The sequence below is a fragment of the Perognathus longimembris genome, chromosome 1 (assembly GCF_023159225.1).
Source record: "Perognathus longimembris pacificus isolate PPM17 chromosome 1, ASM2315922v1, whole genome shotgun sequence".
Lineage (NCBI taxonomy): Eukaryota > Metazoa > Chordata > Mammalia > Rodentia > Heteromyidae > Perognathus > Perognathus longimembris.
In genome coordinates, this window is record NC_063161.1 from 90362277 (window position 1) to 90506455 (window position 144179).

Genomic DNA, 144179 nt, shown 5'->3' on the forward strand with positions numbered 1-144179 from the left:
GGAAGCTGAGATCTGAGGATCATGGTTCAAAGCCAGCCTGGACAGGAAAATCCATACTTGGTTTTTGTTTTTGTTTGTTTTTTTTGGCCAGTCCTGGGCCTTGGACTCAGGGCCTGAGCACTGTCCCTGGCTTCTTTTTGCTCAAGGCTAGCACTCTGCCACTTGAGCCACAGCGCCACTTCTGGCTGTTTTCTGTATATGTGGTACTGGGGAATTGAACCCAGGGCCTCACGTATACGAGGCAAGCACTCTTGCCACTAGGCCATATCCCCAGCCCGAAAATCCATACTTGTATCTCCAATAAACCACCAGAAAACTGGAAATGAAGCTGTTGCTCAAAGTGGTATAGAGCTCTAGCCTTGAGCAAAAACAACTCAGGGACAGCACTCGGGTCCTGAGTTCAAACCCCATAACTGACACACACACACACACACACACAAAAAGTTTAACAACCTCCTTGAGTGAGGTGGGGTTACCTTCAAAAAATGCAATGAGTCGCCAACCTTTGAGATGTGACTTGACAGCCAGCTTCTCCCATCAAGACATAGAGTGTTTCACCAGTTCTTCGATCTGAATTGGCTCTGACTTGCTTTGGCCAAAGAATGGAGGAGAAATGATTGTGGGCCCCTCCAGAGCTAAAGCCCCAATCATCTCCCCTTCGGGGCTCCAGTTTCAACACAAACACAAACCTCAGGGAAGCAGTGGAGGGTGACACAGCCCACACAGCCCCTCCACCATGCTGAGAGGGGGCCCTCTGCTCACCCAAAAAGCCCATGAGCAACTAACTCCCAGGACAGGCTGGATGTCTGTGTGTTTGCTTGCTTGTTTATTTGTTTTTTGCTGATTACCAGGGTTTGAATTCAAGGCCTCAAGCTTTCTCAGCTCGCTTGCACAGAACTGGTGCTCTACCCCTTCTACCACATCTCCAGCTCTGTTTTCTACTGATTAATTCAATAAGTTGCATGGCCTTTTCTGCTCAGGCTGGCTTCAAACCTTGGCCTTCCTGATCTCGGTCTCTTGAGTAGCTAGCAGGCTGGGTTTTGACAAGGAGCTAAGCCCCAGTGAGCATGAGCCCAGGTGGACATGCTACTGTATGCAAAGCTGGGCACCTGTGGTTCACACCGCCTAGCTGCTTAGGGGTCTGCGGTCTGAAGATCACAAGTTGAAGGCAACCCAGGCAGAAAAGTCCAAGAGACTTTTATCTGCAATTAACCAGCAAAAAGCTGGAAATGAAGCTGTGACTCAAATGGTAGAGAGCTAGCCTTGAAAAAAAAAGCTCAGGGACAGTGCAAGCCCCAGAGCCAGCACCAAAAACAAAACAAAACAAACAGTTTTTAAACCCACTCCAATAGTGATTGGAGAAGAAATAAAATTGAAATTGAAGGAAAACATATTAATACTTCCAAAATCATACAGTCTTTAACATATTGTGCTTGACTTAATCATTCCACTTAGAAGGTTTTTTGGTTGACCTTATGTAAAAGCAATACAAATTCAGGAGAAACTGTACTTCAACCATTAATTTTTATCTGTGTGTGTGTGCGTGCACACACACATGTGCACACAAGCATGCACACATGCGCACCTGGGGCTTGAACTCAAGACCTCAGCACTGTCTCTGAACTTTGTTGCTCAAAGCTAGTGCTCTACCACTTGAGCCACAACTCCACTTCTGGTTTTCTGGTGGTCTCACAGACATCCCTGCCTAGGCTGGCTTCAAACCGTGATCCTCAGATCTCAGCCTTTTGAGTAGCTAGAATCATAGTCCACTAGCACCTAACTAATTTGATTTTATCAAAGGGGCTATCAACCAATGTACTGCATTGCTAAGCTATGGTATTTGCTAGGTCAGGTTACTAACTGTATTTTGGACATATTCAACCTGCAGTGGGTATTGCAGATGCATCACCGTCACAAATCAGGGGTGTTACACAATATTCTGGGGAAAAACAGGCTTAGAAATAAAATTTAAAACAAAAAACAGTCAGCAAGTGAAAAGAGTACAGGAGGGCTCACATTGAGGCTTGAGTCTTTGTATCACTTTGTTCACAAACACATGACACAATTTGCTCACAGTTAAAGGAAACAAAGCATTAAGGTTATCACCTAGAAGAAATGCCACAGTAGCTTATTGAGATGCATGACGTGATAGTGCAAACCCTGAGGACTTAAGAAGAGCCCCCTGGGCTGGCATTGACCTCCCCCGGAAGGCCTAGGGAGCAGAAACCAAGAGGAGGGGAGACAAAGCCCAGGCCAGGCTGGTGGCATAACGATGTCAATGTCCAAGAATTTGACTCTCAAAACTTCTGGGGGGCTGAAGATGTAGCTGAGTGGTAGCATACTCACTTAGCATGGGCAAGGCCCTGGGTTCAGTCCCCAGTAAGGCAAACTAAAAATAAAGAATTTTTAAAATACTTGTAGGCACTGCAGAGCTGCTGTTTCTTTTGTTCTCCTTGATGTGCATCAGAATAAATAAATCACTCAGGGTTAGCCTGCTCCCTGCAATGACTCCATCCTTTCTGCCTGCCCACAGAGTTCTCAATCATCTGACCAAAGGGAACCCACCTGCCTGGACCTCACACATACTGAGGAGAAGGGAAGGGGAAGGGAAAAAAGAGGGGAGAGAAGTAGAGCAGGGAGAAGAAAAGGAAGAGCATAAAGAGAAGGAGAAGAGGGAAGAGAAGGAGGAGGGAGAAGAGGAGAGGGTTGAAGAGGAGAGAAGAAGAGTGGGAAAGGAGGAGGGAGAAGAAGAGGAAAAGGAGAGAATGAGAGGAGAAAAGGAGGAGAGGACAAGAGGAGGGGAAGAGGAGGAGAGAGAAGAGGAAGAGGAGAGTAGGAGGGAGGAGAAGAGGAGGGGAGATTAGAAAGAAAAAGAGGAGACGGGGGAGACAAAAGGAGAAGAGGAGAGCAGGAGGGAGGAGATGAGAAGGAGAGAGGAAGAGGAAAAAGAGAAGAGAGAAAAGGAAGGAGAGAAGGCAGAAAGAAGAGAAGGAGGGGGGATGAAGGAGCAGAACTCAAAGAGAAAGAGGAGAGCAAGAGGAGGAGAAGGAGGGGGAGGAGGAGAAGGAAGGGAAGGAGGAGGAGGAGGAGGGGAGGGGGAGGGGGAGAGGGGGAAGGAGGAGAAGGGGAGGGGGAGGAGAAGGGGGAGGGGAAGGAGGAGGAGGAGAAGGAGGCCCATGGAAGGGTGGGTGAATGAATTGGGCTGACTTCTGAGGGGTCAGAAAGGGAAAAGACTAAGGAAAGGGCTTCCTGAGGCTAAAGTCAAACCCTATAACATGGACAATTAAGTTATATGTCTTATAAATTCAATTCAATTTGCCCTGAATTTAAAAAGAGAAGAACAATCCTTTAGAGCACTGAAGTCAGTGACTTCACCCACCATTCTTTTCATGAGCTGTAGACCCAGAGATCTCAGACCTGTCCCTGCATGAGCACCTTGCTTGTTTGACAGAGTATGTACCCCAAAATATGCCACTTTACTATAAGGATTATTTTGACCTAAATGCATTTTTTAATGCAAGAAAGACATTCTAATCGCTCCTCTTCATGAAAACAGGAGGTTCGAAATTCCCATATGAAAGATGTCTTGCCCTGGGTCAAGAGAATAGAAACATTCTAACCTGGAAGCCAAGAGAAGTTGAACAAATAGAAGTTGAATTCTTATCTTTCTTTATTTTTGTCAGTCATGGGGGCTTGAACTGAAAGCCCAGGTGCTGTCTCTGAGCTTTTTTGCTCAAGCCTAGTGCTCTACTGCTTTGAGCCACACCAAAACCTTTGACTTTGCCACATGTGAGGGACTTCATTTCCTGGTAGACATGCCCCATCCTGAGAAGCTTAGCTCTTTCCCCTGTTAATCTATTTGTGTGAGTGTGCCCCAGACAGTACTGGGACTTGAACTAGGTTTGGATGCTGCATGTTAGTTTTTCATTCAAAGCTGGCATTCTTCCACTTGACCCACACAGCTCCACTTTCAGCTTTTTGATGGTTAATTAGAGACGAGAGTCTCATGGCCTTTCCTGCTTCCTAGCTTCAAACCATGTTCCTCCTATCTCAGGCTCCTGAGTAGGCAGGATTACAGGTGTGAGCCACGGGTGCCCTGTTCCTGGGTTAATCTTTTTCATACAGGAAACTTTACTCCTAACTGCAAATCAAAGCCCTTGGTTTAGTTCTCAAAGAAAATAAATCTGTGGGAACAATTAGTTACTCCAGCCTTGTGAGAAGCAGTACAGGGGTCTCTAAAACAGCATAGGCCTGGAACAGTGTTCACAAAACCAGGCATCATGAATGAGAGGCTTGTTGTTTGGGCATGTTCAGACTCCAGAACCTGGCAAAAGAGTCAATGGCCGACCTAAAGAATCAGTGGGCAATTTCCAGCCAGGTGTAACACTCCAACTAGAATTCTACTTATGGTGGATGGCAATGACTGGGGAATCGCAGTTCAAGGCCAGCTTGCGCATAAGTTTGCAGAGCTCTATTTCATATATTGGCTGGGAGGAGAAAGCACAAATAAGGGATTGAGGCCCAAATCAACCCAACCAAGAAACTAACCAATGCAAAAAGGGGCTGGAGGCATGGCTCAAATGGTACAGCGCCAGACTAGCAAGCAAAAGGCCTTGCATTCCATCCTCAGTACTGGAGGCAGGGAGCTGGAAGTGGGGCTCAGCTGGCAGGGTGCCTGCCAACAAAGCATAAAACTTCACATAGCAAGTAAAAGTCCTGGAGGGAAAGGAAAGAAGGAAGGAAGGAAGGGAGGGAGGGAGGGAGGGAGGGAGGGAGGGAGGGAGGGAGGGAGGGAGGGAGGGAGGGAAGGAGGGAGGGAGGGAGGAAAGGAGGAAGGAAGGAAGAAAGGAAGGAAGGAAGGAAGGAAGGAAGGAAGGAAGGAAGGAAGGAAGGAAGGAAGGAAGGAAGGAAAGAAGGAAGGAAGGAAGGAAGGAAGGAAGGAAGGAAGGAAGGAAGGAAGGAAGGAAAGAAGGAAGGAAGGAAGGAAGGAAGGAAGGAAGGAAGGAAGGAAGGAAGGAAGGAAGGAAGGAAGGAAGGACCAGTCCTTAGAGCCAGATGCCAGGGGCTCAATGCCTGTAATCCTAGCTACTCAGAAGGCTGAGATCTCAAGATAGAAGTTCAAAGCTAGTCCAGGCAGGAAAGTCTATGAGATTCTTATCTCCAATTATGCACCACAAAAGCCAGAAGTGGCGCTGTTGTGGAAGTGGTAGAGTGCTAGCCTCGACCACAAAAGCTAAGGGACAGGGCTCAGGCCTTCATTTCAAGCCTGAGGACCAGCACAAAATTAAAAAAAAAAAAAAAGAAGAAGAAGAAGATGGCAGAGGATCGAGACAGAAAGCTAGAAAGAGAGGAGATTCCGCTGGCAGGATGCTAGGGGGTCCGTGAGTCCAGTCCTGCTTGAGCCCAGGATACCGCCTTCTCTCCCTATATCTGTACACTTTCCTCCTCAATTCTTTCTTGTTGGAGGAAATGCCCTCCCTCTCCTCCTTGTCCTGGGCCCTCTACTTCTCTTTCCCTTACTTTCTCACATTACTGGATTCCTTGACCACCCCCTACCTGCAACCCTGCCTTCTCCGCTTTGGTCCAGCATAATCTGTTTTCTGCTCCTTGGCTCCAAAGCAGTAGCTCTCCTTGGAGCCCCTGATGATTTCCTTGTTAAACCCAAAGGGAAACTTTTCAGACCTTCCTTCAAGGCTCAGGAATGCCCCTCAATTTCCTCCCTCTTCAAGGAGAAACAGGGGCAAAGATGAGCGTGCCTCCTGGCATGAACTTTTAAATGGCCATTAAATAACAAGTATTAAATGATTTTTTGAAAAAATACAACCAATGGAAGTGGCACTGTAGCTCAACATGGCAGGGCACTAGCCTTGAGCTGAAGAGCTCATGGATGGCATCCAGGTCCAGAGTGCAAGCCCCATGACCACCACCACCAACAACAACAAAAATACAACCAAGTTCAATCTACAGTGGGATCAGCCTGCAAACCTCAGCAGATGTTTATTTTGTTTCCACAAGTCTCTTAAATGTCATTGACACTCAAGATGCAGGGAGGGGAGAGCTAGCACAGAAGTTTGGTGGATGTTCGGATAGGAAGATCATGGGGCCCACCTGGGCTGAAATCCATCAAGTGCATGCCTTTTCTGTGATCCAGAAGTTTTCATATGTATTTACCTCCATCCTCCTTCATTTGTATTCACTGACCAGGACCCAGTCACCCATCCAAGTAGGAAAGAGCGTCCCAGGGCATCTCTTAGGAAGCAGCCAACATAAGGGGCTCCTCTGCTTCCTCCGGTTGTATGCAGCCCTAACTGAAGACACTTTTACTGGCAACCTCGCCCTCTTGTGGCCACTTTCTAAAATGGCAGTCTCTCAGATGTACCATTACAGGATGTTTAATATTTTGAGTATCCACACAAAGCCAAATGACAAACGTCTACTTTTCCCTTGTCTCTCTCCTTAAGCCTCACTTGATTAACTCCTTCCTATCTTGGCTTAAAAGTCACTTCTTAACTGGCTCCCTTTGACACACAGTGTCACTGCTCCATGTTCTTTTCCTAGGTATGATGCAACCATCTCTTCAGTTCTTTATTGTTGAGGTCCCTAAAGAGGCTGCAAGCTCCACGAGGGAAAGAAGACAGCAGAATTTGTTGTTGTTGTTTGAGACAGGGTTTTACTATGTTAGCCCTAAATAGCCTCAAATTCTAGATCCTCTCATCACAGCCTCCTTATAGAATGCTGGGATTACAAGTGCTCAAAAGCACAATTTTTTTTTTTGCAAAATGCCCAGGTTTCCATATGAAAATATCATATAGTTTAGAGGTGATTGCCCCAGCACACAGCTCCAAGGATGGGCCTTGATTTATTCCAGCTAATTAGCCTATCCCTTCCTTATTGGCTCAGGGGTGAGAACTTGAGATAAGACGGCCCAATCAGAATGTGCCTTGGAAGGCTGAGATACAGACCTGCTTTTTCCTATGTATTGTCAAAACTGCAGGTACTCATGTGGTGGCCACCAATCAAGAATTCAGTCAGGAAGGTAAGCCTTGAGAGCAAGCCAGACCAGACACTGGATTTGCCTTTGGACCTTACCATAACAACCACCAACTTCCTGATTTTCTTCTGCTTTTGCCAGTTAGTATCAAGTTTTCTGTCTAGCCTAAGCACCAAAACCCTAATACAAATTCTTAATTGTTTTGTTCCCTGTGATATCCATTGTATTGCTCACAGAAGACACTGAATACCTGCTGGGAGAATTGGGGTACTTCATGAAGGAGGTGACAGTTAACAGGAGCCCCAAATTCCTATCTATTTCCTTTAAAAAAAGATAATTGTTCTAGATTTAAATGCATCCAACATGCAGGAGCATTCTCTCCAGCATGCTTTTTAGCAGGACTGTTATTTGAGGTTATTAACCTGCTCACCTGTCTTTTTGGCTTCAACCCTAGTAGGGGGCGGGAGCAGAAAGGAAGGATTCAGTTTCTAGCTGCCCTTTACCCTCTTGCATAAGATACACACACACATACACACACACACACACACACACACACACACACACACACACACTTGTTTGGACAGGGAAGGAAAATTATCCAAGTTGAATTGCCTGTACCCTTTTCTTCATTTCCTGTTTCACTAAAAGCACATCTACCCTCTATGTCAGTTCCTATCACTGTGACAAAAAAAAAAAAGTGATATATTTTGACTCATAATTTCAAAAGATTTTACTTATTTATTTTTCCATGTCAATATTAGGGCTTGAACTCAGGGCCTCGGTGATATTCTTGAGCTTTTATGCTCAAGGCTAGGTCTCTAGCACTTGAGCCCCAGCTCCACTTTGGGCTTTTATAGTAGTTAACTAGAGATAAGTGGCTCACTCTCGTGGATCAAGTGTACCTATAAATCTACACATAAACACAGGCAGGCGGTATGCAAGTGGTTACAAGTGAATTCACTGAACTATAAAGAGTCTATGGAGAGCTCAAATAGTGTGATCTTTTAGAAAGACTAGGTCACAGCCCAACAAAATCAACACTAGGAAGTGGGTACGTGCAAGAGCACGCGGGGGGGGGGGGGGGGGGGAACGGAGCCAAGGGGAGAGAAGGGTGCAAGAATGCAGTCAAGAATTCATTATATATGCCACAAGATGAAGAAAGGCAAGGGAAGAGGTGGATCGAAGGGGTGAGAATGTTGAAGGGGATGACACTGATTTAGATGCATTGTATTCATAAACTGCTTTGTTTTATGGCACTTCCTTTATAGACTACTTGAAGATAATTTTAAAAATTAAAACTCCCTGGCTTTTCTTGCTCAGGCTGGCTTTGAAATGCGATCTTCAGATCTTATGGTCCTGGGTTGCTAGGATTAGAGGTGTGAGCCACATGTGCCTGGCTCTTTCAAATCTATGGCCATAAGTTTTCACCTATCCACAGGCTCTGCTGTCTGTGGGTGTGTACGGGGACAGAATCTCATGACAGGGAGCACTTGCATAGGGAAGCAAAGTTTTTCACCTATGCAGTCAGGAAGCAGAGAAAATGAAAAAAGAAGGATCTAGAAGAAAACATACCCTTCAAGGCCATATCCTCAATAACCTACTTGCTCCAATGAGGCCCCACCTTCTAAACTTTCCACATTTCCCAACAGCCCATTAAGGCACAACTCCATCAGTAATGATGTAAGAGCCCTCAGAAGCCAGTTGCCTCTCAAAGTCCCCACCTCTAAACATTACTACCCTGGAGACCCAGCTTTCAACCCTTGAGCTATGAGGCTGCTTCAGAGCTAAACATTAACCGCCAGACCACTCATATACTGAGCTTCTGCAATGCATACCCTTTTCCTCTTACATTTTCAGGTAGGTGGTTGTTGTGGAGAATATAAACATAAGTCCTAAATCATTTCATTTTTCTCTACCCAATAATTCCACTTGTATGATCCTTCTCATTAAGGTTATATTTAACTCATGGGATAAAGAACAGGGTATTTACAGGTCTCAAAATATCTTGTAATAGGTAATATTATATACTGAATATAATATTATGTGATCTAAAGCAGAAACTTACCACTGATACCTTTAATATTACATGCTGCATATTATTCACAGTAAATTACATGTTAAATTACACATTCGTTACATACTAAATTATGAAATCACATTATATACCTAAATATGTGTAACTTAATTATTCATCACAAAGAGACAAGTAAAGCTGTGAGTGGACGAGGGAGATGGGGGGGGGCTCAGACCTCACCTAAGCATGACCCCAGTGTCATTACTACCTCTAAGATGGCAATGCCAAGAGTCCCCTGCCAGCATGCGCTGGGGACCACGCCACCTGCACATAGCCCTTGCCCACAATGCAGACCTGACAATCACAGGAAACAAACCTGAGCACACACTGATCAAGACTACATCTTCCCCATACCTGACCTGCGGAGACATCCACAGACTGTCAAGAACTTAAACATAGGGGCTGGGAATATGCCCTAGTGGCAAGAGTGCTTGCCTTGTATACACAAAGCCCTGGGTTCGATTCCTCAGCACCACATATATAGAAAAGGCCAGAGGTGGCGCTGTGGCTCAAGTGGTAGAGTGCTAGCCTTGAGCAAAAAAGAAGCCAGGGACAGTGCTCAGGCCCTGAGTGCAAGCCCCAGGACTGGCCAAAAAAAAAGAAGAAGAACTTAAACACAAAAAGGCTGAAGAAGCTGGGTGCTACAGGCTCACTTATTCAAAACCTCAACATACAAATTCCAATCTCCTAAGCGAGGCCCAAAGCTGTCAATACTCTGGTGCTCTAATAACCATATAACATAAAGAGTAGATTGAGGCCCCTACTTTCTTAGAAAATCCAATTTGTATTTCCAGGATTTCAAAGACAAAAGCTACTGTTCCTGTCACATCAAATGGATTGCTCTTATTCTTTAGCTTATTTAAAAAAATAAAATCAGTAAATCTTTGCTCACTGCTGGTTTTCTCTCTCTATCTCTTTGATCAAAATTTTCCATCCACTCCAGAATAATCCAGAGGTAATTAGAACTTCTTACCTGTGTTAGCCCAAAAGGTGCAAATTTATCAGAAACTGTCAATGTTAAATTACCAAGAGCCCAATTACCGACAGAAGCTGAACAACTTCTTTCCAATTAAAGTGACTGATTTCTTAGAAGACTCAGTAGCCTTTCACTTAAAAAAAAAAATTATGCTCATTCCAATCAAAAGTGAGGAAATGCTTCCTCATTTTACTGTCCTCCCAAGAACACAATATAACACATGTGAATGAATTACATAGGATGAATCAAGGCCAGATTCAGCAATGCCTTTGGCAGACCAGGACATCTCACCCAACAACGGATCACATCCACTTTTATGGTTTCAATGGCTGCTTGGACTCTGACAGAGGGGAAACAATGACATTACCCCATCTATTTCATCCCAGAGTGTGCCAAACCTTCCAGAACCAGCTACTACGCCCTGATATAACACACCAGGTACTTCAGTAAACAGTCTAGCAAAGGAAAAGGAGTTGGGGAAAGAGCCCCATTTTGTTTTTTGTGCAGAACTTCAGTACTACAGATAATCCCATGTGGAAGTAAGGAACACATTTGTGTTTTGGGGTTTTTTTTCCCTCACTGGGAAGATGCTGGAATGAGAATGTCATAGATCATTTTGGAAAGCCAAGTGCTGGTGGTTCATACCTATAATCCTAGCTACTCAGAAGACTGAGATCTAAGGATCATAGTTCAAAGCTAGCCTGGAAAAGAAAGTGTGTGAGATTCTTATCTCCAGTCAACCACCAAAAAGCTGAAAGGACAGCTGTGGCTCAAGTGGTAGAGCACCAGCCCTGATAATATAAAGCTATAGGACAGCCCCCCAAACCCTGAATCCAAGCCCCACTCCCAGAATAGGAAAAAAAAATTCTTAGAGAGGAAACTTCAAATTCAATTTGGGAGAAGAGACAGTTTAGAGAACCCCAAGATCCATCAGGCAGCCCCACCTAGCTACAAGGACCCTATATGACTATGTGCCTCACTTTGAATCTGAAACCCCAGTAAGCCTTCCAACCTACTGACCAGAGCTGCTGGCCCCCACTCAGCTTTGAGAGATCAAGTTCACACACTTACAACCGCTTTCTAGCAAGCTGCAATCTCTGCTGCACTCCAAACCTGTGGTTGTCCAGATAAATGGCTACCTTTGTACGAGCACAGCTAAGCATATTCCAAGGCTTTGGGATTCAGCTAGTTCTAAGGCAGTCTTTCAGATGTAACTATGGAGTCCTATTTAACCCTTTAAGTAGAAAATGAAGTTGTATTGAGTACTAAGCTTAAAAAAATATGCATGTAACTGGAATGATTTTCCTCCTCCAAGCTCAGGTACAAGACTGAAAAAGCAGGCAAGTCTTTGTGTTCCTTAAATGATTACTCATTTAAGGCAAGGCAAGGTAAGGCAATTAAGAACCTCAGTTCTTTCATACTTCTTTATGGGGAAGAGAGAGACAAGCAACCAACTTGGCACTAGAAAGAAAAGGAGAGGTGGTGGTTTTAGTGTTTTTTGTTGTTTGTTTTGTGTGTGTGTGCATGTGTGTGCATGTGTGTGTGCATGTGTGTGTGTGTTGGTACTAGGGCTTGAACTCAGGGTATGGGTACTGCCCCTTAGCTTTATTGCTTAAGGCTGGCACTATACCACTTGAGCCACAGCACCAACTTCCAGCTTTCTGGTGATCTAATTGGAGATAAGAGTCTCATGGGCTTTCCTGTCTGGACTGGCTTTCAAACTATGATCCTCAGATCTCACCTCCTGAGTACCTAGGGTTACAGGAGTGAACCACCAGTGCCTAAGGGAGGTGTTCACCTAGGGCAGAAGAAAACAAATTTTATCAATAGAGGAAATAAAAATAAGGTTAGATGGGCAGACATCATGAAGGCTGCTCTTAAAGAGCAAGAACTCTAGGCTGCTGTGCTCATGTGGGCAAAGGCATGTGTCGCATTCCTGGAACCACTAACAGGGAGGCCTGGGCAGATGACACAAAGCTGTGACTGTGGGGCTGACTCTGGCACTTTCTACACATACGTATAAGTGTTTTTGAGACAGAGTGCTATCTACCTGTTCAGATTGCCAGGTGCTAGAATTACAGACATGCTCTACCGCGGCTTGAGAGTGGGGCTTTTATTTGTTGTTAAATAATATCAAGAGAGCACAAGACAAGTCATAGTCCAGTTGGCTACTCTGAGGCTTTCTTGTGGTTATTCCTCAAATCCTGCATCCAGCCATGTGGCATGCAGGGGAGTTATTTCAACCTTCCTTTTACAATTGAGAACCAAGTCTGAAAGGCTGCAACCTATCCAGGGAACCTGACTAAGCAGTGACCAGGAGAAATCAGTGCTTCCTTATCACATAAGCAAACAGCACAGGAAGAGCTCAAAGCCACCTGCTATCACGCTTTTGGGGCTAAGGGGACAGAGATCGCAGGCTATGAGCTGAATTGCAAAATGGCTTGCTGATCATGTCCATTCCAAAAGCCAATGGCAAGCAAGCCACCACACTGGTTCAAACTTTCAAAACATGGTTGCACAAAACCTAAATCTGACCTTTAACATGGGCTATTTTTAGACTCATTTTCCCATTGTTAGAATATTTTCTGTCCAAGTAGTTGTATGACATTTGAAGGGTAGCCACCATCTCACAGGAAAGCTATTTCAATTGAGTCACATCCTGTTGTAACTATTACTTTTCTAGGCGTGGGAGGCACGGCTTACGTGATAGAGTACCAGCTGACAGGCTGTGGCCAGATATCCCAGTTTTGGCTGATCCCTCAGATAAACTTTTAACCCCCTTCAAACTAGCCAATCATATGGGATTGTCAACCTAAGTTTTGGCCAAGCAGAACAAAGGGATAAAAATCTTTGCATACTGCCCACCTGGCACGCTTGCTTACTTGGCTTCCTGTCGGTAGGACGGTCCTTCTGCAGAAGTAACCATTGCCTTGCCAAGTTCCTTTTGAGTTGCTGTCCTCAATCCTATGTGACACTCCAGTATCCTGAGACATTCCCAACACCAAATAACACTTAACAAGAAACACAGGTCTGAAAGGCAGGTGGAAGAACTCACTGACAAAGGTTTCAACGATTTAGGACTTTAATGTTCTGCACATATTCAACATAAAATACCAACAACAGATACACAACAAGGAATAGACTCCAGCAAAGACTCTATAAAATGGCAATATTGTCAAACTCTACATAGAAACCAGCCGAGTGGCTGCAGCACAAGGGAGCCCAACACAGTGTAGTGTAAAGGCATATCTGGAAAACAAAGTACAAACCCACCATTTCTTCCATCTACTGAAAGAGGGAGAAAATTGTGGACTGTCTATGGAACAGCTTAGAAGGGGGAGGCAGATGTATGTCAAGGGCTTTAACAAACTCTAAAGCCTCTACGTTCTTCACTGAGAACGGCTTTATAAGAAATACAAATGCTGAGACATATAAAGTGGGATTTTAAAAATACCTCACCATATAAACATTTACGTAGCAAATCATTTTTCTCTCCCTATGAGTATTAACAGTATAAAGATCTATACTTTGCCTGTTAGAACTCTAAAACACTCACAAATGGTTAACACCAACCTCAATCAACAGCTGGGAGGCTTCCCCACACACACAATAGTGGGAGAGCCCCACGGCGACTACATTCAGCACCTCGAGAGCACCCACCCCTACACCCTTCATGTAGAAAGTTCACATGACTCCAGAATTGCAACTACTTGCAACTGGCAGAATTAAGTCTGAGGCAAGTTCAAAGACTGAGATCTAGCTAGAGAAAAAGTACCAGCAAAGACAGAATAGACTGTTATAGGTTAGAAAAAAGCAACAAGAAGGGTTGTTTTTAAATGCTTCCAGTTCAAGTTAGAATGAAGGTGGCCATTGGCTAGTGGTCCCATGAGCTGGTTATTTTGCTGTTATTCTTTGAAAAGAAGAATGCATGTTCATTTAGAAAAAAAATACCATGTCAGTTAAGTTTCTGTAGCCATTCCTAAATTACTCTAAACTCTGTACGTTGGTCAAAGGCAGAGCATATGCTGGCTCAGTGTGTTCACAGCTGATGCATCTCCAAGAAGTTCTTCATGAAGGTGGCCAGCTTCTCAACATCTTCAACCGTCACAGCATTATACAGAGAAGCCCGGATGCCTCCCACTGACCTGGAATGATCAAAGACCCCAACATAAAGAAAAAGGCAAGCGGGAAGTGGTGGTACATGCCTATCATCCCAGCTGAGGCAGGATGATGGTTAGTTCAAAGTTTATATGGTATAACTCTTGCCATATAGTCTGGGCTAGGCTATCTGGAACAACTCTTGTCTACCCCACCCACCCACCTAAAACAAAAGCCCATGTGAAGAGCCACTCCTGTCTGTAATCCTTGATACTTAGGACTCAGGAGGCAGAATTATGAAAGAACTGTGGTTCAAGACCAGTCTGAGCAAAATGTTATTGAGTTACCATCTCAATCAGTAAGCTGAGAATAGTGGCACATGTCTGAGATTACAGCTCTGCAGGAGCTGTTTGGCCATTGTTTGAGATAGACCAGCCCTGGAAAAAAGAAGGCAAAACCCTATCTGAAAAAATAACTATAGCAAAAAAGGCTGAAATTGTAGCTCAACTGGAAGAGCACCTGCCTAGCAAGTCCTAGTTCAAATCCAGGGAAGGGAGAAAAGAAGGGGGAAGGAGAAGCAAAAGGAGGAAGGAGAAGGGGTAGTGGAGTGGGGGGAGGGAAGGGGGCAAGGGAGGGGGAGGAAGGCAGGCATGCAAAGCATGCACTGGGCTAGGATGTATAGGTCAGTGATTGCCTGGCTGAGTGAGGCCATGGGCCCTAACCTCACATCACTGCCCCTTAGAGGTTCAGCACCCAGAACCACAGTGTTCAATGTTCAACCTCCCACCTGAAAGCCCAACAGAGGGCCCACGGGTTCCATGTTTGTGATTAGGAAAGCCTTAGAATCATATGGATTCATTTAAGCTCTTCACTTATGATAAAGACAACGATTACACAAGGGGAAGAAAAGGTAAATTGGATAGCAAGGCTGACACCCATGCAACACCATGCCACACTCGAATCTCAACAACAGGGACCATGCAGCTTGCTGCTGCTGGTCTTGGATATGTGGATTTTCTTTTATTTTTAATACTGGGACTTGAATTTAGGGCTTAGGCTCTGTCCTTGGGCTTTTTTTTGGGGGGGGGGCGGGGGGGGGCTCAAGGCTAGCACTCTACCACTTGAGCCACAGCTCCACTTCCAGCTTTTCACTGGTTAACTAGAGGTAAGTGTCTCACACTTTCCTCCCCAACTGGCTTCAAACGTTAATCCTCACATTTCAGCCTCCTGAGTAGCTAGGATGATAGGTGTGAGCCATCAGTGCCTGGCTGTGAATATTTTTAATAGTTTCCAAAATTACTACTCCCATCTTATGCTCATGTGGAAGTACAATGATACTTTAACACTAAAACTGTTCTATGGGGTCTGGAAATGGGGTGAAGACACATCCCATGGGAACTGGTGTCCCCCAGCAAGCTCCTAAGCAACCTGATCAGGCCTCTGTATTTGTTCCACTCGGCATGTGGAAAACTGAGATGCCTGAGACTACAGATAGGCTCACCTGTGCCCTTTCAAGGAGATCATGTTGAGTTCAAGTGCTTTATCCAGAAATCGCTTTTCTAACGCGTCGTCTCCTTTGGCATTGCCAATACGAAAAGGAATATTCATCTTGCTTCTACTTCGAGGCTCCACTGGACATCTGAAAAACAAATTTGTTACGTCAGATTCTTTTCTGAAGTGCATAGGTTGTAGTTAATACATCTATGGGCTTTTAGCTCTTCTTCTAGATGGTAATAAGAGACTCAAATTAAAAATCCAAAACAAAACAAATTTTCCCCAGGCTATTTATACAGAAAAGGCCAGGGAACAACATAAACTGAACTCATCAATCTTAATCATTCATCTGAATACCAGAAATAGCATTCCATATCACTCTAGCTGTGATGGTTCAGTCTCTGTGAGGCTGAAGAGACTAAATTGGCTCGCACCATGGCCATTAAGACTTACAACGAATGAGAAGCAGCTTTCTAAAGACACCACCATGTACTGTTCTACGGTTCCAAGCCGTGTGACCATGAGGAACTTACTTAACCTCTCTCATGTAAACAATAGGAACACGGATGGAATCTACTTCAAGAGACGCTATACTAGTTTGTGTGGCAGACTAGTAACCCCAACTAAGGTGGGAAAATCTCAGTGTGAGGGAGGGAGGAAGGGAAGGAAGGAAGGAAGGAAGGAAGGGAGGGAGGGGGGAGGGAGGGAGGGAGGGAGGGAGGGAGGGAGGGAGGAAGGAAGGAAGGGAGAAAGAGTATTGTCAATACTGTTTGTGTGTATATGAGTGTGTGAGTGAGTGAACGCACATGCATGCGTGCACCAGCCCTGAGGCTTGAACTCAGGGCCTGTTTTACCATCCCTGAGCTTCTTTTGCTCAAGGCTAGCACTCTATCACTTGAGGTACAGCTCCAATTCCAGCTTTTGGGGGGCAGCTTATTGGAGATAAGAGTCTCACGGACTTTCCTGACCAGGCTGGCTTCGAACCATGATCCTCAGATCTCAGCCTTCCAAACAGCTAGGATTACAGGCATGAGCCACTGACTCCAGGGTGCTACATCCACTTTTTAATCCGCAACCCTTTGCAAAAGGAACACAGAGACTATCAGAAATAAATCATCAGTGTATTTCTGTCTAGTTGGCTGATTTAGGAAATAAGCAGACAAATGATTCCCCAGCAACAAGCAAAGGAGACAAATAGAAAAAGTCCAATATTCTTTATTTTTCTTTTCTTTTTTCTTTTTTTTTTTTGGTCATAGGGCTTGAACTCAGGGCCTGAGCTCTTTCATTAAAGGTTAGTGCTCTACCACTTTGAGCCATAGATAGTGACACTTCCATTTTTTCTGTTGGTTAACTGGAGCTAAGAGTCTCACAGACTTTGCTGCCCGGGTTGGCCTTGAACCTTGATCCTCAGATCTCAAACTCCTGAATAGCTAGGATTATAGGGCATGAGACACCAGCACCTGGCCCTTTCTCGATTCTAAAATTCTATGGGAAGCACTCATTAAACAGCAAATGAAGAGCTAGAAGTGCCCTGAGCACATTCTTAATTCCTGGGAGTCAGGTACACACCTTCAAGTGGCAGAAGGAAACCAAGTAACTGGAAGAGACTGAGCCTGAATCCCAGTCCCCCTTCTTTCATGGGCAGCAGGCTCCAGAGCGCACATTGCAACTCTTATCTCCAATTAACCACACAAACAATGGAAGCAGAGCTATGGCTTAAAATGGTAGAGTGCTAGCCTTGAGCAAAGGTGCTCCAGGCACCTAAGCCCTGAGTTCAACAACCAATGAGGGGGAGAGAGAGAGAGAGAGAGACAGACAGACAGACAGACAGACAGACAGACAGAGACAGAGAAAGCTCTGAGTGCCAGTGGCTAAGGCCTGTCTGCAATCCTTAGCTACTCAGGAGGCTAAGATCTGAAGATGGCAGTTCAAAGCCAGCCTGACAGGAAAGTCCATGAGACTCTTTATTTTCAATTAGCTACCAAAAATGCCAGAAATGGAGATGTGGCTCAAATGGTAGATTGCCACACTTGAGCAAAAATGATCAGGGAAAGCACCCAGGTCCTGAATTCAAGCCCCAGGACTGGCACAAAAAGGAAAAAGAAATGTAAAAGGAGGAAGCATTAAGGACCTAGACTTACAATTTACCACTCCCCACACCCTATAATTTACCCATCCTATTGTGGAACTAAAAACACCAAACAAACCAAACATGTCAGAAAAACTAGAAACTGAGGATATTTACACAGCACAATGACCATATGCCTCTGTTAAGAGAGGAGGAAAAAGAAAAGAAAAAAATCCAAGAGTCAAAGGCCCTAAAGGGAATCTCAGGGCCAGCAACTTATACAGGACTATGGAGTCAGCTGGGCAATAATTCTGCTCAGAACTTGGACAGGCTTCAGAGGAAGGATGTGTGGGTAGACAGGACTAGAAGTAGGAGAAAGGGTATCCTGTACCACAGAGGTACAGAAGCTTCTGACTTAGCTGCTATGTTGGCCTCTGGCCAGAGGTGGCTGGAAGAAGACAGGGTCGATCCATGGAAAGCCTGTGGCAAGTTCTGCTGGGAACCCAAATGAACCCTTGACCAATGAGAGGCCATGAGTTAGTGACACAGGAAATCTAACTATGGCACAGAGGACAGACTTGGAGGAAGACTTAGAGGCTACTGGAAAGCTCTTGTTAAGAACTTCCTGGGTCAAAAGAACCAAGGCCAGTACCAGTGGTTCACGTCTGTAATCCTAGCTACTCAGGAGGCTGGGATCTGAGGATGATGGTTCAAAGCCAGCCCAGGCAGGAAAGTTTGTGCGATTCTCCTCTCCAATTAACCACCAGAAAACAGGAAGTAGAGCTGTGATTCAACTCAGTAGAGCACTAGACTTGAGCATAAAAGCTCAGGAACAGCACCCAAATCCTGAGTTCAAGCCCCACAACCATCACTACCAACAACAACAAAAAGAACCAGGGCCTGTCCCAGGGCATAGCACCAGCAGTTTCAAGCATGAAGCACAAATTCCAGTGCCCAGTGCTTCTAACAAATGACCAACCTTGGTCATGTATTATGTGCAGATGACAGGTCTTTACTTCCTGAAAAAGGTGCTCTCCCATCTTTTCTCAAAACACAAGCCCCACAAGTACTAGTACCTCACACCTGTAACCCTAGCCTCTCAGGAGGCTAAAATTTGAAAATTAAGATTCTAAGCCCTCCCAAGTAGAAAAGTCCAAGAGACTCTTCTCACCAGTTAACAACAACAACAACAAAGTGGAGGTCTGGCTCAAGTGGTAGAATGCCAGCCTTCAGTAGAAAAGCCAAGTAAAGGCACAAGGTCCTGAGTTCAAGTCCCAGCACTGGCACAAACAAAAACAGCAAAACCACAAGGGCCACACAATGTCTAGTCCCAGCTTCAGAGACACATAGGTTAAGAAATAGGAAACCCCAGTATCGGCTCAAATTTGTTTTTAAATAATAAATGCACATTGGAAGCAGCACTGGCTACTGCTCCCCAGATTGCAAGCTCTGAACTTAACATGAGTGTAGGTCTCAACCTAGGGACCTTTAGTCAGCTTTGGCTCTTGGTTCTCTCATATCCCTTTAACCAATTAAAAGTGACCCACTCCTGAAATTTCATGTCCAGAGCCTGAAATTTCAAGTCCGGAGCCTGCCTGTGTGCATACCTTCTTTCCAATGCTAGTATCCATCTCCCCATCAGGCATCTTCTCTGTATCCCTTTGTGAGGAGTGCCTAAAAGTATTCCTGCCCTCTCATTTTTCTCATACCCAAGGCTTTTCCAAAATTCCTCCCTTGCCTTCTAACCAAATGGCAACAGCCTGTTTCAAGGCCATGTTACACTCTTTGGCACTTGGCTGTGAACTCCTTGGGCAATCTACTGCTAATCTTACATGATAAAATGGTTCCAGTAAATGTGGTAACTATACACAATGAAATTTTATACAGCCATTAGGAAGAATAACATTGTCATTTGCAGGGAAATGAATGGACCTAAAACAAACCATGTTATGTGAGGTTGGCCAAGTTCAGAGACAAATGGTACATGTTTTCTCTCCTGTGTGGAAGCTAGATCTACTATACACTGGGACATGGTAAATTATACAGGGCTCTGGACATTCACATACAGTGAGATCAAAGGACGGTACTTTTTTTTTTTTTTTTTTTTTTTTGCTAGTCCAGGGGCCTGAACTCAGGGCCTGAGCACTGTCCCTAAGCTTCTTTTGCTCAAGACTAGCACTCTACCACTTTAGTCACAGCTCCACTTCTGGCTTTTTCTGTGTATGTGGTACTGAGGAATCAAACCCAGGATTTCATGCATGCTGGGCAAGCACTCTACCACTAAGCCACATTCCCAGCTCCAAAGGAGGGTACTCTTATGAGAGGAACACAAAGGTACAATGCTTATGTGCCTCCAATCATATAAAATAATATTCATCGATATGAACTCCTAGAAATGGAAACAAGAGGTCTTTCCTTTGTTGCTGTTTTTCTTTTCTTTTTGTCTTGCTTGTTCACTTACATGTCTTTGTGAGTGTACACGGAGGCATAGAAATGGAGGGACAAAGGGCAAACAAACCCAGCAATGGTACTCACGAGACACTAAGTTGAAAACAAACTATACAATTTGTGCATAAGAGGCTGGGCATCAGTGGCTCATGCCTGTAATCAGAGCTACTCAGGAAGCTGAGATCTGGGGATTTCAGTTCAAAACCAGCCCTGGCAGGAATGTCCCTGAGGCTCTTCAATTAACCACCAGAAACCCAGTAGTGGCACTATGGCTCAAGTGGTAGAGCAGTAGTAGCCTTAAGCAGAAGAGCTCAGGGACAGTGCCCAGGCCTAGAGTTCAAGCCCCATGACCAGAAAAAAAAAAAAAATTGTGGATAAGGATGGAAGGGAAAAACTGAGACAGAGTGAAGGGGTGATATTGTCCAGAAAAAAATCTACTTTTGCCTGAGTTATGTAACTATAGCCCCTCTGCATATACTTTTATAACAATTTTTAAAATTTTTAATGAATCCAGTAAGCACTGGTGGGGTTTCCCAGGCTCCTCACAAAGTAGCATCAGGGTCTAGGGTGTAAACCCCAGCCAGCACTGGCCTGTGTTGCACAGAGCTGCAGTGCAGACAGGAATGTGCAGTGATAGCCCCTTCTCCCAAGTTGACATGTGGAGAGGAAGCCAAAGGCCAAGGCATGGAGCCAAGCCTGCGACCTCAGGGACTGTAGCTGGAGAGTCACTGCAGGCCAGGCACTCACAGAAGCAGGCAATATGCATTTTAGGGGGTAAAGATGGTGGCAGCAGTTGCTACATCCTAGATGTCCAAGGAGTACACCCCTCTCAGAGGGTCATAGAGACCTGCTTAGCGTGATGGACCTAAAAAAACCCAAATTGGGGGGCTGGGGATATAGCCTAGTGGCAAGAGTGCCTGCCTCGGATACACGAGGCCCTAGGTTCGATTCCCCAGCACCACATATACAGAAAAAACGGCCAGAAGCGGCGCTGTGGCTCAAGTGGCAGAGCCTTGAGCGGGAAGAAGCCAGGGACAGTGTTCAGGCCCTGAGTCCAAGGCCCAGGACTGGCCAAAAAAAAAAAAAAACCCAAATTGGGATCAAGGCTTCATTTTCTTCTATTCTATACAGTGCATGGGATTCTCAAAGGGAACGCAATTCCCTTCACTACTGTTGGGCAGATATTTCTACTACAACAAAATAGACCTCCACGAGTACTGAACACTCAGAATGACAGTCCTGGCTTGGTAACTGAGAATGTATATATGTACATGTGTAAACAGAGGAAAATCCTAATTGTAGATATAATTACAAAAAGGGTCCTGGGATGTGGGGATCCCCTAAATCAAATGATTTGTCCTTATAAGAGACAGAAAATCAGAAGGTTATGGTAACAGACTCAAATGATTGCCACAAGCCAGGACCACCTAGGGCCACCAGAAGTTGGAAAAGGCAAGAAAATGGATTCTCCTTGGAGTCCTTGGAGGGGGACAAAAACTAGGAATACCTTGATTTTGACATTCTAGCTTCCAGAAGGATAAGAATTCCTGGTGTTCTAAGCTACCAAGTTTGAGATACTTAGTTACAGCAGCCCTAGGAAATTAACACAAGATACATACATTTTCTGTCTGTATGTTGGGCAAGTTAAGACACGTTCACTAATCATTTTGTCACAGAAATACTGAACCAGCCATCAGCTCTCCCATAAGCAAGTCCACTCAGAGTATGGGGTCAGAATGAGAAGCAGTAAACTCTTTAAAAAAAAAAGAAAAGAAAAAAAGATAAGGACCAGGAGTAGGTGCTTATACCAAAAAAGGCCAACATCTCTAAACAAACATCTCTACACCAGAGAGAAAATTAATTCTTCCCCAGGGAATTTGTTTAGGGTTAGAAATGTCACCACCTGAAACCTGGACTTAGGGAGATGAGGGAAGGGCAGAACTCAGTGCCATCATCCCCAGCCATGGGGCACAGGCCCCCCAGCACTCACCAAGAGTCAGCGTCCTAAGGAAAGTACAGCCATTTACCAAAGGGAGACAGTTTCCCTTTATGAGAGGCAAAGAATGAGCTAGAAAGCCATGGACTTACACATAGAATCCTTGGGAATTGTCAATAATCTCATAGATCATTTGAGATTTGATGGAGCTAAGCTTCTCCATGGCTGCTGCCCCGCCATTGTTCTTAATCCACTCTAGGACCACACCCATGACATAGATGCTGAAAGAGAGCACAAGAAAAAAAAAGTTTGGTTTACAACAAATTGTTTCCATCATTCGAAATAGGTAAGATAAAAGCAGATAATGTGTGAACAAGAATGTCATGAAACACAGCCTAGTCAACCCAATTCTGTCTTCCTTCTCTTTGTTATTATTTTTGCAAACAGCGTCTTACCACACAATGAGGCCACCCTGGCCTCAAATCCTCAATCCTCCTGCCTCAGCCTCCCAAGTGCTGGGATTATAGGCATATCACCACACGCAGCTGAGTCAATCCAATTCTAGGCCCACAAGGGCCAATCTAACCAGAGGACTAATAAGGACACTTCAGTGGATGTTACAGCAGTCCCTCTAGACCTAGTGCAAACTCTCCATGTTTGATACATGGAGCACACTTCCCTATCCCAATGGATTATTAACACCCCTCAACCCTTTAACTTGGCTTCCTAAACCCCCTTGCCCATTCCATCACATGTTTTTTACTTTATTCTTCTGTGTGCTTGTGTGTTGTACTCTATAGTCCTGGAAAGCTAGAAGCTCACATTGTTCACCTTTTCTATCTCACAGTCCAAGCTCAGTACCTTCCATGGGTAGAGACAGCCTGGCATAATGGTGAAGGCAAGCTGGTTGTGGTAAGTCACACCTGTCATCCGAATTACAGCAGGAAGTATAAAATGGGAGGATCAATGTGCAGGCAAAAACCAAGAGCTATCTCAAAACTAACCAGAGGGGCTGGGGATATGGCCTAGTGGCAAGAGAGCTTGCCTCGTATACATGAGGCCCTGGGTTCGATTCCCCAGCACCACATATACAGAAAACGGCCAGAAGTGGCGCTGTGGCTCAAGTGGCAGAGTGCTAGCCTTGAGCAAAAGGAAGCCAGGGACAGCGTTCAGGCCCTGAGTCCAAGGCCCAGGACTAACCAAAAAAAAAAAAAAAAAAAACTAACCAGAGTAGGTGGACACTGGGCAGATGTATGATTCAAATGGTAGAACTCCTGCTGTGACACAAAAGCTACATGGGAGCATAAGGCCCTCAGTTCACACACACACACACACAGAGTAGTGAGCCTTCTGACATTTACTGTGGTCTATTTTTACTAATGATAATAACCTGAGAGGCAGCCACAAAGATAAAGCCAGGATCTGGGGCAGTCAACACACATCACAATCAGCTGCCAAACCAGCATAGAGCACAATTGCAGCAGAATACACATGCAGGAATTCTAGAAATGCTGCTCACAACCCTTAGTTTTAAAACAACATTCTGTGGGATTCCATTTAACCCCAAACTTCCTCTACTACAGCTGATGCTCACCCCCACTAACCATATACCCTGCCATGCCACAATATCCAAGTAGAGCTGCTCACACTCACCCACTCTCATCACGGATCTGAGCAGGCAGAATCAGCAGAAAGCATAGCCTGCCTGTAGCCAGCCTTCAACCTTTACCCTCTGTCTACAAAGTCTCAGCGAGTGGTGGCTGGATCTGAAGGATTCAGGCTGCCCTGCAGGGAAAAAGACGTTCCTGGAGTGGAAGTTCCTACCCCTTACTACCCAGCCCACTGTCCAGCACTAACCTCTGGACCCTGAGACTCTGCTTAGAAAAGCCCTGGGATTTCCAATCCCTAGTCCTTTATGCTCTACTTCCTCTTAGAACTCCAGGAGTCCTACAGTGCTTATGCGGTTGTGCACTGGTCTCCATTCTCACCACTATCAATGCATCACATTTAACTGAGTCATATCTTCACTTCTAAAACAGCCAACTGCAAACACACAGGGAGACCATCTAAGCCTGCCTGTTCAGTTTTAAAATCAGTGAGTCTGATTCTCCAAAATACCACACAGCCTTACAAGAAAAAAAAAAAAAAAAAAGAAAGAAAGAAACAGCAAAGGTAAGAATTTGCATGAGTGGTAGATTACCCATGGCATATTGCTGGGTGGAAAAATAAAGAATTTACGCACAACCTGAACGGTTTAGTTCACATTCCATTTCCATGATTAACTACAACAGTGTTCATTCACTGTGAAAACCTAGTACCGAAAGTCCTTGGTGGGGATTGGAGAAAAGAGCCTACAATGAACATGGACATACGTTTTCTTGTTCTTGCTCCTTATGCAAGACAGCATAACAACCCTTATGTGGTGTATATCATACTAGATAGCACAAGTCATCTTGATATGATTGAAAGCATTTGGTACCACATCCCAAGGCCTCTCTAACTGCTATGTTATATTATATAGGGAATTGACAAGAATTCTGCTATCCATGAGGGTGGCTAGATTTGCAGATGTCCAGAAAAGGTCTTTTAGAATGTACAGCAAGCAGTTACCATGACTACCTTGGTGACTGCTTCAGTGAAAACTTTTTTTGTTGTTTTTGGGCCAGACCTGGGGCTTGAACTCAGGGTCTGGGCAGGAACAGTGGTTCCTGAGTTTTTGTTGTTTTTTTGTTTAAGGTTAGCATTCTACCACTCATGCCACAGCTCCACTTCCAGCATATTTTAGCTTAGAGAAAAGAGTCTCACAAACTTTCCTGCCCAAGCTGGCTTTGAACCGCAATCCTCTGATCTCAGCCTGCTGAGTAGCTGGGATTACAGAGGTGAGCCACCAGCACCCATCTTTCACTTGGAAACTTTTGCTAAGACTATGTTACTTTTATAAATGTTCTGAAGCAACACAAAGGATTCCCTGTGTGTGAAGGCTTAGAAAAGCACCCTGGGCAGCACCCAGGACAACTCCCTGGCTGTGCAGAGCTTCTGGCTTGAGGCTGATGAACAACTTTCTTGGGAACTGGTGGAAGTCACAGAGCAGAACAAGGAGGACAGCTTGCAAAGCTGGTCTCCACCGACCCCACATCCACACTTCCTCCTTTCCTGTACTCCCTGTGTGCAGACTCCAGGCTTCTCCCTTCCTGCAGGAGAAAGCAGCCTGCGTGAGCAGCATGGGACACACTAAGCCTTCTGTACAGGCTCAGAGGCTGCACCACCTCCCCCTATGCCAGTAAAAAAGGGCAGCCTAGTACATCCTTCACCTCTAATTCTGACTGAATCAAAAGTAATTGAATCAGGGGCTGGGAATACGGCCTGTGGCAAGAGTGTTTGCCTAGTATACATGAAGCCCTGGGTTCGATTCCTCAGCACCACGTATATAGAAAACGGCCAGAAGTGGCGCTGTGGCTCAAGTGGCAGAGTGCTAGCCTTGAGCAAAAAAAAAAAAAAAAAGAAGCCAGAGAGAGTGCTCAGGCCCTGAGTTCAAGGCCCAGGACTGGCAATAAATAAATAAACAAACAAACAAATAAATAAATAAAGTAATTGAATCAGAAATGTACTCCTTTCTTCATATTGCAACTAAAATAAACCCATGTTTAGGGAACTCAGTCAGACATGAGCAAAAAACAAAAACATGTTGCCGGGCACCAGTGGCTGAGGCCTGTAATCCTAGCTACTCAGGAGGCTGAGATCTGAGGATCACAGTTCAAAGCCAGCCCAGGCAGAAAAGTCCCTGTGAGACACTTATCTCCAATTAATCACTCAAAGACCAGAGTGATACTGTGGCTTAAGTGGTAGAGGACTAGCTTTTGAGCACAAAAAGGCTCAAGGACAGTGCCCAAGCCCTGAGTTCAAGCCTCAGGGCCAGAACACACACACACACACACACACACACACACACACACACAATGCTTTGTGGGCTATAAGGGGTGTTTGGGCATCTTTTTCTCCACCCACTAATTCTAGGTCTAGGGTTTTCTACCGAAAGGCTGAAGGGAGTCCCACTGCAACCCTTTATTCCAACCCAGTTCACTCCTCAGGGCAACAGAGCAGCTCTTTGTGGTCCAGCTGATCCAGCACAGTTAAACAAAGATGTAAGGAAGGGCCCTAGAGCCTTCCAGCAGTCACCAAACCAAACACAAAGAAAAAAGAAAAAGAACACTACAGCATATTTTCAGACACCAAACCAAAGGAAAAAGAAGAGCACTACAGCATCTTTTCAGACACCAAACCAAAGGAAAAAGAAGAAGACTACAGCCTCTTTTCAGACACCAAACCAACAAAAAAGAAAAAGAAGAACACTACAGCATCTTTTCAGAGAGGGGGCTTCATCTGCCTCAGTGGCTGCAGGACACGGGCAGGGTGCTGGGTACCTTGCAGGCCTCACATTCAAGGCCAAAGGAGAGATAGGATAGACCTTGTTCATTTTCATGTGAGATAGGTTTCACTGGACCCTTGTCAAACCCTGAGTGCTGACACCCTGCTGATGAATTCAAAATACGTCAAGTGGGCCCCAGCCTGCATCCATCCGAAACACTGTGAACCTGGGTGTGAGAAGTAACTGGGCAAATGAGCACCAGAATCCCCCATTCCCTGGGGAAAATGGGGGACACAAAATCAGGACTGTTCTGCATCATGAGAGCTATGCAAAAACCCAGAGGAAATACCTTCACAATTCTAACCTTGAAAACAATTTTTCTCCTTCCCTTCCTTCCTTCCTTCCTTCCTTCCTGTAGGGCTTCAACTCAAGGCCTCAGGTTCTTGCTTAGCTTTTTCATTTAAGTCTGGCACTCTTGGGCCATATGTTCACTTCAAGCTTTTGGTGGTTAACTACAGGTAAGTGTCTCGTGGATTTTCCTGGTTGGGCTGGCTTTGAACCAGTATTCTCACATCTCAGCCTCCTGGGTAGCTATGATTATAGTTATGAGCTACCAATGCCCAGCCCTTTGTTTCTTAAATGTAGGAGACTCTTTTCTACAGAGAGCTCTTAACAAAGTCCTGACTGAGGTGAACTCACTCCTGCACCAGCCAGATTATTTATTTTGTCCTAGAAAGCTGCACTGCTGGCTCAAAACTAATATTGTGATGATACACACACACACACACACACACACAGAGTGCTAGGGATCAAAAGCCACATTCTCTACTGGTGACCTACATCCCAGACCCTGAACTGTTTGAAAAGCAGCCCAGAGGACTTCATCCACAGAGAGCCTTGGGTTGATGGTGAGCAGCCAGGTCACAGATTACCAAGATCAAACAAAAAGTAATACAAGGCAACAACAATTGCCGACTGGGGTCAAGAGAAGAGATGAGCTACACAGTGCATGCTGACCGGCTACTCAAGGCTCTCGGGTGCCTTCCACCAGAAGGGAAATCTGCTGCACCCCGGAGTTACCTGAAACATGGAGGCGTGTTGTACAGTGAGTTGTTACCAGCCTGCACTTTGTACTCCAGGACCGAGGGGCACTCTTTGAGGGAGAACCCCAGCAGGTCATCCCGGATGATCACCACCGTGACCCCAGCAGAACCAACATTCTTCTGGGCACCAGCAAAAATCACACCAAACTTTTAAAAAGAAAGAAAGATATGCTGCTTTAGTATCATTTGTAGTCATTCATGAGCAGTGAAAGTCAAGTTCTCAACCTCTTTCCTAGGCACAGTGTTCTATGGAGAAGAGACCCAACTTGTACCTAGGGAGCATGCTTTACTTCTCTAGGAACTACCACCTGGAACAGCAAGTCAAGGCCTGGGCCTCACCTGCAGGAGCAAACTAAGCCCAGCACTGGAAAGGCCTTATTCATATCCATGTTCATGGTGCACCTCATTCTACATCCAAACCAGTCGGTAAAATGGATCTTGTAGGCTGTGGATGTAGCTCAGTATCTGCTTAGCACATGCAAGGTCTTGGGTTTGGTCCCCAGCACCACAAAATAAAGTAAAACAAAAATGCTAGGCATAGTAATGCATACCTGGAATTCCAGCCCTCAGGAGGCTGAGATAGAAGGATCTCGACTTCAAAGCCAGAGTGAGACCCTAACTCAAAAACCAAAAATAAAAGCACAAAATGAGGCCTCCACATATCCTTGGCAAACAAGGAAAACCCTACAGGAACTAATAGAAGGCCTATTTATACAGCTTTTAATATTTTAACTATTTTTTGTTATTATAATGGTGATATACAGAGGAGGTTAGTTACATAAGTCAGGTAAAGAGTACATTTCTTTTATGGACAATGTCACCCCTTTCCTTGCTCTCTCCCAGGTTTTCCCACCTACAAACTTTATAGTTCATTTTCAACATAGTGTCCTGTGAGTGTCACTGCTGCATTTGCTCCATTTCTGTGTCTATTTTTAACTTTTCAATGGTAAAATGCTTTAATTATTTTAAATGTTTTAATTTAAAACATTTTAAATTATTAAATTGAAAATTAATAACACTTAAATTAAAAACACCTTGAAGCAAAAATGGCTTGATGCCTTTGTACTATATTTATATTAAGACACAATCTGTGCTGTGACAGAGATGGGTGGGACAAGCTGTTTTAGAAAACAGATCAGGGGGGCTGGGAATATGGCCTAGTGGCAAGAGTGCTTGCCTTGTATACATGAAGCCCTGGGTTCGATTCCTCAGCACCACATATATAGAAAACGGCCAGAAGTGGCGCTATGGCTCAAGTGGCAGAGTGCTAGCCTTGACAGAGTGCTAGCCAGGGACAGTGCTCAGGCCCTGAGTCCAAGATCTAGGACTGGCCAAAAGAACAAAAGAAAACAGATCAGGGGCTGAGAATGTGGCTTAGTGGTAGAGTGCTTGCCTAGCATGCATGAAGCCCTGGGTTCGATAAAGCCAGAAGTGGCACTGTGGCTCAAGTGGTAGAATGCTAGCCTTGAGCAAAAAAAGCTCAGGGACAGTGCCTAGGACCTGATTTCAAGCCCCAGACTGACAAAAAGAAAACAACAGACTAGCAGAGAACGAGTGGCTCAGGTCTATAATCCTAGCTACTCAAGAGACTGAGATCTGATGATAGCAGTTCAAAGTCAGCCTGGGCAGGAGTCTGCAACTCTCCTCTAGTTAACCACCAGAAAACTCGAAGTGGAGTTGTGGCTCAAAATGGTAGTGTCCTAGCCTTCAGTGAAAAAGATCAGAGACCGTACCCAGGCTCTGAGTTCTGAGGACCACAGCTAGCAAGGGCAAGAAAGTCTAAGAGACTCTTATCTCTAATTAATCACCAAAAAGCTGAGAAGTAGAACTGTGGCTCAAACGGTAGAGCTCTAGCCTGAAGCAAAAATGCCCAGGGTCAGTTCCCAGGCCTTGAGTTCAAGCCTCAGTATTGATAACAAAAAAAGAAAGAAAACAACTGATCAGCTTAAAGGTACTACAGGAAATCTTGTACAAAATGAGAGAGGCAATAACAATGTTCGACAAAAAATGTACTCACTACCTATGTATGGTTACTGTAACCCCTCTGTACATCACCTTGACAATAACATTGAATTCTTAAAAAAAAAAAAAAAAGATAGAACTTACTCCCATGTCACCCCATAACACCCAAGAAATCAAGTTGGAGTTGGAGCAATGATTCACGGCTGACATGGCTTAGAATAGCCAGTGCCTGGTGATAATAATAAAGCAGACTATACACTAAATATGGCATTTCCAAACAATACAATATTATTCAGCCTAAAACAAAAAAGAAAGTTGACACATGGTACAACTTGAGCGAACTGAAGACATTACACCAAATGAAATAAACCAGATAGACAAGATCACATGTCAAGTATCACAGGATTCCACATAAAAGGAGTTGAGAGAAAGTGGTCAAATTCATAGACGAAAACTAGAATGGTGACAGGGCTGGGGGTTGTGGGTGTGATTACTTCATCCATACAAAGATTCAGTCTAAGAAAATGAAAAAGGTCTGGGTTTTTTTGTTTTTGATTCAAGGACTGGCTTTCAAACCGAGATCTTCAGGTCTCAGCCTCCTGAATACCTAGGATTATTGGCAAGAGACTCTGACACCGGACAAAAAAAAGGATGGGCAGTGATGTCAGTAGTACAACCATGTGAGAAATCTTAAGGCCACTGAACTCCATACACATAAAATCTAAACTTTCTGTTGCACTTGGGTATTAAGATAGACATAAGCCAAGATGTGAGGACTTCTTTGCCCAGGTCCTCAGGGCTTGTTTGGTAATTTATATCAATCTCTGGATATATCAGGGCCAAAACATTCCACGCCACCCCCCCCCCCACACACACACACACACAAACACAGGACAGGGATATGGCCCTCAAAAGGGAGGGGAGAAGCTCTGGAACTATCAGCCTTCTCACTGGCATCACCCTGGCTTCCAGGACTCTTCCAGCCCCCCATTCCATGGCCCTTCCTGTACTGGCACACCAATACCCCATGGATAAATCGAGTCCCAGGTCTCCCCACCCAGCCCTCTTTGATACAGCACCTTGGAAACATCCACTGGTTTGGACAGGAAGTTAGAGGACATGTCGCAAACCAGCACAGCCCCCTTGACATCAGGAATGAAATCAAACTCCACGCCGTGCACTGTCTCATTGGCACAGAAATATACATAGGATGCATCGGGGTTGAGGTTCCAGGTGGTTGGATCAGGAATTTCTATCACAAGAAAACAAGATGGAGACATTGAAATTTGGTCCCTTAGGCTGGTAAGTAATGCTGTCATGTGGCAGGGAAAGGCTGAGTCCCAGGTACCTCACAATTGACAGCATAGTGCCCACCCCTGTCCCCCATCCCCATCACTACCCACATCCCAGAAGGAAGAGCAACCACCCACTTTGAATTGGGGGGGCATCAAAGATGATATGCAAGACATATATGGGGTCTTCCTTTGTTACCCAGCATCCATCTATCCCATGTGTGTCTTCTGTCTAGAAAGTTCTTCCTGTGACCCCAACTCTCTCCTACACTAGGCCCGTGTGGTTCCATCACAACCAAAGGTAGAACCAGACTCCAGGATAATAGTGACTGATTCAGACTGGGGGACAGAAGACAGAAGGTTGCTGGGAATGTTCTGGCAAAGGTCTTAGAACTTGGAAGACTAAAGGTCAAGAGAGCAGCTGCAGCCAGCTTTCCAGAATGGGGATAGTCTGTCTTTTCAACCATGAAGCCACCACGGAAGAAAAAGGAAGACACCAGGACCTCAAGGCTCTGTTGGAACCCCTGGGCTTTTCTGCTAAATGTGCTGGCCTCTGAGTACTCTTATCATAGAAGCAAGTTAGTTCACCCAATATAAATGGTATGAACTAATTTCCCACAAGGTGAGAGGTCACGAATTGTGCAGGCTAGAGTGACCCTCCATCAGCACTCACCATTCAGCTCAGCTCCCCCCAAAACTTACTTGTGTAACTCCCAAGTTTAGGGTGGACAATATTCACAGTCCCAAACTTCTTTGCTTCTTCAGCAGCCTTGGCTGACCAAGCTCCTGTCACCACATAGTCGGCACACCGTCCAGCTTTCAGGCCGATCAGGTTTAAGGGAACAGCACTGAACTGGCCAGACCCACCTCCCTGCACAAAGATCACCTTGTAGTTGTCGGGAACAGCTCTGGGCAGAAGCACAGGTGACAGTAAATATACAAGTTAATGTGGTAAATATGCTCTTGGTAGTACTTTGCCATAGATTTACCATAAGAAACACAGAATAGTCCCAATACCATTTAGTGGCTTAGTCTGCACACTGTCACTCCTAGGACAGCCCTACCAGGCAATGGTGGGAGGCTATGGTTACAGTGTGAACAGGTACTTCCTCCTTTGGCTAGCAACACCCTGCTGTGGTTTTAGGGAACCATATGTCTGTTGCTAAGTAACAGAATTCAACTGTAGCCAATCCCAGCTGCTGGAGAGGAGCACATGACCCAAGGTAGCCAATGGGATTCAGTTCTGAGCCCCTGGCTCCAAGGCTTTTCAAAGAAGGGCATTTTCTATTTCTTATAGGAGCCAATCATATAAAACCTGAAGCCTACATGGCAAACCTTTTTTTGTGCTGGGATTTAAGCTCAAGGCATTGTGCTTGTAAGCAGGCATGCTCCTATTTGAGCCACATTTCTAGCCTTTTTAAATTATAATCAGTTATGTTTTGGGTAGGATATCACACCATGATCCAACCTCACACCATGATCCTACATATTCCTACATACGGCCTCCTATACAGCTGGAACCATAGATATGTACCATCACATTTAGCTTATTAAGATACAGAGTTAATAACTTTTTTTTTTGCCAGTCCTAAGGCTTGAACTCAGGGTGTGAGCACTGTCCTTGAGCTTTTTTTTGCTCAAGACTAGCACTCTACCACTTGAACCACAGTGCCACTTCTGGCTTTTTCTCTGTATGTGGTACCGAGGAATCAAATCTAGGGCTTCGTGGATGCTAGACAAGCACTCTACCACTAGGCCAAACTTCCAGCCCACTTGATAACTTCTTGACCAGGATGCTCTTGAATCTCAATCCTCGCAATCTCTACCTCCAGAGTAGCTGGACTTACAGACATGAGCCACTACACCCGCCCATCAGTCTTCTTTTTTTTTTTTTTGGCCAGTCCTGGGCCTTGGACTCAGGGCCTGAGCACTGTCCCTGGCTTCTTCCCGCTCAAGGCTAGCACTCTGCCACTTGAGCCACAGCGCCACTTCTGGCCGTTTTCTGTATATGTGGTTCTGGGGAATCGAACCTAGGGCCTCGTGTATACGAGGCAGGCACTCTTGCCACTAGGCTATATCCCCAGCCCCATCATCAGTCTTCTTATGAAGATCTTCCTGGTGTCAACTGAGCTCCTCAGTTCTGCACTTTTCTTACACAAGGGAAGCATTTCCATTTTTGCTTAAGCCAGTAAGTTGAGCTCCTGTCACTTGGAACCTAAAACACTGACACTTTCTGTGCTAGGCACAGTGACACAAATCAGGTAGACATTGACAAACATCTTTGATTATGTTTTAGACCTAGGAAAGCAGAATGGACAAGGGACAATTGAGCACAGACATGTAAATAAAGAATTAAGGACAGAGTAAGGTGGTAAGGTGTTGGGAATTAAGTGTCGTGGAGATATCTTGCTCTGAACTGTATGCCTGGCTTATGATTGATGCTCAGAAAAATAGTCCACACAGGACTTAATGAGTCCCACCATGAGATTCTTAGCAGCTAGAAGGACCAGAGGAGGGGCTAGGAATATGGCCTAGTGGCAAGAGTGCTTGCCTCATATACATGAAGCCCTGGGTTCAATTCCCCAGCACCACATACATGGAAAATGGCCAGAAGTGGCACTGTGGCTCAAGTGGCAGAGTGCTAGCCTTGAGCAAAAAGAAGCCAGGGACAGTGCTCAGGCCCTGAGTCCAAGGCCCAGGACTGGCAAAAAAAAAAAAAAAAAAAAAAAAAAAGGACCAGAGGAGGACAAGGCTCAGGATGTCATTCAGATGTAAGGCACTTAAGGCCTAAGTACAGGTGTCTAAGGTAGGATAGGGCTCAGAGCTACGAGGCCAATGCCATATCTCCTCCCTCCACAAAGGACACCACTGATCTAGGTATGCATCAGGGGACCCAGCAAGACACAGGTGCTTATTAACAAGCCATACAGATGACCAGCAAGTTAGTACAGTTTGTGCAATCGGTTTCTACCTCCTATTAAAAAAAAAAAAACCTCTCCCAGCCAGTTCCAGCTCATAAGCACATTAGGACAAGTTATCAGGCAAAAATAATCAGGACAATTCCAACTTTGTTAATGAAACGAAAGACCCATATACTAATAACAGCCCCTTGTTAATTTAATACAGTTCCTGTTGAAAGGTACAGCCTGTTTTTTAACTTTGAGCCACAAATGTGCCTTATTTCTAAAGCAGTGATGTGTTTCAAGGTGATTATACTCGTATGTATGTGTGTGACTGTAACCACCCACAATGTAGAACCCTCCTCTAAACCACAAAGTTAGGCACTCTCAGGTAGGAAAAGCAAAGCATATCACTTAGGAGGCAAGGGAAAAATCAACTTTCTCCAACATTCCGACTCGGTCTGTTTTTGCTGGTCCTAGGGCTTGAACTCGAGCCTGAGTACTGTCCCTGAGCTTTTCTGCTCAAGAGTAGCACTCTACCTACCACTTGAGCCACAGCTCCCCTTCTAGCTTTTTGCTGGTTATCTTGATATAAAAGCCTCACAGACTTCCCTACCCTGGCTGACTTCAAACCATTATTCTCAGCCTTCTGAGAAACTATGATTACAGGTGTGAGCCTATAGCATCTGGCTAAATTTTTCCATATCTACCCTCAACTAAGTGACTGACAGATGACAGAAGGTCCATATGTAAGCCCCCAGAGTTAGAAAATAAATAATTCATCACACTGACAGAGGTCACCATTTTTGTCTCATGAAGTCACTTTCAAGCCAGTTCCCCTGCCATATCACTGAACAACCTTCTCTATATACAGTGATTCCACACCTTTAGAAATACAACTTAAAATAAAAATGACAACACGCAAATGCAGGCTGAAACCCTAGTATAAGGGGTTTCTGTACTAATAGAGAATTTGGAAGAGGGTCCCAGAGATGGTTTTTAATTGTGGACTATTCTAAACAAACAGGAGAGCACAGCAAAAAAAGTAACAAACACCCAAATTTATGGCACACTGAACCAAAGTAATGGAAACTTTTTTAACTTACAACAACTCCCGCACAAGATTCTCTGTGTTGTTAATGATCTTAGCGAAATCTGATGACCTGTGGCTCATTTCTGTACAAAGAAACAAATTTTTAAAATGTTATTTCAATACCAAACATCTATGCAATTTACAAAGATATAACAAAAATTTCAAAATTTTAGGCCCACCCTTGCTTAGTGTAAGCACCAATCAAATTGATTCTCAAATTATGAATGCTTTAGTCTTACAGTCACTGCAGAATGAGTTTTCAAGTATCATATACAATTAGCAAGCCACTTATCAACTCATTATCAAGTTCTTATCACTCCTCACAAGATATCTTTCTCACAAACTGCAATCTAAGTACAAATGCTGACTCTAAAGACAGAGCACAAAATCCCATATGATGATTTCAATTCACAGAAATCTAAGTATATGCCAGACATGGTAGCACACACCTACAATCCTAGTACCCAGGAGGATGAGACAGGAAGATCCGTAGTTTAAGGCCAGCCTGGCTACAAAGCAATATCTTGTCTCAAAAAGAAAAGATGAGGGCTGGGGATATAGCCTAGTGGCAAGAGTGCCTGCCTCGGATACACGAGGCCCTAGGTCCGATTCCCCAGCACCACATATACAGAAAACGGCCAGAAGCGGCGCTGTGGCTCAAGTGGCAGAGTGCTAGCCTTGAGCGGGAAGAAGCCAGGGACAGTGCTCAGGCCCTGAGTCCAAGGCCCAGGACTGGCCAAAAAAAAAAAAGAAAAGATGGGGAAAAAAAAGAAGGAAGCAAGCAAGCCAGCCTGGTGCTAGTGGCTCACACCTATAATTCTAGTTACTCAAGAGGCTGGGATCTGAGGATTGTAGTTCAAAGGCAGCCCTGGCAGGAAAGTGTCTTTGAGACTCTTATCTCCAATTAACCACCAGAAAACTGGAAGTGGGGGCTGGGGATATGGCCTAGTGGCAAGAGTGCTTGCCTCGTATACATGAAGCCCTGGGTTCAATTCCCCAGTACCACATATATAGAAAACGGCCAGAAGTGGCGCTGTGGCTCAAGTGGCAGAGTGCTAGCCTTAAGCAAAAGGGAGCCAGGGACAGTGCTCAGGCCCTGAGTCCAAGGCCCAGGACTGGCAAAAAAAAAGAAAACTGGAAGTGGAGCTGTGGCTCAAAATGGTAGAGCTTTAGCCTTTAGTGAAAGAACTCAGGGACAGTGCCCAGGCCCTGAGTTCAAGCCTTGCAACCAACAGAAAAAAAAGAAGAAAGGAAAAAAAGAGAGGAGTAGCAGGTAGAGGATGGATGAGAAAGGAGGGAAAGAAAAGAAAAAGGAGAAAGAAATCTAAGTCTATGCCCCTCCCCCAAAACGCACAAAAACAAACGTTAACACAAATGAGCAATATAATTATTCCTACAGATCCATGGATACCTCAAAACCTTTGAAACTTTCAAGAGAAAAATTAAATAGAAGAACGTGAACTTCACCATGCATAGGTTCTGCTCCTCAACTATACAGAGGAAATTTAGCAATGAACTGATTAATGTGTAAGGTCTTCATAGAAGGCTTATTATATACTTTAACCATTTATTAAGGTTTTCTATTTTGTCAATCATAGGACTTGAACTCAGGGCCTAGGTGTTGTCCCTGAGCTTTTTTTGCTCAAGGCTCTACCACTTTGAGCAACAGCTCCACTTCTGGTTTTGTGGTGGTTAACTGGAGTCTCACAGACTTTCTTGCCTGGCTGGCTTGGAACTGAGATCCTTCCATCTCAGCCTCCTGAGTAGGATTACAGGCATGACCCACCAGCACCAGGCACTGGTTAAGTTTCTATGTAGGCATAATAAAAAACTATCAGTTACACTGGATGCTGGTGGCATAGCTTGAAATAGCTACTGGGGGACACTGAAATCTGAAGATGATGGTTCAAATCCACTCTGGGCAAGAATTTCTGAGACTCTTACCTCCGACTTACCAGCAAAAAGCTGGAAGTGGAGCTATGACTCAAGGAGTAGAGCACCAACTCTGAGCAAAAAAGCTAAGGGACAGCACCCAGGCCCTGATTTTAAGCCCCACTACTAACACACACACACACACACACACACACACATACACATCTATCCAGATGAATGTGAAATATGTGTTTAGTGGTACTATTATGCGAAGGTGTAGTATCTTCTGCTCCCAGAGCCTATGAACAAAAACAATTATGAAATGCTCTCACCAACATTTATAGTATGCTCAAAATTGTTTCTAAAGTTAAGTGTGATGGTACATTCCTGTAATCCCAGCCCTCTGGAAGCAGAGGTAGGGAGGTTGAGTTGGAGGGCAGCCTTGGCTAAATAACAAAGCTTCACAAACAAAAAAGTTTCTTGCAAACATTCAACTGAAGTTACTAAAGATCAAAAATGTTTCTAAAACTCCAAGAGAAAGACTCTATAGAAATTCTATATTTAAATTAAATTAAGTGCATTTAAATTAAATTTAAATCAGTTGACTTTGAAACCAGGACATTCACAGAATCCAAAAGCAAATCTTACCAAGGACACTAATGCCAACTCCCTTGTAGTCTAATAGTTCTTTCTGTATCTCTAACAACACCTACAAAAAGAAAAAAGACGGCTTCAATATGATGTGCACAGGTTTGTCTGTGAACAGGGGAGGCTGGGAAGGATTGGGGGAGGGAAGTCCAGGCACAGTCCCCACCCTTAGGCAGCCCCCTCCCCCTTCCCACAAAGTGTCACCAAAACAACCTACACAAAAGCAGAGCCTGGAATTACACAACGTGACTGATACTAAGACTTTTTCCAAAGGCATAAATTTGCTGATTCTCTAGAAAATGTCTCATCCACAGATTTCACTGTCCAGTTGCTTACAGCTAAAAGTACAGGATGCATACAGTTGCCAGTCCAGTGAACCACAAAAACCGACAGGCTCCTGTTATACAGGTAAATCAACTTTCTGGTCTTTGTTGATCCAAAGTGCTAGATTTGACCAAGTTGAGAGGTAAGGGAAAACCTATAAATTAATATGCATTGCAAGTCGGGGTAATGCTGTATGCCTCTAATCCCAGCACTCAGGCTGAGATCTGGGGATGGAGATTTTTACCCAGCATGGTCAGAAAAGTCCTTGAAACTCTTATCTCTAATCAATCAGCAAAAGGCAAGAGGTGAAGCTGAGTGTATATAAGCCCCATTACCAGCATAAAAAAAAAAAGGTCTTCCCAGTAAGAATTAGAAAAAAAATTACCTGCTTTGACAACGGGGCTCAAGAACATGTCATTGTTTTTTGACTGTTGGATGCTTGTCAGCTCTGGCTGATCCAACACCCTGACTTCCTAGGTACAGGTTGTTTAGATATTGACATACCCCACAGATGTGTTGCATACGTACATGCAATTATCACATACCAATCAAAAATTGGAAAAGGAAAGTAATCATGAGTGCACTAGTGAATCTGTTCTTGTAATCAAAGATGGGCTTTTTTGGTTTTTTTGTGTGTTGTTTTTCTTTTTTTTCCTGGCAGGTAGGCAGGCAGGAAGGGGAGGGAACTAAGCACTAAACTCAGGGCCTGGATTTGCAAATACTGACTGGAGCTAAGCCCCAGTCCTACAGGTCATCTCCAAACTGGTTTTAGGACTATATTTTTTCATAAAGGCAACATTCCTTGAAAACAAATAGAAGCTTACAACTAAAATCACTACTTTTTTAAAGACTTCTAACTAAAAAAAACAAAGCCCCTTTAATAATCCAGTGGGCTTTGCTTTGGTTTGTTTTTGTTGCTTTGGTTTTTTTTTTTAACCCAAACTACAGAATGCAGCTGCTTTTGTGGATCACAAGTAACTTGCCTAATGAAACAGAACTGACCGGAGTAGACTAGAATACAAAACAGTGCTTATGCTGTTGATAATTAAACGAAGCTTTATTTCCTCAGGATTTTATATCCATTAATACGATATGCCTGTAGGTCATCATTTTGCAAAACACATTTCCCACTAGAGTGGACAGTCAAGAAAAAAATTTCCAAGTCTCTTTAAATCTTTGCAATTCAACTAAATTAAGATGATACCTAAAAAGCAGCAGCACTCATTTCCCTGGCCCCGCCCCTTTCCAGGGCAACCAAAGGCAAAAAAAAAAACCCCAAACCTCCCAGGGGAAAAAACACAATAATGTAATTGTATTATTGGTGTCAACTGTCATAATAATCCAGTTCCTCTGGCAACATGCACTTGGAAGACTCCAAAAGGGGGGTAAAGTGGAGGGTTACAAGCTTCCACAGTTGCAGCAAAACAAGCCCTGTTCTCTGCTACTTGAGGCCTGTCCCTAAAAAGCAAAGGGCCCCTTCTCTCTCCAGGGTAAAGGAGCCCGGTCCCCATCCCCTCCCAGGAGGCAGCGTCCCCGGGAGAGCTCCACGCAGGACAACAATAGAGAGTTGTAAAACTCTTGGCTCAGCCCCCACGTGGCTGCACCGTATCAGATGGTGGCGGCAGCTGCTCAACTAGGTCCCTTTGAACGCGGGAGGCTGGTTTCCAGGTCCTCCCAGCCTGTGAGGCTGGCAGGAGGAGGGGGTCTGGAGGAGCTGAGAGGGGAAGAGAGGAGGAACTGGGGAGCTTAGGAGTCTGGCATTTGCTTGCTCTGTTTGTGACCCAGGGAAAAGCCTTATCTTCATATTCATTCCAGAACAAATTTAAGAGAACTTGGCTAAATCGGGCGCTGGTGGTTGGTGGTTCATACCTACAATCTCAGCTACTCAGGAGGATCACGGTTCAAAGCCAGTCTGAGCGGGAAGGGAAAGCCTGTCTGTAAGACTCGAACCTCCAATTAACCATCAAAAAAAAAAAAAGGCTGGAGATGGAGCTGTGGCTCAAGTGGCAGAGTGCCAGCCCTGAGTGGAAAACAAAAAGCTAAGGGACAGTTCTCAAGCTCCATCCTCTCTGCCCCACCCCCACCCCATCCCCAAAGCAAACTTGACTAAATAGAGTTTCTAAGTCCTAGAATGCCTTTAGGGAAAAGCAGGGGTTGGGGGGTGGGGGGCGCGGAAGGTAGGAGAACTGCTTTAAGGGTGGGTACGCTTGGGGTGGAGCAGGGAGGTTGGCAAGGCAGGGCTGAGCTTTCAAAATGTAGATTTCTGGCCAGCAGTGTTCCAAACCTGGTGGCTGAGGGTGCCCTCAAATTGCAGCCACCCTCACTCAGCCGGGATACATTTAGTCCATTCATTCCCACTCAACATGCAGTCACACCGAGTCCGTCCACTCGTGTCATCTGCCCCACGCTGCCCGTGGGCGCTGCCACTCTGGGCTGACAGCTGCTGCCTCTTTTTCGCAAACCCTCCGCGGTCCCTCTCCAACCTGGCCCGGAGCCAGGGACACCCCCCTCCCCCTGCCAGTAGGTGGGTACCCCGCCACGCACCGTGGAGCGGCACGCCCGGGCCTGGCGGCTGAAGGGACATCACCACCATTACCCCGCCACCCCGCCGCCCGGCTCCCTCCACCAACTGGATTCTTCCAGAAGCCTGGGAAAGCTCTCAGTGCTGCGCGGCGGCGAGGGCTCGGCGGGGAGGCGGGATCCGGGCAGTTCACCCAGGCAGGTTGCAAGCCCGCCCGTGCACGTGCGCCCGCCGGGCCCCGGGGACTCACCGAGCGCGGAAGCTTGGCGGGGCCCGGCCCGAAGTTGACCACCTGCTTTAAGACGTCCATGGCGGGGCGACCCGGGGCGGACAGCGAGTCGGCTTAGGGAGAACCGAGCGCGTGGCCACCCGCGTCTCCCGGAGGCAGCAGAGCAAGTCCCCGGCCGGCTCCACCCCTACCCCAACCCTACCCCGGCGCCAGCATCCTATTGGACCACCCCGCGGAGCCCTTCAGTGATTGGGTGTCAGGACTGAGCTCGCTTCCCATTGGCCGCGCTTACGAGCGGGGTCTGAGAGCAGTTGCTTGCTGCTCCGGAGGTTCTAGTTTCAACCCGCCTTTTCCACCCATGCAAGGCACGGGGGAGATTGCACCAGCCGTTCATTCGGCGTGGCCGGGCGCCCTGGCGAGATAGTCAGCCACAAGGAAGGGGCTGCTCGGGCCCCATTGCAGGGGTTCGAGCCCCCACTTCAACCCTGCCTCCAAGCCCCCTGGGTCGCCGGGGAGAAATAACATGCAAATCAGTAGTTTCCCATCCATCAACCTCCTCACCAACTGTGGTGTGCGTGCGTCCGTGTGTGTGTGTGTGTGTGTGTTCTCCAGAACAAGCAGCCACTAGTTCACCTAATTTCTAAACACACAGGCAGCAGGCACTAGATACTGCAGAGGATAGAACATCCAGTGATGTGCAGTAAAGAATGGCTGGTGGCAAATGAATGGATAAGACTCCCGGTGCCAGGCACGGCGGAATGTCTGAAATACCATCACTCAGGAGGCTGACACAGAAGGATCATGAGTTTGAGACCAGCTGGGTCTGTATAGAAAGATTCTGTGCCCCCAAAAAGAAAGTCTTAAAAAAATAAAAAAGAAAGAAAAATGTTTCTTTGTAATACTTGTCCCCGCCCCCCCAGGCCCCTCCCCCCCCCCGCCCCCGTTCCTGCCAGATGAAAGGATGGAGACGCCAAGAACCCGGAGCAAGTCCTTCAAAGTTGCTGATTCTCCATTTTCTCCTTTGTGCACCAGCCCCGAGCTGGAACTTGGCTAAGGGAAACCTCTGGGGCTGCGCCTGCGTAGACACACTTTGAGTTTGGAAACGTGAGCAAACATGAACAGGAACACGATTCCCAGGAGAAGCTGCAGCCCCAGCCAGAGGCACATGGCACCGAGACAAGGTGGGCACACGGCTAGATCAGCTCTAGTTTTTTCACACAAGTTTTCTACTCGAAAGAAGTCCAGTAAGGCTCCCAAGTAGTTCTGAACTAGGAGATCCTCCTCCCCCTTTCCTGAAAGATAGGAAGTCCTTTGAAATCTGCAATATCATTTTTCAAATGTGGTTTTGCTTTCCACTACACAATTTAACCCAATTTCTTTTACTATGAAAGTATTTTTCCCAAGTCTGAGTATGCCAGGAAAAGTATACTGGAAAGCAGTAACACCAACCACAGCCATCAGGCAACCCAGTGTGAGAAGGCTTTCCAATATGCCTTTTGGGATTTTGGCTGTGTTTGCTATCTGTGGTTATGTGGGCGGAATGAGGCCTGAAAGCATAACTGTTGCTTTGGGTTCAGAACTTGGAGGGCAAAGTTTCTAGAAAAACCCTGAAATGAATAAGGTCATTGTCTTCCTTAGTTCCTACATTTCAAAAATTGTAGCTGGTGACAGTGTCTCACACTAGCTACCCAGGAGGCTGAGAATTGGAGGATCACAAGGGCAGCCTGGGTAGAAGAGTTTCTTAGACTCCATCTCCAAAATCAGCAAAAATCAGGACTGGGGCGCAAGATGGCAGCAGCCAAGCAAGCGCTTAGGGCCTTATTGCGCAGACGATGGTGGCGCCACCCATAGCCTTCAGCCTTGCCTTCCCTGCCACCACCTGCCACCCAGGGGCCTCCATCCGCCTTGTCCCAGATGGATCTGTCTTTGGGCGACCCAGCAATCCCAACCAAGCTGTGGACCCTCGTGAGCCACCGACGCACTCATCTGCTGGAGCCCAAGTGGGAACAGCTTCCATGTGTTCGACCTGGGCCAGTTCACCAAAGAGGTGCTGCCCAAGTACAACAATATGCAAGCACAACAATATGGCCAGCTTCGTGGGCCAGCTCAACATGTTTGGCTTCCAGAAAGTGGTCCACATTGAACAAGGTGGCCTGGTCAAACCAGAGAGAGATGACACTAAGTTCCAGCATCTGTGCTTCCTGTGGGGCCAGGAGCAGCTGCTAGTGAACATCAAAAGGAAAGTAACCGGGCTGGGGATATGGCCTAGTGGCAAGAGTGCCTGCCTCATATACATGAGGCCCTGGGTTCGATTCCCCAGCACCACATATACAGAAAAAATGGCCAGAAGTGGCGCTGTGGCTCAAGTGGCAGAGTGCTAGCCTTGAGCAAAAAGAAGCCAGGGACAGTGCTCAGGCCCTGAGTCCAAGAACCAGGACTGGCAAAAAAAAAAAAAGGAAAGTAACCAGTACATCCACTCCGAAAAACGAAGACATAAAGATCTGCCAGGACAGTGTCACCAAGCTGCTGACTGATGTCCAGCTGATGAAGGGGAAGCAAGAATGTATGGACTCCAAGGTCCTGGCCATAAAGCATGAAAATGAGGCCCTGTGGCCAGAGGTGGCCAGCCTGCAGCAGAAGCATACACAGCAGCAGAAAGTTGTCAATGAGCAGATTCAGTGCCTGATCTCACTGGTGCAGTCAAACCTGATCCTGGGGGTGAAGAGAAAGAATCGCCTGATGTTGAGTAACAGCAGCTCAGCACACTCTGTGCCAAGTATAGCCACCAGTACTCCTCAGAGCAGGTTCATGGCCCAGGCCCATACTTGGCTCCATCCCCAGGCTACTGTAGCTCCAGCCTCTGTAACCCAGATGTAACCAGCTCTGAATCCATAATCTCGGGCATCACTGAGTTGGCTCCTGCCAGTCCCTTGGCCTCCCCAAGCAGGAGTTTAGACAAGAGGACCTTGTCCAGCAGCCCCATGGTGTATGTCAAGGAGGACCAGCCCACCTATCACATATTTAATTTGTGTTCCCACAATGCATGCAATAGAATCATCATCCTGAAGTAGCTGCCTAGGCTGGCTTCGTATATCCCAGCAACCCCTGCACCCAGGCAGGCGTGTCTGGAACCCACCAATAGGATGTGAGCAGAAGATAAGTCTGACACTTTCAAGCCAACATGGTGGAGAAATTAATGTGTTCCTCCATGTCTTTTTTTTTTTATTTTCCATTCTGAAAACAGTTGGTTCAAAACAGTAAGGAAGGAAATTTGAGTCTTGGAACCACCTTCTTGATCTTATGCCTCTGAAATGTGAAAACCTGTGTCTTTCTGATTCTAACTAATCTTCACTGCTCTAAATCCTAGGGAAGTTCAGCTTCAGCCGATCGTCACCAGGTGGGAAAGGGAGGTTGTAAGAACTGTCTTCACATTCTGAAAGAAAAGCCAGAACCTCAGACTTTTATGTGAGGTCTCCCAGTTATTATACAATAATAAACTTAAGTTTCAGGCAAGCACTGTACGGAATGATACTGTGAGAGGCGCTGGGTGGTTTATTTGCAGGGTTAATGGTCATAGGCTCTCCTAAGAGCTCTAGTACAGTGCTCTGCCTGCTAGTGCTCACATACAAATGTGTTCTGCTAACTGCTTAAAGAAGGGGAAGCCTGGGCACTGGTGGCTCACACCTGTAATCCTAGCTACTCAGGAGGCTGAGATCTGAGGATCATGGCTCAAAGCCAGCCAGGCAGGAAACTCCATGAGACTCTTATCTCCAATTAACCACCAGAAAACTGACTCAAAGTAGTAGAGCACTAGACAAGCTCAGGGACAGTGCCCAGGGCCCTGAGTTCAAGCCTTATGATGAACGAAAGAAAAGAAGGAAGGAAGGAAAGAAGGAAGGAAGGAAGGAAGGAAGGAAGGAAGGAAGGAAGGAAGGAAGGAAAGAAGGAAGGAAAAGAAAGAAAGAAAAAGAGAAAAGAAAGAAGAGGAAGGAGAGGAAGGAGAAAAAGAAAGAGAAAAAAAGAAAAGAAAGAGAGAAGAGGAGGCAGAAAAGGAAAACCACTGGAGGAAATAAAACTTATTCTCAAAGTATTATTCTGTCACCCTTGTCTACTTTGCAGTGTAAATGTATGACAATAGCTAGACCAGGGAGCCCCTGCATTTCAGTGGGGACCCTCTCCTACTTCTGGAGTCTGGTTTAGATCTTAGAAATGAGCTTCTTTATGAGATCCATATCTTATTAAAAGGAAGTATTTTAATTTTCAAAAGTTATGTTTTATTAATTGTTGATCACTGGGGCTGAGGATATGGCCTAGTGGCAAGAGTGCCTGCCTCGGATACACGAGGCCCTAGGTTCGATTCCCCAGCACCACATATACAGAAAACGGCCAGAAGCGGCGCTGTGGCTCAAGTGGCAGAGTGCTAGCCTTGAGCGGGAAGAAGCCAGGGATGGTGCTCAGGCCCTGAGTCCAAGGCCCAGGACTGGCAAAAAAAAAAAAAAAAAAAAAAAAAAAAAAAAAAAAATTCTAATTGTTGATCACTTACTATACACAAGAAATGATAGGCTCTCCTGCCCCTCCTACTGAGGTTGTCTGTCCAGAGAAGAAGAGAATGAACAAGAAGAGCCAGCATTTCAAGCAGGGAGATAAACTGATTTGGAGTGAAACCATTATTTCTGCTTCCCTTTTTGTAGTTGGAGACAGAGATCCAGTTCTCGCATCTATAATCCTGGAGAAAAGGAGGGAGAAAGGGACAAAGTAATCATATAGTGTACTTAACAAAGAAAAACAAAAAAATCCAATTCTTTATATTCTGTTACATTCTCTCTCTGTGGCTTTCTCTCTCTCTCTCTCTCTCTCTCTCTCTCTCTCTCTCTCTCTCTCTCTCTCTCTCTCGCTCTCGCTCTGTGTGTGTGTCTGTGTGTGTGTCTGTGTGTGTATGCGCCAGTACTGAAACTTGAACTCATGGCCTGGGTACAGTCCCTTAGCCTTTTTGCTCAAGACTGCTGCTGTACCACTTTAATCACACACAATTCCACTTCTAGCTTTTTGTTGGCTAATTGGAGATAAAAGTCTCACAGACTTTCCTGCCTGGGCTGGCTTTGAATCAAGATCCTGAGATCTCAGCCTCCTGAGTAGTAAGAATTACAGGTGTGTGCCATTTGTATTCCAGGCCCTACAGACAAAACCATCTCTCCCATTCTTGTTATTAAGTTTTCTTTACTTTGCTTTGTTTTTTATTGTGACAAACCTACCTAACATAAAGTTTACTGTGTTGACCACTTTGTTCAGTAAAATTCAGTGGTATCAAGTACATTTACATTATTGTGTGATTGTCTCTACCATCCTTCCCCAGAACTTTTTTATTCTCCCCTATCAAAATGATGTCCACTAAACAATAACTCCCTATGCCCCTGGCCTCACAGCCATTCTGCTGGATGTCCATGAGTCTAACTTTTCTAGTACCCTTTGGAAGTAGAACTACAGAATTTGCCCTTTTATGACTGGTTAGTTTTACTTAGCGTGATATTTTCATGGGTTGCCTGTTGTGCTTTATTTTTTAACAATTGGTATAGAAAACCTTTGAGAGCAGAATCTATATAAATAAAGTACCTAAAGGTGAATGGCTGCCAATTTAAGGGAAGTTTTGTCTATAGACCAATGGGAAAAATTACACAGGGACTGCCTCTTGCATGCTAAAATAGAAATAAAAAGATTCTATGTGGAACAAAGCATTACTTTTTTTTTTTCAGGGGAGTCAGTCATGGGGCTTGAACTCTGGGCCTCCGTGCTGTGCCTAAGCTCTTCAGCTCAAGGCTAGCTCTCTACCACTTGAGCCACAGTGCCACTTCTGGTTTTCTGGTGTTTAATTGGAGATAAGAGTTTCACAGACTCTCCTGCCCAGGCTGGCTTTGAACTGCTTTCCTCAGATCTCAGTCTCCAAAGTAGCTAGCATTACAGGCGTGAGCCAGTAGCACCCAGCTTAAAGAATTCCTTTTTTGAAAACATGAAAATGTACTTTTCTTCTTTTTGTTATTTATTTACTTATTTTTAAGATAGGGTCTGACCAAGTAGGCCAGGGTAGTCTCAAATTCCTAAACCTCCTGTCTCAGCCTCTCATTTTTCTTGTTTAGAAAGGAGCTAACTCCTGGTGCTGTCTCTGTCGTGTCTTCTTGGCACATTGGAATTCGCCACTGGAATCCTACCATGTTGGCCATAGAAATTTGCATGTAGAGGATCAACACAGGTCACCAAGGCCACTTCACCTAAGGGTCCCACATGACAACAGGTCACAGAGCTCTTCTCCTGTCTAATCACCTGGGCAAAGTCTACAAGCACTGCTTACAGACAAGCAGCCATCCAGCCTCTGTTTTGGAAAGACTTTGCTGAGTTAATGATCTGCCTGTTGTTTTTTTCTTTCTTTCTCTTTATGGATATTTTGCTCAAGTCTGGTGGTCTATCACTTGAACCACATTTCCACTTTTTTGCTAGTTGAGTGGATTTGTCTTCCCTGGTTGACTTTGAATGAGGATCCTCAGATCTTAGCCTTCTGAGTCACTAGGATTACAAGTATGAGCCACTAGTACCTGCTGATGAATATTTTTAAAGTTAACATATAGACCAGGAAGGAGGAAATAATATTTTGGAGGCAAATACGATTCAAGCCAAAGGCTTTGTGCATGCGACTACTGAGCTATACCCTCAGTCCTTTATTTTTATTTTTCTGAGGAAATAAAATATGCTTTCAGTCTTTGTCGCTGGGGAAAATTATGGATATTCATTATCACTTCAGAATTTTTTTTATAGGGAACACTTAAAACTTAATAGCCATCTTAAAAGAAGTTGCGTTAATGTTGGGTGTCAGTGGCTCATGACTATAATTCTAGCTACTCAGAAGGCTGTGATCTGAGAATCACCCTTTGAAGCTAACCCAGACAGGAAAGTCTGTGAGACTCTTATTTCCACGAAACTACCCAAAAAAGCTGAAAGTAGAGCTGTGGCTGAAGTGGTAGAACACCTGCCTTGCGCAAAAAGAAGGTTGGAGACAGAGCCCAGGCCCTGAGTTCCAGTTCCAGGATTGGCCATACACAGAAAAAAAAACTTGGTTATTTTTGTTTGGTTCTGGGTTTTTGTTTTTGTTTTTGTTTTTTGCCAGTCCTGGGGCTTGAACTCAGGGCCTGAGCACTGTCCCTGGCTTCTTTTTGCTCAAGGTCAGCACTCTGTCACTTGAGCCACAGCACCACTTCCAGCTTTTTCTATATATGTGGTGCTGAGGAATCGAACCCAGGGCTTCATGTATACGAGATGAGCACTCTACCACTAGGCCATATTCCCAGCCCCCCAAACGTGCTTATTTTTAAAAGCTCAAAGTGAGGATGGGCCTACAACAGCAGGAAGCCCTGAGCTCGTGCAGGCTCTGCAAGGCCCTTCTCTTTCTGTGGGCTGAGTCTAAAGATCTCTCTGGGTACTAACATGTCACCATGGATTTAGGATTCTAGGCCTGGGCCAGTGGAAGATTTTCAAATAATTTACTTCTTTTATTCAACTTGCACTAGATCTAGCTACTATTCTCTGAATTTGCATAACAAGCAAGCAATGCTCATAACAGAGGTCTACAAGTCCTTGTGAGTTTTTGTGTGACCGGAGAAGAGGTAGAGAGACTGTAAACGAGGTCCTGAACCTTTGTTTTCTAAATTCACAGAGCTAGAAAGGATCTTGGAATGTCATTGCAAACCATCTACCCACATGGTCTGGCAGCCAGCCTTTCCCAGCTTTATCCTGAGGCAGTGAGGAGGAAAAATTCCCCTGTAAATCAGCACAAAACCATTCCCAGATGAAGAGCCAAGGATTTGGGAGGAGGTTTGCCAAACTGAGTGGAATCAAAGAATTTTAAAAATTCAATTTGTGCTGACTCCAAATAACCTAGCATCTAAGTATATCACCAAAAGGGAACTCTTAGGTAATGGGATAAAAGACCTGGAGTGTAGCTCAGTGGTAAAGTGCTTCCCTAATATGTACAAGGCCCCGGGTTCTATTCCTAGCACAACAGCAACAATGAAAAGAGAGACATTCATTTGGGAGCTCTGATGCCTATTTGTAATCTCAGCAGCATTTGGGAGGCCAAGACAGGAGAAGCATGAGTTTGATGTCAGCCTGGGCTACATAGCAAGGCCCTGTCTCAAAAAAAAAAAATACAAAGAATGATTTGGTGTGCCCAGATCATCAGTATTGTATCCTCTGCTCTATTTTCAAACATCATTTAAATTCTCCCAAGGGAAGAGAGTGAGGGAAGGGGTGATATTGTCCAAAAAGAAATGAACTCCTTGTCTGACTTATGTAATTGTAACCCTTCTGTGCATCATCTTTATAATAATAAAATTTTTTTAAAAACATTAAAAAAATTCTCCAAAGGGAGCCTAGCTCCATCAGATAAGGCATAGAAAGTGAAGGGCCTAGGAAATAGGAGACTTGCAGGATGGTGTGATCTGCCCTATCTTGCCCTGCTGGATGGTACTGCTAACTAAAATGCCACCACCATTCCAATAGCAGATGGAGCTTCTCCCTAGTGACGGCGTCCAGTCTTGCCACTTGCAGATTTGATCTATAGTATCTTTTGTAAACTTGGCTAAGGTTTTCCTTTGTTTGGTTTTTGGCAGTACTAGAATTTGAACTCACTCTTGCAAAGAAAGTATTCTACCACCTGAGCCACATCCCAGCCCTTTTATGCTTGGATAGAATCTTGTTCTTTTTGCCCGAGTCTTTTTACTTGGGTCTAGCCCTAGACTATAATCCTCCTACCTTTGGCATCTATATAGCTGGGATAGTAGAGGTATACCACTACACCTGGCTGGTTTGTTAAAATTGGGTCTTACTAACTGTTCTCCTAGGCTGGCTTCAACTGCTGATCCTTTTAACTATGCCTTTGGAGCAGCTGGGCTTATAGCTGTGTACCCATCATGCCTGGCCCTTTCTATTTTGCTCTATAGATCTATGGCTTATTTCCATTCCAAGCTAATTCTTGTCTCTTTTCGTCTTTCTTCACCAGGTTAAGTGTTGTCAATTGCAGTACTCAATCTTTCTTCAATTGTTGAATACTATAGGGAAATGTTTATTCTAACAGTAATGGCTTAGAGGAGAAGCTATTGGTTTACAATAATAATTTTACTTTTTCTCCCTATCCTTTCCCTGCTTCCTGGCTGCCACAATGTAAGCAGCTTTGTTTAACCCTGTCAGAATGCTCTGCCTTACCTTGGGCCCCAAAACAATAGAGTCATCAACCATGGATTGAAACGTCTGACATCAGGAACCAAAATAAATTCTTCCTGCCTCAGGATTTTTAGTTTCTTTTAGTTTTGTTTTTTGGTTGTGGGGTTTGAACTCAGGATCTGGGCACTATCCCTGAGCTCTTTTTTTGCTCAAGTCTATGGCTCTACAACGTCGAGCCACAACCCCACTTCTGATTTTCTAGTGGTTAGAGATAAGAGTCTCACAGACTTTCCTGCCCAGGCTGGCTTTGAACCACAGTCCTCATATCTCAGCCTCCTGAGTAGCTAGGATTTTAGACAATGAGCCACTAGTGCCCAGCTACCTCAGGGTTTTTTTTCCACATACACATAAACACAAAACCAAAGAAAACAATAATTCTCTTACTATTCTCTTTTCATAGCAATACCTTACGCCATGTTTTTTTTTTTGGGGGGGGGGGTGCTGCTGTGTCCATTACCCTGAGCTGCATTCCTATACTCTTACAATAGAAAGTGACAGATATATGAGATTTCTCTTCCAACTAAGGCAGAAGAGAAATTAATCCATTCTCAGAACCTAGAACCAAACATCAAGGTGAGTCAACAAGTCTCACCAGGCAAAATCTCAACAAAAAAGAATCCACATACCATGAGGTACACATCTGTGTGTACCTTGCTTTCCTCTTGCTCTACTTCTGTCTTCACATTACTTCATTCATTCATTCTCTTCAGGCATATCACCATGGCCAGTGACTGAACCATCTCTGAAATTAGAGAAGGGACTCTTCTTCAGGTATTGTTACTAAGTTAAAAATAACCTTGAGTCCTGGAGTCTGAACATACCTGAACATCTCTAATTTCAAAATATTACCATGAATAAGTTATTTCTTATGTACACCTGTTTTCTCATTTGTAAACAGGGATAGTAATACTTGACAGGCAACTGACTATTTGATGGTTAATGAGCAAATATAGAGTAAGCATTTAGCTAAAAGAAGAAAGAAAGAAAAGGGGGGGGGGAAGGAAAATGACCTCCAAAGGACTCTAGTGCCATTGGGTCACACATTCATTCCTGTTTCCAGGTATAAAATAATAGAAATGGGAACACCCAGTGTACCACCCTGCTGAAGGGAGGTGGGATAAGCTTGAACCTCCCCCCGTCAAAAAAAATAATAAGGCAGAGGAAATGTTGAGGGCTGGAAAGACAAACACTCTATGTCCACTTCACTTTCTCTCCTTTACCCAGCTGTGCCCAGTGACCTCATCTCCATTTTTGTCAACATTTTGGTGACGTGCGTTATATCCTAGGCATCACATTTCATCATCCGCACAGGAAGATGCTTAGAAATCCTTGTTTCAACAGAAAATCAATGATTAACATTTTGTCTTGAAACAGGTTATGAGGTAATGTAGCAAAGGCAAAAGGTTATTTGCTTTTTTTTTCTGGTTTTGAACTCAAGACCTCGTGCTTGCTCAGCTTACTTGCTCAGGGGATGCTATATAGTTTGAGCCATGCCTATAGCTCAGACATTGCTAGTTATTTTTGGAGTTCGCATCTCTCAGATTTTTCTACTCAGGCTGGCTTTGAACTGCTTTCCTCTGGTCTCAGCCTGCGGAGTAGCTAAGATTATTGGTATAAGTCACAAATACCCAGCTAAGAAGTTTTTGTTTCAAAGTCACTATTGCGTTTGACCTTACATGGCTGAACTCCAAAGATCATACACCCCCTGGGAATAATGACCAGGAGAGAACATTGTGACTATTTTAGCACTTTAACAAAAATGTGCATTTTTCCTGAACTCCCTGTCCTGCCATTTCAGATTGAACTTTTGAGATTTAGTAGTTTCATTATGTATTTATTTATTTGGTTTTTAAATTTTTTTTCTGATTAGGATAACTTTCAGTAAGGAAACTGTAGAATTGTTTCTTCAGCAGAAATTACAATGACTCTTCAGCTCTATTACAAATTTCTTTGTTACAGATATTTCAGCTTGGGATTCCAGCATGTTCTATCAAAGTATATGAAAATCATGCTCTCCTTCTATGACAAGAAATTCATAAATTCTGAGTTGATTCAGTCATTATCAGCTGCTTAAGATTGATCTCCTCATCCAAAGGGTGTTCTCCCAAAATCTCCCTACAATTTTTTTTTTAAAGTGAGGTTAAAAAATTTAACATAGGGCTGGGTATATGGCCTAGTGGCAAGAGTGCTTGCCTCATATACATGAGGCCCTGGGTTCAATTCCCCAGCACCACATATACAGAAAACGGCCAGAAGTGGCACTGTGGCTCAAGTGGCAGAGTGCTAGCCTTGAGCGGGAAGAAGCCAGGGACAGTGCTCAGGCCCTGAGTTCAAGGCACCGGACTGGCCAAAAAAAAAATAAATAAATAACATAGAACTTACCATCCTAACTATTTTTGGTATACTGCTTGCTAGTGTTAATTAATTACATTTATATGCTGTGCAACCAGTCAGAACTTCAGTTGCAAAACTATTACCTGGTATTCAATAGCCATTAAGTAACAACTCCTGAGTCCCTGGCAGTTACCTTTCTACTTCTGGTATCTGTTAGTTTGACTATTAGCTCCCCTAAATAGAACAGTAATTTACCATTTTGTGACTGGCTTCTTTTGCTTAACATAAAGTTCTACAGGTCCACATACATAGTATGTAACAGGACATTTTTTTCTCCTTCCTTACTTCCTTTTTCTGTCTTTCTTTTCCTCTCTCCCTCCCTCCTTCCCTCCCTTCCTCCCTCCCTTCCTTCCTCTTTCTTTCTCTCCTCTCTTTCTTTCCTTCTTCTTCTCTTGTTTCTTTTCTTTCTAGACAGGGTCTTAGGCTAGCCTTGAACTTGAGGTCTTCTTTCAGGAGGAAAGAATTCATGCTTCCTCGGAACAGGAAGATGCAAAAGAGAACCAGAAAGAGGCCATTGCCTGCAGCTTGAACAAGTTGTTCCTTCAGCCTCAGAGAAAGAGATTCTTCAAGAACAGTAAAGGCTTAGGCCTAGCAATCTCATCTTTAGGACTTAGGGTGTCACTCAAAGGGAGGAGAAACATCTCTTCCTTACAACTTCTTTAACACAGGATTCTGCACAGCTCCAGTGTAGCTCTTCTTCGTGGAAGGTTCATAAGGCATGGGAGCCATCTTCCCTGTGAGGCTACTTGCTTCCAGCCAGACTGGTTGTGAGTCCTTCAAGAAGTGTACTGAGATCAGTGACAGAGCTCTGAAGGCTCTGAAATGGGTCGGAACAGCACATTAACTGAATTTGCTTAAGTCTATGCATGAGAGTGTAGAAATTCACTCCCCCATCTGTCTTCCACTTTTCACTTGCCTAGGTGGGACAGTCAATAGTGCTCACTGGAGATTATGCCATGTACTCAGATGAAGGCATAAAACTACTCCAAATAATGTGTGTCAGTGATATTAAAATGCCATGATTTAGACCACATAAAATAGCTCATGTCAGGATACAATAGACGCCACTGTGCACCTATATTCATTGCTGCACTATTCACAATAAGCAAGTTAGGCAAGTTGTAGGGCATCTTGGCTATTTCCAAAAAGTGGGTCAAGAAAATGTACATTGTATGTACAATGAAATTTTATTCACCCATCAAGAATCTGGAAAATTATGAATAAAGTAAAAGAAGCACAGAGAGAAAGAGCACATGGTTTCTTTTTGATGTGGAAGTTAGATCTAATAATCACATGATAACACATGAAGACCATAAGCATGTAGACACGATCTAACTGGATTTCCTTGGGGTAACTCCTTTGAACAATTAGCAAACAGCTTAACAAAATGAATACCTGGAAGCTGAAATGTGTTGTTTGACAGACTGGGGTGCAGATGAATGGGGGTTAGACATAATACTTAATATAAATACATAAAAATGGAACTAAGAAATTTGAGGAGGTGAGCAGGGTTGGGGGTAGATAGTAAGGGAGAATGATGGAAGAGGTGACATTAAGATGTATTATATACATAAATGACATGTGGAATTAAAACCTCTTTGTACAACTATTTAAAGATAATAAAAAAAATAAGGACTGGATTTTAACTCAGAATGTTGCACCTGCTAAGCAGGTACTCCACCACTTGAGTTACTCCACTTGTGCATATACCACCACACCAATCATCATGCTTTCCTTGTGGTTTTGGAAGAAAAACCTAGGGTGTCACCTCATTTGGGTTCTGAAAAGCTTTTTCCTAGGCTTTCTTATTTTATCTTCATATAGTGGAAAAGGGTAAAATATATGGTCTTTCTCCCTTTTTATAAAGCGTGTGTGTGTGTGTGTGTGTGTGTGTGTGTGTGTGTGTGTTCTGGGGCTTGTCTTTTTGTTTGTTTTTGCTCAGGGCTAGTGTTCTACTCTATGGGCCACAGTACAACTTCTGATTTTTTTGTGTGTCGGTGAGTTGGAAATAAGTGTCTCAGGGTCTTTTCTGCCTGGGCTGGCTTTGAACCTCAATCTTCAGATCTTGACCTTCTCAGTAGCTAGGATTACAGGTATGAGCCACAGGCATCCGGCCTTATTTTTCACTAGTATGCATTACTTACACAAGGGCAGGGGGTTCATTGTGACATTTCCCCACATGCACATAACATATTCTGATCAGCCTCATCCCATTCTCCTCTCAAAACCACCCCAATAGTTTTCATTGTATTTTTCCTTCATCTTCCTTGCCAGCCTGACCTCCCTTGCTGGTTTCTGCCCCACCAACAGAAGCTGCTCTGCCTTCCTGTCACTCATTTCATCTTAGTGTATATTATTTGCATCAAGATAAGCAGGAATTAGATCTTGCTTAGAATAATCCTCTCTTTTGCTTTCTCTTTCCCTACCTTCCACAAACTCTCCCACATTCCTTATGGATCAAAGGCTTTGAGATTCTTTATATGTAACTTTAGATGTCTTCTTTATATATAATTTTTTTAAAAAAATCTAGGCTGGCCATGAAATACCATTCCCTAATTTCTGTCTCACAAGTAACTAGGATTACAGGCTTAGGCCACAACACCTGGCTCCTAATTTTAATTCTTTATGATTTGATACAGTTTTCCAAAATACTGATCCATTAGGCAATTTAAGGTTGAAACTAGTCTAGTAAGCAAATTTAGGAAAGGAGAAAGTACTGAAAGTAATTTTTAAAAAATCTAAGTATATCCACAGAACAGAGAAGAAAGAAAAACTTATTTCACACCTGTTCATCTGTTTTGGTCTCTTGACCAGAAATGGCAGCCGAGACCAGGGTATCTCTTGATATAGAACTTTGTTTTTTGTATGTAACAGTAAGCATTTGTAGAATAAACATCTGTGTAGGAGAGAGCACAAAAGGCAATGGGAAGAAGCACAATGGGAAGAAAACAGGTTTGCAAGTAACATATTCTATTTCTGTCTCTGCCACCTGAAGTTAGGCTGAAATCAACTTTTAAATTAAGATACCCTGGAGGTTTGTGAGACTTGGAATATTTGAGGAAAACCCTCCTCCTTGCCCTTTTTCTTTTGGTTTCTAAGTCAGGGTCTTGAAGTCAAGCAGTCTGCTGTGTCCTCATGAGTGTTGAGATTACAGATGTGCACCATTATGCCTAGTTTGGAAATATCTCTGGTGTACAACAAGGGACTCTATCCTTGTACAAGGAATACAAAGTTTGAATTTGATATAAACAGAGCTTCTTAGCAAATTGATTTGAATGTTTTCAAATTCTTCATCATTTAAGAGCCTCAACTACAATGATGTAAGATTTTGTGAAAGTTTTTTCTTTTTGTTTTTAGAGAAAAGCCTCCTCTATTTGTTAGAGATTTTTGAGGACTATCTAAACCATTAAACAAACTACTCTTCCTGAGCCTCTCTGAATTAAAGTTAATAATTATTTTGCCTACAGGGGCTTTTCTTTAAAAATTCGTGCTGGTTTAACGTGTGCAAACTGTACTAAAAAACACAGGCATCAGGCTGAGCACTTTCCACTTCTGAGATAAGATCTTGTGCAACTGGGTGTGTCCAGTGAATGTCTTAAATCACATGGCAGCGTCTTCTTGCTGTATTAAAACTACTTGATCAAATTGTGTTTGAAAATTAGGATCCAGTGTTGGCTTTCAGTGTCATGTTTTGTTTTTGCCAGTTCTGGGCCTGAGCACTGTCCTTGTGCTTCTTTTTGCTCAAGGCTAGCACTCTACCACTTGAGCCACAGTGCCACTTCTGGCTTTTTCTGTGTATGTGGTGCTGAGGAATTGAACTCAGGGCTTCATGCATGCTAAGCAAGAACTCTACCACTAAGCCATCTTCCCAAGTCTAGTGTCGTATAAGTTCTTAAAAGGAGCCTCTACAGAAAATTACCAAGAGCTCATGAAAGCTAGGTAGGCACTGGAGTTAAGGTCACAAAATAAAGTCAATGTGAGCAGTGGGGTGCAAGTAGAAGGTTTTTTTTGTTTTTTTTCCATCCCCAGGGTAGACAGCAAATGTTTGAAAGCCTCCTGCCAATGATTTCACAGTTGTCAGTGGATTGTGAAACACTTGAGTTAAAGCAAGATTTTCCTTAAACAGGAGAGAACAGATACCAGAGTGAGTCACTAGAAGTACATTAAAAGCTGCTTGATAGATTTCCCATCTATATGTGGACACATAGGTAGGTGGGGACAGGAAAATTCTCTCTCCGCTTGTAGAAAACACAAGTTTTACTGTAGGGTGGCAGTTCATAAAGACATTTGAGTATACTATTTTGGCAACACGTATACTCTGGGTTCCCAGCTCTGGAAGGAGGTTCATAATGAAACTCATTTGTACTCACATAGATAAGGAAATAGGGAAGACACATTCTGAAGAAACAAAACAGGCACAGGACCAAAAGAACAGATTACACATTTTCGTCTTCCAACTTTTCTCTGATAGAGGGCTTAGAAAATTACTGTCAGATATAAAAAACGTGTTTATTTTGTATGAAAATAGAACAAGCACACCTTTTAGATTTGTTTTTAAAAGAGGTAGTGGAAGATTAGAGACTGAGAGAATTTGATTTGTGCATGTGTGGTAATGCCCCCTCCTTATAAAAATAATGTATGTTAATAAAAAAACTGGAAAAAACAAAACTTGCTTTTTAAAAAAAAACAAATGATCCTGGAATAGACAATGTGAAAAGCTACCTTTTACTCTTCTCCCAGCAGCCTTTGGCAGAGTTTCAACAGCTGGAGCTTATGTGTATTTTTACAGACTATTTTCTAGACACATGAAGAGACACAAGTATACACTCTGAATATGTCAGAGTGTGTGATTATTGCTCCACTTGTTCTTCTTATCAGGAGGTTTTAGAAATATTTTTCTGCTCACACTATAGAGCTCTGGTCTTTACCATTACATGGAGGAATTTTATATATACTAACTCAATAATTTCTGCATTTATGTTTAATTAATTTCTTTTTTTTTTTTTTTTGCCAGTCCTGGAGCTTGAACTCAGAGCCTGAGCACTGTCCCTGGCTTCTTTTTGCTCAAGGCTAGCACTCTGCACCTTGAGCCACAGCACCACTGCTGGCCTTTTTTATATATGTGGTGCTGAAGAATCGAACCCAGGGCTTCATGTATATGAGGCAAGCACTCTACCACTAGACCATATTCCCGGCCCATTTCTGCATTTATGTACAGTAAATTTTCTCATCTTGAAGATGCTTCAGTATACATTCTTCTTTCAACACCTGCATGAATGTTTCTTTAGACTGGATGTTTACAGTGAATATATCAAAGGCACACTGATATTAAATATCAATATAACTGCCAATTTGCCCATATAAATAGCAGGATATATTCCACTTCTGTCAACAATTACTGAAAATATTAATTTCCTCAAATTATCTCTAGCATCATTCCTAATTCTTTAATTTCTGTCATTCAATGTAGTGAAAAATAATTTTTTGATTGCTTAGGAAGCTGAATGTTTTTGTGTGTCGACTACTCCTTACTTACAAAATATTTTGTCCCTTGTCCATTTTTTTTGTTGTAGGAACTCTTTATATTACAGTAACTCAAAGCTTTTGACATATAAAACATTTTCCTGATGTGTTGTCTTTTACTTATGATGGTATAATTTTGTGCACACAGGTTTTACACCTGTAAAATGTAGTTTTTGTTCTTTGTCTTGCTTATTTAGGGATGCTTTCCTCGCCCCACATTCACTCCACCTTTATTTTCAATATTATCCCATAGTTCCTTTTCTACTTCCATAAAGTAATTCATGGTTTTCTTAGTCAATGTATAAAATAAGGAAATATCCTCCTCATAGTCAACAATTTCACAATCATTTACTGAATAGTTCATTTTGCCCCTTATTTGTGATGTTATTTGTCATATACCAGATTGCTACACACAAAACTGCTCTATTCCTGAGCTGTCTGTTTTATGCCTTTAGCTGGTTTCTGTACCAATAGCTCATTTACTGTGGCTTCACAGATTGCTCTGGGATCTAATCAAAAATTTTCTGAGCATTGTCTTCTAGATAATAATAAAGCCATTACATCCATTTAAAAATGTTGTTTGAAGCTGGTCACTAGTGGCTCATGCCTATATTCCTAGCTATTCAGGATGCTGAGATCTAAGGATTGTGGTTCAAAGCCAGCCTAGGCAAGAAAGTCCATTACATTCTTATCTCCAAAAAACTAACAAAAAAGCTGAAAGTAGAGCTGTGGCTCAAGTAGTAGAGTGCTGGCCTTAAGCAAAAAAAAAAAATCTTCCGGGACAGTGCCCACACTCTTTTGAGTTCAAATCCCAGGACTAGCACACCAAAAGTTTGTTCCAATTGTTTGAAATTGCTGAGTTTGTAAATTCAGCAGAACTGATGTTCTAATACAACATGATATGCTTCTCCATTTTGGGGTCTTCTTTTATACCCTCCAGGGTAAATTATTTTATCAGCATAGGCCTTGTCTCTCTTGTTAACTTCATTTCTAAATATTTGGTTCTTGTAGCAAGTGAATGGTGATCTACCACAGCACACATCTTGTAACTGGATAGTAGTGGTGAATACAAAAGCTTTCAATATCAATGTGTTAGTATGCATGCCAGTAGATCTTCATGGATCATTTACCCATATGTCTTTATTTGCAAACAATGACAATGTTACCTACTTTCTGATCATGTATACTCTTAAGTATGATTTTTTTCTATAGTTTTCATTTTTGCTGTAGATTTTTTATATACGTGATAGATGTCTGAGACATGCATTTATTCCAGCTGTTTCCTCCTGTTTCTAGAGTATCAAAGGCAGTTGAATTTATTGTTTTTTAGTAAGGACTGTATAACTTTTTTTTTTTTTTTTTTTGCCAGTCCTGGGGCTTAAACTCAGGACCTGGGCACTGTCACTGAACTCCTTTTGCTCAAGGCTAGCAGCACTCTACCACCTGAGCCACAGTGCCACTTCCAGCTTTTTCTGTTTATATGGTGTACTGAGGAATTGAGCCCAGAGCTTCATGCACAAATGCTAGGCAAGTACTACTCTACCCCTAAGCCACATCCTCAGCTGCTGTGATTCTCTAATCTGTTAATTCTGTGAGCTTTGGTGATTTGTTAACTGTCTTGCATGTATTTGTGTATTACTTCAAAATAACATCTTTAAAAAAATTACATAGCTGGCTTTATTTCCACACCTATACTAAATAAACCTGGTTTACAGATGTTCTTATATCTGTTCAGGATTGTGGTAGTATATTAAAAGTTAGCAAGCTACGTAGGTTTTTGTTTTTTACCACTCATCAATAGTACTTTTATTAAAAACATCTCTGTTTGACAACTGAGCAGGCAAACCTTGTGTTTCTGTGGAAGGAAAAGTTTAGTGGTGGAGTTTGGCTTATTAATCTCTCCTCTTGAGGGAAATCCAGAAGGATACCAAATAAGATGTTCATCCCATAAACTTCACCTGTGATGGCCTTTTCTTTCCCATTAATTGTCCACTGACAACCACTTTATCCAAGACTATCTTTATAAGTACAGGCAAGGTCACCACACTACTCTCCTATCTCCAACCAACAGTGAAGAAACAGGAACATTCAGTACGTGAAGGAATACAACTCTAGAGACTAATGGCCAGCATGTTAACAAGGAGGACCAAGGTTACCACTAAGCCCAAAGTCATGCCTCAACAAGTACATCCATCAAGAAATTACAGGCTTTGCTGTAAGAAACATCCATCATCCCCACCCACTAGACCGTGCTTCTTTCTGCGATAATAGCTCACATAGTCCTCATTTTTTTTTTTGGCCAGTCCTGGGCCTTGGACTCAGGGCCTGAGCACTGTCCCTGGCTTCTTCCCGCTCAAGGCTAGCACTCTGCCACTTGAGCCACAGCGCCGCTTCTGGCCGTTTTCTGTATATGTGGTGCTGGGGAATCGAACCTAGGGCCTCGTGTATCCGAGGCAGGCTCTCTTGCCACTAGGCTATATCCCCAGCCCACATAGTCTTCATTTTGCCTGGCAAAATTAATAAACTTCAATTTCCTTTTATCAAAAAGTCTTTGTTCTAGTTGCAGTTTTCTTAAAATTATTACTGATGCTGGTAAATTTTGTTAAAAATCACTTCTTTTTCGTTTAGTTTCCAAAAGTTTGTTGCTTTTAATTTTAAGAAAACATTTAGGGGGCTGGGAATGTGGCCTCATGGTAGAGTGCTTGCCTAGCAGGCATAAAGCCCTAGGTTCAATTCCTCAGTACCACATATACAGAAAAAGCCCGAAGTAGCGCTGTGGCTCAGGAGGTAGAGTGCTAGCCTTGAGCAAAAAAAGCCAGTGCTCAGGCCCTGAGTTCAAGCCCCAGGATTGGCAAAAAAGAAAGAAAAATTTAGTTCCATTGATCGAAATTTGCTATTTATGCTATTATTTCCTCATTTCTACCTTGTTTTGGCCTATTCATTTATATTTTAGATACCAAATTGTTATTTCAACTGTTTTGTTTTCCTACCTGAAAAGTAAATTAAAATCTGTAAAATTTCCTCTAGTAGCAGCTTGCAGAATCCTTCAAGCTTAAAGTTATTAATCCTAAACAAGCTGCAACTAATTTCCCTTCAAATGAGCTTAGATCAGTACAACTTTGAGGGGTATTCAATTGTCTGCATTTTACCATGTGTACAGATTCATGTTACTGTCACCTCAGTCAGGACACAGTTCATTATAGAACTCTTGCATATCTTGTAACAACATATGGCAGTCAGTGATCCATTCTGTCACTATTGTTTTGCCTTTTCCACAATGACATGTAAATGAAACCACAGAGTAAGGACACCTGAGATTAAGCTTTTCACTCATCATGTATCTGAGGATGAAAGTTGTTGCTAATATTGATATTTTTTCTTACTGCTCTGTAGGATTATGCCATATCGTTACATATTTATTCAGTCAGCTGATGAGGACAATCTGGTAATTATGATACTTGTGAACATTTCTCATCTCTTAAGTACTCAGAGCAGAATTGCTGGCCTGTATGCTGTATGTTTGTTCAATATTTAAAGAAACTGCCAAACTGTCTTGCGTGACCAGATCACTCATTCATAGTTGTTCAGAACTCCAAATGCTTTGCACACTCACCAGCACTTGATACTTATTTTAGCCATTCTAATAAGTAGATAGTGCTTCTGAAGGAAGATGTTACCTCACTAACGTTTTGTATGTTCTGGTAAAGGGGCACGAAGTCAGGGGCGGGATTCTGTCCCTTAGCCAGTTCACTTCAGGGCAATCTATCACTTGAGCCACATCTCCACTTCTGGCTTTTTGGTGGTTACTTGGAGGTAAGAGTCTCACAGACTTTCCTGCCTGGGATGGCTTCAAGCCACACTCCTCAGATCTCAGCCTCCTGAGTAGGCACTGGCATCCAGCTGTAATTGGTCTGTATATCTTCTCTTGTACTTCAAACTTTTTATTTTATACTGTTGAGGTTAAGTTTTTATCCTAAATGAAAAATTCCAGACATTAAAAAAAATCTTTGCCAGAAATTACTACAACCACTTTGGAGAACAGTATAGCGGTTCCTCAAAAAGCTCAGCATAGGGGCTGGGAATATGGCTTAGTGGCAAGAGTGCTTGCTTCATATACATGAAGCCTTGCGTTCGATTCCTCAGCACCACATATACAGAAAATGGCCAGAAGTGGTGCTGTGGCTCAAGAGGCAGAGTGCTAGCCTTGAGCAAAAAGAAGCCAGGGACAGTGTCAGGCCCTGAGTCCAAGGCCCAGGACCGGCAAAACAACAACAACAACAACAAAAAAAAGCTCAGCATATGACCCAGCCATACCATTCCTAGGCACATATCCTGAACAACAGGTCTCAGGATATCATAAAGACATCTGCACATCCATGTTTATCACTGCACAATTCACAATAGCAAAAATATGAAAACAATCCAGGTGACCCACTACAGATGGATTCAAGACTCAAAAAAGATGGTACCTGTACACAATGGAATACATAGCGATTAGAAATGATAAAATATTGGTATTCGCAGGGAAATGGTCAGAGCTTGAACAAGTAATGTTGAGCGAGACAAACCTAGAACAGAGAACAAAGGAGCATGGTCTCCTTGATATATGACTGTTGTTGTTTTTTTTTTTTTTTGGGGGGGGGGGTGGAACTGTAGAGACCAGGTCTGCAAAATAACAAACTTCTTTTCAAATAATATTTCCACATGTTTGGGTCAGCGACTTTACATTATGTATCTAAAACCAAACAACTAGTAAACATAAAAAGGTCTAGAATAGACCTATCAGTGGATCACAATAGCTCAACAGCTATGTACACATGATCATATAAGACGAAGATAAGCAAAAACAACTCCAAGAGAAGGAAATAGGAAGATTCTATTGTTGACATTACGTTTAATGTTCTAGGTGAATTTCCTTTGGTGTACCCTACATGGTTACTGTATATGATTTTGGTACACTGAATATTGTATATATGCCTACCTGATCTAGGGAAGGGAAAGAAAAATGAGGGGGTGAGATATTACAAGAAATGTACTCACTACCTTATTATGTAACTGTACACCCTTTGCACACCTTGTCAATAAAATTTAATTAAAAAAATCTTTGCTAGAGTATGCTTAAAATCCTTTTTGTATTTTTTGTTTTTACTGTGGGTTCTATTTATTCTCAAGTTAACATGGTCATACCTACTATTTTGTTGGTTGTAGGACTTGAACTCACAACCTGGGCACTGTCCCTGAGCTCTTTTGGTCAAGGCTAGTGCTCTACCACTTTGAGCCTCAGCTCCACTTCTGGTTTTCTGGTGGTTAATTGGAGATAATAGTTTCATGGACTTTCTTATACAGGCTGGCTTTGCACTGCAATCTTCAGGTCTCAGTCTTCTGAGACCCTAGGATTATAGGCATGAGCCGCTACCATCCAGCTTCACATGTACTTTTGCTAGCATTTGCCTGGTACATTTTTGTCCCCTTCTTTATAACTTATGATCGTGTTTTAGATTTCTCTTTTGTACCTTGTACATATGAATTTTGTGTTTTTACTCAAGCTTAAGGATTCCAAAGTACAACTTAGTCACCTATGATGTAAAAATAATTTGGTTCTTTTTTATTCTTTTCTGCTTATTGGTGGATTTTAAAATTCCATTTTGTTTCTTGGCAGCTACTAAAGTTGCTGAGATATATTTGTTTCTGTGTCAACATGTGGAAGTCTACAACTCATGGCTCTGTTGAACTCAGGCATAGCCAATAAAATGTGAGAAGCGACAGGCTATATCCAGGCAGAAGCTTTAAGTCAGTGTATGTTACATCACTCTTTGCTAGGGCACCACAGCTAATAGAAGCTTCAAATGGCAACATTCTACCAACCTGGCTACCAGACTGAGGGTGATACTGAGGAAGACGTTTTTCAGCCAACCTGCCAAAGGCATATTAGCATGAGTACAAATGAAATTATGTGGAAATTCCAGATTCAGGGTTACTACTGCATCACCTAAGTGACCTATTAATGGCACACCCCTTATTTTTTTTTATCAACACCTAGAATTAAAAAGAACCAGTATTCTTCCATTGACTACATAGGATCCTGAACATGTTTTCGCTTGCTATCCTGCCCTGTCTCCATCCATGTTGAAATCTGTAATTTTAGTTCAAGTTGATTTTCATGTGTACACTAGTATTTTAGACCTATTCAGATTTGTTGAAACCTCTTCTAATTACGAAGGAGACTGGCAGGTTACAAAGCCAGAGAACTTTTTCTGGTATCTTGGTTCATCAGTTTGTTTGAAAGTCTTCTAAGTAATCTAGTTGCTGATAAAAGGTTAAATATCAACATATTTGTTCTCTTATTAATACACCTACCAATATGCCAATTTTTCTGCTCTCCAAGGAGTCTTTCCTTTTATTTTTCTTCAGACTCAATGATTTTTGGCTGTCTGTATTTATAGATGAAGGCCTAAAATTGAACTCTGAAGTACCTCCCCTCAGTCAGAATTCTGGTCCACTTTCAATGAACTTAAATTTGGATTATAGGCACTTATGATGATTATTATAAAAGAGGTCACCACAGCCAGAAAGAGCGCAGGTGGCTTAACTTCAGTCCCTTGACCATCTTAAATTTTATCTCCAATTCCAGGGTCATGCATGTTAGAATTCTCACTTAAGACAGCAGCTTTCTCAGTCAGTGGCAAACTCCATGATTAAATGCTCCAAAGATGACTGGAATGGCTTGGCTTTCTACTCCTGAATTGAGAGGTCCTTCAATAATCCTGTTCTTATCTTCTAAGAAATCCCACATTGCTCAATTTCTAGTTTTTTAATTCTATTACTTTTTTATTTTACTAATTCTCCAGTCATTTCAATGAGATTCTAGAAGAATAAATGAGCTTGTTAAGTTGTCCATGTTCTATCTTAAGTTCCAGTATTTGCTGTAAAATCAGAAGTTTTAAAAATTCAATCATCTCTTATCTTGCTGGTCCTGTAAAAATAAAGTATTACTGTGTTGAGTCTCTAGAGAGTACTCGGTAAATACACACCTGAATTATTGAGTATAGAAATGGGCTGGCAACTAGGAAATTGAAAGGGAATACCAAAATTGAGAGACACAGGGTAAAAAAAGACAAACAACTACAAAAGCAATACTTGAAAAACTGTTTGGTGTAAGTGAACTGAACACCTCATGGGGGAAAAGGGAAAGGGGGAGGAGGGAGGAGGGTATGAGGGACGAGGGAACAAACAGTACAAGAAATGTATCCAATGCCTAACCTATGAAACTGTAACCTCTCTGTACATGAGTTTGATAATAAAAATTTGAAAGAAAAAAGATAATTATTGCAATATTAAAATACACTTTTGATCTATAAAAAAAAGAAATGGGCTGGCAAGGAGTAATTTTCAACCACGAGTAAGGACAGATGGAAGGCAAGATGACAAGTCTCTGTTATTGTGTTAACAACAGAGTCCTGCTTGTATACAAATTGCATAGGTTCTGATAAGCATTCAGTAAAAAACATATAGCAACTTTGCAAGGCAGGCATACACTGTGAACTTCCTAACTCAAATAAAAATACTCAATCCCAATTAATTGAAAAGCTAAAATTACAAAGTAAGTAACAAAAAGTATCTCTCTTGCTCACTTGCTCATCTATGAAAATTTCGGTTTTATGTAGCCCAGGTTGGCCTGGTGCTTGCAATCTAGGCCAGGTTGTCCTCTAACTAATGCCTCAGCTTCCTAGGTCCTGGCATGCAACCACACTGTCTCCTATCTATAATTCCTATTGGAACAGTTTTAAATGATAAAACGTGTAAGATATAAAAAGTCTTTAGTGAAAGACAACTGAGGCTTTAGACTTATATAACCTTATCAAACTTTTCCTACTTTTATCTCTCCACATTTAACCAGTATTCCTCACCTAAGATATATAATCATTTTTATATATTTTTCAATATGATCCTATTTGATGTTAGTTTTCTTACCAACATTTGTTTCCCAGATTCTCTTATCACTAATCTACACCTTTTACGCTGTGAGCCACCTCAAATTCACTGAGAAATCAAGTCTACATAATGATTTGTTCAGTATCTTAAGAGCACCAACATATCTCACGCCTTTTTTTTATTCTGTTGCATACATAAGCCTCTCACGCTGTTAAATGGTTCCTTCACTTCACCCTATAAAATTTAAGCCCCTTATTCTAAAACCAATACTTTAGTTTACTGTTTCTTCCTCTTATCCAAACTCCTTCAAAGAGTGGCTTATGCTGTGTGCACTTTTCCCTCGAGGAAGCCTTTCCCCTTCCATTTCTAAAGTTTCCCTTTCTTGTCAACCAACTCATTCACCTGCCTTAAGGATCCTGGGACCTAACTGCCCAAATCCAATGGATGCCTACATTCTCTTCAGTAGGCCTGTACTCTTCCTTTCTAAAACAACACTACCTTCTTGCCCTCTTCCTAAAACCTTTGGTTCTTACTTATCTTTGACAATCTATACAATTCTGTGATTCTATTCATTTTCATTTTAACTATTACTTATATTCACTGATCAGCTATCCATTTCTTTTTGGTACCTTTTATGTACACATCAAAACATCTAGTAGTCATCTCCTCCTGAAATTATACTTGCTTTAAAATTCAACATGTCCAAAATGAAACTCTCCAAAGCATTTCATACCATAGTCAAGCTCAGTGATACCACCATCAAACCTGAGTCACTTTCTGCCTTCCTCTTCCTTCCTACTCATAACCAATTCTAAGTCTTGCTTGTTTTATTTCCTAAGGTTCCAATTTATTTCCTCCCATTATTTATACTTTATTTTTTACCCTTTCCTTTCCTTTCCTTGTTTTGCTATTGTCTAATTCAAAAGTGACCAAAACGGTGTTTATTCAAATGGTAAAACATTCCATTTATCTAGTCTCAGCCCTTTCCAGACCTCTTCTCCTGCTTTGTTGGTCCTGTTTTCTTCCTTCACAGTGTTAGATCCTTAAGGTGAAAAACGTTGCTTTCCTTCTTGTTGAAAACCATAGCACCCAAAATAGTACTGTACACATCAGGTTCTCTGATGTTCATTGAATGAATGGTGCAAAGTGTCAAGAGGAAAAGTACACTAAGAGTTTTGTTGTAAGTAGAAATGAATCCTTCCATAATGGCTTCACCCTTCCATTTAAAAACACCATATGCTATAATAAAAATGTAGGAAATTTTATTAAAATCTGAAGGCAAAAACATAATTTCAAAAGGTTTAGACCTATGCTAGGTGTGATAGAGAATGGATGCTTTCTTGAAGCTCAAAATCAGATTCAAGAGTATCACTTTCAGAATGTTCTAGTTGACTGGGCTTACTTTTATTTGTTTTGGATGAGACAGTCACTATTCTATTTTCTTTCTTGACAAAAACACATTTTTTCAAAGACTCATTTTGAATTGGTTCATTAACCAAAGAACTACTTTCCCCAATTCCTTTGCTTTTCCAGTTTGCAAACTGTTTCTTAGCAGAGTGCTTTTTGGTAAGTTCACCTGTTTTGGTCATTTTCTCTGAAGACGATTTGCTTTTTCTAGACCACACCTCTTCATCTCTTTGACTTCCAGTTGCAGAAATCACATCTGCTAAAGGAGAACATGTTCTAGCAAGAAATTCTTCAAAAGATTCCTGCTGCTGCTCAGAAGCTGGGGCTACCACATGGTCTCTGGCATTCACTGAGCTTTCCTGAGTGGGAGCTGGAACACTGAAGGAGTCCAGAGGCAAAGGAATTCTAGCATCACTTGTGATTTTCTGAAACTAAAAGGAAAAATAAAATAAAAATTCAGTGACCAAACAAAGCTAACAATGAAAAAGAGCTTATGTAAAGGTATGGCTCACATGGTAGAGCGTTTACCTAACAAGTACAAAAGCCCTGAGTTCAAACCCCAGTACTAGATGAATGGATGGGTAGGTAGAGGGATGGACAGATAGACACAGAGAGTAACAGAGAGACAGAAAGAGAATACAAAGAAGAGCTCAAACTGGGCTTGGTGGTTTATGTGTTTAATCCTAGCTATTCAGGAGGCTTTAAGATCTGAGGACTGTGATTTAAAGCTGACTAGGACAGTGAAGTCTGTGAGACTCTTTATTTCCAATTAACCACCAGAAAACTGGAAGTGGAGCTGTGGCTCAAGATGGTACAGCATACTAGCCTTGAGCAAAAAAGCTCAGAGACAGTGACCAGACCCTGTGTTCAAGCCCCACCAAAGACTAAAAAACAAACAAAAAGAGCTCAAAACTTTAGTTGTTCTATGACCTTATTATTAAGCAGTTAGTTGAGTAATCATTTTTCTCCTAACTAAATACCATCAAGTAATTCAGACTTGATCTACATTTGAAAACTTTTGTGCTTTGAGTAATTGTTGTTCACTTCCCTTTCTCTTAAAAGTCTTTTTCCCTAAGAAAATTGATTTCTTTTCTACCCTCCATGCATATCACAGTATCCAATGTGTGTCTTGACTGAGTTCACTGTCAGTCAGTCACGTCAGTCTGAGACTTGCTGACTAGAGATGGGGCCCCAGGTAAGGCAGAGGAAAAGCAGGAGATTCCTGTGATACACAGGTTCACCTCCTCATTCTTATAACCAGGGCACTGTCTGTAACACATTGTCTATTAGCTACATCTGTGCGACTTATTTTAAAAGTTATCTGTATCAGTACTTGTACCTTCATTAGTGTTCCTTCATTGTAAGCTGACTGCATACAAATAGAAACCTAGATGAAATATGAATAGAATAGACATTTACAAAACTTTAAATCTGGAATATTTTCCTTACTCTTTCATTTTTTTTCCATGAAGGATAATGTTTTTTAAGTACAAATTGCCAAAAGAATTTTGCTATGTAAAGTAACCATAGTACAATGAACTAGGTTCAAACTTGTTCATCTCAAACTTGGAAAGGACCCAACCCAAACAAGGAAACTGTGAGAGATCACTGTTACTTTCTCTCTGGTTCAGTTATTCCCTCTTGGCTAATCACTTTTGAGTCATTAAGTTCTACTGTCCTTACTTACTTGAATATTCTGCATCTGTCCTAAAGCATTCTGCTGCGGATCTGTTTTTTCTTCTTCCAGTGCCTTTTTTTCTTCTTTAGGCTGACCACTCACAGTGGAATTCATCTGTGGACGACCTAGTAAGTGAAAATCGGTCTGATCTATACCAGCCATAGTGGCAAGCTGCCCAAGCCTGCACAAGAAAAGGAAAGGAGGCAAAGGCAAGGGTTATTATAATCACAAAAGTACAGCTGAAATCTCCCTAGACTTATAAATTCAAATACTTGTATAAATGAGTACTAGGATTCTAAAAATCTCAAAAGGTAATATCCTACTCCATAGAATAACCTATAACTTTTAGTTTTCTCATCTTTACCCATGCCTTCTTCTCTGACTACCTTACAACATCTTGTCCATTCAGTATCTACCCCCCCAACAGATTAAATAGCACTCAACTTCATTTCCTTAATGCCATCTGTTTTAAATCCTGTCCCTAGCAGCTTCAGCTTCTACCATGCATCCAGTGCCTCTCACCTCCACCCCCTAACATTTTACCATTCTTCCCATATTTTCTGAGGATGTGTTTGCTCCTTCCTAGTATCAACTCTTTCACCAACCCCACTCTAGCAACTATCTCCAGCTCTCTTATAGTAACATCATTCATGGTTGAGAACCATGCTCTGTATCTGTACCTACATCTTCCCTGCAGATTCATGAGCATTCTAGTGTCTACGGCAATAACTTAAACTTACTAGCAAAATGAATAAAAGGTATGGATTATGTCCAACTAAAATCCCTCTAATTTAGTCTTTACCAAGAATTATACCTACCAATTACTCTATCTACAGATTAGCTTTTAAGAGGGTCTGTCTACCAGGGTATTTCTTTTAAAATCAATTCTCCACTAAAAATATCAAGTATGCAGGGTGCTGGTGGCTCACACCTATAATCTTAGCAACTCAGGAAGCTAAGATCTGAGGATTAGGATTCAAAGCCAGGCCAGGCAGCAAAGTCCTTGAGACTCATCTCCAAGTAATCATCAAAAAGCTGGAAGTGGGGTGTGGCTCAAGTGTTAGAACACCAGTCTACAATGAAAATGCTAAGACAGTGCTCAGTTCCTGAGTTCAAGCTCTAGTATAAGTACAAAAAACAAAAAAACAAGTATATTACTTACAATAACACAGTGAGTATGATTTACAGAGGCCATGATAGTTGCTGCAGCTACTGAGCATTAAAATCATGAAGAGGAATGCCCTACAGAGACGTCAACTAACCCGGCATCTTTAAGGAGATCCAAGAAAGCATGGAACTTCTGAAAAGAACTCTCAATGCTGCCCAAAACTCCTTCATCATCCAGGATCATGCTTGTCAATGAATGTGCCTGAAGGGCTTCAGACAGTGAGAAATTTATATTTCTTAATTGAGCGTTTTCATTTTCTAGCTATAAGAGAGGATTGAAAACATGAGATGTGGTTTTCTCTCATCATCTAAGGAGAACAGTTTTTGAGGGAACTAAAACTTTTACAAATGTAAGTTAATTTATATTTAAGCTAACTTTTCCCTGGAAAGGCATTAACTAGAACTCATAACCAAAACTTGAAGATAACTTGGCAAAACTTTGTACATAACACGTATATAATATTATTGTTAATTACTGTTTCAGTTACTGTTTCACTAACAATCTTTCATAAGATCATGCATCTAACTGGTTAAATTCATAGTGGATCACTCTATATTAGAAAATTAGCTAATGTTCTTCTTATACGAGAAAATAAAATATAGTCATATCTGAGCAAAATTATAATCATGATATAATCTGTTCAGGATATTTAGTAAACTTAACAATGTACATGTTTGAAAGTCCCAAATCATATATATCCAATTAACTAATGATACAACTACCACATCCACCTCTTTTTGGCTTCCTGGTTCTGTTTACTCCCAAAGCTCTGTCTCATCAGCATTCATGTTCTAAAATCACAAGTTAGCCCAACTCTTGTGTTTCTCACAAAGGTCATTTCATTCCTGATGCACTTTTTGCCTTATGCAACCAGGTGCCCCAAAATTCCTGAGTGTCCTTCAATCTAACAAATGTACTTCCAAAGATTTTCCCTTAATCTCAATGTGTAATAAAGTCTATCTACATAGAACTGTCTAGTTTTTATGTGTTCGTCCAGTTGAATACGCAGAGAGTACGTTTTATCTTTTGATTCATTCTTAGCAACTTTTCATTATCTTATTATTCTTTACATTATTCACCTTGCTATTTCAACCAATAAGTATATTTCATAAACAGAAAATAAGCTGTAGACATATAAAGATTAACATGCAATAAACTGTATTTTCTCCCTTTAAAGGTTAGGTGTTTATGCATATATGGCTTAATATGGCTTTTTCTGGGAGGGTGGGGGAAGGGTCTTTAGCTCTTTTGCTCCAGGCTAGTGCTCTACTACCACTTCAGCCAAAGCTCTACTTCCAACTTTTTGGTGATTAATTGGCGATAAGAATCTCACAGATTTTCCTGCCCAAGCTGGCTTTGAATCATGATTCTCAGATCTTAACCTCTTGAGTTGCCAGGATTACAGGTATGAGCTACCAGTACTTGGCATGGCATTGGTTTTATTTTTTATTTTTTTTATTTTTGGCCAGTCCTGGGCCTTGGACTCAGGGCCTGAGCACTGTCCCTGGCTTCCTTTTTGCTCAAGGCTAGCACTCTGCCACTTGAGCCACAGCGCCACTTCTGGCCGTTTTCTGTATATGTGGTGCTGGGGAATCGAACCCAGGGCCTCATGTATACGAGGCAAGCTCTCTCACCACTAGGCCATATCCCCAGCCAATGGCATTGGTTTTAAAAGAGAAGACAAACCACTAACTCAGAATATGAGGAACGACATATTTACCTCACTGACTCGCTTATCAGCCTTAAGTCGTATTACTCTTTCCTCCTTTAACTGCTTTAGGCACTCCTCCAGTTTTCCCTGGTGTTAAGAAAGAGTGAAAGTTATAACTCATCCACACTGGGAGGGATAACTCCCGCCACTCACCTCCCAAACTTTTCAGCTACAGACTTTACCAAGTCTTCACAAATAGAGCCAGACACTGGAGTGACACAGCCCTCTGCCTGGAGTAGTAAACCATGCTAATGAAATTAGTGACCAAAACAAAGCAGATATATTTAAAGCAGATTATACAGCACATTGCAGATTTGTTCAAATCCCTCCTTTTCCAACAATAGACTTATGTCAGCTCACCGTAAAGGCACATACTTATAATGAGTCTAAAATTAAAAAAAAAACAAACAAGGCAATGAAAGGAAAATTAGATTGTTACTTGTGGGTTCCTTGTAATAGGAAAACCTATTAGCATGTTTAGCACACCTGAATTATGTAATTACAAACTAAAATGCAATTTCTAAAAAGCCTTTTTAAAACATTTTATTATATGATAAACATTGTTTTAAATTTTCTAATTTAACTATTAAAAATCTCACAAGGAAAATATAAATATCGACTCTCTTATTTTCTGTATGTGTCCTGGTCCTAGGACTTCAATTCAGGGCCTTACTTTACTTTCCTGTGCATGATGGAGGTTCTACTACTACCTAAGCCACATCTTCAGCCTGGCTTTTTACAACTGGAAATGGAAATTCACAAGCTCTTCTGACCATGCTGATCTTGAGCTGTGATCCTCCAAGTCTCAGCCTCCCAAGTAGCTAGGATTATAGAGCTACCAGTGCCAGACTCTGTCATTTTAAAGATGAGTTGGGCTTTGGATTCAGGAAGGTGGGTGCCAGGCCTCTTCATGGAGATGGTGATCATCCCTTTAACCAAGGCCAAAAGATACTATGCACATGGGAAAACGCTTACCATTTTCAAGGAATAAGACTCCAAAGTTCTCAAAAGTGGGTTACCACTTGTGGTATGTAGAATTCTAAATAGCCCACAGCATCCCCTTTCTTAGTTGCCATAGCTACTCATTTTCACTCATGTAGAATATAATTAAGGCCCACAAACTAACTGACTTTCATGATGAAGCAGCTATTCAAAGGGATGAGACACTTCCAAGTAAAATGGATGACAGTACGGAAAGTCTCTATTGGTGGCTTTGAAGAGGTAAAGTCCAATGTTATGGCAAGAAATGCAAGGAAGGGTGTCTAAATACTGAGAGGGTCACCCAAATGACAGCCAGTGAGGAAAAGGAACTTCAGTCCTAGCTATGGGAACTGAAATATGCCAATACCCTGAACAGGCAGAAGCAGATTCTCTCTCAGAGCCTCCAGATGATCAGTACAGCCTGGAGGACACATAGAAAATAAAAACCCTCCTCAGTTCTTTCTTACTTTTCTTTCAGTGCCTGGACTGGGGCTTGAACTCAGGACCTCAAATTCTTGCTTAGCTTTTTTTGCTCAAGGTTAGTACTTTACCACTTATGCCACAGCTCTACTTCCAGCTTTTTACTGGTTAATTGGAGATAAGAGTTTCTCAGATTTAGCTGTTCAAACTGAAAATCCAAATTGAAAATTCAAACTGAAATCCATACATTTCAGCCTCCTGAGTAGCTTGGACTACAGGTGTGAGACACCAGTACCTGGCCGGTTCTCCATTTTTTTCCTCTGGGAAAACAGCTTTAGTGCCAGTAGTCAACAGGCAGAGGCCAGGCAATGGTTCGGAATCATAGTTTGCTCTGGCATGGGACACTATGAAAGGCCCAGGGGGACAAGCCTGTCATAAATCCTACCCATTCATTCCATTCTTTTTTATTTTTTTTTGCTGGTCATGGAGCTTGAACTATGGGCCTAGGTGCTGTCCCTGAGCTCCTTTTGCTTAAGGCTGGTGCTCTACCACTTTGAGCCATAGCACCGCTTCCAGCTTTTTCTGTGATTAGCTGGAGACAGTTTCAGGGACTTTCTTGCCCGGGCTGGCTTTGAACTATGATCCTCAGATCTCAGCCTCCTGAGTAGCTAGGATTGCAGGCATGAGCCACTGTTGCACCTCTTCTCCATTCTTGAGTGGTTCTAAACATATATACGTATAATAATATGACAGTTTCTCCCCTTAGTGGAAGAAGTTAGAAAACTATGTCAAATTTGCATGAAAAAAGTCTCTTCTTCAGTTTTTCATTTCTTGAGACAGGGTCTCACTATTTAGCCCAGTCTGACTTTGAACTGAAGATCCTCTGGCTCAACCTCCACTAGCCACCACAGGCTAGTGCCCCCATGCCTGGTCTCTTGCCTCAATATTCCCTTAAAAAGTAATTCAGGCTCTTTAAAGAAAATATGGCATCAAAATTTTAGAAAGTAAAATCACTCTAAATACTCCACTACTTCAATAAAGTTATATCAAGTTTTAGTCTAATTTCCCTTGTCATCTGTTCCCTCTCTTCTCTTCTATACTTTTGCAAGGTGACTTTATTTTTGTAACACAGCTCCAATCATCATACGTGTCAAATTTTATGTCCAAAACTTTCTTCCTTTTAATCCTGAATTGATTTTCTCACATGATCAGAGGATTTGCAACCTTGACTTTTAAATGAGATACAAAATATTAAATTGAGATTTTTGGTTCACTTGGTCATTCTTTTATATCTAAACACTCAAATTATTTTCTAACTTTTCAATATCATAAAAAAAATTCACAATGTATCCCAGACAGTTCTTAATCCAAGTGCCTGGGATTTCTGAGTGCTGGGATTATAGGTGTATATCACCAGACCTTGTGAACATTTTTCTGACTCTGAGATATGTTCAAACTGCCTTATAAATCTTTCCTAAGATTTTACACTGCTATTAGCAATGGAGTCCACCACGTGGCTGCATCACCTCTACCATGAACTACTACTGGCTTACTTGTCGTGTAAGGTGCAAGTTATTTCAGGGAAGGGTGCACTTTATCAGGAAGCTTTTATCCCTGGCATCTCCTGTGCCCAGCACACAGTAGACAATTGCTGAACAGCAAAGCCCCTGCTAACACAAGATTTATGTGTGTGTAAGAATGTGGGTTTTTTCCCAACTGAATAGTGCAAGCTTTCTCTCTTTGTTGATGAATCTGCATTTCTCTTCTCAATTAATGACTGAATTTCCCTTTTGAGATCATTTTTTGAAAACTCAGGTTCATTGGGGTCAAAGTCCTGGCACCAACCACTAGCTGTATAACCATGATCAAGAGTTCAGTAACTTTAGGCCTTAATTTCCCCATCTATAAAATGGAGATAAATTCATGCTTCATACAATTCTGTTAGTTAATAAATGAATTCACACACACAGACAGTGTTATATATATACTATGCCTGATTAAAGCAAAAAGAACGCATGAATCCAATTTGAAGGGCTTCTGAGTAAAGTTAATAATCACTTCCCCTCAAAGCAATTAACTCTTTAAGCATGTTTTTAGTTGTGAATCCATCCAATGTTGAAAAGTGCACATCTGCCAGGAATACATCTAACCACTGCCCAAAATTACATGTTATCACCCCAGCATCTCTGACATCTTCCATGTCCAATCCCCATCAAAAGTTCCTTTCCTCCTTCATGGGTTAAACATCATCCTAGGCTTTCCCCCCTCACCCCCCCGAGTTGTGGGGCTTGAACTTAGGGCCTGGGCACTGTTCCTGAGCTCTTTTGCTCAAGGCTAGCACTCTATCACTTTGAGCCACAGGTGCACTTCCAGTTTCTGGTTAACTGGAGATAGGAATCTCACTGACTTTCCTGCCCAGCTGGCTTTGAACGGTTATCCTGGCTCTTGTCTCCTGAGTAGCTAGGATTACAGGCGTGAGCCACTGGTGCCCCACAATCTTAGGCTTTTTGACAACCATTTCCTTTATAGGCATGCAGCCCTAACAATATAGCTTGGTTTCATCTAACTCTAACTTTAGAGGGAATCATGGGGTCTGCTGTCTTTTGATCTTATTTCTTTCACTCAATATTGTTCTTAAAAAAATCATTTATTGTTTATGTGTGTATACATGTAATTGTTACCTGTAGTTCATTCAATTTTAAGGCTTTTTATTTAAAAATTTTACCTTTATTGCTGTGAAAATAATTTGATTATTAATGGACATTTGGGCTTTTTTTCAGATTGGGTTATTAGAAATAATACAGAGACCTTGTTTGCTGTGACAATTTTTCTTGTGTACATACCCTGGGGAAACTTGGATTGCTGGACACTTATATGCTTTCAATTGACAGACAACACCAAACACTTTCCACAGTAGTTGAAATGACTTATATATTCTGTTTAAGCAGAGAGTGAGATTCCTATCACACTCCAGGTCTGATGCCTGCTACTATCAGGTTTTAGATTTTGCTAATCTGATAGCAGTGCCATAATTTTAATTAACTTTTCTCTGACTATTAATGCAGTTGGACATTAGAAAAACATTTTAAAACTGTTATCATAAATATGATGTATAGAGGTTAACAGACGCTTTTCCTTGTTTGTTTGTTTTTTGGGAAGAGGTCTTCCTATGTAGCCCAAACTGGTCTTGAACTTGTGATCCTTCTGCCTTCATTCCTGAGTGCTTTGATTACATGTGTGCACCAGAATACCAGGCCAAGAAATACATTTAATTTTGTTTTTCCCTTGTCGTGTTGTAAGTTTAGCCAACTATCAGGTAGACTCTGATTATTATATATTTTGGAATAAGCTAGTAAAATCTCATTAGAAGCCAAAAACCTTGCACATATGAAGTAGCTGAAGAAGCCAGTTAAAATAGGTTATTCCTAGGGCTGGGAATATGGCCTATGGTAGAGTACTTGCCTTTCATACATGAAACCCTGGGTTCAATTCCTCAGCACCACATACATAGAAAAAAACAGAAGTGGCACTGTAGCTCAAGTGGTAGAGTAGCTCAAGTGGTAGCTAGCCTTGAGCAAAAAAAGCCAGTGCGCAGGACCTGAGTTCAAGGCCCAGGACTGGCAAAAAAAGCTATCCTTTTCTAGAGTGCAAAATCCACATGGCTACTCAAATTTTCCTCAGTTTACTTTTTTCCAAGTTAAATTGTCATTTGAGGATTGTGGATGTGGGTTGGGCACCAACTTCTCTATACAGACTATCAAGTCTAGGAACAAAGCCTGGTGTGCATGGCTAGGTTTGGAGCTGTGTCTACAAATGTATTAGATTCTGTGCCCTGTGCATATGCTAATGATGATTTTTCTCTGTTCCACCCATAGTATCTTTCAATATATGTTGGGATCTCAATTGTTATGCATCTGTACACTTTTTTTTTAAAAAATCATCATTTTAGACGGTTCTCAAAAGGGAGAACCTAGAGGGTTTTCAGCACAACCTGAATCGGAAATTAGCTGTAGTTCCTAACCTTGGTCTTCCCTTGTGGCTCCACACACTTAGAAATGCAACCTTCTGGATGTAGGAAATAAGTGAGCACTAACACCCAGATAATCTCATATTTTTCTATTAAAAAAAAAAAAAAAAAAACAGCTAGGTGCTGGTGGCTCATGCCTGTAATCCTAGCTACTCAGGAGGCTGATAGTTGGGGACTGCAGTTTGAAGCCAACTAAGGCAGGAAAGTCCCTGAGATTCTTATCTCCAATTAATTATTAAAAAGCCAGAAGCAGAGTCCTGGCACAAGTGATAGAGCACAAGCCTTGAGCAGAAAAGTTCAGGGACAGCACCTAGGTCTAGCGCAAAAAATAAACAACCCCCCCAAATAAAAGTAAAATAGCTGAGACAGAGCTCAAATGGGAGCATTCTGCCTACCAAGTGTGAGGCCTGAGGCTTAATCCAGAGTACTGAGAAAAAATAAACACATTATTTTGGTCAGCTCTGTATTAAAGCAGAAATCAAGTCGATATAATCTTTTTAACCTACAAAGAATTTGTTTTTATAAAAAAATCACATATTCTTTTGTGTATACAAATAAAAATAGAATGACACTAGATATCAGATTAATAAAGCAATGTGATATACGTTTAATACATTTTTATCTTATGAAAAGTTTCAGTTATCAAAACATTTCCTCTTACTTTTATTAAAAATAAAAGTTATACTGTCTTCATAATAACAAAATTCAGCTAATCCAATCAGTTTTCTCGCTTGCAAGATACTGAGAACTATACAATGTGTGAATGGGGACAGGAGGGAAAAACTGGAGAAAGGCAAGGGGTGACATTGCCCAAAAAGAAATGTAATCATTACCTGACTCATGTAACTGTAACTTCTCTGTTCATCATCTTTATAATAACAATAAAAAATAAGAGTACTAAATCTACTGATTACATACAATACTCAATTTCTTGAGTATATTTTATGAACACTAAAGTTCTCCTTAAATCTAATATCTTATGGACTCATGTATTTCTCTTACCTGTTCTCATGTAAGGAATCATTTAGTGCCATGAGTTAACACACAGACAAGTAACCCACAAAAGCTGTGTAGAGGCTTTTCACAAATGAACTTCTGCCAAGTGCCAACTACAGTATGAAATAATTTCTGTGTTCTGAAAGTGAAAGCTCTGTACCTGTAATGCCTCCTGTTTTATTGAAATGGTTTTCTCAGGTACTTCACAAACACTTTCTGAAGAGTCATCAATCTCTTCCATCTCTGAGGATGAAGGACTCTCCACTGTCACAGTCACAGGAAAATCTCCTTGCTTAAACAGAGAGGACACATTTTATAACAAACCAAACACTAATTGTCAAAGACATCTCAGCAAAGTGATCTTTCTGAAATTTCAAATCATTATTAGAAATGTCTTTCACTATTCCTTTCACAGCAAAACACTACTAACTTATTCTTGCTGTTACTGTATCAAACTTTGTCATACACGGTTATGATTAACAGCTGGAATTGCCCATAGTATTAAATTTCTTTCATGTAATCAAATGAAGAACCAGGATACATATTTCCCCCAGGCCAATTTGACACTGAAGTTGAGAAATTCCTTTACATCAGATACAAAGAGTCTAGAAGTTAACTTTTAGGAAGAAAATCTATTAGCAAGGATTGAATAATTAGTCACTAAGCTAAGCTATAATTAATAAACACTGGAATGGTTTTAAATAAATAATGTACATATATACAAACAACTAAAACTGACCCATTAAAAACCTAATTTTGTCAGGTGCTGGTAGCTCATGTAATCTTAGCTACTCAGGAGGCTGACATCTAAGAATCACAGGTTAAAGCCAGCTCAGGCAGGAAAGTCTATGAGACTCTTACCTTAAAATAACTACCAAAAAGCTGAAAATGGAGCTGTGGCTCAAAGAGGCACAGCACTAGCCTTGAACACAAAAGCTCAAGAGCTGTTCCTAACTACTCAGGAGACTGAGATAGGAGGATTGAGCCAGCACAGGAAGGAAAGTCCATGAGACTCTTATCTCCACTTAACCACCAGAAAACCAGAAATGGTGCTGTGTCTTAAAGTGGGGAGCTTTAGCCTTGAGTGAAAAAAATCTCAGGGACAGTGCCCAGGACCTGAGTTCAAGCCCTATGTCCGACAAACAAAACAAAACAAATGCTCAGTGAAAGCACCCAGGGTCCAAACTCAGGCCCCAGGACTGGTTCATAAACAAAAACAAAAAAGCCCCTAGTCTCTTTATCTTTAAGCCAAGTGCAGCATACTAGCAATAAAATTCTATTAGGTTTCCCTACCACTCTACTATTCAATGTTTCCATCTTTTAAAAAATGACCTTGGGCTGGGAATATGGCCTAGTGACAAGAGTGCTTGCCTTGTATACATGAAGCCGTGGGTTCAATTCCCCAGCACCACATATATAGAAAAGGCCAGAGGTGGCGCTGTGGCTCAAGTGGCAGAGTGCTAGCCTTGAGCAAAAAGAAGCCAGGGACAGTGCTCAGGCCCTTAGTCCAAGCCCCAGGACTGGCCAAAAAAAAAAAAAAAAAAAAAGTGACCTAGTGACAACCCTATTTAAAAAAAGGTTTCAGATCAACACAAAGAGGACTAGCATTACATACCTACATGATAAACAAGTCCTTAAACTTAGTACCTATTTTAAACAGCAAATCCTGCAGTATATGGAAATCTCTATGGTAGAATGAGATTACACCCTGACTTCTAGGTATGCCAGAGCAGTACTGAGATCCAGTGAGAAACCTAAGGTGCTCTCTCAATCGCTCATAGCCATCTTTCATAGGGAGCCTACCGAGTTCTCCAGGACAACTGGAAAGGAAAACCTGAGCATCTGACTCAATCAGCTTACACCAAGACTGTGTGGCAATAGGATAGGAAATGTCTGAGGCCCTGGTATGGGAGGAAGCAATACCCGAGAAAGCAGAGGCTCTGGCATTTACTTCTTTCTTCTGGATTTAAGAACTGCAAGTTATACATACACATATATCACCAGAACAACATTTCTTACAAACTTGAGGACATGTTTGAATATGCTAGCTCCATGTGTTAGGATAGAAGCAGTGGTCAAATTTGTTTCACTGGCAACAGCTGATATGTGGGCTGGAGAAATACCTTCCTTATCTATAGGTGAAACTACTAGATCTACAGCAAAGTGTGAATGGATTTACTTCAAGGAAGAAAATGTTTTTTGTAAGGTTCTGTTCAGTTTAAAGTTAGCAGATAATCCTCTACCTATGCAATTCCCTGTATGTTATAAATACAATTAAAAAATACATACCTGCAGCTGATTAGATATATCACGAGTTTTAATTAGTGGAAAACCCCTAGAAGGATATCAACAGATGAAATTACATTTTTATGTAAATACATTATCAATAAATCACTTATTAGTACTACATACATTATCCATATAGAACTAAATGAGCTAAATGAAGGACACAGAAGACTATGCTATGGAGGAAACCAAACATTTAAGAATAAAGGCTTTGCAGTAACGGAGACACATTCAGTTCCCCTATTCAAAATGACTGACATTTCCAATCTAGCATATGTAGCTAATGATATTAATCGCTCTAATTTACAACTTCTTGTGACAGGATAGACTATTGACTAGTAAGTGTTCCAAAAGAAGTTATAAAACTATATAAAAACTAAAATGCAAAACTTGTTCCTTAGTACTAGTTTTTGTAGTAACTTATATTACCATTTGTGAAAAAAATACAGTAGTCAATTGACTAATGAAGACAATGCACATCAATTTAATGTGAGCAAATAAATAGGTATCTTATGTAGAACCTACCCACTTTCAGTTAGTCCTAAAGTAAATAGTTTAGCAATTTTAATCCTTACTTTCTTGATATACACAAGTTAGCCATTAGAAAATAATCCAAAGTAATCTTATTTGCTTAACAAATTATAGTACAACACACTGTAAAAACTTCTCTGAACCTGAGCAAAGTGGCTCAAGCCTGTAATCATACTTGGGAGGCAGAGATTAAGAGACTGAGAGGATAACAGTTTGGGGCCAGTTTAGGCAGAAACGTTTATGATATTCCACCTTAAACATGCCTATCATTCTAGCTATGTGGAAAGTATAAACAGGAGGACCATAGGTTGGTCAGGACATAAATGTAAACTCCTATTCAAAGAAAGAATGAAACTTAAAAGGGAGAGGGGCATGCCTCAAGTGGTAGAGTACCTTCCTGGTGAGCACAGGGCCTGGAGTTCAAGACCCAATACGGCCAGAAAAATAAAAAAATTTAAAAAAGCAACTTAAAACTCATACCTGTAATATTTTTTTGCTTTTTTTCCTTAGAGCACTCCCTAAGCAGAAGCTGTACTCTTCCCCCCTATATAGGAATCCCACAAAATCCCCATGTAATACAGGCTCCAAAAGAAAAGAACTGTGAGTGACTAAGAGAGAGGAAATAAGAATGTCTGACCTGCTCCTCTTTGCACGCAGTGCAGTTCGCCATGGTAGGAACCCAGATACACCAGGTGGTTGAGTTTCAGGATTACAGTGTTTATTAAGAATGTGTTTCCTTCCATTACTGGCAGTTTTCTTTGTGGCCAATCCTATGTTTGAAAAAGTGAAAATGAATCAAGATGCATCAACGTCTATAGATCAATTATCACATGCACATTCTCAAAATAATAGAAATGAGCAATTGACAGTGATTCTAAGTCCACAAAAAAGGATACATTTATGAAACTTGTTCAACAAGCAAGCCATGTTTTAAAAATGAGTTTTCTTCAGTAATAATTTATTCTAACTAAAGTGTAACCTATGAGGTAAACAGGCAAAAGGAAATAAAAATTATATTCCCCAGAATGAAAAGATTATGCACCATTCAGATATTCAGTTTTTAAATCTTTGAATATCTTTGGCATTTCTGAATCTCAAGGATAGATTAATACAGATATGCCAAGGATTCCAGCTAAACAGTATCTTCTGAGTTAGAGCAGAATTTCAATTCAAGGCTGTTGGGTCATAGTGAGTCAATGTCACCTTCTAAGTCTGTGACCTTTATTTTCCATTTGACTTCATAAAAAAGAATCAAGATTCACTAAAGGGTCAAATAAGATAAACACCAAAGATAGTGCCCAGGCCCTGAGTTCAAGTCCCACAACCACCACTGCCACTACCACCAACAAAAAAAGATTAACACCAAAGAAACAAAACTTGTTAGAGGGGCTGGGGATATGGCCTAGTGGCAAGAGTGCTTGTCTTGTATACATGAGGCCCTGGGTTTAATTCCCCAGCACTACATATATAGAAAATGGCCAGAAGTGGTGCTGTGGCTCAAGTGGTAGGGTGCTAGCCTTGAGCAAAAAGAAGCCAGGGACAGTGCTCAGGCCCTGAGTCCAAGCCCCAGGACTGGCAAAAAAAAAAAAAAAAAACACCAAAATTTGTTAGAGGGCTGGAGACATGGTAGCTCAAGAGATACCGCACCTTCCTTGCAATCAGGAGGCCCTGCCCTCCCCCATAAAAAAAAAAAATCCTATTAGAGAAAGGAATGAAATGAGACTCAGTCTATATTTAACACTAAAGAGTCAGGATCTTTAAATAAAATATTTGGTAGCAAAAGCTAGACCTCTGGATTAGTACTTTATTTGAACAAACTATATTATAAAATCACATTTAAAGTGTCTAATAGTACTAAGAACAACTAATATATGTTTACTTAAATGGAGTACAGCTCCCAACTAAATAGAACCATTAGCTCATGCCTGTAATCTAGCTACTCAGGAGGCTGAGATTTGAGGACTGTGATTCGAAGCTGGCTAGCCTAGGCAAGAAAGTCTGTGAGATTCTTATCTCCAATTGACCACCAAAAAGAGAAGTGGAGCTGTAGCTCAGTGATAAGAGTGTAAGCTTTGAGTAAAGAAGACTCCAGAACAGTGTGCTCAGATTCCGAGTTCAAGTCCCAGGACCAGAACGTTGTTGTTGTTTAAAAAAAAACAAAAACGGTTCTCTTTGTCCTTCTATTTTACTATACAAGACCTATTAGGATAGCAGCTAAAATAAGCTACATGTAATAATAAAGGACAAATATTACATACAACATAATTTATCAAGTCATATAGTCTTACACCATATTTCTATAGACATAAATATTGGAGCTCTATTCTGCAATTTTTGTTTTTAAATTTAATTACCTTCATATAAAAACTGTAGCTTTGTGTATATATCACTTCTTTCTTTCAGAAAACAGTATAAATGTTTTAAACTAGAACCAGGAGAATTTATACTTATTTAGATGAAAAAAATCTGATAAAATTTCATCCATATGCATACACACTTAAAATATGAATATAACACAAGTCAAATAAATATTACACCTGTTCTCACTTGAGATCTAAGTATACAGCCAAGACACTGATCTGGCTTACCTCTATGTCTCCAAATAACTGAGGCAAATACAAAAGAAAGCCCAAGAAATACATTACTCTCAAACAGCTCAGTGAGCTTGAAAATGGCAATCACAGTTCTAACTTTCTTTCCCCATGCTAAGAAACAGATTTATGTTTTTATTCACGTCCTCTGAGAGCCTTAAAAAAAAAATCACAGAACTTCTAATGTTTAACATACATACTGTTTCTATGTCTCTTTCTCATATTAGAACACCAACTGGAAATACTTTTAAGGATGGTTTGCACATGATATAAACTTTTAGTAATAACATAGTGATATCTCAAATCTCAACTTGTACATTCTATTTGACTACCAAAATGTCACTGTTTTTTTGTTTTTTGTTTTTGCCAGTCCTGGGGCTTGAACTCAGGGCCTGAGCACTGTCCCTGGCTTCTTTTTGCTCAAGGCTAGCACTCTACCTCTTGAGCCACAGCACCACTTCGGCTTTTTTCTATGTATGTGGTGCTGAGGAATTGAACTCAGGACTTCATGTATACGAGATGAGCACTCTACCATTAGGCCATATTCCCAGCCCTAAATATCATTGTTTTTTAAAAAAATTAGTAGACAAATCCTATACTTGCTCTTGATTTAGTAAACATTCAGCTACTATCTAACCATTCACTATTTGCTACAAATAAGTGGTTTAATACTGAAAAAAAAACCCACATATTTTAATAACAAAACAAAAGAATTATGAGAATGTTCATGGCAACATTTAAAAAAGTATTTAATTTTCCATTTTTTATCAATTTAAATACAATACCTTTATAAAACCTAAACAAAAATCTGCAAGCAACACATTTTTCTAAAGTTATCTTAAAATATACATAAATAAAACAATTCCATATTAATCATATTCCATACTAAGTAAGTAGGTAGCTCAACAGTTACAGTCAATGTTTTTAAAGTTTAGGTAATGACCAAATAAAAAGATTATCTGTTAATATTTGGTTCGTGATCATGAGGTATCTGGTATATAATTAAAGTCACTACAACCGCTTTCTGGGAAACTGGCAGATAATAAACATTAAAAAAGTTTATTTCTTCTAAATTAGTCCTTATGATTTTATTGTTTTAAAATTCAGTTACTACAAGAAGAAATCAGTTTCATATCAAATTTGCATTAGTTTATTTCATTTTGTCATTCTTCCTTATCACAAAAAGTTACATGTGCAGGAGGCATTATGTTCTAGAAAATAAAAGTAACACTCTCCTTAGAAACAATACAAAAATATTAGAATTAAACTGCACCAAACTTAGATATTCAGAAGTATGTAAAATGTATGACACTGATTTATGACACTAAGTAGATTTATTAAAAAAAAGTTTTCTCATTATCCTTGTTCAACAAGTTATAGGCAACTTTAAATTAACTGTAAGGAATAAAATGCACATCACAACAAACATTTAGAAAATGTTTTTCTTGTAAGCCATGGTGATACATGCCTATAATGTCAGCTTCTCAGGAGACTGAGGTGAGATTGTAAGTTCTACATCTGTTTGGGCAACATACCAAATAAGACAAAACAATATCCCCCCCAACACACACACACACGCACACACACGCACACACACACAAAAGCTTTTCTAAAATGTTTCAGCTAAAGACAATAAACTTTTCAAGCTAGATTGCAGTTTTGTTTTATGAAGACTACATATATTTCAAGGTTTTCCCATCATTGAAGATTCAATAATTTTAGGTATGAATTTATAAGACAAGAGGAGAGAACAGGGGGAAAATAGGAGTAGGGCAAATTTTGATTCCTGTTGCATTAGGAAAGCATAGTTCTTCATTAAAAAATAACTGAGGCTGGTCACAGTAGCTATGACCTATAATCCAAGCTACTTGAGAGTCAGATATCAAGAGGATCATGGCTGGAAGCCAGCCTAGGCAAAACCTTAGGCCATAAAAAATAATTTATCATTAAAATATCAAAAAAAGAAAAAGGCTATGGGCCTGTGGATTAAGTGGTAGAGCATTTTCCTAGAAGCACAAGGATCTGAATTCAAAACCCCAGTACTTTCAAGAAACAGCACAAATTAAAGATGGGATATGGATCACTGGGATAGCAAGATGCCCTAGGTTCAATCCCTAGCACCACAAACAACAAAAACACCCAGAACCATTGCTAAAACTATCATAAAAAGGCACCACAAATTTCAACTGAAAAGTATGAAAGGCCTTTAAGACCTTACTATCAGGAAACATTCAAAATGATGAGTATTTTATGAAAGAAGCAATAAATATGGCTAACTCAAAAAGTAGAAATATTCACATTCCTTTCTTATAAGTCATCTACTATTTCCTACATTCACAAATTCTCCTCATTGGTATCTGAACAATTACAGTCCATAACACACATGCAATCAATATTAGCTAATCCTAACAAAAATATACTTTATTTAGTCTTACCATACAGGAACATATGAGACTTTAAAAAAAGAAAAACAACCATTAAAAAGCCAAGACAGAAAGCGTTACCAATTCTAATAGTAGCTTTTCCTTTTCGACTATTTCCTAGAATGATAGTTTTCTTTTTCTGTTTAGCAGTTTTGGGTGGTTCTTTCACTGATGGAGCAGTTATCCACTGGTACTGAAAAAGAAATACAGGAAATTCCCACAACAGTAAATTTAGGAGGGGTTAACCTTAACTGGAAAATATTCTACACTAGTAAAAGGTTTTCAGATCTCAAATTAAAGATTCACACAATATTTTCAAAACCAGAAATGTCATTGATCTAACTAAAAACTTAAAATATCAGAAAACTGTCTTATATTTATTAAAAAAAGCAAAATAGTGATTAAAGAACAGGTCTTTCTAGAAGACTAAATTTAACATGTCATACCTCTGATTTAGCACTCGTTCCATTCTGGAGAACTTTTTTGATAACTGCTTTCATCATAGGATGATCTAAAGTAAAATGAAAATTCAAATTGTAGTAATTATTTTCCAATGATAGCTATTCCTATTTACAAACAAAAGCCCACTAATTACTGCTTCCCCAGAAAACTAAATATAAAAACCCCAATATGTAATTATATACTAATTTCTCCTTTTGAATAGTCTTCATAAAACTTCCTCACAAATACTAGATGAAAGTTTACTGGTTTGCATATTGCTCATGGTGGCTACTTTTGTAGCCCTGGAGATCAGGCACAAGTGTGATGTCCCAGTCAGCCGGGCTCTCCCTCCCTTCAACCATGTTGGCCTCTCTGCATTTCTTCAAATATCCCACCCACCCTGCTCCCTTGTGCTCACTGCTTCCTTGTTCTGAAATGTACTCCCCAAACTTCCATGGTATGTCCCTGAGGGCAAGATTGTGTAGCTGGTTCAGTGCTACACGCTTAGTGCCTGAATCAGTTGGGGCATACAGAAGTATTCAAAACTTACTAGTCGAATTAGCAAATGAATGAGATGGTCTTTTTAAAAAAATCCAGAGGTTTTACAAAAAAGGAAACAGTGTTCTTGATGGAAAGAGATTATTATCTGGGATCACCTCTATTCACAGTAGCTACCATAAGCAATTTATAAGTGTAAGTTTGTTTTAATTGGTAAATATCTGTTCAAAATGTAAGGAATATTAGAAAAGTGCAAGACTAGGAAAGTAAACACATTAAGTTTAAAAACTGTCAATGCATAAATACATTTTTTGTTCTAATATTGGCTAATCAGTTAAAGAAAAATAACTGTGCTGACATACCAATAAGTGGGTTTTTTCTTATATCCAGAATGGCAAGAGTTCTGTTGTTTTCCAGGGCTTCTAGTAAGACCTTGGCTCCTTCATTGGTAAGGCCGCACTGCTGTAGGTCAAGCGCTTTGATGAAAGACAATAGGTCACTTGCCAGCTCCATGTGGGTAAGCATACAGACAACTCTCATTTATGCTTGAAATACACACTAATCATGGCAGGTTTTTAAATCTTGAGTATTGAAAAAATAATAGAAGCAGAAAGGCATATAAAAAGTATAAATTTAAAAACTGCCATATCCTCAATCTCCTTCTAAAAACACATTTTAAAATACATCCATAATCAGTCTCCCTTTCCTATAATAAATTACCGAACATTATTTTAAATCAGAGTTGAGAAGAAACTGTAGACAATCTATGAGAGAAGCATCAACAGAATGAATATTATCAGGTCCTAATCTGTAAGGATGCTAAGGGCAGTGTAAGCATCACAGACAAAGGCAGATCATCATAGGCAAACCACATTCTTTTGATCATGATGATGAGTTCAAAATAAACCTTCAAAAATAGATTTAAACCAAGTACTGGTCACTCATACCTGTAATCTTAGCTACTCAGGAGGCTGAGATCTGAGAATCAAAGTTTGAAGCTAGCCTGGGCAGAAAAGGCTATAAGATATCTCCATTTAACTGCTAAAAAGCCAGAAGTGAGGTATGGCTCAAGTGGTAGAGCACTAGCCTGGAGCTATTTCAGAATAAAAATGACAAAGTCTAAGACGATACAATTAACCCCAAAAAGTTTGAACAAAGATTATATAATAGGAGCCTATGAGAAAAAAACGGAAATCAAGAAGTCTTTCGGCTAGAAATGTGGCTTAGCTGCAGTGTGCTTGCCTAGCATGCATGAAGCCCTGAGTTGGATTCCTCAGCACTACATAAACAGAAAAAGATGGAAGGGGCTGGGAATATGGCCTAGCAGCAAGAGTGCTTGCCTCATATATATGAAGTCCTAGGTTCGATTCCCCAGCACCACATATATAGAAAACGGCCAGAAATGGCGCTGTGGCTCAAGTGGCAGAGTGCTAGCCTTGAGCAAAAAGAGGCCAGGGACAGTGCTCAGGCCCTGAGTCCAAGCCCCAGGAATGGCAAAAATAAAAAAATAAAAAAATAAATCTTTCACTGGAAGTTAAAGAACAGAACACATGTTTATAAATACTACTCACTTAAACCCAAAGGGATCATTACAAAGCACAGGTATAAAACAAAAAAAGCTTACAGTTGAATAAAAACATCAATCTTATAAAAGTATTGTGTATGCCACTATATTAACACACACAACCCAAAGTTATTCATAACCACATGGGATCACATTTGAGTGTCCTCAAAAACTTTATGTTGAGACTCTAGCCACTAATGTCCTAGTATTAGGAAACGAAGCCCTTAGAAGGTAAAGAAATTTACATAAAATCTAGAGAATAGAGCTCTCACGATGGGAAGATTTTAAAGAGACCAGAGCTCACATATGCACTAGATGCTCTCTGGGATAAAACAAGAATACAGGCTTCTACCAACCAGGAAGAATGTCAGCATCATATACTAAATCTTAGAATGCCCTCATCTAGGATTTCTTAGCCTCTGAAACTATGAAAAATAAACATCTATTGTTTTAGCTACCCAGCCTAAACAACAGAAACAAGATGCAATCATTCAATTATCCAAATTAATAAAATTAGTAAATCTTAGTAGTTTCACTAGCAAAGAGACGTGACTGTTCACCTACTATATTATGCCAAGATTATGTAACAAAAGCCTTTAAAATGTGGATTCCTTGGGTGTGTGCATGTGTGGTAGTGGTGCTAGGCAAGCATTCTACAAGGAGCTACAATCCTAAAATGAACATAATCTTTTAATCCATCAACTCTCCTTCCAAGAATTTATCTGAAGGAAATTACCAAAGATGGGTGAGGATGTGTATTGCAGTGCTGTTTATTACCATGAAGAACTGAAAATACCCTATTTATCTAAAGGAAGGTGGTGTGTTGGTGCAACAAATAATCCCAGCTAAATTGGAGCTCTGTAGTACAGGTAGGAGGGTTGAGGCTATCCTAGCCAAAGTTAGTTGGCTATCTAAAAAACAAACCTAATGGCCAAAGGACTTGGAGGGAAGGAGAGGTGAGTTGTGACTCATGGTAGACTGGTAAGCATGAAGTCCTGAGTAAACGCTGAGCCCAGTACCACCAAAGGGAAAAAGTATTAAAGTCTTTCCATTTTTAGTAATTTGTCCTACACAAGTAAGTCCAATTTTCAGAGGCATGTCTAAGCTATGTACTGCACAGTCACTTATAATATGGAGATGTCTAAATTTAACAGAGAATTTAACTATTATGCATCAATACACTGTAGCACTACAAGATTCATCATTAAGTAGAAAAGTAGGGTTACAAAATATTAAGTACATTATAATTCTTTTTTATAATCTCTAAGTATACAAATATGTTTATTAGAAATAAGACTAATGACACTGTAATTCTTCTGTATATCACCTTTACAACTAAAAAAAATAAGGCTGAAAATATACCAAAACAAACAATATGTATTTTGACTATTGGTAGAATAGTCTCACTTGCTCAGTATTTTCTATGTGAAGTATATGTAACTTGTAAGGGTTTAAAAATACAAGTTATTTCGTGTGTTAGTACACAAAAATCTTACTCATTGGGCTAGGAATGTGGCTTAGTGGTAAGAGTGCTTGCCTAGCATGCATGAGGCCCTGCGTTCAATTCCTCAGCACCACATAAACAGAAAAAGCCAGAAGTGGTGCTGTGGCTCAAGAGGTAAAATGCTAGCCTTGAGCAAAAAGAAGCTAGTGACAGTGCTCAGGCCCTGAGTTCAAGCCCCAAGATTGGCAAAAGAAAAAATCTTACACATTATCTGCCAAGAGTTAAATGTATTTAATATCCAAAATTTTTTATTTTCAAATTTAGAAGTTAATATAACTTACCTCGGAGCCATAAATCCTCATTAATAGAGTCTGCAAAAGCACGTGCACCCAGATCGCCAATCAGTGTATTGCAATTCAACGTGATACGCCTTAAGCCAGCCATGCAGTCGAGGTCAGGTGTCCTATAGCGAAGACTTTCAGCCCAGATCTCCTCATGTCTTTTCATGGTCTGATACTTCAGAGATTGAATAGTATGAAATTAAGAGGCTTGAATAAGGAGCAGGAAACCTAAAAGGAAACTAAGTATGGCTGACAATGTCAGTGTTTTATACACACATTTTCCCTCCTCCCTTCCTCTATTCTCCCTCTTTTTCTCTCCAAGTACTATTCTGAGATTCAGCTGCTTTCAGTACATTAAATAGCAGATTCTGGTTTAGGGGACAAGTGACACAGATCCTAGTCTGCTACTGATTATGAGATCCTAGTCACTAATCTGTTGCTGATTAGTGTAGTCTGATAACTCATAACTTTCAAGAATTTTATTTTCCTCATCAGTTAAATTAAAGAATTGATTCTTAATTCTATCATTCTGTCCTCTCATGATCACCAACATCTGATCAAGCATCCCACCAATAAACATAAATTTAATACATTATCTTATTTACCAGTAAACTATAATAATAAATTATATATATAAATAAAACTCTGGAACAGATATTTTATGTACACTAGAAACTATACAGAAACAACAGAACTCTTTAAATGACATAAAAAGTAAATGCAGGTTTGGGTTTTAACCAATGGATCTCACACAGTTCTTAGGAAGTGCACCTCAGCTTTAGAAGCCTGAAAAAGCAAGGCCAGTGTGATATGCTTTAGGAAATGGATGGTTTAATTTGTCTTAAAGACTATAATCAGTTCTCTATATTCATAAAGTAAGTTTTTTTGTGACAGGGAACACTGCTTTTAAAAGAAAAAAATTATACTGTATGCTGGAACAACAAAAGACTCAAAGCCACTGTGCCATGACACTTTAAAAGGAAAATTATAATATCAATTTTCTATTAGGAATAACTGTTTAGAGCAACAAGAGGAAATAACAGCAAACACTTACATAGTGCGTATTATATACTACACATTCAGAATGATGGATGAAGTAGGTTTTTTCTATATTTTGCGGAGAGAGGTAAACAAAATAGTAGGTGGGTAAACCAGGATTTCAATCTGGGCTCTCTGGCTTCAGAATTCATGCTCCTGACCACTATTTATCCCAAGAATCAGAGGACTTACTTTTAAAAGCCTCAAAGTAAACATTTTCAGTTTTATGGGTTAGTTTCTTCTGCAAATGCTTAACTCTCCTCACAGTAGGGTTTAATTAGCCATATTTACTATGTGAACAATTGGACTTGGCTTTTGTACATCAAACTGTACAAAAATAGGAGGAGATAGGGTAGATTTGTTCAATATGCCATAGTTTCCCTATTTCTGACCTACAGCATCAAACTACAAGACAGGTTTCATGTCAAACTGTCAAGTAGTTTTTGGACTAAAGGAGTCACAACCACTATATACTTGTCATAAATTAACTACATTCATTGAATTTTATTTATAAATTTATTTATAAATGACAGCAGTTACCATTTGAATCCTTTAATTTGAAGATTACAACATAAAGTTTCTTTCAATGCTACATTTTAAATAACTGAAAAATATACTCATAAGGCATCCTTATACTTCAAATACCGTATTTCTAAGATTAAGCACATACTTTTACCCAAGCTAAACACTGGCCATATTCTTGTAATAAAACTGAAACTTTCATCACTATATGAATTAAAACAAAAGTAATTGTCATTTCCTAACAAATTATTAATATGTTTAAATCACCTAACACATTTCTATAAAATTTTGAACATAGTCACCTTTAAGATCTTGGCTATGTGATCGGCTCCCTGCCATGTCAGATTACACCCTGTGAAGTTGACTGTCTTAAGAGTGATAGAGTTCTTTATGCCTTGACAAATAACTAAAAGAAGAAGAAAAATGATACACAATCAGATGAAAACTCTGCTGAGCCCGGTCACTTTTGATCTATGCACTTCTTACCTACACTGGGTTTTAGACATGTTCTCGCAATTACTCTCTAAGATCTTCCCAAACAACAAATGGATTGGTGCGTCTTAAAGTGTTTTTCCAATTTACAGCAGCAATTTAATTCTACATTAAATTAGTTGCTGTTACTGTTTAAAATATTAAATGGCTCATGTTTTGAATGCCTCCCAACTGGTGGCACTATTTTGGGAGATTCTGGAAACTTTAGAAACTGGTAACTAACTGCAGGAAGGAGGCCATCAAGATAGGGTTCTTGGATGTATCTGTGAGGCCCCTTCATGTCTCTGCTTTCTGTCAGCAATAGGGTAAAGAAGCTCATCCACCACACATTCCCACTAAACATGATGGGCCAAGTGGTCATGAGCTGAACCTTGAAAATCACGAGCCAAAATAAATTAACCTCTCCTTAAGTTGTCCTCTCATACATTTTGCTCACAGTGATAAGTACCTAATATAGTTGTTAAAACTAAATATTTTGAATATTGGAAATAACCTCACAGTAAAGTATCATGTATCTTTTGAGACACCTGTGAGAAAAAAACCTAAAAATTCTTTGTTTTCATTTCCAATGACATACATCTTGATTACCAATCAACAACTTGTCAACTATAAATGAGTTATATTAATTTCTATTCAAAAACACCTAAGACACTAACTACAACAGCAAAAGAATATAAACTCTGTTCTCTTAAACCATTCCTATGTTGTGTTCACTAAACCTAATGAACACACATGAATCTTCAGGACCCCAAACAACAGGCATCTTCTATGATCATTTAATGTAACACACACACACACACACACACAGATACACAAGTAATCACTGGCTGGCTGGCCTTTTATATTTCCATAACTGTTTACACACATCACAGTACATTAAAGTTGCATTACAGATGTTCTACTTATGTAAGGATAATGATAGTTTTTCCCCCAAATCTTTACATAGTGCTATTGCCTTTTCCAAAAAATATTTTCCAAAGAAAAACCCTAAAAGATGAACACAAAAACAGAATACCAAAACAGTTTATGTTTTTTTTTTTTTTTTTTTTTTTTTTTTTGGCCAGTCCTGGGCCTTGGACTCAGGGCCTGAGCACTGTCCCTGGCTTCTTCCCGCTCAAGGCTAGCACTCTGCCTCTTGAGCCACAGCGCCGCTTCTGGCCGTTTTCTGTATATGTGGTGCTGGGGAATCGAACCTAGGGCCTTGTGTATCCGAGGCAGGCACTCTTGCCACTAGGCTATATCCCCAGCCCCAAAACAGTTTATGTTTATGTGGATAGTGTATGTTCGTTTGGTTAGCATATGGTTTAACACACTTTTAGAAAAATACCTCCAGAGGGTATTTATTCAGCATGGCACACTTTCATGACAATAAGTGAAAACAGACCCAGGTTTAAGCATGCACAGGAGGCAACCCTGAGAGAGGCAGCAGTCAGAAAAAGGTCCACACAGAGATTGATCAGCATGACATAAGGGCAAACATGAGGCCAGACTGAGAGGAAAAGTGTTACACAAAATTTAACTCACGTTCTAAACCTCCATCTCCAATTGGACAATTTGCAAGAGACAGGTGCACTAAGGAAGATGATTTGTTCAATCCCTATAACAGAAGGAAAAAGTTACAAAGGTCAGAGTATCCCCCCAGGCCCCGATCAATTATCAAATGTTTGAAAGGAAAATCAGAGGCTTACCTTTGTTAAAATAATTAAATCTCTCTCTCTCAGAATTAGTCCATTTAGCTCTAGGTTCCTCAGCACACTTGATGCATTCAAACAGCCTTTAAGAGCTTTACATAACTGGAAGGTCACATCTTTGGATCTTATTGCAGGAACACGACTTCGGCCAACTCTGTTTATGTCAGAACCTAAAGCAAAGCTACTGTCAAATTAGTGACTCCAATCATACAGGTTATCATTTAAAAAGCATCTGCTCTGTGCTTTTTAAGGCAAAAAAACGAACCATGTCCTTAAGATTCTTAAAAAGGAAGCACATGGGAATTTAAAGCAATGAGATACAAAACCCCAAATCATGTACATAAAGATGAGAACAGGAATGGGCTGGGAGATTGATTAGCAATAGGAGCAAGTAGGCAAAGGCACCTAAACCAGACACCTGCTGAGCATTGTGAATACTGCAGGTGAGATGACTACACCCAAGTAGAGAAGAGTTAATTCAGAGGCTGTGGCAAACCAGAGAGAGAATTGGCTTTTATCTTATTAGTAGTAAGAACTAGGGTTACCACTGGCACAGAGTCCAGTTACCAATTTATGTAATTGGACCCACTGAAAGTCCAATTAGATAAAGGAAATGACTAGAGGGAGGCATCTGCTTCACCCAGATGAGCAAACACACCCTTTCTTAGGACTAACAAGCCCCAGGAGGCTTGGCAGAGCACAACTTGGGTTTCAGTACCTTTGTGAAGGAAGGGCAGAAGTTCTACAACCAATAAGTGTGAATCCTGTGAGTTAGTTTAGGCATTGAAGTCTATCTTTTCATTTTAGAAAGATCATTTGAACTGAAGTAGGCAGATGGACTGAGAAATCAAGTTAAGAGGCAGCAAAATCAGCTAGGAGCTTCTGCAAAAGTACGGGCAAAACATAATTAAGGATGAGCAAGGAGGTTAATTTCCAACAGTCTAGATGCCCTCAGTGCAAGAGATGAAGAAGATTCAGCTAAGACTATCTGAAGAGACATGGTGTACAATAAATATATTTCTTTACATTCAGTGAGAAATATTAAGCGACATCAGTATGCTAATTTGGGTTGTTGGATTACCACTCATCATTCTTCCTACTTTAATTTCCTTTCCACATGGAGCATAATGAGCTGCTAAATCAAATCCTTCAATGGTTCTCCATGACATTAAGGATAAACACTGAGCTCCTTGAAAGGACATGCATCTATCTGACTTACCAGGTTTCCAGTTTCAACTCTCTCAGCCCTGTACCCCAGCCTGCCCTATTTCTTTTGAATTCTAGGACTTCTGCATAAGCTGCCTCCCTCCCATCACATGTCAGGCTTCTGCACATGTTTTGAAGAGATGGCCCTTCCTCCAGGAAAACTTCTTTGGATCTGCCCTGTGGTTCTCTGGGATCCTCAGCCCCGGGACTCACTTCTTTTTCTTTCACAGCACTTATTTAAGGCTTATGTTTGCCTGCAGTCTCTTGCAGCAGAAGTGAGGAGATCCTTCAGAAACAGACCAAGCTCTGCAGTATCAGACTACTTTGCGCACATATAACCCACTGACAAGAATTGTTTTAATGCCTTCTTCTAAGTATGAAAATTATAGTTCAAAATATAACTTGCCACAGATCAGAAGGTAAGCCCTGGAATTGAAACCCTAGGCTGCCTCAAACATCTACGCGCTACTTTTTAAAAAATAAATTATCTTTCTTTGTATAAATATATATACATACACACACAAATGTAGGTATGCAGCATAAGTGGTAGAGAACTTACCTAGCAGTGATGAAGCCCTAAATTCAAAGTACCACAAAAAAAAAAAAAAGCTAGAAACATATACACTGGGTGACAAGTTTTGCCAATGGGCTTTATTCATGAACAATCATGAAAGCACTAAAAACACAAGTTTGTGGTTATAAATGGATTAAAGCATGATGACTTTGAAAATATATAAGCTTCAAATGAGAACCAACTATATCAACATGTTAATTTTAAAAAGTTGTGCAAGGTATCAGTGGCTCACACTACTCAGGAGACAGATCTGCGGATCATGGTTCAAAGCCAGCTCAGGCTTAAAAATCTGTGGGATTCTTATCTCCAATTAACTACCAAAAAGCTGGAAATGGTGCTGTGGTTCAAAGTGGTAGTATACTGGCCTTGAGTACATAAGTTCAGGGACATGGCCTAGGCCTCGAGTTCAAGTCCCAGGACAGACAGACAGACAGACACACACACACACACACACACACACACACACACACACACACACACGTATGGGGGTTCCTGAATGGCAGAAGCTGAAATGTCAATATCTTAAATATTTTTTCTTCCTTTTCATTTTCAACTGTTCGCTACTTATCTGCATTAAGCTGGTAATTAGGGTGGGAGGAGATTACAGAAGACTCAAAGAAGAAAGAGTAATTACAGACAAAATACGAAGAAGCACTTAGTCCGGGAGGTCATCCTAAACCAGCAGAGCTGCTTATCCTGGCTGTGGTTTGAGTCAGTTTCAAAGTGTGGGTCCTTAAAATCTCTACAACTCTTCTATCAACCATCTGCCAAGGACTGCAAGGACATCTGAACAAGCCTCCAAAATGTTCAACCCAATGTTCCTTTGCAACAGCCTAGGCTACACTCAGATTTACTTTGCTTTTCCCATCCACCTCTTTGGACCGAAATCTTCTTTTCTCGTATAGTGATTACTAATAAAAAGATGTGAGCCTCTTGCAGCCTGATTCAGCAAATGATGTACAAAGTGTGCTAGGCAGCAGAAAAAAATAACAGCATTTAATGTGTTATGATTTATCTGTTTAACAAATAACCAAATGGTTGCAATCATCAATTTTAGTACCTTACATTGTAAACCACTTATACTTGCAAAGTCCTTTAGAAAACTCTTGCAAGCCATGTGGCTTATACCTATAATCCTAGCTGCTCAGGAGGGTGAGGGCTGAAAGATTGAGGTTTGAAGCCAAACTAGGCAGGGAAGTCTATGTGGCTTTCACCTCCAATTTACCACCAATAAATCAGAAGTGGAAATATGGTTTTTAAGTGGTAGAACACTAGCCTTGAACTTAAAAAGGCTCAGGGACAGTACCCAGGCCGAGTTCAAGCCCCAGTGCCAGCAAAACAACAAAACAAGAAACTTCCTCTTATAAACAAATACATTTTTTAATTTAAAAAAGTCTCAAGTGGCAGAGAGCTTGCTTAAAAATGCAAAAGGGGAGTAGGATTGGAATGTATTAATTTCCTAATCACTTATTCTGTATGGAACAAAAAGTAGTCATTCTGGCAAACAGGTAGTATCTGTCCGATGTTTAACGACGTCTCATTGTGTTGTGCTCAGCATCCAACATCATCACACACAGGAATCGCGCGTTCATCCTGCAACATGGACCATGTTAACAGCCCAGATGACAGAAGTCCGAGTCTGAGTGACTGACCCAGGTCATCAGGCTGCACACCTGTCTAAGGCACTTGCAGTTCCGCAGCACCCGACAGCCATCTCTTCCAACATCCAGCACCAGCACCCGACACTCGTCCTCCACAACCAGGCACCCGTCCTCCAACATCCAGCACCCCGTCCCGGTCCCCCACCACCGGGCATCAGTCCTTCAGCATCCGCATCCATTCCCTGTCACCAGGCACCCGTCCTCCAGCATCCAGCACTCCGTCCCGGTCCCCACCACCGGGCACCAGTCCTTCAGCATCCAGCATCCAGCTCCCCGCACCCATTCCCCATCACTGGGCACCCGTCCCCCGTTCCCGAGTTCTCCAGCACCCAGCACCCGTCCCCTAGCTTGGGAACCTTCCCAGGGCCCAGGCTCCCCCACCCCCCAGCATCCAGCACTGGGCACCCGTTCGCCAGCACCAGGCACGCGTCCTCCAACATGCATGCACCTCGTCCCTGTCCCCCAGTTATCCAGCACACCGGCCCCATCCTCCAGCACCGGGCACCAGTCCCCCAGCATCTAGCACCCAGCACTTCGCACCCCCCCCACACACCCCGCCCCGGTGTACCGCCCAGCACCCGTCGCGGCCCCGGAGGCGGCGCCCCCTACCTGTGTCCCCGAGCCACGGCTGGAAGGAGCTCTTGATGGCGACCAGCGGCAGGTCCCGGTTGACGCGGAGGGTGCTGAGAAGCGGCGCCCAGTCGGCCAGGCGGAGGCGGTCGGCGTGGAAGTCCAGCACGCCCTCCCGCAGGCAGGCGCGCACGGCGGGCAGCGGCACCGCGTCCTGAAGCGCGCACAGGTACTCGTAGTGCGAGAAGAAGTCGGCCGCGCTGGCGCGGCGCAGCTTCACCGAGTCGATCATGGCCGGACCCCGGCCGCCGGCGACCCCAACCGCAGAGACGCGCCGAGGGCCCGCGCTACCACGCTCGGTGAGAAGCCGCAGGCCACTGTTCCCGGGTTAGTCTTGGCCCTCGACGCCGCGCCCCCGCGCCGCCTCCCACCCTGCGGCCCGGGCCGTTGGCGCCTTCCTCATCGCCCCAGGCAGCGCGGGGACGCGTTTCAAGTTGAAAGGCGGGCTACGGCGGGCAGCGGCGCGCGTAGACGTCATCGCGCTGGCTGTGCGGCAGCACGCAGGCCACGCCCTCTTGGGGGCGGGACCTGGGCCCGGGGGCGGGGCGGGGCGGGTGGCTGGGTCCACCTGTAGTGGGTAAGTGGTTGGAATGTGGGGATGTGGAGTTATCCCTAAAGGGTTTACGGATGGGTTTGCATGAAAATGAGTTATGGATAACGAGGACGGGGAAGGCGGAGGAGTTAGACCTTGAACTCGGTGGTTGGGCATTGTCCCTGAACTTTTTTTTTTCCTTTTTGTGGTTGTGGGGCTTGAACTCTGGGCCTAGGGTGCTGTCCCAGTTCTTCAGCTCAAATCTAGTGCTCTACCAGTGGAGCCACAGCGCCATTTCCGATTTTCTGAGTAGTTTTTTGGAGATAAGGGTCTCATGGACTTTCCTCCACGGGCTGGCTTTGAACTGCCATCCTCAGATCTCAGCCTCCTGAGTAGCTAGGATTATAGGCTTGAGCCACCGGTGCCCAGCTGTCCCTGAACTTTCTTGTGCTAGCCCTCCACTATTTGACCTACAGCTCCACTCCTGGCTTTTTGTGATTATTTGGAGATAAAGGCCTTTCCTGCCCAGGATGGCTTCGAACCGCAGTCCTCTCAGATCTCAGCCTCCTGAGTAGCTGGTGAGCCATCAGCACCAGGCAGCAATGCGGTTTAAAAACAGGGTCTAGTCATTGATAGAGTCTTGGCAAGTATTCAACTGCTGTATAACCTTGCAATGACAACCTTTAGATGCAGAATTGCCCAAATTTACAAGCCGCTCCAGATGCATCTGGGTTTTTGTTTGGGGGTGTATGTGTGTTTGCTAGTCCTGGGGCTTCAACTCAGGGCCTGTTTGCCGTCCTTGAGCTTTTTTGCTCTACCACTCAAGCCACAGATCCACTTCTGTCTTTTTGGTGATTAATTGGAGATAAAGAGTCTCAAAGACTTTCTTGTCTGGGCTGAGTAGCTAGGATTACAGGTGTGAGACACCCACCACTTGGCTGTTTTTTGTGTTTGAGACTAGATCTTGCTAAGCAGCCCAAGCTAGCCACCATCTCCCTATCTTCCAGTCTCACCCTGCTGGGCTTTAGTTGTTCTTGTTGTTTTCCTGTTTGGAGCAGGCAAAGCAAGAGTTTAGTTTCATTATTATTTTCAGTTGGTATTAATTTTTAATATAAATTAAAATACAAATATGTTCTGGAGGGTGACTCTTAAGTGATAGTAGTGATTATTTTGCCAGTGTAGGCCTTGAGCTCAGGGCCTCCATTTGCTAGCCACATTGCTTGATCCATGACTCCAAGCCTGCTTTTTTCTGGTTATTTTGAATATGGAGTCTCACAGACATTTCTGCCCAGGCTAGCTTAGAACTATGATCCTCCAGATCTGAACTTCTTAAATGGCTAAGATTATAGGTATGACCCACTAGTGCTTGGGTTAATGTAGTAAATTTGAGGAAATCTTTCTTTAAACCATGTTCAGTGTAATAGCTAATGAAAATAAACTTAGAATTCACTTAGTGATAAGAAAGTTCAATTATAAGTGTTTAGATTTTTATTATAATATTAAGTTTTGTATGAAAATGCTTTACCTTAGAAACAAAGTGATCTCTAGTGAGATAACACGGCCTGTTTCAGTCTTAAAAGACTGTTACTTCCTGAGGACTGTGTGATTACAGCATTCCGCACAGGGACTACAGTCAATAAGCAGTGGTATGGTTTTCATATCTGTATTCATTTCCACAAAAATGCCTCTTAATTTCTGTAGCTTAAACTGTTATTGGCCAATGGTGACATATTCCTAGGATTCAGGACTTTATTCATTTTTGTTTACTATGAGTCACTTTGTTTTGTACTGGAGATGATGGCTAATACCTTTAACTAGTACTTTCTGTGCCCTAGGCATTATCTTTTTGTCTTTGTTTCAAATGAAGATACTTATATTTGAACTGCAATTTCAATGTTTTATGATATCTTAAAGCTTTGGATGCATATAAAGAAATTATTTGGGTTTTAAAATTATTCTACTTCAACAAATCAGAAGAGCATCTGTTAATATCTTGTAGCTAATGCCCTAGGCAGAGAAATCTTTTGGACATTCAAAATCTGTTTTAAAACATTAATTTTAATCAGGCACCAGTGGCTCAGGCCGGTAATCATAGTTACTCAGGAGGCTGACCTCTGAGGATCATGGTTTCAAGCCAGTCTTGGCAAGAAAGTCCATGAGACCTGTATCTCCAATTAATACTGAAAAAGCCAGAAGTAGAGCTATGGCTCAAATGGTACAACATTACCCTAGAGCAAGAATCTCAGGAACAGTGTCCAGGCCCTGAGTTCAAGCCCCAGGACTGGTACAAAACCAAAATATTAGTTTTTCTTTGGATCTAGTCTCTAGAACAGTGACTCCTGTAGTCTCACTCTAGACACTACATTTATAGAATTCCTTTTCCACCCACTGAGTTCTTACCATTCTAACTGTTACCAGTATTGGGGTAATCCAAATGTTCCTTAGTTTATGGATACAATGCCTAAGATTAGCAAAGCTCATTCTCTAGATACAGCAAAAGAGGCACAAAGATTAATTAGGAACATAGTAAAGAGTGACTTATTAGGAAAGCAGAATTAGGGGTATGGTAGGCAGTTAGTCCAAATAAACATTGACTTGGGAAGTTTGGGGTGCTAATTAGAATGTAGTTAAATGACATCAGAGTGTATCATATTCACTACTCCCAGTAAACCCCAGAATCATTGTACCTGGCTTCCCAACCAACTTTTCTTTCTATTGGCCCATCTCGAACATTAATCTTCATGGCATCTGCTTCTAGAGCACTGAGTCTTGTTGGATTCTGTCGCATAAGATGTCAGTCTGGCTAACAGTATACGCTCTCTTATTTTGAAACTTCTTGTCATATTTCTTTTTCCTTTATTTTTCTTTATTGTGCTTGTTGACGGCTTGAACCAAGGGTCTGGGTTCTGTCCCTGAGCTATTTCAACTCAAGGCTATTGCTCCAACCCTTGAGCCACAGCTTCACTTCTGGCTTTTTTGATGGTTATTGGAGACAAGACTCTCACAGACTTTCCTGCCTGGACTAGTTTTCAACCATGATCCTCAGATCTCAGGTTTCTAAATAGCTAGAATTACAGGCGTGAGCCACCAGCATCTGACCACACTTCTCTTTTCTTCTCTCTTGCATGTAGCTATTCACCATGGCTCCTCCACTCTCACCATGTTGCCATGACTTTATCCTGTGACCTGGCTCTCACCCGTAACACCTCTTTCTAGCACAGCATACAAACTCCTTGCCTTCTTTCTTCTAACTCTGTCTGCCTCCCAACTCCTGTTCCACAATGGGGCCTCCACTACCTACTCTTCAAATCCTTCTGTGATTTCCCATTGCTCTCCATATACAGAAAAAATATTCACAATGGTCTCCATTTAATGTGAGTCCACAGTGGGCTGCTGGCTGAGCACCGTTAGTGTTCTCAGAATCAAAGAGTTTGCCTCAGAATGAAAACTTACATCTTCAGTAAACATGCTGCTCAGTTCACCAGGCATTTTTTTTCTCTCTTTGTGCAAAGGGTTTCAAGTCAACATGTCAGTTTATGAGTACAATGCATCTTGATCAATGTCATCCCTTCCATCATCCTCCTCCATCTTTCCCAACCCCATTCACGCCCTCAGTTGTCCTAGTTCCATTTTCACATATATACATTGAATATTATGATTGAATTCTCCCACTCTTCTTCATTGTCTACCTCCCTTCCCCTTGGCCTCATTCCCCTAACACACACACCTCAAGTTCCTGCTTCCTACCAAGTATTTTTGTCATTCACAAGACTTCCTTGATATAAGATGCAATGAGCTTACCTATAGTCTAAAAAAAAAAAAAAAAAGACCCAAACTAACAAACAGCTCCTTATCTCATTTTACTCACACTTGGAATAGCACTAGCACTAGTGTGTAGGGCACCACATCCTCTTTCCAGGGTACACACCAGCTCTGCAGCCTCATGTTGTATCCCAGAACCTTCCATTCACAGAAATCCCACCCACTGTGGCCTCCTTCCAAGCTTGCTTATTCATAGAGGGTCTTGGTCCATGCTGTCCTCTCTTATGAATGTCTTGCCTTTCAATCTACACCTCACTAGCCTCTTCTCATCTTCTATCTCAGCCCACCACACCACTTTGTCAAGGAAGCATTCCCTTCCTCTCTGACCTATCAGATGGATTCTCACAGCACCACTTTCATTCATAACCTTCATCCTACCTCACATCCATTTTAAGATAAACAAATACCATTGGCCATGAGGAAAGGACCACATCTACTTTGCCTACTCTCTCCTCCTTAGTGGCTAACACTGTTGCTGACAATATCTGCTGAGTAAATCAACCAACATAACCAACTAATGGCCAAGACTTGACAGTTTATCCTTAGAGCATCTCTCTTAGTTCTCCCTTCCTCCTATTTGCATTATATCATTTCTGTTACATTTCTTATCTTATACTTTAAAGAAAAGCATACCTTTTTACATTGAGGTTCTCCTCATATCCCTTACCAATCCCAAAGTTCTATTTTCCATAACTGTCACAGCTGAAAAAAATGTAGTCTAAACTCTTTAAGACTGATATCTAAGTCTTTGCATATTTGACTTCGATAGGCTTTTAAAAAGCCCTCACAGGTATAATTGTTTCTTCATCTTCATTTCCTTCCAGCTAGGAACCATACCTATGCCACTTCTCTGGGAAAACTTCAGTGAGAACCCAAGTAAGATGTGGTTTCCTTCTCTGCTCTGAACTTGAACATGGCTTGGTAGAACATGTCTGAAACTGCCCCAAAGCACATGTGTCTTAGCTTACAGGAATCAAAACTCCCTCTAAGAGCTAGGATCTCCACTCTGTGTAGTCCCCAGCATGATGTTACACACATAGTCAACCTGATGTATGAATTGGTGAATGAATGAATCTCCATGAAAACATGTGTGCTCTGGCTCTGTTTTCATGTTCAATGTTCTATACTTTAGTCTATGTTTAAACAACACCCAAGCTTACAGAATTGCAAGAGAAATTAAAACCCAAGTCCACACAAAATATTGTATATGAATATGCATAGATATATACTGACAAGGGGCTAGGAATGTGGCTTAGTGGTAGAGTGCTCGCCTAGCATGCATGAAGCCCTGGGTTCAATTCCTCAGCACCACAAACACAGAAAAAGCCAGAAGTAGGTGCTGTGGCTCAAGTAGTAGAGTGCTAGCCTTGAGTGAAAAGAAGCCAGGAACAGTGCTCAGGCCCTGATTCCAAGCCCTAGGACTGGCAAAAAAAAAAAAAAAGAGAAAAAAAGAAAAACAGAAAAGAAATATACTGACAATACCCAAACTAGAAATAACCAAAATGTCAATTGGCTTATGAATGAATAACATTTTTGGATGGCCATAAAAAGGAAATTAAACACTGATATATGTTATAACATGCATGAACCATGAAAACATTGTGCAATGCGAAAGAAGCCACTCATGATATAATATACATTATAAGATTTCATATATAGGAACTGCTAAGAATAGGGAAATTGCTTAGGGCAGAAAGGGGTGGAAGAATGGAGAATAAATTCAACAGGAAATATAACAATCTGAAACTGCTGGCATGCCTATAGTAGCTGCTCAAGGGGCTGAGAACTGAGGATCAAGGTTAGAAGCCGGCCTAGGCAAGACAGTCCTTGAGACTCTCATCTCCAGTTAACACAAAAAACGAAATGGAGCTGTGGTTCAGGTGCTCAGGGACAGTACCAAGGCCCAGAGTTCAAGCCCCAGGGCTGACAAAAAACCAAACAGCTTCTAAAATTGTTTTGTGGTGATGATTGCACAACTCTGAATATTCTAACCACCATTGAATAATAGATACTAAACAGACAAAACTTAAGGTATGTGAATTTATGTGAATTGTAGCTCGATAAAGCTGTTTTAAAATTATGATTAAATTTATACTTATAAATTCAAAAATTCACCCCAAAATAAAAATTTGAGGATCACTGACATCCATTCAAAGTATGCTTTTTTTTTTTTTTTTTGAGGGGAGAGCAGAGTACAAGTACTGGGGCTTGAACTTAAGACCTCACATTGTTACTTGTTTTGGGGTTTGTTTTTTGTTGTTGTTGTTGTTGTTATTTTTTATTTTGCTCAAGACCAGGGCTCTGCCATCTTTGTCATACCTCCACACCGCCATTTCCTGCTTTTGGGTGGTTAGTTGGAGATAAGAGTTAGGGATTTTTCTGCCCAGGCTGTTTTTAAAGGGCAATCCTCAGATCTCAGACTCCTACATAGCCAGGGTTACAGACATAAGCCATGAGCGAATGTCCAGTCCAAGGAATTCTTTGTAGACATACATTTAAAAAAAAAACACCTGTTTTCAGCTATTATTGCATTGAAAATATGGATTCCCCTGATAAACCTTTACTCACTCCATTAGTAAGAAGAGGATTCTAACCTCAGTAGCTTTCCAACATCCCATTAAAAATATGCTGAAACTTCAGGCTGGGACTTTAGTGCAGTGGTAGAGTGCTTACCCAGCATGGATGAGGCCCTGGATTTATTTCTCAGTACCATGAAGAGAGAAAAGACAAGTTGGGTGCTGGTGGCTTACCCCTGTAATCCTACTTATTCAGGAGGCTGTGGATCTGAGGATTGTGGTTCAAAACCAGCCTGCCCGTAAGACTCTTATCTCCAATTAACTACCAAAGAAGCCAGAAATGGAGTTGTGACTCAAGAGGTGGAACACTAGTCTTGAGCACAAACGCTGAAGGACCATACTCAGGCCCCAAGTTCAAGTTCTGGTGATAGCCATATTGGCCTTCTTTAGCCTATAGATCATCTATTGTCACATGTCCTTTTTTTTCCCCCTCAGGGAATCCTATGTCCACATTTTCCTCTTCTTAGAAGGTAGTCATTGGATTAGGGCCCATTCTAATCCAATGTGACCTCGTCTTAACTCAATTACAAAGTTCTGATTTCCAAATAAGGTCCTCTTCAGAGGTGGAGGGGAATGGTTTGGATTCAAACATTGTTTTTTTTGTTTGTTTGTTTGTTTTGCAGACACAGTACAACCCAGCACAGTAAGTTTCTGTGATTTCTAAAGTTATCTTTAAAAGTATAATTCAACTGTGCCTGGATCTTTTTCTCCGAAGATGCTAAGGCATAGACAAGTTCTAGCTGGGGTATACCTCAAAGGTTGAGCAATTGCCTAGCATATGAGAGGACCCAAGTTCAATCTTCAGGATCACAAAAGAAGGCAGAAGAGAAGGGACTTGAACTCAGTGCCTGAGCACTGTCCCTGGCTTCTTTTTGCTCAAGGCTAGCACTCTACCACTTGAGCCACAGCGCCCCTTCTGGCTTTTTCTATGTATGTGGTGCTGAGGAATTAAACCCAGGTCTTCATATATATGAGGCAAGCACTCTATCACTAGACCATATTCCCAGCCTGAGACAGTGTGTGTGTGTGTGTGTGTGTGTGTGTGTGTGTGTGTGTGTGTGTGTGTGTGTGTTTATTTATTTATTTATTGCCAGTCCTGGGGCTTGGGCTGAGGGCCTGAGCACTGTCCCTGGCTTCTTTTTTGCTTAAAGCTAGCACTCTGCCACTTAAGCCACAGTGCCACTTCTGGCCTTTTTGTATATATGTGGTGCTGAGGAATCGAACCAAGGGCTTCAGGTATACAAGGCAAGCACTCTTGCCACTAGGCCATATTCCCAGCCTAAGACAGTATATTTTTATACAGCAAACTAATCCTGTTGCCACAGCTCACAGGGGCCTATCTGTAAAATATGTGATACAGTCAGAAGTGACCATGAAAAAAACTTTCTATTTATTTTTAAACTAACCACAGCTCCTTTACAGAGGAAAAAAGAAAAGAAGAAGAAACAAGGAAAAAAATGAAGAGGAAGACAAGATATGAAATCATAATGCTTTGAAAGTTTCTGGCTACATAGTTTGTCTACATGATGATAAGATTTTCCCTATTATGGGAAACACACATGTGAAACCACAAGCCTGTGAACCTGCCTGGAAAGGGTTTGAAGATGACACAATTAGCTGGACTTAGGAAGCATTAGTGGAACCTATAATCTCAGAGGGAAGCCAAAATCAATGCTTCCCTTATATATGAGATTTTATGTATTAATTATTGACAATTGTGTGTGTGTGTGTGTGTGTGTGTGTGTGTGTGTGTGTTTGCCAGTATTGGAGCTTGAACTCAGATCCTCATTTTTCAATTGAATTTTTCACTTATGGCTGGTGCTTTACTACTTAACCCACAGCCTCACTTAAAGCTTTTTGCTGGTTAGAGATAAGAGTCTCTTGATTTGTCTCCCTAGGCTGGTTTTCAACCACAATTCTCAGATCTCAACCTCCTGAGTACCTAGGATTATAGACATGAGCCACTGGTGTCTGGCAATTTGGTCATTTTTGTTCTCTTATGCATATATCAGAAATTCAGACCTTTTATAAACTGCAAAAGACGTGAATTTCAGCCATATAGTTTTTGGGAAAAATGTTAATTTCATCAAATTCTATTTTCTTTTGCTTAGTTTAACTTCATCCTGAGCTGTGTATATAAAAGGGAATCCATTCTTACTTTGCTGTCCTTTTTGCAAGACTTGCTTTCTTACAGACCCAAGATTTCCTGGGAAAAGGCTCTTCCTCCAAGCATTTTTTCTAAAGCTTACACACTGAATGGTAAGTAAAGAGCTACCAAACCCAAACTTATGAATCTGTGCACTTGAAAAGGTACATCTGAACTCAATCCTTTGTCTGCAGCCTGAAGAAAATACTTAACTCTGCTGCTAGGTGGCAATGTTTCTTTACCAAATGATTGGTTGTTAGACTCTGCAAGTCCCTGTTTTAGAAAACAAGGAAAACATTGCCTTCCTGCCTAGTCATTAGCAACTTTTTAACCAGACTTCCTGGTGTCAGCACACAGAGACACAAGCAGAGCCAGAAACTGAAAGGCTGGAGAGGCTCAGAACAAAAAGTTCTTCCTGCTGCCCACTGCACATTGCAAAACTGGCCCTTCTGCAGTGTAAAGCATGTGACTGCTTCCAGGAACTCAAAATCCTCTCTAGATGGACAATTCTACTGTCAGTGTCAGACCTTAGTAAGAAGTGACATAACCTTACTTGTACGGTAATTGGAGGCATAGTAATTTTCCTCATGACAAAAGAGCACTCTGGTTACTAAGCATCTTTATATGATGTACCTAAGAATTACTACTGAAGGAGCTTTTCAAAAAACAGTTGTTGTTTTTTTTTACTGCCTCAATAAAAGTTTTCAGATATTGTAAATAATAAATATAAAATGCTTAGTTAAATTTGAGGTAAATAATTATAAATACTGAATAGGCTTTTAGAATAATTGTATCCATGTAAAAATTGGAGCTTTTTACTCACACAATGAACTTTTAGAATCCATGAGCTTCCTATCTGCAGATCTGGTCAACTGTAGGCCAGGCACTAGTGGTTTATGCCTATAGATCCAGCTTTTTAGAAGGCTAAGATCTGGAAGATCACAGTTTGAAGACAACCTGGGCAGAGAGTCTATGAGACTATCTCTAAAAAGCCACACTGGAGGTATGCCCCATACAGTAAAACTTCAATACAGCAAGCAAGCTGAGCAAGTGCCAGACCCTGAATTTAAATCCTGGACCAGCCAAGAAAAAAACAAATAAAAGAATTGCATCTGGGGGCTGGGTCTATGGCTTAGTGGTAGAGTGCTTGCCTTGTATGCATGAAGCTCTGGGTTTGATTCCTCAGCACCACATAAATAGAAAAAGCCAGAAGTGGTGCTTGTGGCTCAAGTGGCAGAGTGCTAGCTTTGAGCAAAAAGAAGCCCGGGATACTGCTCAGGCCCTGAGTCCAAAGCCCCAGGACTGGCAATTTTTTTTTTAAAATAAGAATTGCACCTGAATATCTGTAGTCAGTCTATTTTTCTCCTCATTATTTCTTCAACAGTACTGTATAACAACTATGTACCTACATAGCATTTGTGTTGTATTAGGTACTGTAAATAATCTAGCACTGTCTAAAGTATGCAAGAGGATGTGCATAGGGTTTTTGCAAATACTATGCTATCTTATATTGGGGGCTTGAGCACGCAGGAATTTGGGGTTCTGTGGAGGATAGAATAGGTGAGAGCAGTGGTTCTTGGACAAGTTGTCATGGATACCAAGGGATGGCTGTTCTTAAAATTCTAAATCAATGGAATATCAAGGGATGGATGTCCTTAACACAATGTTTAGCTACTCAAAAGCAATGTTGTGTGAAAAATAATATCCACACAAAAAAATGAGAACAATATTGTATATAGAATTGGAAAATTTATGCACACAAAGTAAAATAAAAATAAAGCGATAGGGAAGGGTGAAACGACATGATCAGCTTCCGGATGGTAATTACTTCTGAGTTGGAAAGAGCCTACTGGAATTGAAAGACTCTGTGTTAGTGGTGTTTTCTATCCTTAAAAGAAAAAGAATGCTTGATAACAAATCTGGCAAAGTGTTAATATTAGTTAAGTTTATGTGGCTGATATGTGAATGTCTCATTCTTTTCTATGTGTTTGCATTTCACAATAATAGTGAGAGATATTAAAATGGAAAAAAAATAGAAGGCTAAAAAATATTTATCTGGGAATTCCTGAGTTAATGGGCTTGATGCTTGTGTGTGTGTGTGTGTGTGTGTGTGTGTGTGTGTGTGTGTGTGTGTGTGTGTGTGTGTGTGCCCGTGCACGGGAACATGTGTGCATGCGCCAGCATTAGGGCTTAAACTCAGGGCCTGCATGCTGTTACTTAACTTTTTTGCTCTACCACTTAAGCCACAGCTCCATTTCTGTCTATTTGCTGGCTAATTGGAGATAAGAGTTTCACAGACTTTTCTCTTGGGGCTGGCTTGAAAAATCAGTCCTCAGATCTTAGCCTTCTGAGAAGCTAGATTTATGGCTTGCCATAAGGATATGTGGCCTACCCATGTTTCCTATTTAATTTTATTTTTTACTTTTTGCCTCCCAATTAGCTCTGTAAAGGTGTTATTCACTCAAGAGCCTACATACTCTAAGCCAAGTTCATCTCCGTCAGCCATGGAAGAAATCAATTTTGAGCCAAGAAAATCAATTCTGAACCAAAGAGCAGTCACATTGAATCACAAAGGGTCACATCAAATCACAAAGGAGTAGAGAAATGACTGAAAATAGACACGTGTGAAACAGGAAGAAATCTTATGGATAGTAGAATAGCGGAATCACACACTTAAAGATAGTTACTAAATCAGAGGTTCTCATCTTAGATCGATGGCTCTCAACCATAGAGTAATGTTACCCTGTAGTCAGGGGACATTGAACAACATCTGGAAAGTATTTTATGTTTAGTAGTTTTGGTTTGGTTTGGGGTTTCTTTTTTGCGGTGCTGGGTATTATATCCAAGGTCCTGTCCATGCTAGTCAAGAGCTTAAGTACTGAATTAAGTCCTCAGCTTATATGCAGATCATTTTAGTTTTATAACTATCGCATTTATGTGTGGTGTGTGATGTGGTATGTGTGTGTACATGCATGTGTGCATGTATGTGTGTGCACATGCAATCATGAGAGCTAGTAGTAGAATGTTTACAGCAGATGGCTGGGAATGTAACTTAGTGGTAGAGTGCTTGCATGCATGAAACCCTGGGTTCAATTCCTCAACACCAACCCCATAAACAGAAAAAGCTGGAAGTGGCGCTATGGCTCAAGTGCTAGAATGGTAGCCTTGAGCAAAAAGAGGCCAGGGACAGTGCTCAAGCCCTGAGTTCAAGCCCCAGGACTGGCAAAAAAAAAAAAAAAAAGAATGCTTACAGCAAAACAATGAATCCAAACATCTCAGGAGTCTAGAATTCAGTGGGGCCAATGTTGAGAAACACTGCCTTAGAAAGTAAGAGCATGTTAAGCACCCGTTCTAGAGAGCAGGTGCCTCAACGTGGTCTTGTAGTAAATGATGTGAATCCTTAGAGAGCAGTCAGGAATTCTAGCCTATCTCCCTGCAATTATCCAAGCCCTCCCCAGCTTCCTGCATCCAGCAACATCACATCTTACAATGACTTGAGAGGAGGAGTCCCAGGTCCAGCTCTGGGGCCTTGGTGCCTCAATGTCCTGACCCTGTAGTAAGGTGGCTGCACTGTGGACTCTAGCTTTGGGTGGGAGAGGAAGCTGTAGTGGAGGGCTACCATACCCAAAGAACAGCTAAGAGCGTGTCTTAGCAGGTGGATTTCCCACTCTATGGGACACTGCCTATAGTGGTCAGAATGCCTTTCCTGAGTACACATGCAGCCACTCCTACAGCACATAAGACATCCTGTCCCCCAGTGGGGGAATGGGACACAATAAGGCTGTGGGATCATTGTCGCTTAGAGCCCACATGGATGGTAAGATGGCACTGGAACTGGTTGTACCCCAAAAATAGAAATCCCAAGGCCTTGGATCAATACTGTCCACCAGATAGGCTACGCAGTAAAAACTGCTACACAGGTAAGATGTCTCTGAAAGTACTGGAGTTTTATGCTGAGCTGGAGCAGAAACTCAACCTTAGCACTTCTACAAGGCAGAGACCCCATTCTATGTCACCATGAGCTGGACCCAAGCTCCAGGTTTTGGCATTTAATGAGCAGCACACTTGCACTTTGTAGGATTTGCATAGTCAATTTATTTTAATGTTTTGATTGACAAATTTGCTGCTTGATCCTGGTCTTCAATATACCTCTTGGCATTTCTAATTCATAAAGCTGGCATGGGCTATTATTAACCCCCCTCTGGGAATGAATGTCTTAGTATATCTTAGTTATAGGGTAATGGAGTCCTTATCCTTCCTTAGTTTTACCTAACCAAGAAAGCCTCAGAGTGACATGTCCAGAGCTAAGATAAATATCTCTTATTCTGAAAACTTAAGAAAACAAACAAAATGTATTTTTCAAAGCTACAGCAGCTCTTCTCTAGGGTGCAATGATAGAGTAAAAGGATATGCATATTCAAGACCATCTTTGGTGTAATTAATAGGTTATTTTGTGTAAATTGCCAGTCCTGGCTCTTGAACTCAGGGCCTGGATTTTGTCTCTTAGCTTTTTCAATTAAACTTGGCACTCTATCACTTGAGCCACAGTTCTACTTTCATCTTTTTTTTTTTTTTTGCTGGTTAAATGGAGATAATTGTTTCATAGACTTTTCTGCCCAGGCTAGCTTTGAACCTCAGTCCTCAGATCTCAGCCTCCTCTGTAGCTAGGGTAATAGGTGTGAGCCACCAGCAATTGGCTCAATTCTTGTGATATAATTGCAAAGCATAGTGTTCCTTGGATTGTACATTCTCCCTCTCTCCTGATTAAGACTCTCTCAATCCCCAGTAATGATCAAGCCTGGAATTGATATTCAGAGATAAGTTAGTTTTCTTCTCTTTCTTGACTTAAACTGTTTCAAGTCTCTGTCAGCTTCTCTCTTCTGCCTGAAGGTGCTTACTTTCTCTTTATCTCTCCTTCAAGGCTATCTTGGCTTCCAGGGTCCAGAGCCTGGGAGATGGGAAGAGAGGAAAAGAGGGCAAGAAAGCTTTAATTTGATTGGTATTGTCAGTGGATAGCTTTGCCAAGCTTTTTTTGTCAGTGGATAGCTTTGCCGAGCTTTTTGTTGTTGTTCTTGTGAGAACTGCTGTTTCTGGGGATCCCTATCTTTCCATGTCTACCACATAAGCACAACTGCTCCTCCAATCCCAAAGCACCCAGGAATCCACTACCACAGTAATTCACTGCCAGCTTCCTCCTTCATTCCCCTTCTGGAAGGCCCTTGGAAAGATTCCTGATGCTTCCTGGCTAGCTGTATGTCATGGATGGCCCACATCTGGTCCTAAGGAAATCCACTTGCTTTATACACAGTTAAACCATCAATCAGCTTCCAAACACATCTGAATTTTATAAAAGGAGCTAGATACCAGTGTAGACTCTTAAACTGAAAGTCACACATCTTCTACGATCAGTGTGATCTCCTTAAAACCATCCATTCACTTCAAGGGCATCTTCTTGCAGTCCCACATGAGTCTCCAAAATCCTTCCCCCTACAAACTCCATGTGCATTATCCCTTTTATGTTTTTAGTATGTGTGAGAGATGACTTCTGTCACTGCTTTTCAGATATTTATTTTGAAATTTTATCTTCTCCTTGGCAGCTCACTTTGAAGTGCAATGTCTACTGTACCTTCATGCATTAGTCAAAAATTTTAAGGGACTGCTTATTGCAGAAGAAATATTTGTTATGTCATATTCATGATTCCACAAGAGATATAAACTGAAGGGTTTTCATGTGACACCATTGCAAATGCCACTCACCAAATATTCACAGTGGTCATGTGCTCTATGAGATAGTGGTTCTATGTCAACAAGATCACTGTTAGCTCTGTTATAGGCTCCAGTTCTTCTACCTTTCCACCCCCCACCCCCTACCCTGGGGTTTGTACTAAGGGTCTGAGTGCTGTCCCTGAAACTCTTTGTTCTTAAGGCTAGTGCTTGAGCCACAGTGCCACTTCCAGCTTTTTCTGAGTAGTTTATTGGAGATAAAAGACTGTCCGACTTTTATGTCAGGACTAGTTTCAAACTGTGATCCTCAGATCTCAGCTTCTTGAATAGTTAGGACTACAGGCATGAGCCACCAGTGCCCATATTCTTCCACTTATTCACAAGCCTCTGGGCTCATCTAGAGACTTAAAAGTACTGAGAAAACTACTCATTATTTTGCTTACATTCTCCAAACATTAAAGCTAATCTTTACCAACGCAAGGTACATTGATTAGGTGCACATCCTAATAAGTCACACATAGTCAGGATAAAAAGCTTAAAACTACTGGGCTGGGGATATGGCCTAGTGGCAAGAGTGCCTGCCTCATATACATGAGGCCCTGGGTTCGATTCCCCAGCACCACATATACAGAAAATGGCCAGAAGTGGCGCTGTGGCTCAAGTGGCAGAGTGCTAGCCTTGAGCAAAACAAAAAAAAAACTACAAAGTTAGAAAGGGAAGAAGGCATTTCCTTCTACAGATGAATGGTTCCAAAAAATGTGGTACCTATACACAATGGAATACTACCTAGCGATTAGAAATGATAAAATATTGGTATTCACAGGGAAATGGTCAGAGCTTGAACAAATAATGTTGAGCGAGACAAGCCTAGAACACAGAAAACAAAGGGGCATGATCTCCTTGATATATGACTGTTAAGGTGTGTGTGTGTGGACTCCATTAGAGACATTAGAGACATTAGAGACCAGCAAAACAAAAAACTTCTTGTCAAATGGTTTTTCCCACAGGTTTGGGTCAGCGACCTTATATCATGTAACTAAAACCAAACAACTACTAAACATAAAAAGGTCTCAAATAGACCTCTCAGTGGATCACAATAGCTCAAAAGCTATATATGTATGATCATATAAGACAAGGATAAGCAAACTCTATTGGTGACGTTATATTTAAAGTTCTAGGTGAATTTCCTTTGGTGTACGCCACGTGGCTACTGTATATGTTTTTGGCACACTGGGTATTGTATATATGCCTACCTGATCTAGGGAAGGGAAAGAAAAATGAGGGTGTAAGATATCACAAGAAATGTACTCACTGCCCTATTATGTAACTGTACCCCTTTTGCACAACACCTTGTCAACAAAATTTAATTAATAGGGCTGGGGATATAGCCTAGTGGCAAGAGTGCCTGCCTCGGATACACGAGGCCCTAGGTTCAATTCCCCAGCACCACATATACAGAAAACGGCCAGAAGCGGCGCTGTGGCTCAAGTGGCAGAGTGCTAGCCTTGAGCGGGAAGAAGCCAGGGACAGTGCTCAGGCCCTGAGTCCAAGGCCCAGGACTGGCCAAAAAAAAAAAAAAAAATTTAATTAATAAAAAAATAAAAAAATGAAAAAAATAAAAAGAAAGGGAAGAAGGCAATTCTACCACCCAAAGAGGTATTGGAATATTTAGTTTATATAATATCTTCAGTATTTTCATAGCTGTGATAGAATGCAATGATTTCTTAGTCACGCCCTAAATAGCCTCATTTATTTGGTATCAGGTGTGTTCTGAACTTAGCATTTTCCAAAAGCTCCTTAAGTTATTATAACAATGTTGCCAAGTTGAAGACCAAACACCTGCCATTGACTTTCTCCATGTTATTTTTGGGTTCTTGTTTGTTCAACCATGTAGAATGGGTTATAAGACCCACTGGAAATCAATTGTGATCATAACTATGTATCAACGTAAAGGAGAACTACCTAATTACCAGTTTGTATTAGGGGAATGTTTACAACTGGCCATTTATGATGGAGGAGGAGGATGACAGAGAGCAGTTGCATACCATGACCCCAAACCTTCAATGCCAAGATTGGCATTGGAGACTGTGTTTGTGTGTGTGTGTGTGTGTGTGTGTGTGTGTGTGTGTGTGTACGTGTGCACACGTGCACATGCCAGCATCAGAACTAGAACTCAGGGCTTGGTACTCTTAGCTTTTTCACTCAATGCTAGTGTTCTATTACTTGAGCAGCTTCATGTGGAGATCAGCGTCTAGAGGATTTCGCTGTGAGGTCTGGCTTAGAACCAGGATTGTCAGATCTCATAAATTTGCTTTCTGTGTGGTAGGGAATCACTGTGGCAACCTGAATACATACCTCCTAGTCGCCACAGGTTATAGTTGCAAAGGGATTTTTTGTTGTTGTTTGGTTTCAAAGATTTTTTTTTGTGTTTTTTAAAAATACAGTGGCATCATTTAAGTGGCACTGAACTTTCGGGAAGGAGATTGAGTCTTGGGATTTATTTTACTAGACGCCTCAAGGTAACTCTTAGGATTGATTATACACATGAAGAGCTCTACAATCACAATCCCATGAAAAGTTCAGAGACCCTACAGGAAAGGACTGGAACAGTCAGGGCCTTCTTATTACTTCCCTTGTCAGGCTGACATGTACCAGCAGCAGACGGGCTAGCCTTCCAATTGATGGTGGGGAGCAGTGATAGAGTGTGAATAGATTCACTAGCTCACAAAACATGGAGGCTGCAGATAGCTTGTAATATAACTTCCGATGAAACTCTAGAAGTCAACAGACTAGCTGCTAAGTCTTTTTATTTATGAACAAAGCAGCATATATTACGCACATGGTTTTAGTATTGTGACAACTGTATTTGGTCTTTTTTATCATCCTAGGTGTTTTTGTTTTTTTTTTTGGCCAGTCCTGGGCCTTGGACTCAGGGCCTGGGCACTGTCCCTGGCTTCCTTTTGCTCAAGGCTAGCACTCTGCCACCTGAGCCACAGCGCCACTTCTGGCCGTTTTCTGTGTATGTGGTGCTGGGGAATCGAACCCAGGGCCTCATGTATACGAGGCAAGCTCTCTTGCCACTAGGCCATATCCCCAGCCCTAGGTGTTTTATTTTTATTTATCTACAAACATGAGTATGGTTTCCTTTCATATTATTTTGATTTGTGATGCTTGTCACTTCCCTTTTATATTAAAGGTAATTTGGAATTGGAAGAAGAAAACTAGCAGAGGAAAATGGGGGAAATTTACATTGTTATAGCTTGCATTCTTTTTATTCTACACTTTACTTCCTTTGTTCTCAGGGTACGTTTTTAATCTAAAATTATGGCTTCAATATGCTAATGCATTTTCTAGAAGAGCCACACTTGAATTACCTTTCCTAGCGAATAATTACGTAGTTTCAGATAGGGGGCCAGCACGGTGCCCGCTGGTTCCATTGTGGAATCAATGATAAGGTACATTAATGACTCTCAGAATTACTCCCACAAGACTGTTTCCTTTCTACATGCTCTCCGATTGATGTGGCCTCTCCTTTGCACAGTATTGGGAGTTGTAATTCAGGCACCATACTTCTTAGCTTCTTCTCCATGCCTCCAGCTCATAGGTGGAGATGTGAGTGTTTTGGTTTTTTTTTCCTAACTCTTCTCAAGTTTAAAACTCCAATCTTAATAGTAGAAGCTATCCAGAGATGGTGAATGTGACACCACCCCCAGATTGATATCTTAGGAATAAATGTCAAGAATAAAAATGGAAATGATCTATTCCAGGAGGCCTAATCATAAACATTCTCAGGCTATTTTTATTGAGGATGTGCTGCCACGCTGCTCCTGGATTCCTTTCTCAGAAGTGTATAGCCGGAAAGGCATCACACAGCCTTCTTCTCCCAGACATAGCAGGAAAAGAAACTGACATCAGTACTAGTTCACATTGAAAATGTACAAGGAATTGTGTTTGTATGCCTCTTAACACTTGTCTATATAATGAAGAAATCTATATTTTTACCATATGCTTTTCATGTCCCACAAAATTCCTACCTACTGGTATCATAATTCCCTCCCCTGGTATCATACTCAGCACCTTTGATGAAATATCTAATGGCAAAGAGAGGGGGGCCTGGATGATTCCTGCTGTTCTATTGTGGAATCAATGATAACATTAATGACTCTCAAAATTGCACAGTGAAGTCAATGACACAAAGGAGATCCATGTAAGGAACTTTGAAGGTCTAAAGATGACAGCCCTTAGCTTCCCTGCCTACTATACTATGGAGCTAAGGTATTTTTTGTTGTTGTTGTTGTTGGTCATGGGACTTGAACTCAGGGCCTCAGTGCTGTCCCAGAGATTCTTTTGCTCAAGGCAAGTGCTCTACCACTTTGAGTCACTGTGCCATTTCCAGTTTTCTGGTGGCTATTTGGAGATGAGAGTCTCACTGACTTTCCTGCCCAGGCTGGCTTTAAACTATGATCCTCGGAGTTCAGCTTCCTGAGTAGCTAGGATTACAGGCATGAGCCACCAGTGCCCAGCATTAAAGCATTCTGTACTATTCCGTCATCCTCCCCCACCCCTTGGGTCTGAGAAGTAGAAATAATATCAGCCCCTGCTGTTGACATTCACCTCTGGAAGAGAACTGAGGAGTACACAGGGATTCTTTGTAGAAAATGTCTCCTTCGTTATGTTTTTAAAAAAATTATAGATACCTTATTATATATTTTGTATGTACCCTCTTTGATATATTTTATATTTATTTTCATTGTAAATATTTATTAGGCTTATGTATGTTTACATTTAAACAGCTCCTATTTAATGAAGAAGAATCATGGTGAAAGAGTCTTTTTCAACCACCTATTTTTATTGCTGTTGTTGTTTATACCCAGCATCATAAAACGGCTGCATTTTCAAACACTTATTAAAATAACATTTTTGTAGAATTCTGTTTGAGCAAATTAATTTCTGTTGTGTTTTGACAGATGATAATGTTGTAAAGGGATATAAATACAATTGCGTATGTCACTGTGTATCTGCACAAAACAATTCACTGTGACTTGCAGGGAAGTCATTATGGTCACCTCTAGCTTCATGGCCTTCAAAGAGGGGAGTTTTAAATAAACAAAGCACAAAGGAGAGTGAGGTAAATGACATGAAAGAGATACACATAGGAGGCTGGGAATATGGCCTTGTGTCAAGAGTGCTTGCCTCATATACATGAAACCCTGGGTTCGATTCCCTAGCACCACATATATAGAAAATGGCCAGAAGTGGCACTGTGGCTCAAGTGGCAGAGTGCTAGCCTTGAGCAAAAAGAAGCCAGAGACAGTGCTCAGGCCCTGAGTCCAAGCCCCAGGACTGGCAAAAAAAGAAAGAAAAAAAGAGATACACATAAGGAACTTAAGGAGTCTGAAGATGACAAACCTCAGTTTCGAGGTTTCACCCATAGAAACTTAGTTACAGTGTGTGTGTGTGTGTGTGTGTGTGTGTGTGTGTGTGTGTCTGTCTGTCTGTCTGTCTGTCTATATGTGTCTGTATGCATGTGTGTGCCAGTCCTGGGGCTTGAACTCAGGACCTGGGTACTGTCCCTGAGTTTATTTTGCTCATGCCTAGTGCTCTACCACTTGAACCACAGCTCCACTTCCAGCTTTTTTGGTAGTTTATTGGAGATTAGAATCTCATGGACTTGCCTGTTTGGGATAGCTTTGAACCAAGATCCTTAGATATTAGCCTCCTGAGTACATTTACAAATGTGAACCACCTGACCTGGCTTAGTTAAAAATTTTACAACATGATCTGTAGTAGTTATTTTTGAGTACCTATGAATACCTATGACCAAAATACCTGAGAGAGCAATTTAAACAGAGGAAAGATTTGTTTGCCTCATAGTTTCAGGGGTTTAATCCAAGGTATCTTGGCCCTATATGCTTGGAAAGAACATAATAATTTGTGGGATCATGGGCAGAAGCTCTTCTTCACTGTTTGGCAGACAGAAAACAGAAACAAAGATAGGGAAGGGCCAGGGACAAGATACTCCTTAAGGACCCACCACCAGTGAACTATTTCCTCTAGCTACATGCCACCTCGCAAAGTCTCCAGAATCTCCTAAAATACAACCACCACTGGGGACCAAAAGTGCAACAGGTGATCCTGTGGGGGCCATTTCATATTCAAACCATAATAAGACCCCAAACCTGCTTATTTCGCTTAATAACCCATATCTTTTAAGTAAATTTGAACACTGTCCAGAACACAGCACTTACATAGCATGGGGAAAAAATGCTCTTTGCTATGCCTTCAGGAAATACTTCCAGATATAGTTAACATTTTTCTTAATAGAACTCCAGTTGTTCAAGAAATAAGATCCAAGACTTGACAAGTGGAATTGCATCAAAGTTGCTGCACACACAAAAACTACCTGAATCAAAAGACTATACAAAATGGGAGAAAATCTTTGCCAATTATTCATCACATAAAGAATTAATATCCAGAAAATGTAAAGCGTTAAAAAATTAAATACCTAAGGAACAAAGAATGCAAATAAAAAAATGATACATGGTTGGGCACTGGTAGCTCGCGTGTGCAATCCTAGCTACTCTGGAGGCTGAGATTGGAAGACTGTGGTTAAAATCCAGCCCAGGGAGGAAAGACCAAGAGACTCTTATCTCCAATAAACTATTCAGAAAAAGAAAAACGGGGAGTTCGGAGTGGCACTGTGGCTCAAGTGGTAGAGCAGTAGCTCAGGCCTGAGTTCAAGCCCTGGGACTGGCACCACCGCCCCCCCCTTAAAAAAAAATGGGCAAGTGAATGTGAGTTAAACAGATATTGGTGTGTGTGTGTGTGTGTGTGTGTGTGTGTGTGTGTGTGTGTGTTTTCTGGTCCCAGAGCTTGAACTCTGGGCCTAAGTGCTGTTTCTGAGCCTTTTGTGCTCAAAGTTATCTCTTTACCACTTGAGCCATAGCTCCACTTCCAGCTTTTTGTGGCCAATTGGAGATAAAAGTCTCATAGACTTTCCTGTCCAGATTAGCTTTGAACCACGATCCTTAGATCTCAGCCTCCCAAGTACCTATAATTACAGGTGTGAGCCACCAGCACCTGGAGAATTAAGTTGTTTTTAAAAGAAGTACATTGACTACTAAATACATGAAGAAATGTTCGATATTCTTAACCAAAAAGAAAATGCAAATTAAATTAACATTGAGATTCCATTTCACCCTGTCAGAACAGCAATGATCAAGAACAACAAATGCTGATAAAAATGCTAGAGAACAGTAGTTGGTGAAACATTTGAAATTTAAGTTCTTAGGGCTTTGTGTGCAGTGACAGAACTAAAATGAAGTTCCAATTCTAGATTTTTTTTTATCATTTTGAACAGGATGGGTGGGGATGGAGGGACCATTGCGGAAGTTATGTGACTTGTGCCTAATAGAATTCACCACCAAGATCCCTCCCCTCCCTAGTTCCCAGAATGCTGCTATGTATGGTTCTGCCTTATTCATTTTGTGAGCTCAAATCACAGATGTGAGCCTGTGGGTTGTTCAGCTGCATGGATGAGGTGAGGGGATGGCATGCAGGGTGATCCAAATTTAAACCATGAATATTTAAAGAAAAATAGAAATGCTTACTAGTTAAGTTAGTGTAAAGAAAAAAAATCCATGTAATGATTATAAATCTACAAGCTAGAAAGGAAATTCAAAAGTTTGTGTCCAAAACACTGCATCTCAAAACAGCCTGGTATTGGTATAAAAAGAGATCGGAAGACCAATGGATTAGAATTGAAGATCCAGAAATAAAACCGCACTCTTACAGTCAGCTGATATTCGACAGAGGAGCTAAAGACATACAATGGAATAAACATAGCCTCTTCAACTACTGGTGCTGGGAGAACTGGGCAGCCATATGCAGAAAACTCAAAGTAGACCCAAGCCTATCACCATGCACCAAGATCAACTCAAAATGGATCAAGGACCTAAACATCAGACCTGAATCCTTGAAACTACTGAAGGACAGAGTAGGAAAAATGCTAGAACTTATAGGCACAGGAAGGAACTTCCTGAATATAGTCCCAGGGGCACAACAAATATGGGAGACTTGACAAATGGGACTACTACAAATTTAAAAGTTTCTGCACAGCTAAGGACATAGCTACCAAAATAGAAAGACAGCCAACGATATGGGAAAGGATCTTTACCAGCACAGCAACAGACAAAGGCCTAATATCTGTCATCTACAGAGAACTCAAAAAACTAAGCCCCTCCAAGCCCAATAAACCAATTAGGAAATGGGCAAAGGAGCTAAAGAGAGACTTCACAAGAGAAGATATAAAAATGGCAAAGAAACACATGAGGAAATGTTCAACATCCCTGGTAGTAAAGGAAATGCAAATAAAAACAACCCTGAGATAGCACCTCACCCCAGTTAGAATGGCCTATACCCTGAACTCAGGCAACAACAAATGCTGGAGGGGATGCGGGGAAAGAGGAACCCTTCTCCATTGTTGGTGGGAGTGCAAATTAGTACAACCACTTTGGAGAACAGTATGGAGGTTTCTCAAAAAGCTCAATATAGACCTACCCTATGACCCAGCCATACCACTCCTAGGCATCTATCCTAAACAGCAAACCCCAAGATATCAAAAAGACATTTGTACTTCCATGTTTATCGCGGCACAATTCCCAATAGCCAAAATATGGAAACAACCCAGATGCCCCTCCACAGACGAATGGATCCAAAAAATATGGTACTTATACACAATGGAATACTACATAGCGATTAGGAATGGTGAAATATTGTTATTCGCAGGGAAATGGTCAGAACTCGAACAAATAATGTTGAGCGAGACAAGCCTAGAACACAGAAAACAAAGGGGCATGATCTCCCTGATATATGACTGTTAACAAAGGGAGACGGAGAGACAGTAGAGACCAAGTCTGTGAAACCAAAAACTGCTTGTCAAATAGTATTCCCCACAGGTTTGGGGCAGCGACCCAACAGTATGTAACTAAAACCAAACAATTACTCAACATATAAAGGTCAAAAATTGACCTCTCAGTGGATCACAATAGCTCAAAAGCTATGTATGTACGTTCATATAAGACTACTGTCGACATATTGTCTAATATCGACATTACATTTAAAGCCCTAGGCTAACTTTCTTGGGCGTGGCCACGTGGCTACTGTATATGTTCTTGATACATCGTATATTGTATATATGTCTACCTGATCTAGAGAAGGGATAGAAAAACAGGGCGTAAGATATCACAAGAAATGTACACACTGCCCTACTATGTAACTGTACCCTTTTTGCATAACACCTTGTCAAAAAAATTTGTGTTCAATTAATAAATAAATTAAATTAAAATAAAAAAAAAACACTGCATCTCCAAGGCACAGATTTGCTTGAAACCCTGAAAACTCACTGTTAATCTTAGAGTGAGGACATTCAAAATATGAAACAAATCTGTTTTCTCTCTCCTGTTTGCTTTCCTACCCAGTATTTCCCAAGAAGACATTGAGTCTCAGATTGTTTCAATTACAAGAAGTTTGGGTTATATCATCCTCTGGGATCTAGAGACAGACTTTTGCTTGGAAGTAATCTACAATCACAACTCAGAATTCACTTGTATTTTGCAACTGTTCTTGTGTATTCTTCTGACCCTTGTGGACTTCAACAAATCAGAGTGGCCTGATGAGTTAATTTGGATTTATCCAATTTTAGAAGCTTTTGAATGTGCTCCACCTATTCCAGTAGAAGCTGCTCCAGTCACAGCTGCAAAAAAAAAAAAAAAAAAAAAAGGAATTGAGACTTGGTGTGTGTGTATCATATCCAGCCAAGTGTGAACAAAATAAGGAACAAGGACCGTGAGAATATGGACTGGAATGACTTTCAGATTTTAATTTCTGTGGAGGGAGATGGATTGGGGGAGCAGGTGTTGGGGCTTAAATTCAGGGCCTGGGCACTATCCCTGAGCTCGTTTTGCTGAAGGCTAGCATTCTTACACTTAAGAGCCACAGTTCTACTTGTTTTTCTGGTGGTTAGTTGGAGAAAGAGTCTCGTGGACTTTCTTGCCTGAGCTGGCTTTGAATCACAGTTCTCAGATCTCAGCTCCAGAGTAGCTAGGATTACAGGCAGGAAGGAAGATAGATTTTGTCTTAAAGCTTTGATTTCTCTTTAGTGAATTAATTAGGGAAAAATTATGCTCTTCAAGTCTTGGGCACCTTTTATTAGGTATGTGGCACAAATTGGTGAAATTGCCTAAATATCTTAATTATACACAGGAGACACATATAGGCATCAAAACAATCCATGGAAACTTATAACTTTATATGATTGTCACATGTTTATGAAAAACAAAACGAAAGTAAAACTAAAGGAAAGAATACAACTTTTTGCTTGAAATCATTTGTAGTCTTTGAGTAAATTTCATGTATGGTTGTGACTCATCTCAGAAGCTTTTCAAGTAAAGAGGTAAAGGAAGCAGACTTTAAGAGGAGTCTAGAGAGAGCTTGATGACTTCCAAAAGCTGTTGGGCTTTTATGGAGCTAGGGTATATGCTGATTTTGGGGGGTTCTCCTTGTTTTACTGCCCCAAGAACTCTTCCACTCCACACATAAATTCTGAGTAAGCCCATTCTCAGGGGGCTTCACTTCCTATTTTGTATTCCAAGAGGAGAAAAGCCACAATGAAAAATTAAAATTAAGTGACACCTTCAATCTCAGCCCACCTGAGAAGACAGGGCTGTAAACTAATATGGTAAGAGCCCTGGACATTCACTGGGTAGCCTACTGTAAAAAACAAGTAGGGGTGAGTTATCCCAAGCCATCCTGCACATCAGTGAACAAAATGTGTGCATATACTGTAGCTGACTTAAGCCTCTAAATTCTGGGAGAGTTTTTAATGCAGAAGAGATACCTGAGACACTTAGCTTAAAAGAAATTAATATTTCCATCCTTGCTCAAACAAAAGCATTGGAATTTAGAGAAATCAGTTATTTCTTGTTCCAAGCCCTTCACAACTATTAAGTTAGAGAAGGGGATTTTTCAGCTTAAATCTGTCAGATTCCAAAGCTTAGGTTCTTTTTAATCTACCTCTGTGGCCTCTCTAAAGTAGAAAATAAATTAAACAGAAAAGAAATGGAGGAAAATGAGGCAATGGTAGTGAAGACTGGGTCATTGAGATTGTCAGACTAAGGCTGTCTGGTGCCAGTTTGGAGGAAACACTTCAGGGCTTCCCATTCCTGTATGTGGGCCCTGCCCATGTTAACATAATCCTAATGTTATCACAAACTCCCACAATGGGATGAAGCTCTGTAGATAATCTGTCATCTATCCCTGTCTGTCTCAGGGCTCATCCCAGAGTTGGTATTCAATAAATGTTTTATAGCTGAGCACTGGTGGCTGACACCTATAAGTAGGCTGACACGTACTCAGAAGGCTGAGACGTGAGGATCATGGTTTGAAGCCAGCGCAGTCAGGAAAGTCTCTAAGATTCTTATCTTCAATAAAACACCACAAAACCCAGAGATGAAGCTGTGGCTCAAAGTGGTAGACCCCTAGCCTTAAGCACAGAAGCTCAGGGACAGAACCCCCTAGGGTTTTAGAGATGGATGGATGAATTTTGAAAAGTATTAATGGGTGCATGCATTAAGAATCATTAATTACAGATAACAATGGTGAGGTGTCAGCTATATATAACTGGAAAGCAATGCAGAGATGTTGAAATAAAATTAAGTCTTCCCATTCCATCCATAGCTACCCACAGCTGCCTCCCCCCAACCCAAATAACTCAAAACAACCTGCATAGAAATGTTGCACTCCTGGTTCCAGAGCTGTGTCTCAGGGTTCTGCAAGAGAATATGCACTTTCCTAAATTGGGTTCTTCATGTTCCCAGTTTTCATTTCCCTCTTCCTTTGTACTTAGACCTCAGACTCTTAAACTCCCAGTAACACTGCCGAGATTTAGAAAAAGATTAGTGTCAGACTGCCATTTCCTCTCAACAAAAGCAGCTTTTCTGATCTCTTGGCCCTTAAGCGTTTCTAAGGTTCCTAAGACAGGACTATGCAATCTTCTTGAATGTATCCTGAAATATGCAATGTTTTGACTTATCGCTGATCTTCCTTCCTAAACATATATATATTTTAAAAAATACATTTATTACTTCCCTTCTGTGGGGAAAAAATGACCTGGCTCTCTTCTGCTGTTTCCTAGTAGAAACGAATCTGAACAGGCTTCCTAAAACAAACAGGCCCTGGGCACCCATGAACACGAAAATGAAAACGCACTCACCCATGCAGCGATATTTGACTCCATAGTCGGTGTATAAACAAAGCAATACAAAGATGCCAAGCCCATAGTCTTTATGGGTTACTCCAGGAGTCTTTTGTGGCTCTGAAACTGAGAACCAGGGCCTGCAGATAGAAAGAGTTATTCTGAGAAAGGAGGGGTTTAACCAACTGCTTCACTTCAATGTTTTCTTTTTTTTTTTTTTTTTTGGGCCAGTCCTGGGCCTTGGACTCAGGGCCTGAGCACTGTCCCTGGCTTCTTCCCGCTCAAGGCTAGCACTCTGCCACTTGAGCCACAGCGCCCCTTCTGGCCGTTTTCTGTATATGTGGTGCTGGGGAATCGACACCTAGGGCCTCGTGTATCCCCGAGGCAGGCACTCTTGCCACTAGGCTATATCCCCAGCACCCACTTCAATGTTTTCTATAGGGGCTCTGGGAGCAGCCAGATGGTTTTTTGGAAGATTCACAGAGCCCTAAGATGAATGAGTATCATTGCAATTTATTTTATTTTATTTTATTTTTTGCCAGTTCTGGGGCTTGAACTCAGGGCCTGAGCACTGTCCCTGGCTTCTTTTTGCTCAAGACTAGCACTCTACCACTTGAGCCACAACACTCTCTTCTGGCTTTTTCTATACTATGTGGTGCTGAGGAAATCAAACCCCAGGGCTTCATGTATATGAGGCAAGCACTCTACCACTAGACCATATTATTTTTTTGTGTTAGTCCTGGGGCTTAAACTTCAGGACCTGAGCACTGTCCCCGAACTTCTTTTGCTTAAGGCTAGCGCTCTACCACTTAAGCCATAACTCTACTTCCAACTTTTTCCTGAGTGGTTTACTGGAACTAAAAGTCTCATGGACTTTCTGGTCCAGGCTAGCTTTGAACCATGATCCTCAGCTCTCAGCCTTCTGAGTAGGTAGAATTACAAGTTTAAGCCACTGGCACCCAGCTGATTCAATTTTTAAAAAAAAGTTTCTGTTTTAACCTCTTCTTTTCTTGCCCCTATTATCTTTCTCTGGTGTCAGGCTCACCCACATTCTATGTACTGGTGTTTTTGTTCTCACTTCTGATTTTTGTCCTGAAGTGACAGTTTACCAGATTGATACTACTTTTTGAAAAGGATGAAAAATGCCCTAGGATTAGAACACTAGGGCCTCATGTCTGTAATCATAGCTACTCAGAAGGCTGAAATCTGTGAGTTGCAGTTCAAAGCCAGCCCTGGAAGGAAAGTCCATGAGATTCTTATCTCCAATTAGCCACCCAAAAGCCAGAAGTAGAGCTGTAGCTCAAGTGTTAAAGTGCCAGCCTTAAGTGAAAAAGCTAAGAGATAGCACCCGTACCCTGATTTCAAGTCCTACTATTGGTGTGCATGCACACAACACACACACACATGCACACTCATTCACAGAATGCCCCATTAAAAACAAACAGTACCCAAGCAGGGCAGTACACACCTGCAATTCCAGCACTGTGAAGACTTTGGCAGGATGATTATCAATTAAAAGCCATTCTGGCTACACAGTCAGACCTTGTCTCAAAACAAACAAACAAAATACCAGAAGCTTATTTCCAAATATACAGACTACTACTTCATTCTTATAATAACTGCGTTCTATTTTCTATCATGAATTTTCCTCAATATATTCAATAGTTTCTATTGCTTTGTTTTGCTTTTGACGAATTCTATGCTGGTTAGTTGGAGATGAGAGTCTCACAGATTTTTCTGCCCTGACTGGCTTTGAACTGCAATCCTCAGATCTCAGTCTCCTGAGTAGCTAGGATTATAGGCGAGAGCCACCCATGGTTGACTTGGTTCTGATACTTTTAATGAAAAACAAATTTAAAAGCCTGTTTCTGAATAGCAGCCATAGCAACCAAGTTAAAAATAATCCTTATAAAAGTGCCAAAAAGAAAGAAAGAAAAAAATGAAGGGAAGGAAGGAAAAGAAAGGAAGAAAGGGAGGAAAGAAAACTAAGGAAGGAAGGAATGAGAGAGAGAAAGAAAGAAAGAAAAAGAAAGAAAGAAAGAAAATAGAAGAAAGAAACGCTGGGAATGTGGCCTAGTGGTAGAGTGCTTGCCTTGTATACATGAAGCTCTGGGTTCAATCCCTCAGCACCACATATATGGAAAAGGCCAAAAGTGGTGCTGTGGCTCAAGTGACAGAGTGTTAGCCTTGAGCAAAAAGAAGCCAGGGACAGTGCTCAGGCCCTGAGTCCACGCCCCAGGACTGGCATAAAAAAAGAAAGATAGATTGGTTCACATTGAGCGGATCCATTTTAAAGTGATTTCAGCATCATACAGGATTTTTTTTCCCTTGAGAATGAGCAAAGCACTGCTGTTTCATTTGCTCATTTTCCATTATTTATAAAATCTAATACCAAGTGTAACTTTTGGTTCTGCTAGGGGTATCACTCTAAGGGGCACTCTGGTAAGAAGATGGCTGCATCCATGTTTCAGAAACCTTTCAGTCAAGTCAGGAAGCAAGAGCATTCTGCCTGGCCACTTTCCTACCCAGATCTCCAGAAGTTCAAACTACTGAGAATTTTGTTTGCAACCAAAAGAGGTCCCCATAAACCATTACTCAGGAAATCTTTTAAGCTGTAATTTTCTTATTTTAAGGTGTTGTATAGAGGAATTGCTACTCCATAAGTCAGGTAATAAGTACATTTCTTTTTTGGACGTCACCCCTTCCTTCTCTTTCCTCCGGTTTCCCCCTACTGTCCCAGCCCACAGTGGCATAGTTTTCTACATAGTGTCTACTGAGTACCATGCCTGCATTGATTCATCCTTCTTTCCTTCATTTCTGTGCCCTATTTTGTTCCCCCCAAGACAGAAAAAAGGACAAAGCAAAATACAACAACAACAACAACAACAAAGCAAAAACAAACATTACCACCACCACCACCAACAACAACAAAAACCTGTTTCATTTCCTGGAATTCATTTCCATAAATGCCTTTGAGTTCCTCCCCTAAGTGTATCCTTTGGTCTCACTGTTTGTGTGTGAATGCCTAGAGTCCTGTATAATTTATCATGCCTCGATGTACTTTTTTTAACTGTATTTTTTTGTCTTTTCTTTTTTGGTACTGGGGATCGATGTATTTTTGATCTAGCTTTATTCAAGAAAATTTAAAAAGACTACTGGTTCTTGAGGTGGAATCTGGCAAGTGGCCAGATCATTCTCTCCTAGTATGTTTACCACTTGCCCGAAAACATTAACTAGTTCTTCCTGTTAGGATGCTGTCATTTGGTAAGCCAGTTACAGGCAAATTTTCCACATAGCACTTATTCCCAGAGAGATGCTTAAGACAAATGAAGTTCATTATGTTCACTGAGGCTGTGATATTGGAATCAGCAGACAGAGCAATCACAAGGAGATACACAAAGATGTAGGCAGTGCAATGAAGTCACAATGCGCCCTGCTTGGAGAGTGACCTCACTGTCCATCTAGCTGAGCTGGGATTGCCTAGCTCACACACCACTGTGTTTTCAATGTCCTAGCTCCTGGCTCTTCAGCTAATGTTTCTCAAATCTCTAGGGTTATTTGGAACAGGAATCCAGATGGGACTGCCAGCGATGGAACTCTGGCAGCTCTTCTTGGGCTAAAATGGATCAGAGCCACTCTGCTTCTCTGTTTTGAATTCTGTATGAAATCTTTGGTTTGAAATGAAGTTTGAAACCCTGTGCAGCAGATTATTTCTCTGTCCCCAAGTATTCCTCAACAATCCATGGTTCCAACTATAGCATGGAGGTGTTACAATGGGCTTTCTTCCTTTGCCAGTAGGAATGTTTCCCAATGAACATTCTTTGGAATTCTGATATTCACAGTACAGGCTTTTATGTGAGCCAAAAGGTTTCAAAAAAAGGTATTTGAACCTGGAACTTGCAAGGGTAGGAATTTTACCACTTGAGCCACAGCTCTCACCCTTTAATTCTTCACAGTTATTTTTCAAATAGAATTCTCAGGGTTTTGCCCAAGTGGACCTTTAATTGCCTTTGTCTTTCAAGAGCTGAGATTACAGGCATACATCACTATATCCAGCTGTCTCCCTATTACATCTTACTTTGTCTTGTGTGGCCTGATTCACACTGGGATCCATCTTTCTATATGAATTTGGTAGAAGGTATATAATTTCCTTCCTAAGAGAGCATCATTTGTTTCTGGGGCATATAGTGAGTTCTAATATATTACCAACTTGAGGAAGCCAGTATCTAGATATAAACTTTTCTACTTCTTTTTCTTCTTCCCCTCTTCCTCTTCTTCCTTCTCCTCCACCCCTCACACACACACACACACGTGTGTGTGTGAGAGAGAGATACTTCTGACTCTAATAGCTATATACTTCTGTAATATCAAGATAACCAGTCATCTTACATTGATTTTATAATATCATGGAAATAATGTTCATATTTTTGGAAGAGAAGAAAAATGAGCTTCAGTTCATTAAGCATTAGGAACTTTTGATATCCACCTTAAAAAAAGAAAATAATAACCTGTGATTAGTATCTCTTCTTTTTTACATTACCCAGCTATTTTTTTTCTTCAAGCCAGAGAGTTCATCCTCCCTAGTTCAAAAGAGTGATGGCTGGTGACAGGGTCCCATGGGTCTTGCTGGCCTGCTGAGGTTCTGGAGAAAATAACAAATAATCATGATTCAACTATTTCTCCAGTTTGGACACACTGTTTTCTAGAAAGAACCATATACTCTATACTAAAACTGTTGGCATATATCTAGCTAATCAGTAAATGGATTCAGAAGCCATTTCAATGAAAATTAAGGAGAGTAGCAAACAGGATATTCTTTTTTCTTTTTCTTTTTTGCCAGTCCTGGGGCTTGAACTCAGGGCCTGAGCACTGTCCCTTCTTTTTGCTCAAGGCTAGCACTCTGCCACTTGAGCCACAGGGACACTTCTGGCTATTTTCTATATATGTGGTATTGGAGAATCAAACCCAGGGCTTCATGTATATGAGGTAAGCACTCTTGCCACTAGGCCATATTCCCAGCCCCCAGACAGGATGTTTTGAGAACTTATTTTACAAACAGTTTCACAAATGCTTTCCTCATGTTATGGCAAGGTGACCTGGGGACTAGATATGATAAGAAAGGGGAATGTTTGTGCACAGACAAAGGTATTCTGGAGGTCTCAGTCTTCTAAAGCACAGCACAGGCAGTCAGCCTCTGTCCTTCCTTTCTTTCAAAAGGGTAGGTAGGGCCAGGTGCTGGTGCTCATGCCTGTAATCCTAACTACTCAGGAGGTAGAGATCTGAGGATTGTGGTTCAAAGCCAGCCCTAGCAAGAAAATTTGTGAGACTCTTATCTCCACTTAAGTACCAAAAAAGCCATATATACCAAGAGTCACATGAAAAAGTGCTGTACATCACTGGCCATAAAAGAAATGCAAATCAAAACAACATTGAGATTCCACCTCATCCCAGTAAGAATGTCCACTATCAGGAAATCCAATAACCACAAATGCTGGAAAGGATGTGGCCAAAGGAAACCTTACTACATTGCTGATGGGACTGCAAACTTGTTCAACCCCTCTGGAAAGCAGTGTGGAGGTTCCTAAGAAGGCTAAACATAGAGCTCCCCTATGACCCAGCAGCCCCATTTTGGGCATCTACCCAAAAGACTACAAGCAAGACCACACTAAAGCCACCAGCACAACTATGTTCATCGCAGCACAACTTGTCATTGCTAAAACATGGAACCAACCTAGATGCCCCTCAGTAGACCAGTGGATCGGGAAAATGTGGTACATATACACAGTGGAATTCTATGCCTCCATCAGAAGAAATGACATTGTCCCATTCATAAGGAAATGGAAGGACTTGGAAAAAATCATATTAAGTGAAGTGACCCAGACCCAAAGAAACATAAGCCCTATGGTGTCCCTCATAGGGAATAGCTAGTAAATGATTAGGCTACTCATGGTGGAAGATCAAAATACTCCAATAGCTACACCCATATGATCACATAAGATGATGCCAAGTGAAATGAACTCTACGTTATGGAAACAAGAGTTATACCACTGTTGTAATTATTATCAACATGCCATGTGAAACCATACCTGTTTTGTTTTTTTTTCTTATCTGTTTGTTTGTTTTATTGCTTTGTTTAGCTTTCTCTTGTATTCCCTTCCTGTGGTTGTACTCCCGCTACCACTATATCTCATCTGAATACCCTAGACACTGTTTATACGGGTATTAGGACTGGAGAAGGGAAAGGGAATATCAAAATTGAGAGACAAAGGACAAAAAGACAAACCATTCCAAAAGCAATACTTACAAAACCATTTGGTGTAAATCAACTGCACAACTCTTGGGGGGACAGGGAAAGGGGGAGGGAGAGAGGAGGAAATAAGGGAGGAGGTAAAAAGTTGAACAAGAAATGTACTCACTGCCTTACATATGAATCTGTAACCCCTCTGTACCACACTTTGATAATAAAGAAAAAAGATTCCCCAGGAAGCTTAAACAGAGTTGAATACACTAAAGTTCTTGGTTTAAGTGATTTCAATTTGCCCCTCCCTTTTTATTCCAGCATGAAGGAAAAAGAGCACTAACTTTTCAGCATTAAAAAAAAAGCCTAGAAAAAATGGACATAATGGGGGACATAACTAAATTCATGAAGTTTTGTGTTGTTGTTGTTTTTTTAAAAAAAGACATCATTTAACTTTCATCCCTAATAAAAGAAAAAAAGAGAGGAACACTACTACTGCCTTCCTGGGACAATACTTAAACTGTTACACTGGAAGAGTTTGACAACTTCCTGAGTAATGGAGAGAGATTCAATTTCTGACAATGTTCCACAGCAGTCAAGAGAACGGAGACATAAAGAGAAGGAACCCTAAAACTTGACAGCCAAGTTACCTTATGTTTTGGCAAAAACCCATTTTGCAAGTGTGTATAAGATGTAATGAGGCTGTAAAAAATGATTCTGGAGAAAGGAATAATTATTGGAATGTGTGAGAAGAAGAGTCCCCAGCTCCCACATGAATTGTTAGAATTTCTCCCAACAAAAGTGGAGTGACTACCCTGAGCACATTTAATAGACACCCCAAAAGGCAAGCACTCTAGCAATGGGACTAAATATCCTCTGGGAAAGACACTTCAAGTCCAATCCAAGAATGCCTTTAATACAATCTCAAAAAGGTAAACTTAACCTTCTAGTAACTTATCTAATAGCCAGAAACCTCCAAGATCTTTAAAGGAATACAACATTTATTCCAGAAGAAAGCTTTTGTGATCAATCCCAGTGCTCTACCACTTGAGATCTGGCTTCAATTCTGACTTTTTGATGGTTAGTCAGAGATAAAAGTAGCATGGACTTTTTTGTCTGGGCTGGCTTTGAACTGCAGTTCTCAGATCTCAGCCTCCTGAATAGCTGGTGGCATGAGCCAGCTGCACCCAGCCTAACTGAGGCTTTGATGCGAAAGACTGAGACAAAGACAGAAGGGGTAGAAAGAGAAAGGAAGGGAGGGATTTCAGGAAGAGATACAAGATAAATTGAATTTTCTGGCAGTAAATTATAAAATGGCTAGCCAGGATGAAAAAAAAACTCAATCACAAACAGTTTTTAAGGAAGAAGCTTCATGGGCAAAAACAAAAACAAAAACAAAAACAAAAACAAAAACCTGAGGAAGGCCTCTGACCATCTGCTAGCGGGAAGGAAAGGGAGGCAGCCCTGCTTGTTCTTTGTCTTTCATACCTGACCTAAGCCTGAGGTCATGGCACTGAGAACCCGCAATTGGTGGATGGAGCAGTTTTGTGGAAAAAAAATGAGAAGAAACACTAGAAAGCTCACTACAGACAATACAGCAGCCAACAACTAGGTCTTAGTCAATGGTTGCAAAGCATCTTGTTCCTGGCAATGGCAAGTCTATCCCAATAGAGAAGAAAAATGTCCTGATAGGCACCCATACCCTGGTAAACATCTCCTGATATCAGCTACATACACAGTAAGCACCTGAACACCAGTAACCTAGGGATGACACTGCCTCTTGTCCCAGATGTCAGGCCATCCCTGACTCCTGCCTAATAAAGTGTAAGAAGAAGTGGCATGTGTCATTTCCAGACAGTCATTCACAGGCCCAGCTGTGCTTTGCTATTTCTCCTTTTTTTCAACCATAAGACTGCTAATGTTCCAGTTTGAGGCTGATCTATCAACTTGTGTCCCAAGTTAAAAGAGATTAAATAATGCACAGCTATGGTGATTTGAAATTAATATGACACATGGTAAAAAAAAAATGCATGTTTGTGTGAAAGCCTTTGTGATTGAGGTGCTTATGACACAACTGTTATAACAGAGGTGGTAGAACTGCCCATTCTCATGGCAACCAACCCATTCCTGAGGTAGAAACATTAATCCATTCACATGGCAGAGCCCTCTGATCTAACTACCTCTTAAAAGTCCCACCTCTTAGTACTATTACTTTGGAGGTTAGGTTTTCTATACACAAAGCTGGGGTACTGGTGGCTAATGTCTGTAATCCTAGCTACTCAAGAGGCTGAGGTTTGAGGATCCTAGTTCAAAGCCAGCCTGGGCAGAAAAGTCTGTGAAACTCTCACCTCCAATTAACCAACAAAAATCTGGAAGTGGAAGTATGGCTCAAGTGGCAGGGCACCAGCCTTGAATGAGAGCCAAACAAGAACACCAGGCCCTGAGTTCCAGGCCTGGTATCAGAAAAAAAGAAAGAAAAAGTCTAAACATATTGAAGGACACATTCAAACCATAGCAAATACATTTTGTAAGAAGGCTGTAGAAACAGAGAAACTGGAAAAAAAATGGATGGGTCAACATGTGGTTACTTCAAGTCACTTTTTTTTTTGGTAAAGGTTGAAGCAGTGATGGAGAGGGAAAACTCCCATATGATTCTGGTTATAGAAGACTAGAATTTCCTGGTTTCCAGAAGAACTGGTCTCTCCTGGTATTACTCCTACTCCTATTTCTCCTATTCCATTTGATAGGTAGCATTTAGTGTGAGTGGTTCCATACTGCTTCAGTCTGATCTCATAGGCAGTAGTGCAAGAGATCAATCAGTTCAAAACAATGGCTTTCATCATTTTTTGTTTAGCAGAGGAAAAGACCTTGTGCTTTCCTCAGTCTGCCTGCCTCCTAGATTCTGAAGGACCCATGTCAGACTCCCAAGTTTCACCACCCACTTGTCAAATATCAGAACCATCTTGGAATCTTCCACTTTTCATCCCTCTGTTGGCCTTTTGGGGTAGTAAATAATGACTCCAGGTCACTATTCCTTATGTGCCCACTTGAGACTCTGCACTGGTCCCAACATTTAGTCAGTCTCCCTGATGTTGGTGCTGTCTGAGACCAGCTCCTATGCCCAAATCTACAAATCTGTGCCCATCATAAATAAGAGCAGCAGATGTTATAAATTAAAACAAGACTCAGCCTTCCACACATGGTTGCAGTGAATTTTCCTGGAAACCACTAGTGAAGAACAACCCCAGGGAGAGCAACTCACAAGTAGAAAGACATCATTCCATCCCGAGGAAGACCCAGATGGCTTTGCACTCTGCAAGTGTGCTATGGGATGAGACCATGAGTGTATTGTGGCCACTAAAATGCTTTCAGAAGAAAAGAGGCCACCACGCCCTTCAAGTTGTTTTTGCCTATTTACATCACCAAGAGGTCATAGCCTCTGGCTGGTCAGACCAAAAGGCTCAATGAAAACTTTAGAATAATACATAATTTAGGGAATAACTATTGTGGATTAAAACAACCAAAACAAGGAGGAAAACCAAATACAACATGAGTTGTTTTAATGGTAGATTTAAAAACAACCCCAAAACCAATAAAGGCATTCATTGAATAAAAAAGAAAATTGTATTTAGTCAATAATATATAATGAAGTCATTAAATTATTTCATTTTATTTTATTAAAATTCTGAGGTTAAATTTATTTTAGCTGATACATTAAGACATAAAAATTATACATACCATGAGGAACTATATGGTATTTCAATATCTATAATGCCTTGTGTAAAGTTTAGATCAATTACTGTTAATTTTCTTTAAGTAAAAAAAAATGATGTTGTGGTTTTGAAGACAGTGTCTTTAGGATATATCTGTATTTATATAATTAAGTATGAAATGCATAATCTTTGTAACTTTCAAATACAGGACAATTTTTTATTATATGGAAATAAAATAAAGGCAAAGGGCGGCATCAGGTTTTTTTTAGTAGGTTTGCCGATTTTTAAGAGAAAATTTTATCTTGACAAAGCATAGAGAGAAAAGCCAATTCTGGCTTAAAGAAATGAAGGAAGGAAGTAAAGATTGCTGTGTTCAATCATAGAAAGAACTGTCACAGGAGAAAGAATGAGGTCCACTTTCAATGTCTCCAGAGGGCACAGGAGGATGTAGGTGTGGGAGAGACCAAAGAAAGAAAGAAAACTGTCATAAAATGCTCCTCAGCTACAGCCAGCTCCAGTGTTAGAGAAGAGATGGCATAATTGTAAAGATGGAGATGTGTTTGCACTAAATATGATTGCATTTTATTACTTAGGAATATTCAGAAAATTTTGGTAGCTTTTCAGTCACAGTCTTAGGCGAAGAAGTGAGAAGACTTGGGGAATCTAGCACCTGAGGCTTGGTAGAGCAATATCTCATATTATACAGCATCCATTTAAAACTCAGCCTTTGTGATGTTTTCCTTAGTACTGAAAATTAATAGCAATGCTGAGACCAAATGTGTAAGACAGATCGGTTACTTTCTTTGGCCTACTTCAGTTTCCCCCGTCTCTTCTAGTTTTGTACTTCAGGTGAGAGTTGTTTTAGTGTCAAGAATATTGTAAATAAATCAGGATTTGTTACAAGAAGCACACTCAGTATACTCAAATTCAAACTTTGGTATATATTAATGACCCATTGCTTTTTTATAGCCATTCCATAAAATTTTATTTTCACTTTCAAAAAGGCATACAAAGTTCAGAGGAAAAACTGGGATACCAGAACGGGGATAGTCATAAAATTTTTGTTTGCAATAATTTGTTTCACTACTTTGTACTGAACATTTGCCAAAAAGTTGTTTGAATAATTCAATCATGAGGAAATTTTAACTCTGATGAAGAAAGAGTTACAGTAAACAAATGTACATATATATGAGTAACAATTATATTACATATAAATCTATGATATTATACATAAAATATGTAACATATATCATATACAAAACTATATCTTTATATATGTTATTAAATACATTGAATATGTAAATATAATTATATCTTATATATTGTAATTATATATTATATATTAAACATTACACTACTCTAATATATCATACATAATATATTTAATTATATAATTATGTAAATATTTATGTGCAAGTGTGCTTGTGTCTGTATGTCTGTATGTGTGTCTTATATTGTTTTGTAGCTTTTTCAAAGCCAGTGTTTACAGGCCTGGGATCTCAATGGCAGCCTTGGTTACTGACGCCAGGGCTGCTGCCTGCTGTTCAGCTCCCTCCAGGTTTTGCCTAGGCAGCTATCCTCAGGCTGTGTATCATACACGCTCCCAGCACTTCCATGCTTATTTCTCCCTCACCAGCAATTACATTTTCTCTGCCTTCCACCTCATCACGTTACAGCAAGAAAAATTGTGTAGTTTCCCTCATGCAATTTTTTCTCTCCCTCTTTTGTATGTGTGTGTGTGTGTGTGCATGTGCACAGACAGACAGACAGACACACACACACACACATACACGCGCGCGCGCACCAATCCTGGACCTTGATCTCAGGGCTTGAGCACTCCTTGTCCTGGAGCTTTTCTGCTTAAGACTAGCACTTTACCACTTTGAGCCACATTTCCATTTCCTGGTTTTGTTTATTTGCTTGCTTTATTTTTGTAGATAATTGGAGATATGGATTTCATATCTCACACTCTGGAGTAGCCAGGATTATTGGTGTGAGCCATCAGAGCCCACCTGCTATTTTCTTTTGTTTTTTTTGGCCAGTCCTGGAGCTTGGATTCAGGGCCTGAGCACTGTCCCTGGCTTCTTCTTGCTCAAGGCTAGCACTCTGCCACTTGAGCCACAGCACCACTTCTGGCCATTTTCTGTATATGTGGTGCTGGGGAATCGAACCTAGGGCCTCATGTATACGAGGCAAGCACTCTTGCCACTAGGCCATATCCCCAGCCCCCCACCTGCTATTTTCTCATTTTTTAATTGAGACATGCCTCAATAAAAGCAGGAAATCGTATCTCTAAAGAAGACTTATTGTTCATGTAGTGTTCATTTATCTGAGTGTGAATGTGTGTGTCTGTGTGTGTGTATGTGTGTGTGTTGGTACTGGGGCTTGAAGTCAGGGCGTAGGTGATATCCCTTAGCTTTTTTTTCTTTTTGTTGCTCTACCCCTGGAGTTACAGCTCCACTCTTTTTGCTGGTTATACAAAAGACTTTCCTACCTGGTCTGGCTTTGAAGTGCAATCCTCAGATCTCAGCCTCCTGAGTAGTTAGAATTACAGGTGTGAGCCACCAATGTCCTGCACATTTATCTTCTTAGTTGAATTTCCTTAAAAGCATATTCACCAATGCTTGTATTGTTGGCCTTCTAATTTTTCTAGTGATTGAGTAGTTTTAATTTGCATTACCTTACTAATGAGTAAGAATGAACATCTCCTTGTTTCTTCTTATTGTGTTACAAAAGTATATATGTATATATCTTGGATACATGTCCTTGAGATATATATTTTGTAAATGTTTTCTTGTTCTACGGCTTGTCAGTTAATCTTATTAATGTTGTCCTTTGAAGAACAAAAGTTTTCAGTTTGATGAACACCATTTGTCAAGTTTTTTTTTTTTTTTAATGGAGTATGTTTTGGTATCACATCTAAGAAATTCTTGCCTAACTCAAGGCCACAAAGATTTTCATCTTTCTTTACTTCTGAAAGGTTTATAGTTTTAGTTATTATATTTAGTGCTATAATTTGTTATGAGCAACTTTGTGCATATGGTATGAAAAAATGGAGCTAACTTTTTTTGTTCAACTTAGACGTGAAGGTTTTCTAGCACTGCTCATTAAGAAAGAGAATTCTTTTTCTATGGTATTTCCTTATGACCTGTATACAAGTATATTTACCATTTATGGTAGGCTTATTTCTGGATTCCCTATTTTGTTTCATTGATGCTTTTCTATTTTTGTGCTAATACTAAATTGTCTTTATTACCAGAGCATTATAGTAAACCTTAAATTAGATCATGTAAGTCTTTCAACTTTGTTCTTTTCCAAGTGGATTAGCTATTTTAGCTCCTTTTAGCATTTAAAAAATAATTTTAGAATTTGCTTACCAATTACTATTTTTTAAAAAGTAATCTACTTGAAACATTAGTAGCTACAAACAACAACGCAAGTTATTACATCCTATGATGTATGCTACTACATTTCAACCTGAAAGTAACTTTAAAAAAAGAGGAATTGTATATGCTTAGAAATTTATTCATTGGAACAGTCAAATAATGAGGTGAATTAAAGCCTTAAGTTCCCTAAAAAAAAAAAAAAGTAATCTACTTGAATTTTTTTTATAAGGATTGCACTGGATCAATAACTTAACTTGGAAGGAATCATCAACTTACTATTAAGTCTTCCCAATGCAGAAATATAAAATGTCTCTATTTACACCTTTAATTTATTTCAACAATATGTTGTGGTTTTCAGTGTACAAGTCCTATGCTTCTTTTGCTAAATGCATTTATCATGCTTTGAGCTTATTTTACTTTTATTTTTGTCTGTGTGCTCAGGGCCTCATGCTCTTGCTTGGCTTTTTTGGCTTAAGGCTGGATTTCTACCACTTTAGCCATACTTCTTCTCCTGGCTTTTTGTTGGTTAATTGGAGATGTGAATCAAAAGGATTTTCCTGCCCTTGCTTGCAATCTTCAAATCTCAGCCTTCTGAATAGCTAGAATTACAGGTATCAGTCATCAGCACCAGGCTACTTTGAGCTTTCTAATAGTATTATGAATGGAATTGTTTGCTTAATCGTTTTTTTTTTACATTGTTTGTTGCTAATTTATAAAAATAAAATTACAAACTGGGCACCAGATCATGCCAGATCTTAGTGACTCAGGAGGCTGAGATCTGAGGATTACAGTTCAAAGCGAGATGTGGCAGGGAAGTTCATGAAATTCTTATCTCCAATTAACCACCAAAAGTCAGAAGTGGAGCTGTGGTGCAAGTGGTAGAGTGCCAGCCTTGACCAAAAATGCTCAGCACTGAGTGCACTGAGTTCAAGCCCTAGTACCAGTGCATGTGCACACGCGCACGCAGACACACACTCACACACACAAATTGGTTTTTCAATGCTGCTTTTACATACTCTGACCCTGCAATGTTGCATTGTAAGGTATAATAGGATGTTTTGTGTGTCCCTTTGGCTATTCTATATGTAAGATAATGTTATCCTCAAATATCAAATAAAATTTGACTTCTACCCTTCCAATCTGTGTCTCTAGTATCATTTTTATTCCTTGTTGGCTTGTTTCCAATACAATCTGGAATCGAAATGAGAATGACCTTTGTGTTTTTTTTCTGATATTGGAGGGGAAGCCTTCAATCTTTAATCATTAAGTATAATATTAATTGATGGATTTTCAGAGATGTCCTTTATGAGAATGATAAAACAAGTTTATAGGGACTTGTTTTGCAATGTGGGTACCAGGACTTGAACTCAGGATTTCTCAACCTTGGTCAACTCTTTTGCTCTCAGAAGGTGCTCTACTACTGTGCCATGCCACTACTTCTGTTCTTTTGCTGGTTAATTGGAGATGGAGTCTCAAAGGCTTCTCTGCCCTAGCTGACTTTGAACCTTGATCCTCCATATTTCAGCTTCCTAAGTAACTAGGATTATAGTTGTAAGCCAACTGGTGCTCCATGAAACTATTTTTTAATCATAAATTAGTTGTTGAGTTTTATTTTTAGTGCTTTTCCTGAATTTATGGATATGATCATGAGGGTTTTTTTTCCTATCATTCTATGAAATATATATATGTATATATATATATATATATATATATATATATACTGATATATATACTGATTTTCAAAGGTCAAATAACCTTGTGTTTCGGGGATAAACTTCACTTGGTTGTAGTGTATAATTGAATTTATATGTAGCTGAAATTGATTTTCTAGTATTTTGTTCAGTATTTTTCCACTGCTATTCACAAGGGATATTGGGGTCTAGTTTTGTTTTCTTAAAAAAAATTTGCTTACATATTGCCTTACATGTGCCCCTTGAGTCAGAAAAACAACAGTAAATGATATAGACATAATACCCATTTTCAAAATCCTTACAGTCTTGTGAACAGTCAGGGGTAATGAATTGAAATAAATGTATATACTTTTACATGTAGGATCACAATGATAATAAATACTAAACAAGAAAGAAATGGTCATATGCGACTTAGGAAGTAATGGGAGCAGGCTGAACACCAATGGCTCATACCTATTATTGTAGCTACTCGGGAAGCTGAAAGCTAAGAGTTGCTGTTCAAAGCCAGCCTGGGCAGGAGTGTCCTTGATCCTGGGCAGGAATGTCCTTGAGACTTACCTCCAATAAACTACCAAAAAGGCTGAAGTGGAGTTGTGGCTTAAGTGATAGAGTGCTAGCCTTGATTGAAAAAAGCTCAGGGACACCATCCAGGCCCTGAGTTCCAGCCCAAGGGCTTGGGCCTGGGGTGGAGGGTAGGGGGTGGGGAGTGATGGTTATGAAATGGTAACCTCTCTGTATAACACCTTAGTAATAGCAATGAAGTTTTATTTAAAAGGAAGGAAGGAAGAAGGAAAGGAAGAAAGAAGAAAAGGAAGGAAGGGAGGGAGGGAGAGAGAGAGTGAGAGATGAGGGCAAGTAGAAACAGATAGGGAGGAAGGCATATTTAATGGACAATAAGGAATCTCTCTCCAAAGGTTGACATTTGAGTCAAGACCTAAAAACTGAGCCATCTGGAGAAGGGAAAGTCTGTCGGCTGTGAGACAGCTCACAGCAGGAGAAAGGCCATCAGCAGGAAAGCCTTACTGTATCAGAGACACTAGAAGGTGTCTAAGGCATGAAAGTGGTAAAGAAAGGAAGGCTGGCTGGGAACGAGCACTTAGCTGCCTCCCATAGCACTTCACTCTGAGTTATGAGAAGCCATCAGTGGGATCCTACAAGAGAGTAGTCTGCTGAGGAGACCGAACCACTTTCATTTTTATAGATTATGTTTCTGAAGCTCAGGGTTGTTGATTGATTCAAGATCACACTATAAATGGCCAAACACAGAGATTTTTTTTCTCTTAATGTAATACTCTTTGAGTTCATGTCTTGATTGTTCTTTACAATGACCTCCACTAAATGCTGAGAACTCAAACTCAAATTTGTCATCTCTGCTGCTAGGGACTCGTTTACATAAAAGGCCCATCTACAGGCAGGGGTGTGAGGGGAGGTGAAATTTGATTCTAATGAGGATTGTCACCATCTATAGAGCTCATCTATCCATTCAGCCCCAATTATAGAGAACTAAGTCTTTCTCAAGTGTCATAAGGAAACTCAGTTGCAAGAAACAGAGAAGCTATCACTTAAAAGGCCAAATTATGAGTATTGGAAAGCTGAGAACTGCTGGTAGACTCTTGTCTCAAAGACCAGCAGCCTTGGATGCAGCTAGCACAAAGCTTATATAGGCCAAAATCACATAAGGTATATGGAATTAAACCAAAAAAAGTTTAGACACAAGCAAAGAATACCAGACAAGGACACTTCAACCTAATAGAAAAGCAAACCATCTGGTATGGGAATGTGGCTTAGTGGTAGAGTGCTTACATAGCATGCATGAGGCCCTGGGTTCAATTCCTCAGTATCACATACACAGAAAAAGCCAGAAGTGGCACTGTGGCTCAAGTGATTGAGTGCTAACCTTGAGCAAAAGGGGCTCAGGGACAGTACTAGGGCCCTGAGTTAAAGCCCAGGACTGGCAAAATAAAAACCAGAAAAGCAAGAGAAAGAATGAGGGAAAAATCAAAAGCCAATTATCTAGGGGAAGCAGAAACCCAGTTTCCTCACTTCACAAGCAAAGACATACATAGATCGATGAAAGAAGTAGTCTTTATAAAAAATTAAGGCTAAAATAGAGCTTTCTCTTTAATAGTGCCATCAGTTTTGATGTTGCTACTTAATGTTTTATTTTCCCAATGACAGCCGAGCATAGGAAGAGTTTGTGAGCATTTCAGACATAATTGTAATAAAAGTTGTATGAGTTCAAGGAGATTGGTAAGAGGCAAGTAGGGATAAGACTGAAAGATGAGGTGTTTTCCAGAACTAAACATAAAGACGCTCAGTCAGGGAATACAGGAAAGAAAACTCATTTTTCTACAAAGGAAATTCAGACTTCATCAAATGCCATGAGAGTACCAGGATAGATCTGGAGAAGAAAAATATGGTGATTTGCTTCTAAGGTAGCTGCAGGTAAGTTGTGCAAGGCTTTTGAATCCAAGGTCAGAAAACCTAGTGTTGAAGGAACCCTTCCACCAAGGAGACTTGTCAACATGTGCATGATATCTGGTCTCAGCTTTCTCATTTATAAAGCAAGAGCTTCAAAAGTTGGCATCTGAAGTCCCTTGTAGGACCCATAGTCTACAATTGAATTCATTTTTCTAGCCTTTGTCTTCCCATTATATGTTCAATTTGAATTCATCCAACAATAGAAGGAATTTAACATTGACCTAGTGATTTTTAGTATCACCAGCTAATCCAAGAATCTGGCAGCCAAAATAATTGATTGAATGTGTTAGATTTCCATTAAAGCATGCTCAGGTTCTGGAATTGCTTTTTCTAAGTGTTAAGTTTCCAGTAAATGCAACCTCAAACCTTCAATACAATTTTTCTTCTTCATGCAGAGTCATCCCAGCCTCTATAACCATTTCCATTTGTAGAGAATAAAGCCACCTGTTGAAACTTTTATGGGAATTTGAAATTAGAAGTGGCTCCTCAGTTTCCTTGATTTCAACATTCTTTAAAATGCCTATGGCTGGGTGCAGGTGGCTCATGCCTTAATTCCAGGTACTCAGGAGGTAGTGGTTTGAAGCCAGCCTGGAAGAAAAGTCTCCATGAGATTCTTATCTCCAATTAACCACTCAAAAACCAAAAGTGGAACTGTGGTTCAAAGTAGTAGAACACTAGCCTTGAGCAAAACAACTCGGAGACAGGGCCCAGGCACTGAGTTCAAGCCCCACAAATGACAAAAAAAAAAAAAAAAGCCTATCCTGTATTACAACCCCTTCCAACACACACACACACACACACACACACACACACACACACACTCTCTATACACTTATAATACTCAATCACAGCCATCTAGATCTCTTTGAATTTAGTAAAACAACCAGGACAGATTGCTTCTGAGAAAGAGTATAGTAGTTGAGAGTCTTTAGAGCCAAAAGAATGAAGGACATATTTACTGAGAGATAAAATACCCTTGTTTATATTCTAAATTCTTGGGCTTGGTCCCTACCAAATTATGCAAAGATTATTTGGATTGAAATGTAATATTTTTTTTGAGCCAGGGTCTTGCTATAAGCTCAGACTATTAGACTGACTTGGAATTTGCTATGTAGCCTGGCCTTGAACTTGCAGTCCTTGTGCTTCATGTGCCACTTTGCCCAGTTGGAAGATAATTTCTAATTCTGACTTCTGTGTCACTTGGTAGGTTCTTAGAAACTGAGCATGCAGGTCCATTGACAAAAGTGGAGAATGTTTTTTGTTGCTTTTTCCCCAGACATTTTATGCCTCCAAACCTGAATAAGAGAAGCCTGCCCATTTGCTGGAAATTCTTGTATAAATGGCTTTTTGTTTATTTGTTTTGCCATTCCTGGGGCTTGAACTCAGGGCCTAAGCACTGTTCCTGAGCTTCTTTTGCTGAAGGCTAGCACTCTACCACAGCACCACTTCTGGCCTTTTCTGTTTATGTGGTACTGAGGAATAAAACCCAGGGCTTCATGCATGCTAGGCAAGCACTCTACCACTGAGCAACCCTTCAAGCCCCTATAAGTGGCTTTTATTCTTTGATATTTCTAATTGTCTTTCTGGCATGTAAGGTATCCACTGATTTGTCAAAACCAAGAGACCAGCATTACTCAAGAGGATGTTTGCAGCCATACATCTAAATAAATGCAGTAAAAGAAAAAATGTGAGAAATGGCTGAGCCCTAATGATCCCAAGAATTCTTGGAAGTCCATATACATTTTAAAGCTGATCACTGTTAATTCTTTGTGGGTCATATTTATGGCT

General features: G+C 41.2%; 2 protein-coding genes, 1 non-coding gene and 1 pseudogene across 9 annotated transcripts; 1 reads left to right on the forward strand and 3 right to left on the reverse strand.

Annotated features, from left to right (window-relative positions):
* Window positions 1-13112: 13112 nt before the first annotated feature.
* Window positions 13113-50370, reverse strand: Psat1 (phosphoserine aminotransferase 1). Of its 2 annotated transcripts, none has more exons than XM_048332031.1 (9): window positions 50286-50370; window positions 37322-37382; window positions 34815-34884; window positions 31511-31716; window positions 30596-30768; window positions 27532-27701; window positions 22238-22366; window positions 15641-15778; window positions 13113-14186 (listed from the first exon to the last, which is right to left on the reverse strand). In XM_048332031.1, exons 1-9 carry the CDS (start codon window positions 50286-50288, stop codon window positions 14081-14083), a joined length of 1056 nt encoding a protein of 351 aa, XP_048187988.1. In that variant the 5' UTR covers window positions 50289-50370; the 3' UTR covers window positions 13113-14080. The 2 variants fall into 2 exon arrangements, with proteins under 2 accessions (XP_048187988.1, XP_048187979.1); XM_048332022.1 differs by lacking the exon at window positions 50286-50370 and adding an exon at window positions 40417-40581.
* On the reverse strand, window positions 37347-98267 carry Cep78 (centrosomal protein 78). Of its 5 annotated transcripts, XR_007208760.1 has the most exons (18): window positions 97809-98267; window positions 93756-93928; window positions 93592-93664; window positions 91878-91981; window positions 90016-90190; window positions 87029-87142; window positions 86174-86238; window positions 85809-85920; window positions 81351-81483; window positions 80186-80231; window positions 78057-78188; window positions 71482-71559; window positions 69856-70022; window positions 68603-68774; window positions 68255-68302; window positions 67085-67346; window positions 50286-50401; window positions 37347-37382 (listed from the first exon to the last, which is right to left on the reverse strand). XR_007208760.1 is itself a non-coding variant. In XM_048332008.1 (17 exons), exons 1-17 carry the CDS (start codon window positions 98059-98061, stop codon window positions 64536-64538), a joined length of 2121 nt encoding a protein of 706 aa, XP_048187965.1. In that variant the 5' UTR covers window positions 98062-98267; the 3' UTR covers window positions 63933-64535. The 5 variants fall into 5 exon arrangements, 4 of the variants coding, with proteins under 4 accessions (XP_048187965.1, XP_048187929.1, XP_048187950.1 ...); XM_048332008.1 differs by lacking the exons at window positions 37347-37382; window positions 50286-50401 and adding an exon at window positions 63933-64549; XM_048331972.1 differs by lacking the exons at window positions 37347-37382; window positions 50286-50401 and having other exon boundaries at window positions 66748-67346.
* LOC125356563 lies at window positions 42310-43466 on the forward strand (annotated as a pseudogene). The gene is made up of 2 exons (XR_007211928.1): window positions 42310-42646; window positions 42864-43466. The product of XR_007211928.1 is annotated as a heat shock factor protein 1-like (transcript).
* Window positions 73192-73324, reverse strand: LOC125341560. The gene has a single exon (XR_007209007.1). It is a non-coding gene; the product is annotated as a small nucleolar RNA SNORA42/SNORA80 family (small nucleolar RNA).
* Window positions 98268-144179: the final 45912 nt, after the last annotated feature.

Coding starts and splice junctions, on each gene's coding strand:
- Cep78 (XM_048331972.1), bottom strand. CDS start 98,061: ATGATCGACTCGGTGAAGCTGCGCCGCGCCAGCGCGGCCGACTTCTTC. Junction 85,921..86,173: donor GAACGAGTGCTAAATCAGAG/GTATGACATGTT, acceptor TTTCTTTTTCAG/TACCAGTGGATAACTGCTCC. Junction 71,560..78,056: donor TAAAACAGGAGGCATTACAG/GTACAGAGCTTT, acceptor TCTTAACACCAG/GGAAAACTGGAGGAGTGCCT.
- Psat1 (XM_048332022.1), bottom strand. CDS start 40,476: ATGGACGTCTTAAAGCAGGTGGTCAACTTCGGGCCGGGCCCCGCCAAG. Junction 27,702..30,595: donor AACCAGTGGATGTTTCCAAG/GTGCTGTATCAA, acceptor TCTTTTTAAAAG/TTTGGTGTGATTTTTGCTGG. Junction 15,779..22,237: donor AATTCCCAAGGATTCTATGT/GTAAGTCCATGG, acceptor TTTGTTTTTCAG/ATGTCCAGTGGAGCCTCGAA.